The sequence below is a fragment of the Bos indicus x Bos taurus genome, chromosome 23 (genome assembly GCF_003369695.1).
Source record: "Bos indicus x Bos taurus breed Angus x Brahman F1 hybrid chromosome 23, Bos_hybrid_MaternalHap_v2.0, whole genome shotgun sequence".
Lineage (NCBI taxonomy): Eukaryota > Metazoa > Chordata > Mammalia > Artiodactyla > Bovidae > Bos > Bos indicus x Bos taurus.
In genome coordinates this window covers 51,526,029-51,644,111 of record NC_040098.1, presented here as the reverse complement: position 1 = coordinate 51,644,111, position 118,083 = coordinate 51,526,029, and the positions used below count along the sequence as shown (strand labels likewise).

The window sequence follows — 118,083 nt, the reverse complement described above, 5'->3', positions numbered from 1 at the left end:
ACACCCAGAATTCATGAAATGCCCACGGTGACAACACCAGCCGGTGCGACAACTAATTATTTCATTCATCCCACAAACTTTTTGTTTTTAATGTGTAACTTACAGAACTTTTTATTCTTTTTCATCTTATTTATTTATTTATTCTGCCACATGGAGTCTTAGTTGCTGTGTGCAGAGTTGCCCCCGAGGTGGGTGGGATCTTAGTTCCCCAACCAGGGATTGAACCCGAGTTCTCTGCATTGAAAGGCAGATTCTTCACCACTGGACCCCCAGGGAAGGCCCCCTTCCACAGCCTGCTATTGAGTACCCGCTGTCGGCCAGGAGCTGCCCTGGGGTCTGGGGACGTCATGGTAAGAGACATAGTCCCGGCCTCAGGATACCAGATAGATATTGTGAGATAGTAGAAAAATACGTGATTTGTCTCTGCCACCAGCCCCTGGCACAGAGTCCCTGAAACTCTGGTAATTTTCTAAGTGATAAGAACACTGGGAGTGTCTCTTGTTCTAGAATTTGGTCTCTGACCCCAGCTGCTGACATGGAGCTCCTGGAACCTGTGTAATTTCCTGGTTGATGGGAGTGTCTTCAGTTCTCATGAGATGACTCTGGGTGGAGCTCCTGCATGAGGGCTGCTCCCCAGAAAGACCAAGCCATGATGAGAAGCTTGGAAACTTCAGCCTCACCCCCACATTCTCTTGAGAAGGGAGAAGGTCTGAAAATGGAGTTAATAATTGATCAAGCCTCTGCACATAAAATCCGAATAGTGTGGGGCCTGGAGAGCTTCCAGATGGATGAACACATTCACACGGGGAGGGGACGCACCCTAAGTCCATGGGGACAGAGACTCTCGGGACCCACCCAGACCTCACCGTGGGTGGCTCTTTATTAGTGTCCTTTATCACATCCTTTAGTAAACAGGTAAAGATGAGTAAGCCTTTCACTGAGTTCTAGGAGCCATTCTAGCAAGTTAATCAAGCCTCAGGAGGGGGCCGTGGGAACCTCTGATTTGTCTTCGTATCAGACAGGAGCTCTGGGTCACCTGCGACAGACTGGTACTTGGGGGACAAGTGAGCGGCCTTGTGGGGCTGAGCCCTTAGCCTCTGGGATCTGACCCTGTCTCCAGGTACAAAGTGTCGGAATCGACTTAAACTGTAGGACGCCCAGCTGGTGTCGTGAGAACTGACTGGTATGGGAAAGCCTTCCACGCATTTGGTCACCAGAAGAGTCAGCAGGGAAGTGCTTTGTGTGAGGAATAAGGAAGAGAGACCCCGGGAGGGAGGAACTGGGTTCTTCCCCATTTAGGGAAAGACTGAACTGAGGTTTTTCCTCGCACAGACATGCAAATAAACGGCATTTGACATCGTGTGGCTTAGCAACTAAACCACAGTGCTGTGATGACGCTGCGTTTGAGAGGCAGCATGAGTAGACACAGCAAGAAGCCTGGCTGGAGACTCAGCGAGGGGTCCTGAACCCACTGCCCTCAGTGGAGATGTGAAGAGGAGGATGAGCCCAGAGGCCCGCAGGAGGAGGGGCTTCCAAACCAGCGGTGGGAAAACGGAAAAGTGCACGTGGCTGGGGAGACACACAAGTCACTACTGCTGGGCCACAAATATGAGGCAGTTCGGGCCGGACACCTACAAAGGGCCTCGTCTGTCAGCCTACACGTGTGTATTTTGTCTGACGGGCAGCGGGAGTCCCTGGAGGATTCCGAGCGCTGGGGTCACACAGCAGAGAGGTGCATCGGGAAGATGGCTCTGCAGCAGCGCGGGGTGGGGAAGCGGAGGTTTGCTCCCTGGGCGCGGGGTGTCCGTGCAGCGATGCTTCAGAGGAAAGGCGGCAGGCAGTGAGCAGGCCGTGCCTGGGGCCTGGGGCCTGGAAGGAACAGCTGATGAGGGCGACCTAGTCAGGCCCAGAGTTGCTGGAAGGAGGGAGGGGAAGGAGGCTCCAGTGGGACTTTCAGACTGCCGACACACCGGCAGATGAATGGCGGAGACATTACACTAAACTCGTTTCACTTCTCCCTGGGAACAAAAGGCGTTCGCAGAGCCTGATCATTAGCTTCTGTTCCTAAGGTCTAGGAAAAACACAGGCAATGTACATTTGCACTGAGGCAGAACATGTAACATCAGCATAAGAGTCTCCACTTAAAGCCTCTTTATTTAAAAAGCCCAACATGAATGAAAAATGCACACATATGTATCTTTGGAATGACTGCTCAAGATCATGGCTTATAATTGGTAGAGCTTTGCTCTTAAACACTTCCTTATTTCAGGTTTAACCAGAAAGAAGTAGTTATGGAAGTGAGAATGAATGAACCAGTCTCCCTGGAACACAGTTCCCATAAGGGCAGGAGAAGCAGCTTATTTAGAGGTTAGGTGAGAAAGAGTCAAAAGGAAGATTGAGTAGAATGCTAAAATTTTTTGAAATTATTAATAATTCTACAATTATTTACACTTTTAAAATTATTAATTTGAATTAATAAGTTATCTGTTTAAAATTCATGAAATTTTAAAAATTATGAATAATTCTACAAGCAACAGGAAGACATTCGTGCTTTTTGAGTATTGTGTGACAAGGAAAAGCAATGATTTAGGAAACATAATTACCATAATATTTGGAACAACCAGAATATGGGAAAGTCTATCACAGGAAATAAATTAAGAAACTGTTACATCATTATGAGGTCGTATGGGCCTGAATTAAATTACACATAATTCTTGACTCCTCAAGTTCCCTCACTGACTCCCCACAAACCAAATATCTCACTTCAATGTTAAGTTTTTTTAAAAAGGAAAAGGAAAACCTCCCAACAGATTCCAGGACCAGGTAGCCCACTGGCAAATTCTCACACTAACCCTTCCCAAATTCTTACAGGAAACCGGGTGGGGAGGACTTGTGAACTCACAGGCCAACACCAAAGTAAGACACAGACGCCAGGGGAAAATACAATTACCGGACAATATTCCGTATGAATATTGATGCAAAAGCCTCAGCAAGACACTAGCAAATCGCATCCAACAAGATATTAACAGGATTACACGTCATGACCACGAGGGACTTCGTCCAGGACACAATGGTGACTCAACGTAAGAGAGGCTATCACTGCCACACGTCACAGGAATAGCATGAAGAGGGGAAAAACACACACGATCATTTTGTGAAAACAAATACGAGAGACCTCGTTTAAAACATCTATGGTCAACTGATTCCATTCAGTGGGGGGCGGGTGTTCTCTTCCGTAGGTGATTCTGAACAACTGGATTTCCATACTCAAGGATGAAGTTCTCCCCTTACCAAAAAAACTCAAAATTGATCAAAAACCTAAATATAAGAACTAAACTATGAAACTGTTAGAAGAAAACCCAGGAGCGAATGTCCAGGAGCTTTGGACTTGGCAGTGGGCTCTTAGATATGACACCAAACATTCAAGATAAACACACAAAAACAGATATATTGGATTTCATCAAAATTGAAAAGCTGCATGTGTCTAAGGACATTATCAAGAAAGTAAGGGACGCCGGAAACCAAGCTTGAATTAAGGGCCACCCATGATGCACACAGGCACAGGACTGCTGCGCGCTCAGTGCTCTGAGTCACGTTCATGCACGTCGGAGGCTGCTCCCGCCCCTACGAGCCTCTACTGTTGCAGGGAATGTGGTTTGGGCTGATGTTCTTTTTTTTAACCTTATGAGAAATGAACAACCTCCTACGTCCCTGCACCCCCTTTCAGCCCTATCACTGGGGACACTTATCTTTAATTCAGTATCGTAGTTTAAGGTGGGCTCTCGAGCTAGGGTGCTTTGCACCATTACTAGACTCTTTGGACCTCAGTTTTCTCATCTGTGAAATGGAAATAACAATAGAAACTGCATTGGGTGCTGCTGTTGGGACTAAGTCAGCTAATCCACATAAAGAACGCAGCACACTGCGGGCATTCAGTAAGCGCTGTGTTGATGCTAATGGCACGAACCCACACTGTTCTTATTTCTAGTAATTACTCAGAAGTATCAAGTGCCGTTCTAGCTTGTCCTTGAATAGCAGAGGGACTTATTCAATTCACATCCTCTCATCCAACACTCATCACTGAGTCATGAAGTAGGAAGACAAGTCATAGAACAGAATTCTGCTCGAATATCTTTGCAATTCCAGTAGTACGCTTGAAAGTACCCTTTACTTTTAATTTTCAGTCAAACTCTCACTCACCATAGATCACTGTGTACCGTGAGAGCCTAATATCTCTATTCCTACAGTTGCCAAAACACGATTGGTTTGGGGTAAAAACAGGGAGTTATAGGTTTGCTTGGGTCCAAGCACATGCAAAAGTAATTTTAAAAAGCATGTTGAATTTGCCAGTATTTGATTGTCAACTAACTGCTGAATTGTTCAGTCGCTCAGTCATGCCCCACTCTTTGCGACCCCATGGACTGCAGCATGCCAGGCTTCCCTGTCCTTCACTATCTCCTGGAGTTTGCTCAAACTCATGTCCATTGAGCCAATGATTTAAAATAAGTTAAAATATGAGATGCCTGCGTTCTCGTTTTTAATGAGTCAATTATTCATGGCATGACTGGCCATTTAACATCAAAAACCTAGTTAGCCACAGAGTTTTTTACTTGAATCTGGTCTCCAGATTACCATTTTGTTAGGACATTATCCATGTACGACTTATTAATGAAAAAGCCAGTTCATGACATGTTGTCATTAGAATCCCAGCCATAGCATTTGAGGAATCAAGATGGATCACTCTTGACAAGCAGCAGGTCTTCCCAAAATACCACAGGAAGTGAAAGTTCTCAGAAACCAGGGGTTTTGTAAGGGAATCATCATAATAGCTAATTTCCTAACGAAACTGGCCAGGTCGATGTCTTCTAGTTACATTTGAGAAAAGCCACTATGTTGCTTCTTGAAATTTCCGGGTTTGGATGATCTTCAAAGGGAGACAAGGGACACCCTGAAAACACAAGACATCTGCTAATCCTGAAATGTCCAAAGAAACCTGAAGAGATTCAGACAACCAGCCTGTTCCCTGAGCAAAGACAATGCCTCCAACCATCTTCCAAGTCTTATCCTGGGGAACTCAGCAGCAAGCTGGAAGCAACTATCAGTTCAGTTCAGGTCAATCGCTCAGTCGTGTCCGACTCTTTGTGACCCCATGAATCGCAGCACGCCAGGCCTCCCTGTTCATCACCATCTCCCAGAGTTCACTCAAACTCACGTCCAACGAGTCGGTGATGCCATCCAGCCATCTTATCCTCTGTCGTCCCCTTCTCCTCCTGCCCCCAATCCCTCCCAGCATCAGTCTTTTCCAATGAGTCAACTCTTCGCATGAGGTGGCCAAAGTACTGGAGTTTCAGCTTTAGCATCAGTCCTTCCAATGAACACCCAGGGCTGATCTCCTTCAGAATGGACTGGTTGGATCTTCTTGCAGCCCAAGGGACTCTCAAGAGTCTTCTCCAACACCACAGGTCAAAAGCATCAATTCTTCGGCGCTCAGCTTTCTTCACAGTCCAACTCTCACATCCATACCTGACCACAGGAAAAACCATAGCCTTGACGAGACTGACCTTTGTTGGCAAAGTAATGTCTCTGCTTTTGAATATGCTATCTAGGTTGGTCATAACTTTCCTTCCAAGGAGTAAGCGTCTTTTAATTTCATGGCTGCATTCACCATCTGCAGTGATTTTGGAGCCCCCCAAAATAAAGTCTGTCACTGTTTCCACTGTTTCCCCATCTATTTCTCATGAAGTGATGGGACCAGATGCCATGATCTTCGTTTTCTGAATGTTGAGCTTTAAGCCAACTTTTTCACTCTCCTCTTTCATTTTCATCAAGAGAAGTAACCATAAGAGGGAACTAAGAAAAAGTCTGGTTAATTGCTTTTAGAGGAATAGGACCCTCCCCCCAAAAGTGAAAGACAACCTACAGAATGGGAGAAAATGCAGATTATAAATCTGATAACATCCAGAATATATACAGAGCTCCTATTATTCAACAACAAATAGACAAACAACCCAATTACATAATAGACAAAGGATTTGTATAGCTATTTCATCAAAGGTAAACAAATGGCCAGTGAGCACAAGAAAAGCTTCTGAACATCATTAGTCACCAGGGAAAAGCAGAACAAAACCACAGTGAGACAGTACGAAAACCACTAGGGCAGCTGCAACAATAAAAAAAGCAACATAACAAATGTTGATGAGAAATGTAGTGAAGTCAATCGGAATGTAAAGCAGTGGACGTGACGTGTTAGTCTCCCGGTCGTGTCTGACTCTTTGCAACTTCATGGACTGTAGCCAGTCCATGGAATTCTCCAGGCAAGAAACTGGAGTGGATTGCCAGATCCTACTCCAAAACAGTGGAACCACTGTGAAAGCCGGTTTGGCAGCTCCTTAAAAAGCAAAATCGTTACTACATGACGCTGCGATGTCGCTCCTTGGCATACACCCAAAAGATGTTTAAAAGGGCTCAGACACTTGTGCACCAATAATTATTTCAGCATTATTCACAACAGCCAAATGACCCAAGTGTCCACCAACCTGTGAAAGGTTAAAACAACATGAACGGATAAAATGTGGTATATGCATAAAATAAAATATTAGTCAGCAGTAAAAGGGAGTGAAGTTCTGATACGTGTTACGATATGGATGAACCTTGAAAACATTAGGCTAAGTGAAGGAACCCAGTCACAAAAGGCCGCCTGTTGTATGATTCCACTTGTATGAAATACCTAGAAAAGGCAAATTCACAGAAAGCAGAAAGATTATCGGTGCAGAACCTGGGTGGGGAGTGGGGAGTTTGGAGGTACTGCCTAAGGATTAGTGAGTTTCTGTTCGGGGTGAAGAAAAATTGTCAGAAATAAAAATAGTGACATTGCATAGCATTATGAGTGTAATTAATGCCACTGGATAGAATTAATGCCATTGTGTACTTACAATGGTTGAAATGACAGATCTTTGTTACAGAGATTTTACCACCATAAAAAAAAAAGATTAACTAGAGGGACTTCCCTGGTGATCGGGAGATAGGATTCCACATTCCCAATGCAGGGGCCCGGGGTTTGATCCCTGGTGGGAGAATTAGATCCCACACGCCCAGCCAAGACCCAGTGCGGCCAGGCAGAGAGATGGATAAATATATTTATAAACACAACCTGAGTTCTCAGGAAGTTTGTTTCCCAAAAGAAGGCAGATGCTGTTCGTAGAGGAAAGAAAAGCCATTAAATAAAACCAAAAGGAACTACTTCTCTAGGAAAACGTTCAAGCTACTTCGATTAGTCTTAAGGTAACCCTCGGTATTAATTTTCATCTGAAACACAAAATAAGGGGCAGCTGAGGGAAAGAAGTATGCAGCTGGCTTAACTGCCTCCCCCGCCCCCAACCTGCCGGAAAGCCTAAGCGTATTTCTCCACTGCAAGAAGTGAAACGAACAGTCCACTCGTGACCGTTAGAGGTCGTGCTTGCTACATCTACATTTTAATAGCACCGCCTCCTCCTTAGTCTCACGGTAGGAATGTCTTGTTTGCAGTAAATGCCAGATTAGCAGGGAATCATGTTTCTCTTCGTCAGACGGGCCCCTATCCAATCCACCGCTGGCGCTTTCACCATCCTGAAGACCCAGGCGAGGGCCTGCCGGCTGGCCAGCTGACCTTGTCCGGAGGGCGACGTCCCCTCCGCACCTGCGATTCCCGCGTGCGGCCGCCAGATGGTGCTGCCTCGTCGCGGACTAGGATCAAAGCGCGGCTGGACCCAGAAGCTCCCTGCACCTGCGAGTTTTCAGAGGCGGGGTCGCACGTTGGTCTCCTTTCCGGCCCAGCACTTCCACCCACACACCAGGGTCTAGACGGCTCCCGGGCTGGTTGCCTGCGGCTCCACAGTCACCGGGAGATCTGGCTGCTTTCCTTATTGGTCCTCACACCACCCTGGTGGCTCAGTGGTAAAGAATCTGCCTGTCAAGTGGGAGATGCAGGTTCCATCCCTGGGTTGGGAAGATGCCCTGGAGGAGGAAATGGCAAACCAATCCAGTATTCTTGTCTGGGAAATCCCAGAGGAGGCTGGCAGGCTACACAGCCCATGAGGTCGCAAGAGTTGAACACGACTTTGCATAAACAACCACAACCTCACAGCACCAAAGACGTGAACAACCCCCCTCCCAAGGGACAACAGCGTCAGTCACCCCCCTTGGAAGGTCGCCGCAGAGTCCCTGCATCCGCCTTTCTTAGTCGCAATCATTTCACGTGACTCAAAGATGATTTGCGGACATCATCTCAGTCTGACAAGAAAGAGGGAAGAAAACTAAGCCAGATCTCATCTTTGAGGACATTCTGGAACATTTGGAAATGCCTCCACAACTTTTCCCTCAGGTGAAGGTCATTCTAAAATGAAAGTGGCCTCCAGCACCTCCCAGGCTCACAAGACAAGGTGGCCTGTCCACTGCTGGCATGAGGGCATGTCACGCATAGAGAGGCCACGTCCTCACTCTGAACCCAAGAAAGACAGCAGCCTCGGACAGACCACCCAGACGCTGCGGACGCTGCAGCTGTTTGCATCAGGAAGGTTATGCTCCAAGGGGAACCAGCCTTCGCTCTCTAGGCCCATCCTGAAGGTGAAAGAGTTAGTCGCTCAGTGGTGTCCAACTCTTTGCAGCCCCATGGACCCTCTGTCCATGGAATTCTCCAGGTAAGCGTACTGGAGTGGGTTGCCATGAACATCTCCAGAGTATCTTCCTGACCCAGGGATCAAACCTGGGTCTCCTGAATTGCAAGCAGATTCTTTACCGTCTGAGCCACCAGGAGAGCCCCAAGGGCCATCCCGGGACACCAGAAATCAAGGCAGAGTTTGGGAGGGTCCTTGAGTGAGTCCCAATGGCAGGGCGATCTACAAATGAGGTGGTGCAGGCCAGAAAGTGCTGGAAAGAGAGAAAAGAGACAGTTGGCCCAAAGTGCCCACCAGCAGCCCTCCCACACATGTCTGCAGGCTCCAGTTCGGTGCCTCTCTGCCTTCCGGGCATCTCCTTGGCCTTGAACCAGCCTGTGTGCCCTTTACCCCCAGACTCCCCAATAAGAACGTCAGGCCAGACCACAGAACAACGCCACCGCCTGAACGATCACACACCGCACATTCCCATCAGCACACGACTAAGAGGGACACGACAAGGTCCCTCTTAGAATCACACCTGCCCACCAGAAACCCGGCAACCACTAACCTGTTCTCCGTTTCTAGAATCTCATCTCAAGCATGTTACATAAACGTGATCGTTCAGAGGGGACCCTCAGGGATTGGCGATTTTCATGCAGCGTATTTCTCTGCAGATTCGCCCCAGCTGCTGGGGCCCCGATCGTTCATCCTTTTCACGGCTGAGTGTTTTGACCCTGAGTGGGTCTAGGGGCGGAGGCGGCGGGAGGGGCAGACACGGCGCCCCCCCTTCCCAGAACTAAAACTGCCATCCCTTCAGCCGCCGCGGCGCGGAGCCACCCGGTCCGGCTCCCAGGGGCTACGACAGGGCAGGGGCGGAGCGAAGGGCGTGTGGGCGGGGCTTATGCCGGGGCGGGACGCCGAGCGCGAGGAGAGGTCCAGACAGGTCGGGGGCGGGGCTGCGCTCCGGAGAGAGGAGGGGAGGGGCGTGGCCTCGGCGCTCGTGGGCGGGGCATGGGCGGGGCCCCGCCGGCCTTGCCCCCGCGTCCTGCCCAGAGGAGAGCGTCTGCATTGTCCGCTCGCGACGCCTGCGAGTGCGTAGTCCGCGCGGCCGGATCGTGGCGTGGACGCCGGACGTTCTCCCAGAGGGAAGTCTCGTCCTGCCGGTCGTCTCGGGCGTTTTGGCCGAGGTGAGTGTCCGCGCTCTCCGGGGGCCGCTTCCCGGGACCGGGGTCTCCGCGGGCTTCCACCCCCGCGTGCCCAAGCTTCCCCCTGCACTTGCGAGGCCTGGGGCGCAGGTGTGCGCAGGCCCGTCACTGCCCCCAGCCGCTGCCCTCCGCCCTGGACTCGGCCCGCGCTGACCCCACGCGCGGACGGCAAGGGGCCGCCTGGGGTCGGCGAGCGGGCGGCGCGGAGACCAGGCCTGGGCCCTCGGGGTTCCGGCTCGGCCTTTGCCCCGGGTGCCAGGACCCGAAACTCAGCTTCTCCAACCTTAGTCCCTGAGAATCTCAGCCAGAAAATCCAAGAAGTGGGACATGTATGTGGTGTGTGCTTCCTGCGCCGATGTTTATGGTTCTAGGGGGATGGAGGGAACACGAGAGGAGCGATCGAGGAGGCTGGAACGAAATAGAGTGCATAAAAGGTGTCAGTGCGTTTGGTGTGGCCTGATGTACGTAGTTTAGCAGCCGCACGCTTCTGTTTTCCTGTCGGCCTGATAAGGGCACCCTCTCCACGGAAGAAGACGGCTCTCCCTGCTGTGGCGCAAGGTCAGTGGGGAAGTGCTGGGCAAGTGGCCTGCTTCTTGAGCCTCAGTTTCTCATTCTGTACAACTAGGAGAATTGGACCCCACGAGGAGTCAGAACTCCAAGGCCTCCAGCGGCCTGGCAGGTGACGTGACTAGGTACACTGGACCAGGCAGCGCGATAAGGGGATGCCTCCCCTGCTGTCAGCACTGAAATGAAAGCTTTTCTTCCTAAACCAGACTGTCTTTGGGCCCTGACCCCGGGGAATTCAGGACCAGGTGCTCCCTGAGTCTGCAGCCCATCACTCTCTGGACATGCTCCGGGGGCTTCTGCTAGGCTCAGGATAAAGTCCTCACCCCTGCACTACTGACCCACCCAGCCCTTGGACGGAATCTCCCACCACCCAGCTCTGTTGTAACCACATGTCCACCGTGTAGGCTCTCTGAGCACCCCAGGCCAGTCCCAACGCTGCCTCACGCTTGCTGTTCCCCTGCCTCAGCCTGCCCACGGCTGCATGCTCAGCTGCCCACCGTGTCTCCCCACCTCCCTTAGCATTTGTTTCCTCTTCTAGGTCGTTGGCATCACTGAGCGTGACCGTGCCTGAGAGCTCAGGGCCCCCTGCACACCCTCTTCTCGGCAGGATTCAGAGAGAAAATACCCATCTTCCTGGGACATGGCAGGTGACTATTAGCTATGGGGGAGTTAAACTTTGTTAAAAGAAAAATTTAGTAGAAATTGAATACTTTGTTATAAAAACTCCAGACAACACTGGTGTATAAAACTTGTTTATAATGTGGACTGCTACCTGGAATTATCTTGTTTTGTATTTTCTTACTTGTTTTATTGTTCATTTCAGCCCCACCAAAGTAGAATGCTTACCTTGTCTTTGCTTTGCCTCCAGCCTCTGGGATGACCCCTTGGGACATCATAGCCGCTCAGTCAATAGATATGGAGTGACTGAGCCCCAAGAGTGACCATGGTTAGAAATACCGCATGACTCATGCATCCCATTGTGACATCTTTTTGTTCAACACCATAGCATGAAAATCCTTGCATTTCATAACATAAAAATTCACGTTATTTTACGCATATGTTGTACATTAGGGTTTCTCACCTGCGGCGCTGCTGGCATCAGCGCTCTGTCGGGGGCCTGTCCCCAGCTGCGTTCCGCAGCAGCCTTGCTCTCTGTCTTCCACGACCCAGCAGCGCCTCCCTCCAGATGCCACAGCCAAGAAATGTCTCCAGATGTTGTGAAACACTCCCTGGGAGGTAGCACTCCCTGGCTGAGAACCATCAGTGTGGATATTTCATTTGTATCCTGTTTCCCGTTAAGCCCCCAAGTTCCTTTATAACAAATGAGTCTGAGAAGTTAAAACTGTTAATCGTTAATTTCACTCGTGCAGTTCAGCCTTTACACTCTGCTGAGTGCCCCAAAGCTCTTTGCTTCAAACTAACATTTATATTTTCTCCTTAAGGGCCTAAACAGAATAATATGGATCAAGAGTTTAAATATCTTAGTTTTAAGAGGTTCCCACAGAAAATTTAAACACATCCCCACAGCTGCCTTCTAGAAGGAACTGGTACGTGACCTTGGAGAATGTCCTGAAGGAGGACAGTGCAGCTGCAGCTGCTGCTGCTGCTAAGTCGCTTCAGTCGTGTCCGACTCTGTGCGACCCCACAGACGGCAGCCCACCAGGCTCCGCCGTCCCTGGGGTTCTCCAGGCAAGAACACTGGAGTGGGTTGCCATTTCCTTCTCCAATGCGTGAAAGTGAAGTCACTCAGTTGTGTCTGACTCTTTGTGACCCCGTGGACTGCAGCCTCCTAGGCTCTTCTGTCCATGGGATTTTCCAGGCAAGAGTACTGGAGGGGGGTGCCATTGCCTTCTCTGTGCAGCTTCAGAGATTGTTGGTATGAATGACACCGCCAGGTAGTGGATGGAGCCTCTGTTGTTAGGCTGTCCACTGAAGCCGGGCTTAATATAGGCCCTGCCTTCCCATGGGACTCAGGATCTGATTTTTTTTTTTTTAAAATACCTTATGTGTCAGTTTTCAGCGGAGACGAAGGAAGCAGAGCTGTGTGTCAGCGACTGGCCTGCCAACAAGGGGTTAGCACAAAAGATTAGTCACAGTGGTTTCTTATTCTGAGCTTAGGCAACGTGGCTAAAGCGTCTCCTGGTGGATAACCAGAGTAGATTGGGCTTTGAAAGAATGCAGTCATGTCATTCTTGGGGAGTCGTAACTGGACTCCTGTGTTAGTAAACTCAAGTAGTAAACTCAAGTAAACTCAAGTGAGCTGATACAACCAGGTTCCTAAAATGCTCCTTGTTTTACAGCCGTCTCCCGTAAAAAGCGTTGGTCTTCCATACTTAGCTTCAACCGTTGTGTGCGCCCTCTTGTCAGCTTGGTCCTTGTGGAGCTTTGACAGAGAGGAATTATTCTTCAAGACAAATGGTTTCTTGTCTGGGTTTAGGTAAGAAAGTGCTCATCGTCTACGCACACCAAGAGCCCAGGTCTTTGAACGGGTCCCTGAAGGACGTGGCGGTGGCTGAACTGAGCCAGCAGGGCTGCAGCGTCATCGTTTCGGACCTCTATGCCATGAACTTTGAGCCCAGGGCCACAGGGAAGGATATCACTGGTGAGTCATAAATGCTCTGGGTTTTTTTTTTTTTAACTTTCTTGGGGAATCTCCACACTGTTCCGCACGGTGGCTTCACTTTACGCCAGCCGCACGAGGGTCCGCCGTCCTCCACGTCCTCACCAGCGCTGGGTGTGTCTTGTCTTGCTGACGGCCATTCTGACCGGCAAGAGGTGGTATCTCGCCGTGGTTTTGCTTTGTGTCCCTGATAATCAGTGATGTTGAGCGTCTTTTCACATGCCTGTTGGCCATCTGTGTTTTCCTCAGAAAGATACCTGTTCAAATCCTCTGCCCGTTTTTAAATCAGATTGTTAGGAGATTTTTGCCTTCTTTGAATTATTTTTTTAATTAAAAAAGTTTGTAAACAAAACTCATCATTGGACGTGATGTACAAGTCTCATGTGGAAAAGGTCTGCAGTGCGTGGCTTTTCCTGCACGCCCAGCCAGCCAGCTTCTCTGCTCCCACAGGAACCAGGGTCTCCCACCGCCTCTGCATCTTTCTGGGGCGAGTTTGTGCTGTCTCTGGGTGTGCCTAAAGCAATTCACAGTATAACGGCTTTTCTCTCCGCTTTTTAAAAATGGGAACATGCGTTCCCACGAGTTGTTTTGCGTGTTGCTGTCTCTTTCTGCCTCAGAACCCCCGTTGTCTGGAGGCACCGCGGTTTCCGTAGTGCGCACTCAGGCCGTGTCGGCTGCTTCTCTCTTTGGCTGTGATAGCAGGACTGCGGCAAGAACGGTGGCCGGCGCTTTCCTGCGTGTGCGAGTAGACGGAGCTGCTGGGCAGGGGGAATGTGTGTCTCGAATGTTCATAGACAATATCAAACTGCTTTCCGTGAGTGCTGTACCAGCTCACTCTCCAGCCCACAGTGCTCGCAAGTGCTCGTTTCCTTGTTTTACCGAGTTTTTGATAACTGCCAATCAGACAGGTGGAAAATGGTCTCTGGTATAGGGTTTGAAATATGAATTGTAAATCCATTTATACCTAATTTTTGTTTTGGCTTTGCTGTGGTGGCTTCTCTTTTAATTTAGACCTGTGCATTTTGTGTTATATAAACTCGAAGCTTATTTTTTTTAAGGTGCTATAGTATTTGGCAGGTTCCACTTTTTAAAGTTAAATACTTTCTCTACTCAGAATTTCTCTCAATGTGTGATGTGAGGTGTGGATTCAGTTTTTCCCAAGTATGTACTCATCCCCATTTATTACATTATCTAGCTGTTTGCCTTGACTTAAAAGCCGCCCTTGTTGTGACGTGAATTCCCATGTTTTGGCGTCTTCTGCCTTTGTGCGCTGGTTTGTTTTCCTGTCCATGACTCAGCACCATATGACTTTCATTATTTTGGCAAATCATTTACTATCTCATAGAGTTAGGTCACCTTCATTTGTCTTACTTTTTTTTACAGCTACTTTGACTTTTCCATAAAGATTTTTTGAATTATCTTTCCAGATTGTTGACTGAAAAAATAAAAAGCACACCATGCCAGCTGTGCTGTGCTTAGTCACTCAGTCATGTCCGACTCTTTGTGACCCCGTGGACTGTACCTCACCAGGCTCCTCTGTCCATGGAGTTCGCCAAGCAAGAAGACTGGAGTGGGTTGCCATGCCCTCCTCCAGGGGGCGCCCCCAACCCAGGGATCAAACCCAGGCCTCCCGCATTGTGGGCAGATTCTTCATTGTCTGAACCACCAGGAAAGACAGCTGTGAGTTAAGTTTTGTGTGGGGTAAAGTGAGGACTATGGCCTGGGAGATGGCCTCTCGGCTATCTCTGAAACTGCTCCAGAGAGGTGGAGGGAAGGTCAGGATGTGTGGGATTTGGTGAAGAGGGGTCATGCAGTCATCAGGCGCTCATTTTGGCAGAAGATTGCTGCTAGCCATGAGGAGCAGATGCCACCGTTAATGATTTTAGTGCTTTAAAGACATGAAGACTTACAAGAATTGGGCTCAGAAAACCTTCTGAAAACACCTATCTGAAGGCATGTTTTTCTACTTTTTCCCGGAGCACAGAGCGCCTCATTCCTGATCTCCACCCTGAACTCCTTCCAGGGGGGTGTTGGAGATCAATGGCTACAGCAGCTTGTGACTTAATCCCTATAGAGCAGATGGCAAGCTCCAGCCTTTAGTTGGCAAGATTCTAAAGGTAACGGATTGTTTACAGCGGAACTTCAGTGCCACATCTTTCTGTTCCAGCAACAGGCGTGGTTCCTCATGTGATCACGTTCTTTTATAACCCTCCAGGTGTATTTATGAGTTCTCTTCACGCAGATCTTGCATAAATCTTACTTACTGGGTTTTGTTCCTCTACATGAAGAGGACTGATCTGTGCATGTCTGTGTGCGTGCATGCATGCGGCTGCTACAACTTTCTCACTGTTTGTAGTTTTAAGCCAATTCTCTGGGTCTTTCCTGATACACAGTCAAACCATCTGCAAGTAATAATTTCACCCGTGCCTTTCCAGTAATTCCCAGTAAATTAAATACCTTTAGGTCCCTCCTGTTTGCAATTGTGTTAACAAGACTCCAGATTTAGCATTTAGTACTGGTGGTAATGGTTGTATCCTTGCCTCTCCTTGTCTTCCTTCCCTTTTAATAAACCAAACAGCTCTTTTCACTGAAAAGCAACAGAGCAGGGGCTGGGGAGGCACAGAGTATTGTGTGCTGGGGCCACTGGCGTTTCAGGGAATCAGGTAAGACACGGGCTCTGCAGAAACAGCATTTTAAGTGTGGTAAACAGTGGGCAGAGGGTGAACACTAGCAGCCCCTTCACACACCCTCCTTGTCCCGCGGCCCCAAGGTCAAGCAGGCAGAACTCTTTGGTGTGGCTCATTGTAGATCTTACTCCAGATGTTAACAAAGCGCACATTCCTGTAGAGCTTAGGAGCTCTGTAGATACAGGTACAAACAGGGATTTACTCCTTCAGAGGAGCTTTCAGGAGTCTTATTAACGACCGTGTCACTTCAGGGTACATGTTATAACTTACCAGTTCCCATGTTGATTTAGCTTTGTCTCCATCTTTGGTTTCAATCTGTGAGTCAATATGTCTGCATGACTCTGGATTTCCTGCCTTACTAAAAAGTGCATCCACACCCACACATATAAAACATCCCCGTTTCCCCGACGCTTGCACACCTCTGCTCTGCTCTCACCTTTAAACTCTACCTGGAGTACATGTGGCCCACATACGTGTTATCTGTTTACCACTCTCAGCAGCACACAGAGGCCGCGGTGGGCTCCACACCTGGGGGTGGCAGCCTGCCTGAGACACAGGCTCTCCTCCTTGTGGGCTCTGGTCAGCACACAACCTCACGCACAGAAGGGTCCCAGCCAAGCTTTTGAGTGAAGGTGAGGCCCGGGGAGTCTGGGCCCTGGGATGCTCTCGGCCGTGGTGCCCAAAGGTGGGGCCGGCTCTACTCAGGCCACCCTGAAGGCCTGTGTGCTGGGGGGCCACCCTGAGCCCCCCACTCCTCTCTGGTCGCTTGGGAATTACCTGGCCCCTCGTGTTGTTATGAAAGGTAGAAACAGCCTGTTACGATGAGGTTAGAGCCCAGTGAGGTACGAGGAGACCCTCAACCACCAGTTAACAGGGGGCAGTGCTTAGGCGAGTCGTGCTGCTGGACAGGAACCCACCGAGGCCTCGTCTTTCCGTTTAACTGTGGGGGTCCTGCCTCAGGGCCCAGCCCTGCTGCTGCCTGAGCCCACCCCTGCAACCAGGCCTGCTCCAGAATTGCTGAGGCCACAGCTTTTTCAGAGCTGAATCGAGAAAATGGCTGTTTCCTGCATAAACCATGGGCCCCCTCTGCAACCCATGTGCACGCAGAGCTGAGCCCCCGTGGCCGAGCTGCAGCCCTGCAGCCAGGCCACCCGCGGCCCCCGGCCTCCCGCCCTGGCCCGGCAGCTCCCCGAGGCCTGCCTCTGGCCAGCGCTGCGGTCCCCTGTGTATCACGCACTGGAGCCCCCTCCCCTCCGGTCCTCCACACCGCCTGCAGAACTCCTGCTCCATCGTCAAATCCCCGTGACGCTTTGCTCACCTGCTGCCCACATGGGCGAGGCCCCCGCGTCTGGGCAGTGAGGTCCGTGTGCCATGGGGCTGCCCTGAGCTCACTGCCCTGTCGTGCTCCGTGTTAATCATGTGGTTATTTGTCCCTCCTGGACTCTGGCCCCTCGAAGGTGAGGACCCTAGCTGTTCCTCTGTGTCCACAGTCTGACCCCAGGGCCCACCCCCCGGTCAGGTCTCAGTGACCTTGCTGGGGGGCGTCCAGGCAGCAGTGTCACTGTGGGGCTGGCGGGCCGTGGATGTCCCGCTGAGTGGGAGCCTTTGTCCTGCTTCCCAGGCACCCTCTCCAACCCTGGTTTCTTCAACTATGGCGTGGAGGCCCACAAGGCCTACAAGAAGCAGTCTCTGAGCAGTGACATCATTGAGGAGCAGAAGAAGCTTCAGGAGGCCGACCTGGTGATATTCCAGGTTGGTTTTCCCTTTCGTTGCTGTACCGGCTCTGTGTGCAGACTCTGTCCAGAGACGCTGCTGGCCACGGTGTACGGCCCCCAGCGCGGGTTCCCTTCCCCCTCTGGGAACGGGTTGTTGCCTGTGTTCGTCTCTTTTCCCTGACACTGTCATTGGACGCGGTGTTGGGGCTTCTGTGGGGACCACAGTGGCTCCAGGGAGACCTCCCTGCTGCAGTGTGGAGTCAGGCTCAGCTCCTCAGAACCCCTGGGCCCAACTCCCAGATGCCACGTCTCACCCCAGGCGGAGAGGGGGCAGGCTCCTTCCCGCACCCTCCCCCTGGCCCCGTGGTTGGGGTCATGGTTCTGCTGCCCCAGAGTGGGCTCAGTCAGGGGCCCGCAGTCGCGACGTCAGGGGGACCCAGAGCCACCTGCGGCAGCCACCAAAACACTGTCAGCCCTGCCCGCCCAGCCCGCCGCCGCCGCCACCCTACACACCTCAGAGCAGGGGGAAGAGCTGCCCACGCGTGTGGCCCCAGGGGGCACCCGCCTGCCCAGGCTGGAGAGGGGGCGGCACCCCCGAAGCCCCAGGCAGACAGACACCCCAGCACCCCCTCCTGCTCCCCCACAGTTCCCGCTGTACTGGTTCAGCGTGCCCGCCGTGCTGAAGGGCTGGATGGACAGGGTGCTCTGTCAGGGCTTTGCCTTCGACTTCCCCGGCTCCTACGATGACGGCTTCCTCAAGGTATGACCCCTACCCACCGGGATGAGGGACCCTTGTCCATCAGAGAAGGACGGGGCATCTCAGCAAGTCACCTCTGGTTTGCCTTTGTTAACCAAACTCCCACGGAGCACCATCTGTGTGCAGGGCTTACACGGGTGAGAAAGCACGGCTCCTGGGGTCACAGCCCTTTCCTCCAGCAAAGGGTGCAGGGTGTCCACGTCCGGCGGCGTGCTCTGCCAGGGGTCTGGGGCACCTGCCCTGCAGCGTGGACTCGTGCCTGGCCATGCACCTGTTCGCCTCTCAGCACCTGGACCCACCTTGAAAGCAGGATAACCCTAGTGGATGGTGGACCCAGCCGCTGCACAGGATGTGGTAGCTGTGGATTTCCTGTGCAAGCAGATGATGTTCAAGTTCCAAAAGCCTCAGAAAACAAGTGTGCACAAACAGAGCGCTGAGACGTGAGAGGTGTCTCAGGCTGTGAAGAGACTCAGCCCTTTGCTGACCAGCCCCGGGAGCCTGGCCCTGCTGGCCGCAGGCGTCATGCACCCTCCCAGCCAACCCCTGCACCCACACCCCCGAAGCCCACTCCCCCAGCATCAGGCCTGTTAGCGCTGTCCATCCAGCCCACTCCCTCTGGCTGCCCCTCCCCTGCCCTGTCAGATGTCGCTGTCGCCTGCCACTGGGCCGGACAGAGATGGGAGTGTGTGTCCGTCCATTAGGGAAGGTGGGGCGGGGGAGCTGGCCTCGGTTTCCCTCCAGTCACTATAGATGACCCTCCCTGGGGTCCACACCCAATCCCGTGCTGTCCTCCACAGGGTAAGCTGGCCATCCTGTCCTTAACCACAGGCGGCACGGCCAGCATGTTCTCCAAGACTGGGGTGAACGGAGACTTCCGGTACTTCCTGTGGCCCCTCCAGGTATGCGCCCCCCACACACAGCTCTCCTAGCTCCTCCCGGGTGAGAGGGGGGCCTGAAGGCCAGGCCATGCTGACTCCCCTGGAAACAGGATATCATAACCTCTTAGCCTTTTGGATGTTTTACTTGGCAGCCCTGAAAAGGTTGCCTGATGGAGAAAACTCTGTGATCATGAGAACCTTTGATGCTATTTGGCCAGAGGCCAAGCCGAGCCCGGTTGGCCGGTATCCGCTCTGGGTAAACAGGAGCCCTGAGGTGGCTCCGTGTGTCATGAGCTTCAATTCTTCCTGCTTTAAAACTCTTCACATTTGTTTCAGTTTGCAAAAGTACATATGGGAACAAAGAGACTGTGAAAAAGAGAAATTCAGTTCTCTTAATGCCTTTGAAAACAATCACTTTCAATGATTTAATGTATTTCCTTACAGCCCATGTATATTCTTTTTAAAAAACATTTATCCACGTATTTATTTGGCTGAGCCAGGTCTCCACCAGGGCATGCAGACTCCTCAGCTGTGGCATGTTCACCCTCAGCTGCAGCACATGGGATCCAGGCGCCTGCACGGGGAGCATGGAGTGCCGGCCACTGGGCTGGCTGGACCAGGGAGGGCCCTGTGTTCTTACACATGTCCATTTGATGACTCAGCCTATCATATTTCTTTCTTTTCTTACATGAACAGTGCACCGCAAGTACTGCTTCACATTTCTTGTTGTTACACCTAACACATGTCTTGAGCAGCCTTCCGTGGTGGCACATTTAGCTGGAATAGCCTCATTCAGGGCTCCCTGGTGGCTCAGTTGGTAAACAATCCACCTGCAATGCCGGAGACCCTAGTTTGATTCCTGGGTCGGGAAGATCCCCTGGATAAGGAATAGGCTACCCTATTCTACCCTACAGTATTCTGGCCTGTATAGTCCATGGGGTTGCACAGTCCGGCATGACTGAGCAACTTTCCCTTTCATGAGTTGCCATAATTTACCTAAGCAATCAAAACAATAAAACTTAGTGTGCGACTCAGCAGCAGAGATTAGACAGCTGTGTCGGAGCCACCCAGCACTCGCTGCCCCCCAGGAGCGGCCAGGCCCTGAGGCTGCAGGGCAGCGCCCGCATTCTCGGCTCCCTGGTGGTGGGAGGTTCTCTGAGCTCCCTGGAGGCCAGCTGTGCACGTTCTCCCGGTGACTGAGCGGTGGGCGGCTTCTCACCGCGCTCCCCTGTTTGCGCTGTAGCACGGCACACTGCACTTCTGCGGATTTAAAGTCCTTGCCCCTCAGATCAGTTTTGGTCCTGAAATGGCGTCCGAAGAAGAAAGAAAGAGGATGGTGGCCTCCTGGGCGCAGAGGCTGAAGACCCTCTGGGAGGAGGAGCCCATCCAGTGCTCGCCCCCGTGGTACTTTGGGCAGTGACGGAGGCCACGCCACACTGCGGGGGCCACACGGGAGCTGTGACGCGTGTAATGCCACTCAGGCGCATGTAATAAAGGATGTCACGACAGCCAGGGTGTGACTGTGTCTCCAGGGTCCTGCGGGCTGGCTCCCACCCCCCGCTGGCTGTCCCAGATTCTCTGCTGAGGGGTGGCAGGTCCTTCTCCCAGGCTCGCTTTTTGTTTCTAATACCTTTCCTTCTCCTTTATTCAGCCTTCGCAGGTAGTGTTTGTCTGTAGTTTTGGCACGAAACTGGATTTGTTAGATATTTGTTTTATTCTGCAACTGACTTGAATTTCTGTTTTTCAGAGGAAAATGTAATCTGTTCACAGCTTGTGTCGTAGTGCTCTGTTTAAACTTCTTGTGCATTTTTCTTTTTATATCATGAGTGTTAAGTTTTAATTGAGCACTACTCAGCATCTCTTTACAATTCCTGAGGGCCGGTTACTAAGTGAGGGCACCGGCCTTAGTGAGAAGGCGTCTGTCAGTGTGCACGAGTCCCGGGAATGGGACTGGCCGTGGCCCCGAGGTGCGGGCACATGTAGCCAGAGTGTCTCCCCGCCCCCCGCCCCTCCTCTTCATGGTCGTCATCACTGCCCAGGACAGGGCCCTTCTCCTCAGCAGCCCCACCACCACCCCCATCACACTCCCAGCTGCACCTCCTGGTCACACGCCCTCACCTGCCTCCTCCCTGTCCACCCCCCTGGCCCCACAGGTGTCTTCAGACCCTCCTCCACCCTCATTTTCTTTCTTCTCTTCACCTGATCCACCACCAGACGGTGTTCCGTGTTCTTAGCTTCCCTTCACATCTTCATCCCTCTCTCAGAGCTGTTATCTTCGAATCAGATTGATTTTTCAGGGTCATTTCTTTCTGCCTTTCTCGACACCATTTTCTTCAGGCTTTTTCAGAGCGTCCCCGCGTTTTCTTTCAGCGCCACCATCCCAGACCCTCTCTGGGGCTGTCCCCCCAGGTGCCTGCTCAGGGTCCCCTCCAGACTGTCTTCATCATCTCTTTTGAGCCTCGGTTCTCTCGAGATCGTTCTTTTCAAACTGTTGGAACTGGCTTCTTCAGACACTCTTTGGGCCCTCTTTTTGAGCAACTTTTTCAGACGCATCTTCTTCAAAACCTCCCGTCTTCTGTGTTTTCTCTTTCATGTGTCAATTCTTTAAATGCCGTGCTTGCTGCAGCTTCTTCAGCCTTCATCCTGGTGTGCTGGGATGTTCAGGCAGGACCTTACATAGGAGACCCTGTGCTTTGAAGCAAAGATGGGGTTTGAACACTGACTGCCCTTGTGGCCTCAGGACACTGAAGCGACCCTCGTTCTCTTGGGGTCTCCTCAGCCTGGTCCCATCCTGGGACAAAGGTGTGAGAACCACCAAATGTCCTTCCCATGGAGGGTTTGAATCTAGCCACCAGTCTCCTCTGTGCCCTTGGGACACAGGTTGTATCTGGACATCTGTCCAAGAGGAGGAGCTTCCTAACTGGCCCAGACCTTGGACACACTCCTCGGAGGTTTCCTCTGCCCCCTTCAGCACGTGTGGACCATCCTCAGAATCCACACAACAAAGCATCTTTGATGATGTTGGCTCGGTCACAGCTCAGTCACAGCTTGCTCGGGACAGTCCTGCGGCTTTTATTGAGAGACCACTTCCTGGGGAGCTTGCACCTCTCCTGAGCCTCGTTCTGCCCTTCAGTATCCAGGCCCTCACTTGATTTCTTCTCCATGCGGAGATGTTCACATGTGATTCACTCTTCAGAAAACGGCAGCGCCATCTCCTGTTAAGATCATCTCCTTGGTGGTCATGCTGCGTTGGCTAGAAAGGGCGTGGAAGGCTTTGCTGCGATGTCTGGGGACAAGCCAGCCATCAGCCCAAGGCCTTTCTCCCCTGCTCCCCTGCTCCTGAGGTTGGGGGTTTGGGTTTTCTCTGCAGAGGTGTCTCGGCTTTGCTACACCATCGTGTGTGTCTGCAGAGGAACCTGACCGACGCGCCATCACGGAGAAGCCAGGTAGCCTGATGTATGGAGCTGATGTCTTCAGCAGTGTCGGGGAACCAGCCTTCTTTCCGGGGGTGTCATTGGCTGCTGCCCAGGAGATGGATTTCTCTGCTGGGATCTCCTGGGCTCACAGCAGGGCACCTGGGCTCACAGCCACTCAGGTTCAGAAACCTGGCAGAGGTTGGGGCAGCACTGAACAGAGGCCCTTTTTGAGAAATGGTGTACAGAGACCCCATGGCGAGTTCATCGTGGGGAAAGAGGAAATCTGAGCCAAGTGCCCAGCCCAGCAAGGGCCCCATGTTTGTGGGTCATACGGGTGCCTCCACAGAGTTTCTGGTTGAGACTGAAATCCTACTGAGACTGAAATCCTACTGAGACTTCCAGTTCCTTCTCCTGGCAGATGGCAGATGAGATTTCTCAAAAGGCCTCCTGCAGCACTGCCCCCACAGCCCATTTAAATGCAAGAAACACACTTCTAAAAACACATCTTAGGAAACAGGGAAATGTCCCAGCTCTGTCCACCCTCCCCCCGCAACACACACAGCAGCCTTGTCCCATAACAACACCTAACGAGCTGCTGGTGGCAGAATGGACAGAAATACGGACCTTCCGGGTCACATGCCGACACCAATACCCTGTGTTACGAGTACTCTCTACTAGCAGTGCTCTACGATACCAGTATTCCAGCACAGAAAGAAGCGAGAGACCAGGCCCTGGGTGTGTGCACTGGGGGCAGCTCAGTTGAGACCTCGCAGAGAGAGGGCTGCCCACCTGAGAAGGAGGCCCTTCTCACAGTAAGACAGGACGCTGAGCTGTCTCCGTCTCAGCTCTGGGTAGAAGAGTCTCTCTCCTGCACTGTGGGGTCCTGGAGTGGGACTAATTCTGCCCGCATCTACAGAGCAAGGGGAAATCTAAAGAAATTAAGTGGGCCCACTTAATTGGTAAAGAATCTGCCTGCAATGCAGGAGACCCCGATTCAATTCCTGGGTTGGGAAGATCCACTGGAAAAGGGAAAGGCTACCCACTTCAGTATTCTGGTCTGGAGAATTCCATGGACTGTATAATCAAATGGGCTCACAAAGAGACATGACTGAGTGACTTTCACTTCACAATGTCCTCAGCAGAGGAAGAAGTCAACAGATTTGCTCCAGAGAAAAACATCATCTTACGCCTGTGAGGATGCTCCCTGAGCAAGTCAGCCTCACAGAAACCCCCAAATGGCCAAATACATGCAGAGACCACACGAGATGAAAATCAGCAGAAACACCAGGTGGTAGATTTTACCACGCAGGAGCTTCAGATATCAGTGCTATGAGATAGATAACACAAAGTAACAGCGTATAAGGTATTTAAAGAAATGGAAATGGAATCAAACCTGAGCAGCAAACAAGAGACACTCAAAAGTGACCAAATGGGTTTGAAAAAATAGTGACTAGGTGAAGCAGTTGGTTAGACACGGATAGAGAGAGAGTGGATGTACGCACTTCAGGCATAATGTCGAGTGTCACAGAAGATCGCGTGACCAAGTGTACAAACACGCCAGACACAAACTCATCTGGAGATTCTACTGAGGTGGTAGAATGAAAATGAGATATTCAGAATAGGAGTGTGATGGGAGGGGCACAAAGGTCTTTACTGACCTTTGAGAAATCAGCTATGACAGCTATACATTCGAAATCATTTGCAAAAGTAACAAGAGTCAGTCTAGGTATTTACTGTTGTAAAGCCTTCTGAGGGAATGAGCTGAGAGAGTTGCTTTTTCAGAGCCTACCGTGGGAGCCCCAGGGGCTGGGTGGGCTCTGAACCATCTAAGACGTGACTGTCTCAGTGGGCTAAGTCCAGAGGCTGTGCTAAGTCCAAACCTGACCGTGACCCCCAGATGGCCGGGTCAGAGACACAGTGCTGGCGGGCAGTTCAGACTTCTAAGCCCTTCACCTCTTAGGGGTTATAAGTGAAAACCCCTAGAAAACAAACAAGAATTTTGTGCAGTTTGGGTAGAAGTGGGGAGCCCAGTGAATAAGGGCATTTAAGGACCCATGGGATTGACTGGAGGAACACGAAGGATTTGTGCCCGAAGCTGGTGCCGCAGGTGGCCTGAGCTGCTGCTGGAGCAGGGCCCTGCCAGCCCAGGCCTTTCTGTCCACCCCTCCTCTGAAGACCGTCCTCTCCCAGCCCACGGCCCTGGGTTTGGGGCTGGCAGACAAGCCAGAGCTCACAGAGGGCCCCTTTGGCAACATCCATTTGGGAACCCTGAATAAATTCTTCAGGAAGAAGAAAACCATCTTTCCAAGAGGTGGCAGGTTTAGAAGCATGGGCTATTGGAGATGAGGATGAAAAGCCTTGACAAGAATTTTACTTGAATTTCAAACTCCTTGGAAGAATGACCTAAAACATTTTTGGGTTATGTATGTATTATCTTTTTAAGGTCTGATGCAGAACAAGAATTGATGATGTAATTGCATCGCTCTGTCCCCCAGCCCAGCGTTTGGCCTTTGGTGCTGCCCCCTGGCATGGGGGTATTTCCCATTCCACCTCCTGGGAGGACGAACATCCTCACAGGGGCATCCGAGAGTCCAGAGCCCCTGGCCTGGGACAGCAAGGCACAGGACAAGCGAGCCTGCAGGCCTTCCCAGGTCCTGTACCTCTGTGGTCACCCTGCCATCTGAGTGTAATGGGTCTCAGTCTCGGGGAGCTTAGGCCAGTCCTTCCCACTGTGGGTTGAGTCCAGGACTGGAGGAGAAGACAATACAATCAGGTCGATACTTGTCGGGGTGTGGCTGTGGCTGAGGGCAGAATCAGTGCCCCATCAGCCTGGGTCTACAACGTGAACTTCTTTTATCTTCAGAAGAGCACAAAACTGATCACCTAAAATAACAAAGTTAGACAAGATTTCTAATGGTTTGCTTGTTTCATCATGAGAGGATGTGACTTAGGCTGTCCTATTTTCCAGGTGTATGTGTTGTGAAATCGAGTGACAGTGAACAGTGCAAGTTACCACTGAGTGTGAACGATCTCTGTGTTAAAGAGTGTGCACTGAGCAAGCCTTCCTGCTCAGCTGGGCCGCAGTAAGGCTGCTGATGCTTTTCTTCTTCCTTGAATTACCACCGAGAGGAATTTTTTCCCGGGAGGATTTCTTTCCAGATTTAGGTAAGAAGGTGGTCACTGTCCGTGTCTTTCAGTGGATCCCTGAAGTGCCCCGGAGGTGGCTGAGCTGAGCCGGCAGGGCCGCGGCTGTACCGTGCCATCTCTGTGTGGTGGACGCGGAGCTGAGGGCTGCAGAGAAGATGCCTCTGGTGAGTTTACAGTTGATATTTACACCCATTCTCTAAAGGTTTCCCTTCTTTTTCTTCATAAGAAATTATCCAGCTGTGACCACGTGTTGAATGGCAAAACAAGATCCAGGAGTGGGGTTTAGGGAGAGGAGCTGGTGGTACCCCCTTACATTTCAAAGCCATGAACATCCGTTTCCAGTCCAAGTGCAGACAAATGAGCCCTTTGAGCTACCGACTGACCAAGCTCATGGGCCTGAGATGGGCTTTCAGCGCTGCTGGACTAGACCAGTCTCATCTGACCCGACAGCTTGTACTGGTTCTGTTTGCTGTCCTCAAAAGATGGAGCACCTAGCACAGACGTTTGCATGAAGTATGTGTATGCACACGACATTGTTCATTAACACAGCACTACCTGATACCTCGAGCCTGTAGGTCACAAGTGACTGGAAGCTCTCATAAGGGCAGGTTTTCTCATAAATACAAGACCTCATGCTCCGTCATTCTCCCTCTCTCTTTCCTATCCAAATAACAGGTCCAAAAAAAAAAAAAGGACAGCAGAGTTTTAAACTTAGGATATCAGAACAGGTTCGGACTTTGCCCACTCAAGACAAAGCGTGCTCATCAACTCTTAGGCACGTGCTCCACCGCTAATGGTTCTGATCTCCGACTCTGCCATCCTGGTCCTGCCAGATGCTGAGTCTGGGATGTTGAGCAGGTCATCTTCTCAGCAGCTTGGTGTCAGCGTCTGTAGGATGGAGATAACAAGCTTCAGCCTTGTGTATTTTACAGAAAAGAATGTCTCTATGCAGCAGGCATTCCGTGTCGTACACCATCTAGTACTTCACACGCGTCCACACTTAGTTGTTATTGATGTCCGAGTCCACGGGAGGGTGGTCCTGGGGACACAGTCAGAACCGCAAGGACCACAAAGTTGATGTTCTGAGTCTCCAAGCCAAACACAGCTGAGGCTTCTCAGTCAGCCGCATTCCTTCCACCCAGCTGTGGCCAGCTTGGACCTGGCCTTGCCACCATTGTCCTGGTCCCTGGGATCCCAGGACTCCTGCCCGACAAGGCTGGAGGATTGGAGGAGAGTCCCCCTTGTCTCTGTGCACCCTGACGCTTGTCCCCTGCTTGTGATCTTCACACATGGACACTGGCCTGAGAGAGTCAACACCTGCCCACGTATCAATTCTCATCTGAGGTGCGGCCACCCTAAGCCATGGAGCCCCCTGTGGCAAGCCCCCTACTGTACGTCCTGGCCTTGGGCCTGTGGAAGAGCAGATGAGCCCCAGGGTGTCTGGGTCTCCAGTGACTCAGAGGGAAGGAAGCCCCGAGCCTGGGCCTCTGACCCACTCCCCAGCACCGAGGGGGACGGGCTGGGCTGGGCGTTTGCTTCCCTCTGGTGGCGGGTGCTGGAGGGAGCAGGGACCAAGTGGCCTCCCTGGAGGGGCTCCGTGACTCTCCCCCGTCCCCTGGGTTCCTCCCATCCCAGTCTATCATGAACACCCTGTGCTGGGTGTCACCACGGCTCTTCCCCCAACTGTTCCCTCCCCTCCTTCATTCCCAGGGGTGCAGCACGACAGACACCCCAGCCCAAGCAGGTCCCACTGAGCTCACCTCCTCCCGGCCCTGCTCCCTGCGGCAGGGGTGTGAGCCGGCCCTCCCCCATCAGCCCTGACAGTCAGCCTGGACAATCAGTCATCAGCTTGAAGAGCTGAATCTGAACATAAAGACGAAACTCCAGTTGGGACGTGATCACCTACTTTGCCCTCGTGGCCGCCTCTCTGGCGCTGTGTGAAGCTTTGTGCTAAAGCAAGGGTCCCCAGCCTCCGGGGGCCAATGCCTGATGATCGGAGGTGGGGCTGATGTAGGAATAACTGCACAATAAGTGTAATACACGTGAATCATCCAGAAGCCATCCCCCACCCACACCATCCAGGGAAAAGTTGTCTTCCACGAAAGCAGTCCCTGGTGCCAGCAAGGTTGGGGACCACTGTGCTAATAAAGGACAGCACCTTCCAGCGATGCCCGCTGAGCACTGACCCCCTGAGTCCTCGGGACGGAGCCCAGGGCAGCCCTTCTGGGTGCGTTCTCTGACGTGTGGTGCACCAGGCACCCCCAGGCTGAGGCTGCAGCAGGATGACACATGCCAGCATGGTGCCCCCAGGGCATCTGGAACCAAGTGCAGCCACCTCATGCTGCTCCCTGCAGGATGCAGGACGTCTACGTGGAGCAAAGGCCGAAGAGAAGACCGTCTCCAGGAGGAAGCGTGTCTGCTCAGAAAGGGGGTGGCTGGAGGCTCTGAGAGTGGAATTCTGAAGTGTGATGGCCACCACGGGAAACTGCCTTCTTGCTCCATGGGACCTGGACCGTAGCTGGTCTCAGCCGCAGGCAGAAGGCAGAAAAACCGCAGGCGTCACTCCAGGACATCCTGTGCACTGGGCCTGACCCCGCTCGGTCTGCTTGGCTAGGCCGCATTAGGGGGTCTGCTTTGAGCTTAGGGGCATTCAGCCTGTCTTGAAGGGGCTTTGGGATGCTCATTTCTCTGAGTGAACGTGGCGGGGGAGGCGGGGGGGGTGGTTCCAGCTGACAGTCCTGTGTGATGTCCGTGCTGTGGGCTGCACATTTGTACGTCTGAGGTCCTTGCCGTCACATGAGTTTTGCTCCCGAGGCCGCCTCAGAGAAAGGAAAGTGACGGGCACTGTGGCCCCGGGGCTGGCAGTCCTCTGAGGACAATAACCAATAACCTGGGCAGTAACCAGCCAGGCACTCAGCCCACAGAGGGGGCCACTGGCTCTGGGGCAGTCTCCAGGGAGGCCAGGGGTCCACGGCACAGTGTCAGGACACCCACTGGATCCTACCCAGCAGGGAGCTGAACATGCCACCAGCACGGCCCCCTCCGCAGGGGAACCAGACCCCCGGTCGCACCCAGCCACCTGTGGCTGGGAGGGAGGGTCTATGCAGCCCGTGCGTGGAGGCCTCGGCCCTGCTCACTTGGGGTTTCGGGGCTGCTCCCCAGGGTGGCCTCTTGCTCGCCCAGCAGCTCCAGAGCCACGCCAGCCTGAGGCGCACCTTCTCCACTGGGCCTGAACCCCCCGCCAGCTGTGCTCTGGCGGGCTGTGTCCCTCGGCCCGGGGGCGCCTGGAGAGTTGCTGAGGGCTTCCATGCGCTCTTTCATTGCTCCTCTGATACATTCCTCATGTTAAACTCCTATTTAACCTCCTATGTGCCTTCTACCTCCTCAGTTCAGTTCAGTTGCTCAGTCGCGTCCAACTCTTTGTGACTCTATGGACTGCAGGACGCCAGATCCCCTGTCCTTCACCAACTCCCGGAGTTTACTCAAACCCATGTCCATTGAGTCAGTGATGCCATCCAACCGTCTCATCCTCTGTCACCTCCTTTTCCTGCCTTCAATCTTTTCCAGAATCAGGGTCTTTTCTAATGAGTCAGCTCTTCACATCAGGTGGCCGAAGTATTGGAGTTTCAGCGTCAGCATCAGTCCTTCCAATGAATATTCAGGAGTGATTTCCTTTAGGATGGACTGGTTGGATCCAAGGGACTCTCAAGTCTTCTCCAACACCACAGTTCAAAAGCATCAGTTCTTCGGCGCTCAGCCTTCTTTACGGCCCAACTCTCCTGACAGCACTGGGACAGCTCCATTTCACGTTGCACATAAAGGCTTCATGATCAATAACCCACATGGTCAGAAACTTCCATGAATTAGGGTGACTGATACCTTCCAGTCAAGTCGAGCCTTTCCACATCTTCAAAGGCTGTTCCCGAGACCCCTGGGTTCACGTCCCATGATGCTGTCTGGTGCTTTCATGGACCTCATTCTCCACTACGGTGATTTCTCGTCACAGATACGTGTGCGGAGCCGTGTTTTCTTCTACCCTTGCTGTTTCTCCTTTCTGGAAGTAATGAGAATGTATGAAGAAAATATTCCGTTCAGTTCAGTTCAGTCGCTCAGTCGTGTCCGACTCTTTGTGACCCCATGAATCACAGCACGCCAGGCCTCCCTGTCCATCACCATCTCCCAGAGTTCACTCAAACTCATGTCCATTGAGTCGGTCATGCCATCCAGCCATCTCATCCTCTGTCATCCCCTTCTCCTCCTGCCCCCAATCCCTCCCAGCATCAGAGTCTTAAGTTCATTCTTGAGGACTTATCTAAAGAAAATTGTTTAAAAATCACCAAGTTACTTTTTTTTTAATGAAGAAAATTCTAAGTATTATTTGATGAAGCAAGTTTCACTGTATCACACTGACATAATGGCACAAACTGAGAGGAAAAATACATGGTGTTACTCATGGCCTAGAAACCTGCTCACTGTGAGTTGGAATCAGGTGAAGCAGGATTATGCAATCATTAAGAATGGGCTTCATGTTGATGTAGGAACCAACACAATATTGTAAAGCAATTATCCTTCAGTGAAAAAGAAATACATCAAAATAAAAAAAGATGAAGAAGAATGAGCTTCCCTGGTGGCTCAGACAGTAAAGAATCCGCCTACAATGCAGGAGACCCAGGTTCAATCCCTGGGTCAGGAAGATCCCCTGGCGTAAAGGAATGGCACCCCACTCAAGTATTCTTCCCTGGAAAATTCCACAGACAGAGAATCCTGAGGGGCTACAGTCCATGGGATTACAGAGAGTCAGATACAACTGAGTGACTAACACTTTTACTATTTTTTTTTTTTACCAAAGAAGGGGCACCTCCTAGGGCTGACAAGCCAGCCTGTCACATCCTATTTCGGCAGAAGTCGTGAGACTCTGGGCAAGACACAGGATGCTGTGACCCACAGCGAGAGCGGTGCTAGAGCTTATCCTTCTTTTGTGGTGGGTCCCCCTCCCCTCCCTTCCCCAGGACCCTCCCGAGGGTGCCTTCACCGGCAGAGGGCAGCTCTACAGAAGCAGAACCCTAGCTTATGCTTCCTAAACAGGGGGGGGGGAAAAAAGAGAAGTCACTGCATTTAGAGGAAGCCAAGGCGAGCCTGCTGTTTCCTGAACAGGGATGCTAGCACCTCCCTGGCAGCCGCCCACTGCAGACACGGCCCTGGGAAGCCCCTGGGTGAAGGGACAGGACTGGAGCGCGGGGAACACTCAGCAGGCTCAGTGCCCTCGGGGCCTCGCCCTTCCCAACAGCAGAATGTAAAGTAGGCATGAAGCGCGGAGACAGAAGGAAAAAGGCATGAAAAACTAGTTTTGTTGACGTGGTCCTGTTTGCTTTGGCATTGTTCTGTGTGCAATGTGTACATGTGTGTGTACATGTGTGTGTAAGCATATTTGTGTACGAGGACTGGGCAATAAGCACCGTCCGTCTGTTTTCAGAAAACCAAGCAAGAGAGCTCTTCCTGCCAGTGCCGCCTCTGCCTCTCCTCTGCCAGAGGTGCACGCAGCTTGTCACTGTCCTCGCTGCCGGCCACCGGGAGGACACGTCATCTCCCCACGTCCCCGTGGTGCACAGCTCTGCACCTCCCGGGGGTACCCTGTGAGCGCCAGCTCTGAGCTGCCCCCACCCCCACCAGAGGCATCATTCATCCATGGACAGGATTGCTTCGTTTCTTCTTTTCCAACTCTTGTCCACTTTCGCCTTCTTGTGTTTTTAGGGAAACTTCCTATACCATAGCTGGACATCCTTGTCTTATTACTAATCTTAATGTGAATGCTTTTAAGGATTCACCATTAGTATGAAGAATCATTGATGAATTTCTCCATTATTTGTATAAATGTATTAAGGTAAGCATGTTTTAAACTTCAGTCTCTTGACTCAGTAAATTTTAGTGATTGCTTTCCTGATTATAAACTAACCATGCTTTCTTGGGAAACCTACTTGGGCCATTGTGTATTATCTTTTTTATATCTCTATGAATTGTTTGCTAATAGAGGATTCTGCATTTATGTTGATGAGTTAAGATTAGCCTGTAATTTTCTTTCCTCTTTCCTTGTCAGATTTTAATATGAAACTTAACCGCAAAAAATGAGTTGGGAGTGCAGCCTCTTTCTCTGTATCCTGGATTAACTTGATTAAGAGTGAAATTGTTTGTTCCTTGAATGTTTGGTAGAACTGTCCTGTAGAACCATCTGGATGTGAAGTTCTGGCTTGATTTTATGGTTCTGAATTAGGTAAGAAAGGCACAGTCTTCTACCTAGTCTCTCCTGCTGACTGCGGCTGTAAAGCCTGGAGAGATGCTTGAAGTGAAGTGAAGTGAAGTCGCTCAGTCGTGTCCGACTCTTTGCAACCCCGTGGACTGTAGCTCACCAGGCTCTCCCGTCCATGGGATTCTCCAGGCAAGAATACTGGAGTGGGTTGCCATTTCCTTCTCCAGGGGATCTTCCTGACCCAGGAATCGAACCCAGGTCTCCCACATTGCAGGCAGATGCTTTAACCTCTGAGCCACCAGGGAGAGATGCTTTGAGAAGCTATTACAGGAGTGTAGCAAGTGAAATTGCAGACAGATTGGGGACGGCCAGTGCTTGAAGTCCTACCAGCCTGGCAATGGGAATCCCCCTGAACTCAGCACAGCCCCAGACCCTGAAGTAGGCACAGGTTGAAGGACAGAACATCTCCAGGAGAAGCCCTCTGGTTCTGGGTTGAATGGCAAGAATGAGAATTGCTCCTTTTCAGGGAAGTGTGAAATATTCCATTCTTTTTCTTTAGCAATCCAGCTTGCAAGTAATCCTGCCATGGCAATTAATGAAGCCTGGGATATCCCAAAGCCTTCCTCTCCAGTCAGTGACACCATGGCCCCAAGACCCTGGGATCAGACCCCGTGACTCTTTCCATTTGTCTCCTCCCATCTCTTGACTCCAGACGGGTGCACTTAGTGGGGCATGTGTCAGAGTCTGTGAAAATTAAAGTCCCAGCTTTCTCTCTGCACACTGGAAATAAGGTCCCATAGTACCACAGAGTACTGGGGAGACCATGGAGAGGCAGAGACAGGAGCACAGGAAATTCATAGCCTAAAGTTGCCTGTGAACTCCTGGGCTCACCTGCAAGCTACCACCATGTAGCTCTGACTCCCGTCCCCTGACCCAGGACTGAGAGCAGAGCACAGCTCAGGTTCCAGACTGGACACTAGGTGGCACACACGAGCTGGGTCGGAACAGCCCGGCCGAGGTTTTAAGACCTGCACGGCCTGGAACCACAGCCCACTGATGGCCTCTGGGACTACCGGGCTGAACCTAACCAGGTTTAAAGGGAAAGTAAAAGTCGCTCAGTCGTGTCTGACTCTTTGCAACCCCATGGACTACACAGTCCACGGACTTCTCCAGGTGAGAATACTGGAGTGGATAGCCTTTCCCTTCTCCAGGGGATCTTCCCAATCCAGGGGTCAAACCCAGGTCTCCCTCATTGCAGGTTGGTTACCTGCTTAAAAAAAAAAAAACTAACAATTCTCCATGGGATTTCAGTAAGACCCAGGGTTTCATGACATAATATGAAACTTAGCTAGAACACAGTTCAAAACTAACTGCTTGGAGTTCAAAGAACCAGGAAGATCTCAAATTGCATGGAAAAGAAAATCAAGAGATGCTAACACCAAGAGGACACAGATGTGAGGATGAGCTGACACAGAGACTTCACTTGGGGAAGAGCCCACACGCTGCAGGGCAACCAAACCCACGTGCCACAACTACTGAGCCTCTGCTCTGGAGCCCGGACGCCACAGCACTGGAGCCCCCAGCCCTGGAGCCTGCGCTCCGCAGTAAGAAGCCACCACGATGGGAAGCCTGCGGACTGCAGGGAAGAGTAGGCCCCGCTTGATACAACTAGAGAAAGCCCGTGCAAAGCAAGAGACCCAGAATAGCCCAAAATAATAAATACGGTAATAATTCATGGGTCAAAAAGGAAGTCTTGAGAGAAATTAGAAAATATTTTTTTTTAATATTTTGAACTAAGTGAAAATGAAAATACAACATGAAAATTTGTGAGATGCGGCTAGAGAAGTGCCTAGAGAGAAATTTCAGAGAAGGCAATGGCACCCCACTCCAGTACTCTTGCCTGGAAAATCCCATGGATGGAGGAGCCTGGTGGGCTGCAGTCCATGGGGTCGCTAAGAGTCGGGCACGACTGAGCGACTTCACTTTCACTTTTCACTTTCATGCATTGGAGAAGGAAATGGCAACCCACTCCAGTGTTCTTGCCTGGAGAATCCCAGGGACGGAGGGGCCTGGTGGGCTGCCATCTATGGGGTCGCACAGAGTTGGACACGACTGAAGCAACTTAGCAGCAGTAGCAGCAGCAGAGAGAAATTTATAGCATTCAGTGCTTATATTAGAAAAGAAGGTCTTGAATCAATCTAAGCATCCACCTTAAGAAGTAAAAATAAAAAGAGCTACATACACCCAACAGAAACAAAAGTAAGGAAATAATAAAGATAGGAGTAGAAGTGACATTAAAAAAAAAACAATGGAGAAAATCAATTAAATTCAAAGCTGGTTCTCTAAAACAATAGTGAGATTGATAAATCTCTAGAAAGACTGAGAAAGCAACAAAGGAAAAGACAGATTATTGATACAATTATTAAAGACAGGATGTCACTACAAACCTGCAGACAATAAAAAAACTAAGATGCCAATAATACTATAAACATTTTTACACACATAAACTTTAGATGAAATGGACCAATTCCTTGAAAACTACAAACCACTAAAATGTGCCCAAGTTGCAATAGACAGAATTAATAGTCCTAGGATTACTGAAGAAACTGAATTTATAACCTTTCAAAAACGAAGTCTCTAAGTCCATATAGTTTTGCTGGTGAGTTCTACCAACTATTTAAATGAGGAAAAAATCAATTCTACACAATCTGATCCAGAAAATAAAAGAGACAATATTTCCCAACTCCTTTTACAAAGCTAACATTACCATAACAGCAATTAAGTAAGTAAATAATTCTTTCTCACTATACCTGTGGCATATCACTATACCACTGTGTGTTTTTAACATAAAAGCAAAAATTCTCAGCAAAAAGTTTGCAAATCAGACCCAGTGACTTATCAGTTCAGTCTTTCAGTAATGTCCAACTCTTTGCGACCTCATGGACTGTAGCACACCAGGCTTCCCTGTCCATCACCAACTCCCGGAGCTTACTCAAACTCATGTCCATCGAGTCAGTGATGCCATCCAGCCATCTCATCCTCTGTCGTCCCCTTCTCCTCCTGCCTTCAATCTTTCCCAGCATCAGGATCTTTTCTTTTTTTTTTTTCTAATTTTATTTTATTTTTAAACTTTACATAATTGTATTAGTTTTGCCAAATATCAAAATGAATCCGCCACAGGTATACATGTGTTCCCCATCCTGAACCCTCCTCCCTCCTCCCTTCCCATACCATCCCTCTGGGTCGTCCCAGTGCACTAGCCCCAAGCATCCAGTATCGTGCATCGAACCTGGATTGGCAACTCGTTTCTTACATGATATTTTACATGTTTCAATGTCATTCTCCCAAATCTTCCCACCCTCTCCCTCTCCCACAGAGTCCATAAGACTGTTCTATACATCAGTGTCTCTTTTGCTGTCTTGTACACAGGGTTATTGTTACCATCTTTCTAAATTCCATATATATGCGTTAGTATACTGTATTTATGTTTTTCCTTCTGGCTTACTTCACTCTGTATAATAGGCTCCAGTTTCATCCACCTCATTAGAACTGATTCAAATGTATTCTTTTTAATGGCTGAGTAATACTCCATTGTGTATATGTACCACAGCTTTCTTATCCATTCATCTGCTGATGGACATCTAGGTTGCTTCCATGTCCTGGCTATTATAAACAGTGCTGCGATGAACATTGGGGTACACGTGTCTCTTTCCCTTCTGGTTTCCTCAGTGTGTATGCCCAGCAGTGGGATTGCTGGATCATAAGGCAATTCTATTTCCAGTTTTTTAAGGAATCTCCACACTGTTCTCCATAGTGGCTGTACTAGTTTGCATTCCCACCAACAGTGTAAGAGGGTTCCCTTTTCTCCACACCCTCTCCAGCATTTATTATTTGTAGTCTTTTGGATCGCAGCCATTCTGACTGGTGTGAAATGGTACCTCATAGTGGTTTTGATTTGCATTTCTCTGATAATGAGTGATGTTGAGCATCTTTTCATGTGTTTGTTAGCCATCTGTATGTCTTCTTTGGAGAAATGTCTATTTAGTTCTTTGGCCCATTTTTTGCATCAGGATCTTTTCAAATGAGTGAGCTCTTCGCATCAGGAAGCCAAAGTATTGGAGTTTCAGCTTCAGCATCGGTCCTTCCAATGAATATTCAAGACAGATTTCCTTTAAGATGGACTGGTTGGATCTCCTTGCAGTCCAAGGGACTCTTGAGAGTCTTCTCCAACACCACAGTTCAAAAGCATCAGTTCTTCAGTGCTCAGCTTTTTTATAGTCCAACTCTCACATCCATACATGACTACTGGGAAAATCATAGCTTTGATTAGACTGACCTTTGTTAGCAAAGTAATGTCTCTGCTTTTCAATATGCCGTCTAGGTTGGTCATAACTTTCCTTCCAAGGAGCAAGTGTCTTTTAATTTCATGGCTGCACTCACCATCTGCAGTGATTTTGGAGCCCAAAAAATAAAGTCTGTCACTGTTCACCATTGTTTCCGCATCTATTTGCCATGAAGTGATGGGACTGGATGTCATGATCTTAGTTTTCTGAATGTTGAGTTTTAAGCCAACTTTTTCATTCTCCTCTTTCACGTTCATTAAGAGACTTAGTTCTTCTTTGCTTTCTGCCATAAGGGTGCTGTCATCTGCATATCTGCGGGCGTGCTTAGTCGCTTCAGTAGTGTCTGACTCTCTGTGACCCTATGGACCATGGCCTACCAGGCTCCTCTGCCCATGGGATTCTCCAGGCAAGAATAATGGAGTGGCCATTTACTTCTCCTGGCATATCTGAGGTTATTGCTGTTTCTTCCAGCAATCCTGATTCCAGCTTGTTTCATCCAGCCCAGTGTTTCTCATGATGTACTCTGCATATAAGTTAAATAAACAGGGTGACAATATATAACCTTGACGTACTCCTTCTCCTATTTGGAACCAGTCTGTTGTTTCATATCCAATTCTAACTGTTGCTTCTTGACCTGCATACAGATTTCTTAAGAGGCAGGTCAGGTGGTCTGGTATTCCCATCTCTTGAAGAATTTTCCAGTTTGTTGTGATCCACACAGTCAAAGGCTTTGACGTAGTCAATAAAGCAGAAGTTGATGTTTTTCTGGAACTCTTGCTCTTTCGATGACCCAATGGATGTTAGCAATTTGATCTCTGGTTCCTCTGCCTTTTCTAAATCCAGCTTGAACATCTGGAAGATCACAGTTCACATACTGTTGAAGTCTGGCTTGGAGAATTTTGAGCATTACTTTGCTAGCATGTGAGATGAGTGCAGTTGTGTGATACTCTGAATATTCTTTAGCATTGCCTTTCTTTGGGATTTAAATGAAAACTGACCTTTTCCAGTCCTGTGGCCACTGCTGAGTTTTCTAGATTTGCTGGCATTGAGTGCAGCACTTTCACAGCATCATCTTTTAGGATTTGAAATAGCTCAACTGGAATTCCATCACCTCCACTAGCTTTGTTGGTAGTGATGCTTCCTAAGGCCCACTTGACTTCGCATTCCAGGATGTCTGGCTCTAGGTGAGTGATTACACGATCATGGTTATCTGGGTCATGAAGATCTTTTTTGTATATTTCTTCTGTGTATTCTTGCCACTTCTTAATATCTTCTGCTTCTATTAGGTCCATACCATTTCTGTCCTTTATTGTGCTCATCTTTGCATGAAATGTTCCCTTGGTATCTCTAATTTTCTTGAAGAGATTTCTAGTCTTTCCTATTCTATTGATTTCCTCTATTTCTTTGCATTGATGACTGAGGAAGGCTTTCTTATCTCTTCTTGGTATTCTTTGGAACCCTGCATTCAAATGGGTTTATCTTTCCTTTTCTCCTTTGCCTTTCACATCTCTTATTTTCTCAGCTATTTGTAAGGCCTCCTCGGACAACCATTTTGCCTTTTTGGATTTCTTTTCCTTGGGGATGGTCTTGATCCCGGCCTCCTGTACAGTGTCACGAACCTCCATCCATAGTTCTTCGGGCACTCTGTTTATCAGATCTAATCCCGTGAATCTATTTGTCACTTCCATTGTATAATCATAAGGGATTTAATTTAGGTCATACCTGAATGGTCTAGTGGTTTTCCCTACTTTCTTCAATGAAGTATGAATTTGGAAATAAGGAGTTCATGATCTGAGCCATAGTCAGCTCCCGGTTTTGTTTTTGTTAACTGTATAGAGCTTCTCCATCTCTGGCTGCAAAGAATATAATCAATCTGATTTTGGTGTTGACCATCTGGTGATGTCCATGTGTAGTCTTCTCTTGTGTTGGAAGAGGGTGTTTGCTATGAGCAGTGCATTCTCTTTGCAAAACTCTGTTAGCCTTTGAATGGCTTCATTTTGTACTCCAAGGTCAAATTTATAAATGGCATGACAATGTGGGTATATATCTCAGGCATGCAAGGCAGTCCAGTAATTAAAAATCAATGCAATCCATTATACATTAATGCAGAAAAAGTAAATGATTACGTTAATTAGCACAGTAGAATCCTTCATGACAAACAAAAACAAAACTTTCTCAGCAAATGTGGATAGAAAGAAATGTCCCTAAGCTGATACAGCAGAGAAGGCAATGGCACCCCACTCCAGTACTCTTGTCTGGAAAATCCCATGGACGGAGGAGCCTGGTGGGCTGCAGTCCATGGGGTCGAGAAGAGTCAGACATGACTGAGCGACTTCATTTTCACTCTTCACTTTCATGCATTGGAGAAGGAAATGGCAACCCACTCCAGTGTTCTTGCCTGGAGAATCCCAGGGATGGGGGAGCCTGGTGGGCTGCCGTCTATGGGGTTGCACAGAGTTGGACACGACTGAAGCGACTTAGCAGCAGCAACAGCAAGCTGATACGGAGCATTTGGGAGACCTGGGTTCAATCCCTGGTTTGGGAAGATCCCATGGAGAAGGGAAAGGCTACCCACTCCAGTATTCTGGCCTGGAGAATTCCATGGACTGTATATGTATAGTCCATGGGGTCACAAAGAGGTGGACACGACTGGGTGACTTTCACTTTCACAAAAACCTACAGCTAATGTTAAACTTTTTCTGATAAAGACTAGGGCAAAGATGTCCACCCACCACTCCTATTCCATATCACCCTAGAAGACCTAGTCAGGGCAACAAGGAAAAGACATGGAAGTTACACACACAGCAAAGGAAAAACTAAAACTGTCCCTGTTTGCAGATTATATGATTGCTTACATAAAAAAATTTGAAGAATATACAAAAAAAACTTCCAGAACAAATTAGAGAGTTTAGTGAGGTCACAAGATACAATAGCAAGCTGTATTTCTATATAATAGCAATGTACAGTTGGAAACTGAAACTAAAATATTTATGAGAGAAAAATGAAATAATGTAACAAAACATGAACACTGTCTCTATGCTGAAAACTATACACTGATAACAAAAAATTAGAGTAGATCCTTAAATATAGAAACACACCATAATTGTGGATTGGAAGAATCAATAGTAAGTCAGTTCTCCCCAGCCACCCCCTTACACATTCCCTTATACATCCATTTAATACAGTTCCAGTCAAAATCCTAGATTTTTGGTAAATACAGAGAAGTTGATGCTCAAGTGTATAGAAAAAGGCAAAGAAGCTGTAATAGTTAAAACAGTTTTGAGAAAGCATACATTTGGATCCACACTGCCCAGCTTGAAGACTTACCCTAAAGCTGCAGTAATGAACACAAGATCAACTAAAGAGAGAGGGATACACCCACACAAGTACAGCCGACTGATCTTTTTTAGCATTTTAAAAATTAATAGACCATTTAAAAGAACAGTTTAGATTTATAGACTAATTGAAAGATAGGGCAGAATTTCTGCACGCCCATGGATACAGTTTCCCCTTTATTCAGTTCAGTTCAGTTGCTCAGTCGTGTCTGAATCTTTGCAACCCCATGAATCGCAGCACGCCAGGCCTCCCTGTTCATCACAAACTCCCAGAGTTTACCCAAACTCATGTGCATTGAGTCGGTGATGCCATCCAGCCATCTCATCCTCTGTCATCCCCTTCTCATCCTGCCCCCAGTCCCTCCCAGCATCAGGGTCTTTTCAAATGAATCAACTCTTCGCATGAGGTGGCCAAAATTTTGGAGTTTCAGCTTTAGCATCAGTCCTTCCAATGAACACGAAGGACTGATCTCCTTTAGGATGGACTGATTGGATCTCCTTGCAGTCCAAGGGACTCTCAAGAGTCCTCTCCAACACCACAGTTCAAAAGCATCAATTCTTCAGCACTCAGGTTTCTTCACAGTCCAACTCTCACATCCATACATGACCACAGGAAAAACCATAGCCTTGACTAGACGAACCTTTGTTGGCAAAGTAATGTCTCTGCTTTTGAATATGCTATGTTGGTCATAACTTTCCTTCCAAGGAGTAAGCGTCTTTTAATTCCATGGCTGCAGTCACCATCTGCAGTGATTTTGGAGCCCAAAAAATAAAGTCTGACACTGTTTCCACTGTTTCCCCATCTATTTCCATGAAGTGATGGGACCAGATGCCATGATCTTCGTTTTCTGAATGTTGAGCTTTAAGCCAACTTTTTCACTCTCCTCTTTCACTTTCATCAAGAGGCTCTTTAGTTCTTCTTCACTTTCTGTCATAAGGGTGGTGTCATCTGCATATCTGAGGTTATTGATATTTCTCCCAGCAATTTTGATTCAGCTTGTGCTGCTTCCGGCCCAGCGTTTCTCATGATGTACTCTGCATATAAGTTAAATAAGCAGGGTGACAATATACAGCCTTGATGTACTCCTTTTCCTATTTGGAACCAGTCTGTTGTTCCACGTCCAGTTCTGTTGCTTCCTGACCTGCACATAGTTTTCTCAAGAGGCAGGTCAGGTGGTCTGGTATTCCCATCTCTTTCAGAATTTTCCAGAGTTTATTGTGATCCACACAGTCAAAGGCTTTAGCATAGTCAATAAAGCAGAAATAGATGTTTTTCTGGAACTCTCCTGCTTTTTCGATGATCCAGCGGATGTTGGCAGTTTGATCTCTGGTTCCTCTACCTTTTCTAAAACCAGCTTGAACATCTGGAAGTTCACAGTTCATGTATTGCTGAAGCCTGGCTTGGAGAATTTTGAGCATTACTTTACTAGCGTGTGAGATGAATGCAATTGTGCAGTAGTTTGAGCATTCATTGGCATTGCCTTTCTTTGGGATTGGAATAAAAACTGGCCTTTTCCAGTCCTGTGGCCACTGCTGAGTCTTCCAAATTTGCTGGCATATTGAGTGCAGCACTTTCACAGCATCATCTTTCAGGATTTGAAATAGCTCAATTGGAATTCCATCACCTCCACTAGCTTTGTTCGTAGTGATGCTTTCTAAGGCCCAGTTGACTTCACATTCCAGGATGTCTGGCTCTAGGTGAGTGATCACACCATCGTGATTATCTGGATCATGAAGCTCTTTTTTGTACAGTTCTTCTGTGTATTCTTGCCACCTCTTCTTAATATCTTCTGCTTCTGTTAGGTCCATACCATTTCTGTCCTTTATCGAGCCCATCCTAGCATGAAATGTTCCCTTGGTATCTGTAAATTTCTTGAAGAGATCTCTAGTCTTTCCCATTCTGTTGTTTTCCTCTATTTCTTTGCATTGATCACTGAGGAAGGCTTCTTATCTCTCCTTGGTATTCTTTGGAACTCTGCATTCAAATGGGAATAGCTCCTTTTCTCCTTTGCTTTTTGCTTCTCTTCTTTTCACGGCTATTTGTAAGGCCTCTCCAGCCAGCCATTTTGCTGTTTTGCATTTTTTTCCCATGGGGATGGTCTTGATCCCTGTCTCCTGTACAATGTCATGAACCTCCATCCATAGTTCATCAAACACTCTATCTAAGATCTAGGCCCTTAAATCTATTTCTCACTTCCACTGTATAATCATAAGGGGTTTGATTTAGGTCATACCTGAATGGTCTAGTGGTTTTCCCTACTTTCTTCAATTTCAGTCTGAATTTGGCAATAAGGAGTTCATGATCTGAGCCACAGTCAGCTCCTGGTCTTGTTTTTGCTGACTGCATAAACTTCTCCATCGTTGGCTGCAAAGAATATAATCAGTCTGATTTCGGTGTTGACCATCTGGTGATGTCCATGTGTAGAATCTTCTCTTGTGTTGTTGGAAGAGGGTGTTTGCTATGACCAGTGTGTTCTCTTCGCAAAACTCTATTAGCCTTTGCCCTGCTTCATTCCATACTACAAAGCCAAATTTGCCCATTACTCCAGGTGTTTTTTGACTTCCTACCTTTGCATTCCAGTCCCCTATAATGAAAAGGACATCTTTTTTGGGTGTTAGTTCTAAAAGGTCTTCTAGGTCTTCATAGAATCGTTCAACTTCAGCTTCTTCAGTGTTACTGGTTGGGGCATAGGCTTGGATTACCGTGAGACTGAATGGTTTGCCTTGGAAATGAACAGAGACCATTCTGTCATTTTTGAGATTGCAACCAAGTACTGCATTTCAGACTCTTTTGTTGACAGTGATGGCTACTCCATTTCTTCTAAGGGATTCCTGCCCACAGTAGTAGATATAATGGTCATGTGAATTAAATTCACCCATTCCAGTCCATTTTAGTTCACTGATTCCTAGTATGTCGACGTTCACTCTTGCCATCTCCTGTTTGACCACTTCCAATTTGCCTTGATTAATGGACCTAACATTCCAGGTTCCTATGCAATACTGCTCTTTACAGCATCAGACTTTGCTTCTATCACCAGTCACATACACAACTGGGTATTGTTTTTGCTTTGGCTCCATCCCTTCATTCTTTCTGGAGTTATTTCTCCACTGATCTCCAGTAGCATATTGGGCAGTTACCGACCTGGGGAGTTCCTCTTTCAGTATCCTATCATTTTGCCTTTTCATACTGTTCATGGGGTTCTCAAGGCAAGGGTACTGAAATAGTTTGCCATTCCCTTCTCCAGTGGACCACATTCTGTCAGACCTCTCCACCATGACCCATCCGTCTTGGGTGGCCTCACATGGCATGGCTTAGTTTCATTGAGTTAGACAAGGCTGTGTCCGTTTGATCAAACTGTCTAGTTTTCTGTGATTATGGTTTCAGTGTGTCTGCCCTCTGATGCCCTCAAAACACCTACCGTCTTACTTGGGTTTCTCTTACCTTGGACGTGGGGTAACTCTTCATGGCTGCTTCAGCTAAGCGCAGCCACTGCTCCCTACCTAGGACAAGTCTCCCCTCCTGACCTTGAATGTGGAGTAGGTCCTCTCGGCCCTCCTGCGCCCGCACTCCTTGGACATGGAGTTGCTCCTCTCAGCAGCTGTCCCTGACCTTGGACGTGGGGTTGCTCTTCTCAGCCATTGCCCCTGACCTTGGACGTGGGGTAGCTCCTCTTGGGCACCGCCCCTGACCTCAGACATGGGGTAGCTCCTCTTGGGCACTGCCCCTGACCTTGCACGTGGGATAGGTCCTCTCGGCAGCTCCTGCGCCATCGCAGCCTGGCACTCTCGCCTTTATTATCTTACTTTAATATGGCATGCTTGTTACAATTAATGAACTAACAGTGATACCTTATTATTTTTAAAAGTCCATAGTTTATCCAGATGATCTTGGTTTTTATCTAATGTCTCTTCTTCTGTTCGAGGGTTCCGTTCATGATACCATGTTGTATTTAGTTGTCATGTCTTCTTAGGCTTCTTTTATTTGTGAGAATGCTGAGATTCTCACTTTCAATGACCTTAAGGGTTTTGAAGAATGTTGGTCAGCTATATTGGATGTCCCTCTAATCAAATGTGCCTGATTTTTTTTTTTTTTTTCTTTTTCGTCACTAGGCTGGAGTTATGGTTTGAGGAAGATCAGAGGGAGAATGCCATTTTCATCTCATCATGTCGAGGGTACATACTCACAATAGGATTTATGATGACTGGTATTGAACCTGATCTGATCAGCTGGCTGAAGCCATTGTATTCTGTATGCCACCTTTCCATGGTGTGTGCTTTGGAAAGAAGTCACCTTGTGGATGACACACTTGAAGAGTGGGAGTCATGCTCCCCCTTGGCTAGCCTAGGGGGCTAATGTATGTAAATACAGTAAGTTTGTAAATAATTTATTTGGATTTATATAGTTATAAATACATTTATAATTTATTTGGAATTCTTCTGCATAGGAGATTTATTTCTTCCCTATTTATTTAGTAATTTATTTGTATCAGTATGCATTCATGGATGTTATTTTCTACTTTAGGTTATAATCCAATGCTACTTTAAAAAAATAATTTTATTTATTTACTTATTTTTGGCTGCTGGATTTTCATTGCCATGCGGGCTTTTCTCTGGCTGCAGAGAGCAGGGGTACTCTCTGTTGCAGTGCACGGGCTTCTCCTTGTGGTGGCTCCTCTTGTTGTGGAGCACAGACCGTAGGGAGTGTGGGCTTCAGTAGTTGCTGCTCCCAGGCTGCCAAGCCCAGACTCAGTAGTTGTGAAGCACAGGCTGGGTTGCTCCTTGGCATGTGGAATCTTCCCCAACCAGGGATGGAACCCATGTCCCTGCATTGGCAGTTGGGTTCTTTACAACTGAGCTACCAGGGAAGCTCTGACGCAACTTTTAAGTTATCTTGCTCAATGTCTTCCAGCTTTGGCCACTGAGAACCATTTTGGAAACAAGTTCTGGTCACTGGGCCTGCTGGTTGCTCTTTCAGGCTCCCTCAGCTGGCAGAGTAAAGAAATGTATGTGTGCAGCCAACGTATGTGTATGTCTGTATCTGTAAGTATTTCTCTGTGCAGCCATCTGTATCCACATTAAGTTCTTACCATCGTCTACTCTGTCCCTTCCATATGGATTATTCTAGCTTCCCCCCCTTTCTTATCTGTAAATTCTCTGACAAGAAAACTGGCTTCCACCATCCACCATCCATCTGCTCAATTGTTCAGACCCAGCAAACATGTATAATGGCGTCAGAACTGTGAAATTGGTACACCGCGGGAACTGACTTTATCAACTGAAGTGCTGACCTGTGTGAACTGGTGCACCATGGGAACTGACTTTATCCCCTGAAGTACTGTCCTGTGTGAACTGGTGGACCATGGGAACTGACTTTATCCACTGAAGGGCTGTCCTGTGTGAACCAGTGCACTATGGGAACTGACTTTGTCCCCTGAAGCGCTGTCTGGTGTATCGGTTCACAGTGGGAACTGACTTTATCCACTGAAGCACTGACCTGTGTGAACCGGTGCACCATGGGAACCGACTTTATCCACTGAAGAGCTGTCCTGTGTGAACTGATGCACCATGGGAACCAACTTTATCCACTGAAGGGCTGTCCTGTGTGAACCGGTGCATCATGGAAACCAACTTTATTCCCTGAAGCGCTGTCCTGTGTGAACTGGTACACAGTAGGAACCGACTTTGTCCCCTGAAGCGCTGTCCTGTGTGAACCGGTACACCGTGGGAACTGACTTTGTCCCTGAAGCGCTGTCCTGTGTGCACTGGTGCATCATGAGAACTGACTTTATCCACCGAAGGGCTGTCCTGTGTGAACCGGTGCACCGTGGTAACCAACTGTGTCCTCTGAAGTGCAGTCCTATATGAACTGGTGCACCATAGGAACCAACTTTGTCCCTTGAAGCGCTGTTCTGTGTGCACTGGTGCATCATGGGAACTGACTTTATCCACTGAAGCGCTGTCCTGTGTGAACCAGTGCACCGTGGTAACCAACTTTGTCCCCTGAAGGGCTGTTCTGTGTGAACTGGTGCACCGTTGGAACTGACTTTATCCCCTGAAGCGCTGTCCTGTGTGCAGTTCCTTCTGCTTTAGTCTTAGGGACTCCTCTCCTTTCCACAGAGACCGAGATCAGCACTTCCCCACCCCCAGCTCTCCTTGGTGTGGTCGTTTTGTACTTTTGTAATAGTTAGGCTCTCTTGTCACAGTCTACATTTTTTTTTTTAATCTCCAGACCTCTTAAATTATTAGGAGCATAAAGTTCATTCTTGGTGTAGTCAAGTTCTGTGGGTTTTGACATGTCTGATCTTATGTACTCATCGTGATAGTGTCATATAGAATAGTTTCACTCGACTGAAATTCCCTGTGCTTCACCTGTTCATTCCTCCCCTTCTATGCCCACACTTCTGGCAACCACTGATTTTTTTTTTTTTTAACCACTGATCTTCTTATTGCATGTGTAGTTTGCCTTTTCCAAAATGTCATAGAATGGAATCAAACAGTATGTGGCCTTTTCAGACTGGCCTTTTACTGAGAAATAGTCATTTAAGCTTCATCCATGTGTTTCTGTGGCTTGATAGCTCATTTCTTCCTATTGCTGAATAATCCATTGCATGGATGTACCATAGTTTATCCTTCACCTATTAAAGGACATCTTGGTTGCTTCCAGTTTTGGGAAATTATGAATAAAGCTGCTATAAACATGTGTTCAGGTTTTTGTGTAGACTTTTCAATTCATTTGGGTAAACAAGTAGGCATATAATTGATGCTAAGACCGTGTTTAGCTTTTTAAGAAACTGCCAAACTTTTTCCACAGGAGCTGTACCATTTTACATTTCCAGCAGCGATGAAAAAGTTACTTATTTTCCATATCCTCTTCAGTAACTGGTATTGTTACATTTTATGGTTTTAATTTTAGCCATTCTAAAAGGCATATAGTGATGGCTATAATAAACAGCTCATTGCTGCTTTAATTCCTTTATGACAAATGATACTAAGCACCTTTTCATATTTTTTTGCCAGGTCCATATTTTCTCAGCGGGCTTTCCAGATATTTTGTACATTTTTAATATGGTAGTTTGATTTTGTACTGTTGAGTTTTAAGAGTTTTTAAAGAATATTTGAATAGAAATCCTCTGTCAGATACATGCTTTGCAAATATTTTCTCACAATATGTAAAACCTCTTCATTTTCTTAATAGTCTGTTTCCAGAGCAGAAGTTTTTCATTTTAAGAAAGTCTAATTTATCAATTTCTCTATCATAGGTCATGTTTTTGGTATTATACCTAAAAATTCATTGCCAAACCCAGGGTCACCTAGATTTCCTGTTTTCTCTAGAAGTTTTGTAGTTTTGCATTTCAAACGTATGACTGGTTGTTTAGTTTTGTGAAAGGAATAAGGTCTGTGTCTACATTTTGGGGGGAATATCATTCTAATTATTCCAAGACCATTTGTTGAAAAGAGTACCATTTCTCTATGGAATTACCTTTGCTTCATTGTCAAAGATTAGTTGACTATAAATGGGTGGGTCTTTTCCTGGGTGTTCTATTCTGTTCCAGTGATGTATGTGTTTTCTTTCATCAGCACAATACTGTCCTGACCTTTGTACCTCTGTGGAGTTTTGAGGTCCGGTGATGTCTGTCTTCCAACTTTATTCTCCTTCTACAGTATTGTGTTGGCTACTCTGAGGTTTTCTGCATTTTCATAACATAGTTTTCATATAGAATTAGTCAATTTCAACAGAATAACTTCCTAGGCTTTTGTTGGTACTACATTAAATCTGTAGATCAGTTAGAAGAACTGACATTTTAAGAATATTTATTCTTCCAATCCATGAATTTGGAATATCTTTCCATTTATTTATATCTTTGATTTCATTCATCAGAATTTTGTCATTTTCCATGTTCAAACTTTATCCGTATTTTCTTAGATTTATACCTATTTCATTCTTTGATGCTAATATAAATGATATTAAGTTTCAGTTGTTCATTCTTTTTCTTGTCCTACTGCACTTGCTAAGACTTGCAGTACAATGTTGACTAGGAGTGGTGAGAGGAAATTTGCCCTGCTTTTGTTCTTAGGGGAAAAGCATCTAGTTTCTTACAATTAAATATGATGTTATCTAAAGATTTTGTGTGTGTTTAGTTGCTTCAGTTGTGTCCAACTCTTTGCAACCCTGTGGACTGCAGCCCACCAGGTTCCTCTGTCCATGTCAAGTTAAGGAAGTTCTTCTGTATTCATAGTTTGCTGAGACTTTATCATGATTGGGTGTTGGATTTTCTCAAATGCTATCCTGCATCAATTATATATCATTTTTCTTCTTTAGCTTATGGATGTGATAGATTACTTAATTGATTTTCTAATTTGAATAACCCATGCATGCCTGGAATAAATTCCAATTGATCATGATGTATAATTTTTTGTATACATTTTTGGATTGAGATTTGCAAATATTTTTTGAGTTACTTTGTATTTATGTTTAAAAGATATAGTTTTTTCTTGTAATGTCTTCAGCTGATTTTGGTGTTAGAGTAATGCTGACATCTTAAAATGATAAGAAGTAATCTCTTTGCTTCTGTTTTCTGGAGATTATGGAGAATTAATATATGCCTACTCAGATTATTTAAATTTTTGTGTTTCAATAGTTTTGTTTTTCAAGAAATTGGTCCATGTCATCTGAGTGATTAAGTTTGCAGGCATAGGGTTTTTTAGTCTTTGTTTACTGCACTTTTCGATGGACATGAGTTTGAGCAAGCTTAGGAGTTGGCAATGGACAGGGAAGCCTGGCGTGCTGCGGTCCATGGAGTCACAAAGAGTTGGACGCGACTGAGCGACTGAACTGATCTACTACACTTTTCACACACAAAAAATCAGTTGTGATAACCTCTTGTTGAATTCTGAAATTAATTTGTGATTTCTCTTTTTTCCCCCTTGGTTGGTGGTTTACTGATTAATGATCTTTTCAAAGGACAACTTTTTATTTCATTGATTTTCTCTGATTTTTTATTTCAATGTCATTAGGTTTACCTCTAATTTTTATTATTTCTCTTTTTCTTCTATCTTTAGGTTAACATTGCTTGATCCTTCCTCATGTGCATTTATAACTAAACAAAATGACCCAACCAAGGGCAATTTAGAATACCAATGGCCATTATGGGGAATTTTTGAAGTCCCCAAATTTAATTTACTTAATTCCACAACAGTAGTTCTATTTTGAGACTTCCAAACATTATCAGGAGCCTAAAATTGCCTTTCTGCAAAATAAGATTTTAACTGAGGCAGGCAATTAAAAGAAAGACAAAATAGTTCCCAACACCTCAAGTTCTTCCTTGGCTTCTTTGTATCAGACTCAACCCCTGGCACCATCTTGTCTTTCTCCTTCTGCTCCTCCTGCCCAGGGCCTACCACCAGTACCATCTTCCTCCTTCCCTTCTATGCCACCTTCATCTTCTCCATACTCTCAGCTTCCCCATACTAATTCTCTCACCAAACTTCCCCTTTTCTTCTGAACTTATCACAACCTGTCCCTTAAAAATTAAGCCTCTGTGGATCCAGAGACTAAACTCTTTAATTTCCTATAGTCCATGGACTAAAGCTGAACTGTAAGCCATAATCAAAGATTTTCCTAAAGTAACTTAAGACCCTCACATATTTGCTGAAGAATTTCATACAGACACTCAAACCTATTAACCTGGTTTCTCTGGCTTATACCAACTAGTTCATATGCTTGTCAGTGAAGCCAGGCCCAGCACTGGGTTTACCACTAACTGACAAAATCCTGAAGGGTACCTAGGATTGCTACTGCAACACTTGGCCAGTCCCTGGAGGAGGACATGGCAACCCACTCCGGTATTCTTGCCTGTAGAATCCCCATGGACAAAGGAGCCTGGTGGGATACTGTCCATAGAGTTGCAAAGAGTTGGACACAATTGAGGCAAGTTAGAACAGAACAGCACCTGACCACTAACTTATATGATCAGGCTTTGGCAGTCACTCAGTGACTTAACCAGCCAATTCCTGTGCTTTTCCAAAGCCTGTTGATTAGAACAAAATTCACACTTTCACACAAAAATCTGATGAACCAGTTCATGACTATTAGAATCCATTCTAGATTATTTTTAAAGAAAATTCTAATCTTTCTGCACACGTTGATTCCATTGAGGTAGCTTTTAACTCTGTTTATCAATGGGCAGAACTGGAATCTGTCCCTTCTATTAAAAAGGACCACAACAGACTAGAAAACTGTATCCACTCCAGATCTAGTTACTCTTCTGTCTCACACTCTAGATGAGGCACGACAAAGGCAGGCTACCAGATTTCTTACCTTCAACTGCAGTAATGGAAGGCTCCTGCTGCTGCTAAGTCGCTTCAGTCATGTCCGAATCTGTGCAACCCCATAAGACTGCAGCCCACCAGGCTCCCTCATCCCTGGGATTCTCCAGGCAAGAACACTGGAGCAGGTTGTCATTGCCTTCTCCGTGGAAGGCTCCTAAATAAAACCAAAATCCTCCTAGTTTCTGCCATTCTTGCAAACAGTCAAGTTGTTAGAAAACAGGTTATTACAACTTCAAATGCTTTAGGTACCTTCTGCGTGCTAACCTAAGATTGCCGGGAGAAATATCAATAACCTCAGATATGCAGATGACACCACCCTTATGGCAGAAAGCAAAGAACTAAAGAGCATCTTGAAGAAAGTGAAAGAGGAGAGTGAAAAAGCTGGTTTAAAACAACATTCAGAAAACTAAGATCATGGCATCTGGTCCCATCACTTCATGGCAAATAGATGGGAAAACAATGGAAACAGTGACAGACTTTATTTTGGGGGCTCCAAAATCACTGCAGATGTGACTGCAGCCATGAAGTTAAAAGACGCTTGCTCCTTGGAAGAAAAGCTATGGACCAATGTAGACAGCATATTAAAAAGCAGAGACATTATTTTGCCAACAAAGGTCCATCTAGTCAAAGCTATGGTTTTTCCAATGGTCATGCAGGGATCTGAGAGTTGGACTATAAAGAAAGCTGAGCGCCAAAGAATTGTTTTTGAACTATGGTGTTGGAGAAGACTCTTCAGAGTCCTTTGGACTGCAAGGAGATCCAGCTAGTCAATCCTAAAGGAAATCAGTCCTGAATATTCATTGGAAGGACTGATGCTGAAGCTGAAACTCCAATACTCTGACCACCTGATGTGAAGAACTGACTCACTGGAAAAGAACCCAATGCTTGGAAAGATTGAAGACAGCAGGAGAAAGGGACGAGAGAGGTTGAGATGGTTGGATAGCATCACTGAATCAACGGACATGAGTTAGAGCAAGCTCTGGGAGTTGGTGATGGACAGGGAAACCTGGCGTGCTGCAGTTCATGGGGTCACAAAGAGTTGGACACGAATGAACTGAGCCTTCTAACCTGCCTTTCTAGTGTCCACACCATCTTCAGTGATATTTTTAACTGCCTAATGAACTATTCCAGTTCTTGCAAAAAAAACTTCTTCCTTCTCAAGGATGTATTTTGTTTATGGTCTGCATGTTTTCTCACTGGACTGAAACTTTCCCTTGCAGAGAGGCTACTACCCCATTTTGTGGTAAAAGTTCTTTTGGAAAACATTATTCCTATCTGGGAAACAATTCTCAAATGTCAAAGTGATCAAGGAGCCCATTTTACTGGTGAGGTACTTCCAACAAGTGTGCACTGTATGGCCAGTTTTACACTTTCACTGCACTTACCACCCTCAATCCTTTGGTTAAGTTGAAAGCACTGATGGTGCTATTAAGGCTCAATTAGGAAAATTTGCAGAGGTCCTCCACGTACTTTGGTTAAGAGCACTGTCATTGGTCCTTCTGAATCTTAGATCCATCCCTTATTTTTTTTGACTACACCATGGCCTGCAGGATCTTAGTTCCCCTGACAAGGGATCAAACCTAGGCCCTCAGAAATGAAAGCATTAAGTCCTGACCACTGGACTGCCAGTGAATTACTGATCTATTCCTTTTAAAATTCATAAATTTTCCTTTGAGACAGTCACAAGACACTCAATGAACTTAGCTCCCATCTCTTTTGATCCAGAAGTGATAAAAGGAAATGTTCCAATATTGTAAAGGCCTAATCATAATTACTTAAAAATAAGTTATGACCAACCTAGATAGCCTATTACAAAGCAGAGTCATTACTTTGCCAACAAAGGTCCGTCTAGTCAAGGCTATGGTTTTTCCAGTGGTCGTGTGTGGATGTGAGAGTTGGACTGTGAAGAAAGCTGAGCGCCAAAGAATTGATGCTTTTGAACTGTGGTGTTGGAGAAGACTCCTGAGAGTCCCTTGGACTACAAGGAGATCCAACCAGTCCATCCTAAAGGAGATCAGTCCTTCGTGTTCATTGGAAGGACTGATGCTAAAGCTGAAACTCCAATACTCTGGCCACCTCATGCAAAGAGTTGACTCATTTGAAAAGACCCTGATGCTAGGAGGGATTGGGGGCAGGAGAAGGGGACGACAGAGGATGAAATGGCTGGATGGCATCACCAACTCGATGGATATGAGTTTGAGTGAACTCTGGGAGTTGGTGATGAACAGGGAGGCCTGGTGTGCTGCGATTCATGGGATCACAAAGATTCAGACACGACTGAGAGACTGAACTGAACTGTGTTTTGGTACAGCAGTCTTTTCAGTGTTTTTTCAGTGTCTCTCAGAAAATGAAGACCTAAAGCATCACACCTTGCCACCTGGAGATTTTATCTACTAGAATAGATACCTCCAGAAAAACTCTCTTCAGCCTTTCTGGAAAGGCCCCTATTAAGTATTCCTAACCAACTCTTGTGACACCAGATTCTAAGGAACTGACTCTTGGATTCACATGACACAGTTAAAGAGAGCACCACACGCTGACTAGACCTGCACATCATCTGGTGACCTGAAAGTAAAGACTTCTCAGAATTGAACCAGATGACTTCTAATGAGACAGTTTTCCCAAAATATTCAGAACAGGCCTGTTGGAGTTTGTCACCACACCTTTGATGAAGACACTTCAGATGATCGCCACTATTATCCTGGAAATGTATGCACTTTAGGCAAAAAGTGTTTCACAGTTCTGCTACTCCTTGTTATTCAAATGTAACCTCAGTAGGTTTGCAATCCACACTTTCCCTCAGATGTGAAATTGCACAAAGGAAAAGTCCTCCCTGGCATTGAGATACAAAGTCACTGACACACACACAAAAATCTCACACTTGGATCAGCACTGCTTTCTGAGAGATTCTGATCAAAAGGGGGAAATGTAAAAAACAAACACACAAAAAACAAATCTCGAAGAGTCAGGAGATCAGAAAGGCTGGAGAATCTTTTCTAGCAGAAATCTTTCTTTCCCCCCTGGCAAGATTCAGCCAATGAAAAGCAATGGACTTTTAAAACATCTCTCCAACTTCCTTTTCCCCCATAATGGTGTCCTCTCCATTTTTGTTGGGAACTTACAAGTTCCCAGGGTGGCAGACCTCAAATTGCAATTCTTTTCATAATAAACTTGTTTACGTTAGAGAAATAGTTGGCAGTCAATTTATTTTAGGCAGACAATATGTGGTGGCATCTCAGTGGTTTTTCAAAGTTAGAGTTTCCTAATATCCTATAATATTGAGCATCTTTTCATATACTTACTTGTCATTTGTATGGTGAGGTGTCTGTTGAGATCTTTTGCCCATTCTCAATTGCATTTTTCCTTCTCTTGCATTTTTAGTATATTTTGGATAACTTTTATCAGCTATGCTTTCTGCAAATATTTTCTTAGTTTGTGGCATCTCATTATCTCCAGATATCTTTTTATAGTGTGTAATCATGCTATATATATAATTAACTTTTCATCATAACACTATAGCAACCATTTCCCATTTTGCTTCAGACTTCCCAACCATCCTCGTACGCTGCTGCTTCCTCCGCAGCCCCACAGAAGAAATTATCCCCACTTTGCAGGTGAAGGAGATAAATGCCTGGGAGCTTGCTGCCTAGGGTTCCCGCGCTGCTGACCTGCAGAGCTCAGAATCCCCCGGGGAAGCAGCCCATCGCCTCCGACCCTGCCTGCCGCGCCCGGCAGGTTTTTGGGAGTGGTTTCTGTGACTCGGCATTTCTTCTGTCCTCTCGGCCTCCCAAACCGCTCTGAGAGCACGATCCTTAGTCTGAGCTTGTCCCGGGATTTCAGAACCGGCCTGCAGGCCTCTCCAGCCGCTGGGCGGGCGCTCTCCCCACCCTCCTCCGGGGCAGGAGCGGAGGCGGAGCGAGCAGTCCACGCCCTCCGCCGGCCGGGTTCCCTCAGTCGAAGCGCGGGCGGCGCGGACACCAGACCGGTGTCCCGGAGCGCCGACCCCGGAGCGCGGGGCCCCAGCGGGCCCACTCCGTGAGGAGCCCGAGCGCGCCGACCACTGGACAGCACGCGACGGACGGCTGGCCTGCGGAGCCGGGCGCGGTGTGGGCAGGGCGGGGCGGTCCCCGCCCGCCTCCCAGCCGACGGCTCCGCCCCGGAGACCCCTTATCGGGCCCGGCGTGCCACCCCGGCCTGCGCCGGCCAGGTACTGCTGGGCGTGGGAGCAACTCTAGGCTGCCCCGCCGCCTCCTTCCTCACCCAGCCTGGGGCCTCAGGAGGTCTCCCGCGAAAGCGAAAGCGAATCTCTCGGTGCGTCAGCTTGGGACCGCCGGGCCCAGAACAGTCTCTCGGGCTGGCTTCCGGAAGGGGGCGGGGCTTTTGCTTCCGGTGGGTGGGGGGCGGGCGACTCGGCTCCCGGAGTTCGGGCGGTGGGCGTGGCCCGCGGCGTTCCTGGAAGTCGGGCAGTGGGCCAGTAGGGTGGTAGGCGTGGCCCGCGAGTTTCCGGAAGTGGGGCGCCCAATTGCCAGCCGTCCACTGGACAGCACGGTTATCCCTGAGGCGTCTCGTCTCGCCGGGAGTTTGGGTCCGGCGGGACCGGGCGGCGATTTGGCTCCGGCGTGATAACTGCGTGACGTGGAGACGGCCCGTCACGTGGTCTGCGCTGTGGTGTCGGGGGAGGTGGCGGGTCGTCCCTGCGATGTCGTTACGAGCTTTCGCCGCCCCGGGTCACGCGGGCGCCCTGGGGCAGGGCCTCTGACGGGGGCGCCGGGGCCGCCGCAGCTCGCGACGCCGTCAGACGCCTTCCCGCGCCGTCTTCGACGAGAGCTGGGAAAGAAGGATCGACGGGCACGGCGGGGAGGGCGTCGTCAACCGGTGGCGCGTGCTTTCACGAAGTGACTGAGCGCACACACGCTCTCGTAGCCTCTTCAGAGTTTTGAAGAAGGTCAGCGCCACCCTTCTTTCCTTACACTGGACAGCCTCCCACAGAGGCGGGGTTGGCTGTTCATTACTTTGTCTCTCGCTGTTCCTTCGGCTCTTCTTTGCTCGGAGCTCTTGTGTGTCCTGGACAAAGCCCGAGGCCCTTTACACTCAAGCGACTTTGCAGTAGAACCGCTATTATTCTCCCTCCGTTCACACAGGAAGAAATCAAGGCAGAAGTGACTTCTTACTTGATCTACATTTTGTAACCATCAGGTACGTAGGTGCAAGAGTGGGAAGGAAATTGTAGTCAATTATAAATTTGGGCAACTGCACCCTTCCAAACACAAAAGGTAAAGAGGAAGCTTGTTTAAAACATTTGAGGTATCTCATCATTGTAATTATTATTACTGATAAAACAACTAAAATGATGAACTGTAATTTGCATGTTTCTCTCGCTGAGCTGTATTGAGCTCCACAGATACATTGCACTTTCAGGATTGTGAATATTCACGAGAATAAAGAAAAATCCCTAAATAACAGTTTCCAAAATTGAAAATTTCTCTTGGATGCTTATTAATCGGCAACATGGTAATACCACCAGTATGAGCTGGGAATTTGAAAAAGCACAGCTTCCCATGCTATGGTTGGATGTTATACTTCGGCAAAAATGATCGTGTTAACCTAGTAGAATATTGATTTTGAACCACATGTTTTCATATGTTTTTAAAATTTAGTCTGTACTTTCCCTATGTTTCTGAATGTGGCATACTTATTTAGTACAGGTGAGCAGAATTGTAAGATAGGTCTTTGCATCTGATTTTAACAAAGACAAATGATTGTTTGCTCTCTGGAGAAGTAACATGTGTTAGTGAACTGACAGTGGAAATTTGAGTGAAGACATTAAGGCTCAGTTCTGGGATCTGTTACTCTAGGTGAATCATTAAACTCTAAATTTTAGTTTCTTAATTTGTAACTTGAAGCCGATGTATTAATAAGTTGGTACTTCAGAGGGTCATCATGTGCAGGATAACGCTGGGTTGAACTCTTGCAGTCTTCTCTCTTGCCCAGAGCTCTTGTTTATCTGAGGCAAAGTATCAAGCAGTTAAAATCCAAGAACCTTGAGAAATTCCCATTGGATGCCTGAATAAAAACAGAGTTCCATCTGCAGAGCAAAAGGGGGGCATGATAGTTGGGTAGCCAGCATTTTCTGTCAGACTCATCATGTATGGTCCTCACTGAAACATTGAAAAAAATTGCCCTCAACCACTTAAAGGTAAATATGAATTTTTTTTAACTTAAAAAAAATTATTGCAATACACAGAAAAGAACACACATCATAACTGTTTGACTCTCTTAAGTGTCCTGAAGTGAACATTAAGAAGAAACAAGTATTGCCATCACTCCCCCACACTTCCTTTCCTTCCCTGCCTCCTGCTTCCACCTCGTAGTAACTACTACCCTGACTGTTAATTTTGTAGATTAATTCTGCCTGGCTCTTTGATGTTATATATTGTTAGTAATTTGTATTTTTCCCCAGTTTTACTGAAGTATAGTTGACAAAATTGAATGTAGATATGAATTTTTTTTATGTAGACTTACAGATAATTTGTGAAGTTTCTTGGAATTTTCAATTAATTTCAGTGGAGAATTCGCTTCCTTAAATCCCTGAATTAAGTACACTTATGCAAAAAACATTTTGAAAATCCATTAAAATAGACCGTTATATTCTCTGTTGAAAGTCCTTGATCATAAGATGATATGACAGGTTAGTGTGTGTTCATTAATTACTGTGTAACATGACTTTACAGTGTGACTTTCTACTTGGCTACTTTCAGAGTTTCTGTGACTCTTGGGTATCTAAACCACTCACCAGTCCCTCCTAAGATATTCAGTACTTACAGAGTTGAATCATTCATGGGGAATGGCCGGGGGAGGGGGGGAGCAATAAAAACAAGTCATTGGAAACCATGCAAAAGGTGCATAAGGTGAAGTAAGACCAGGCTAAACCAGCAAACCACAGATGAGGAGAGCCAGCTGGGGTCAGAAGCCAGCCTCACAGAGTGCTGCAGGCCCACCTGGAAGCCCCTCTCCCTGGAGCTGCATCGCTCCTGCAGGAGGCAAGGCAGGTCCTAGTTGGTCTTGGCAGCTCTGAAGAGAGAAGACCTAGCTGAAGGATAGAGAGCAGGTAGAAGTCCTCATCTAGCTGAATCTTAATACCCTATGGTCATAGTTCAGGGCATGGTTATAACTCCTTCCTGTTTCTGTACTGTCTGGGAGCCTTTTTTAATGTTACTAAACATTCATGCTGTGCTTAGTTGCCCAGGTGTGTCCGACTCTTTGTGACCCCATGGATTCTAGCCCACCAGGCTCCTCTGTCCATGGGATTCTCCAGGCAAGAATACTGGAGTGGGTTGCCATGCCCTCCTCCAGGGGATCTTCCTGACCCAGGGATTGAACCTAGGTTTCCCACATTGCAGGCAGATTTTTTACCAGCTAAGTCACCAGGAAAGCCTAAGAATACTGGAGTGGGTAGCCTATCCCTTCTCCAGGGGAACTTCCTGACCCAGGAATCGAACCAGGGTCTGCTGCATTGCAGGCAGATTCTTTACCAGCTGAGCTACTGGAGAAGCCCACTAAACATTCACATATCACATCATTTTTGAAAACTGCTAGATGACTTTCATAATGTGAATGAGCCATAACTTACTCTCCTGTGTTATGTATATGTCAGTTGTATTATGTGCTTTTGCTGTTCTCTCTAATGTTACTGGGAATATCCTTGTACATAATCTATATCAGTGTCTCTGATTTGATTCTTTAGGATAAAGAATTACTGAGTGAGGAACTTAACTCCCTTTAAAAAATTTTTTTATTATAAAGGTAATTTGTATAAAAATTAGAAAATGTAATAAATGTGTAAAGAAGAAATAAAAGTCACCTGACCATCCAGATATCCTTGCTAACATTTAGGTGTCTTTCGCTGTGTCTTTTTTTCCTGTACATATAGCTATATGTGTACCTAGCCATCCACCTGTTAATGTATTGACTATATAATACTATATTTTATGAATGTGCTATAATTCACTTAACTTTATTTTTGGATGATTAAATAGTTCTCTTTTTTAAAAAAAATTATGCATTTAATGACCAACTGCCTTATGCCAGGTTATGTGCTGGGCACTGTAGATTGTGCGTAAGATAGTTTCCTGCCTTCTGTGAGCTTAATTGAAATAATTCCCAAATTATAGCTATCTAACTGGTTCAAGGTACTGGGTGCTGTGAAAATGTCTAACAGGAAGACATAGGATGGCTTCCCTGAGGAAATGACATCTCTGAGACCTCAAGGGGGAGCAACTTTTAGCCAGGAGAAGAATGTGCACTCAGAAGCTTGTAGGGGAGAGTGGACACCCCCACCCTGCTTCACAAGGACTGGTCCATAGAGAGCTACTGTGAAGAGTGGATCCCAGCTGCACACCCCCATTCTCACAGCCTGGGAAACAGTGTGAACGTGACGAGTAGGGGTAGACGGGTGGGCCAGTCATAGCCAGAACCACAAAGCAGGCACCAATGTGTGTTCAGATGTTTCTTCTCATACACTGCTTACCAGTCTGTGAGGCAGTCATTATTATTTCCTTTTGCAAATGAGGAAATTGAGGCTTATGTAAGTTACCCAAGGACTGATAAATTAGAGCTAGATTTCATATGGGAGAAAAGCCTGTGCCCTCTTCACTGTCGTGACAGCTTCTAGTAGCTCACCTTCAGGCCCTGCCTCCCCTGCCCCCACCATGGTCATGCCCTTTACTGGGCAGCCTCCCCACACCCCGTGTCACTGCCCCAAAAATGTGCTTCTTTCCAGAGGGCACTTCCTCTTACTTGGAAATGTCTCATGTTACAGGAAAATGGCTCATAGTGTAATCTGCCATGCTGATATGTGAGCTTTGTTGGAGTAGCAGGGCCCACCAAAGACTTTGTGCAGGATGTAGAAGGTTGGTTACCTGAGCCAGACTACAGCAGGCCGCTGACAGGACTGCTCTCAGCTTAGGCATTTTCAGAAACCCCTTCAGCCACTTAAAAAAGCTTCCCATCCCAACATTTTATTAAAAATTTCAAAGTGCAAAGTTAGGTTTTACACCCGCAGCTAACATCATACTAACAATGAAAAACTGAAAGCTTCTTAAGATCAGGAATAAAGGGAATTCCTTGGTGGCCCAGTGGTTAGGACTCTGTGCTCCCACTGTTGAGGGCCTGAGTAGAATCCCTGGTCCAGGAACTAAGATCCCACAAACCACATGTGCGGTGCTACCAAACAAAACAACAAAGCAGGAGCAAGACCAGGGTGCCCACTCTTGCCTCTGTTATTCAACATAGTATTAGAAGTTCTAGCCAGATCCACTAGGCAAGAAAAGGCATGTGAATGGGAAAGGAAGAAATAAAGCTGTCACTGTTTGCAGATCATGTGAGATACATAGAAAACTCTAAAACACTCCATCAAAAAACTGTTAGAACTAAGGAACAATTTCAGCAATGTTGTAGGATACAAAGTCACTAAGTAAATAAATGTTAGTCGCTTAGTCCTATCTGTCTCTTTGCAACCCCATCGGCTGTAGCCTGCCAGGATCCTCTGTCCATGGGATTCTCCAGACAAGAATACTGGAGTGGGTAGCCATTCCCTTCTCCAGGGGATCTTCCCAACCCAGGGATTGAACCTGGATTTCCCACATTGCAGACAGGTTTTTTTTACCATATAAGCCACCAGGGAAATCAGTATACAAAAGTATTTTGCATTTCTATATACTAATAAAGATAGTGGAGGTGATGGAATTCTAGTTGAGCTATTCCAAATCCTGAAAGATGATGCTGTGAAAGTGCTGCACTCAATATGCCAGCAAATTTGGAAAACTCAGCACTGGCCACAGGACTGGAAAAGGTCAGTTTTCATTCCAATCCCAAAGAAAGGCAATGCCAGAGAATGCTCAAACTACCGCACAATTGCACTCATCTCACACACTAGTAAAGTAATGCTCAAAATTCTCCAAGCCAGGCTTCAGCAATACGTGAACCGTGAAATTCCAGATGTTCAAGCTGGTTTTAGAAAAGGCAGAGGAACCAGAGATCAAATTGCCATCATCCACTGGATCGTGAAAAAAGCAAGAGAGTTCCAGAAAAACATCTATTTCTGCTTTATTGACTATGTCAAAGCCTTTGACTGTGTGGATCACAATAAACTGTGGAAAATTCTGAAAGAGATGGGAATACCAGACCACCTGATCTGCCTCTTGAGAAATCTGTATGCAGGTCAGGAAGCAACAGTTAGAACTGGACATGGAACAACAGACTGGTTCCAAATAGGAAAAGGAATTCGTCAAGGCTGTATATTGTCACCCTGTTTATTTAACTTATATGCAGAGTACATCATGAGAAACACTGGACTGGAAGAAACACAAGCTGGAATCAAGATTGCCGGGAGAAATATCAATAACCTCAGATATGCAGATGACACCCTTATGGCAGAAAGTGAAGAACTAAAAAGCCTCTTGATGAAAGTGGAGAGTGAAAAAGTTGGCCTAAAGCTCAACATTCAGAAAACGAAGATCATGGCATCCGGTCCCACCACTTCATGGGAAACAGATGGGGAAACAGTGGAAACAGTGTCAGACTTTATTTTGGAGGGCTCCAAAATCACTGCAGATGGTGACTACAGCCATGAAATTAAAAGACGCTTACTCCTTGGAAGGAAAGTTATGACCAACATAGCATATTCAAAAGCAGAGACATTACTTTGCCAACAAAGTTCGTCTAGTCAAGGCTATGGTTTTTCCTGTGGTCATGTATGGATGTGAGAGTTGGACTGTGAAGAAGGCTGAGAGCCGAAGAATTGATGCTTTTGAACTGTGGTGTTGGAGAAGACTCTTGAGAGTCCCTTGGACTGCAAGAAGATCCAACCAGTCCATTCTGAAGGAGATCAGCCCTGGGATTTCTTTGGAAGGAATGATGCTAAAGCTGAAACTCCAGTACTTTGGCCACCTCATGCGAAGAGTTGACTCATTGGAAAAGACTCTGATGCTGGGAGGGATTGGGGGCAGGAGGAGAAGGGGACGACAGAGGATGAGATGGCTGGATGGCATCACTGACTCGATGGATGTGAGTCTGAGTGAACTCCGGGAGTTGGTGATGGACAGGGAGGCCTGGCGTGCTGCGATTCATGGGGTCGCAAAGAATCGGACACGACTGAGCGACTGAACTGAACTGAGCTGAATCTTCCATGTTTGTAGAAATGAAAGTCTAAGGAAGAAAGATTGTGGTCTTCTGTGATTCCTGGAAATAGGAAAAACATTCATCTTAGAGACTATAAATCTATCTTCAAAAAATAAAGGCACACCAAGCGTGTGGTGGAGCGTTTGTACACTGTTTGTGTGACGACTTGTCTGTACTGACGTGTCCTCTTTTCTTCACAGGGTTGTGTGTTTTCGGGGCATTCTGGCCGTTCAGAAGGAAAGCAGCCATGTCCTTGGACGACATTAAGATGAGTTCTACAGACTTCCTGGAGCAGGCAGACCTGGACAGTGGGGGCTTCGGGAAGGTGTGTCTGTGTTTACACAGATCCCACGGACTGGTGATCCTGAAGAAGGTGTACACGGGCCCCAAGCGCACCGAGTGAGTCAGGGGCAGATTTGGGCAGGCCACGTGCTGTGCCAGGGCGGTGGAATCGGGTGGCACAGCCTTTATGAGACAGACCTGGGTGCAAGGGTCAGCCCTGAGGCTTCATATCGGATGGCCCTGCAGGGCGGTCATTGACATCCCTGACTCACGAGGATTCAGACGCCGGCTAGGGGAGAGCTCCAAGCTGGTAAGTAACAGAAGAAAACTGAAGAGGAGGAAACAGAGAGGAGGCGGCCCAGGGCACGAAGCCCTGGTTCGTGAGTCACAGCGTCCAGGACCCTCTCTCTGAGGCAGTCGGGAAGCTGTATTATTTCCCTCTGCTCTCGCCCGAGTGGCTGTGAGACAGGCCATGGGTTTAGTCCACTGTCCAGTGCGGTCTTTGTTTCCCGGCCGCATTTCCTTGGTGCTCTTCACCAGCTTTGCGTTGATTGGTCATTGGGTTAATGCTTCCTGTGCACTGGCCGTGGTCCCGGGAAGGAGGCACCCAGGGTGGAGGGGCAGCCCCGGGGACGCTTGGGGGCGTTCCCAGGGCCGGGAGAGGAGCGGGCTGCCCCTGCCCATCTGACCCCTGCCCCCTGCCCCCAGGTACAACGAGGCCCTCCTGGAGGAGGGCAGGATGATGCACCGGCTGCGGCACCGTCGCGTGGTCAAGCTGCTGGGCGTCATCATGGAGGAGGGCAGCTACTCACTGGTGATGGAGTACATGGAGCAGGGCGACCTCATGCGCGTGCTCAAGGCCCAGGTACACCTCGCCCGGCCCGCCAGCCCCTGTGCCTCGGACTCCTGTGCGAATGGCTGGTGGTTTGGATTTTCTCAAGAATAACAACACTGGATGAGAAGGTTTCCAACAGCAAGATTCATCCTGTTTACCAAAGCCAAATAATTTTAATGCATTTTTAAAAGTGTAGATACCTGCACTTTCTCGGTGGTCCAGTGGTTGAGACTCCCTGCTTCCACTTCCAGGGGGCACGGGTTTGATCCCCGTTCGGGGAACTAAGATCCCTGCCTGCCCTGTGGGGTAGTCAAAACACAAGTGTATGTACCTGTTAAGAGCAAGGCCAGTGCTGTTTGCTCAGGAAGCAATAGCAAGTGTGACAGATAACGGGGCACAGGTCGGGATGTGAATGTCTGGTGCGGTGGTGTGTTGACAGACACGCGCACAGCGAGCTGTGGGAACACAGGGGAGGGGCCCCCACCCTGCAAGGTGGTCAGGACGCATCTTCGGGGCCTGTGGGAAGGGAAGCTGCTGGCTCTGTCCTCAGGTCCGGATCCACTGCTCTTGAAGGAAGCTGGTGCTTTGGCCCCTTTAAGTCCCTTTCCGTCTCCCGGACTGACTGCCACTCGTTTCAGGTCAGCATCCCCCTGTCCGTGAAAGGGAGGATCATTATGGAGACCATCGAAGGAATGCGCTACCTCCACGGAGAAGGGGTGATACACAAGGACCTCAAGCCAGAAAATATCCTCGTTGACAGCGACTTCCACATCAAGGTAACCACAGTCAGGGCTTCTGGGGGTCGGCGCGATTCTGATTCTCAGTGTAAGTCCTTTTTCCGGACATGATGTGTGCCAAGAGCAGAGCTCGCCCAACTCCTCCCTGGTGACGGCGGTGCCAGAAAGCTCTGCCAAGGAATGAAAAGAGGGAGGCTTGGTGGGGGTAGTGATCTTTATTTATTCCTTTACTTACATCGGGAGAAGGCAATGGCACCCCACTCCAGTACTCTTGCCTGGAAAATCCCATGGACGGAGGAGCCTGGTAGGCTGCAGTCCATGGGGACGCTAAGAGTCGGACACGACTGAGTGACTTCACTTTCACTTTACTTACATCTCCTTTTTAAAAATCCCTTTCCTTTTGAAAACTCTGTCCACTGTAGTCAAAGGAAAAAGAGGGAGGGTTTTCTTTTCTCCTCTAGGTGGACCATCATGTCAAGGTGGCTTTGGCAGCATGAATCCCAGCCGAGCACAAGGGTCTGAAAGGGGAAGTGGAATTGTGGGGAGGACGCAGGAACTGCTTACGCAGGCGTCCCTTTACCAGAAGATTCTGCTTCTAGCGCTCTGTTCCAGCCCTGGACAGGGTTTTTTGTGTTTGTTTTTTTTTTCTTGTGTCTTTAAAAGAAGGTTCTTTACGTTAATAACTTACCTCTTAAGATCTGGGTTAGAATTTGAGGATTCTAGACAATCACATGCCAGAAATCATCCCCAAAAGCTCGGATTCCCTGAAGCAAAAGTGGAACTGCCGCCTCTGGTGTCTTCACTGTATAGCTCTGTCATTCTGCCCTGCCGCCTCCCTCCGTGCTCTGTGTCTGACCTTGGTATTTTTTTCTTTGCCTTTTTGTCTGTCTTTCCCCTCTTCCGCATCCCATCTTCTCTCAGGTTCAGGCTCCCAACTCAGCACCAGCAGCTACACTCCTATCCTCCGTGTGTCTTTGGGATCCTTGGAAATTCACATCCATGGGCTTCTGGACACCCTTTGGGAAAACAGAAGGTGCAGTACCATGTGCTACACAAGCCAGCTGAAAAGAAAGTGCCTGTTTTCCCTAGCCTCAGAACCAACAGAAAACATGCAGAATAAGTGAGGAGTTAAGAGTAAACATGTCTAGTTGTTGTTCTTCTCAGGAATATCTTCTGCTTTTCTCCCCATCAACCACCACCCCCCACCCCCAGATATTGCGTAAGAATCGAGACACCAGAATTTCACACAGACTTTCTTATGGGAGATTTTCCAGACGTCTGAGGACATATGTTTTCTACTAGTTTGTTCAGAGGTAGCTGTTTTAAACCTGTCCGGGGCAGCCGTTTCTGCAAATGTTACAGTCCCTTCATCTACTGGATAAGCCCCCAATTTAAAGACAGCTTTGATTTGCTTGCTGCCGTCACAGGAGCATCCCGTTGGTTTGCTCTCCTGCAGATAGCTGACCTCGGCGTCGCTTCCTTCAAGACGTGGAGCAAGCTGACGAAGGAGGAGCACAATGAGCAGCGGAAGGCGGGCGGCAGTGCCGGGAAGAGCGGTGGCACGCTGCACTACATGGCCCCTGAGCACCTGAACGATGTCAACTCCAGGCCCTCCGAGAAGTCCGACGTGTTCAGCTTTGCCATCGTGCTCTGGGCGATCTTCGCCAACAAGGAGCCATACGAGAGTAAGGCATTGATAGAGGAGGGGGCCTGGGGGCTGATGGGAGTTGTCAGTGGGGTGACAGCGTGCAGTGAGGTCGTGGAGGTTTATCACTGTTTGTTCAACGTCTGTCTCACCCACCAGACTGTGAGCTCCACGAAGGCCGGGACCGCATCTCATCCATTCACTGCTCTTCCTCCGGTATCTACACACGGAACGTAGTGGGTACTCGGCAAGCATTTGTGGAATGGATAGTAATCTCGATTTAGGAACCGGGGGTCATAGGACAGATCGGAGCTTGGGTAGTGCATCTCAGCTTGCAGGGTGCTCAACAATCCAGGCTTCCTCCCGGACAGGAAGGCTTGCTCGGTCCTTGTGAGGACTTTCAGGGCACACACTCCATACTTTCATCCATCGACACACCCCTCCATTCAGGAATTGTTTATTTTCAGTACTTACTGTGGGCTCTTTACTGGGAACTCAGTCTATAAAGATGAGAAAGACAGGGTTTGTGCAGGAGAACAGGTGCATAAGTAGCTGTTCTTCACTGTGTTAAAGTGAAGTCGCTCAGTCGTGTCCAACCCTTTGCGACCCCATGGACTGTAGCCTGCCAGGCTCCTCTGTCCATGGGGTTTTCCAGGCAAGAATACTGGAGTGGGGTGCCATTTCATTCTCCAGGTCAGTGTGTTAAGAACCTGAACTAATGGCCCTTCTCCTGCCTGCTCTTCCTGGGTGACTGTCAGCTTCCAGGATTCAATCCCCTCTTTGCTGCTCAAACCCCTAGTGGTGGCCTGGACATCCTCCTATCTGTTAGATCCAGTCCACGTACCAGAGGACCCCCCAAAGCAGTATCCCCCAAAACTAACCCATGTTTTCCATGCTGCCCGAGTGGCTCACTCAGCTCTGCTCTTACATCCAGAAAATGGCGTTACCATCCACCAACCAAGCTGCCCAACCAAGAACCTCAGTCTCCAGACTCAGCCTTGCCCTCCTACATCAATCAGACATAGAAACCTGTGAATTTGGGAATCCCTGGTGGTCCAGTGGTTGGAACTCACACTTCCATTGCTGAGGGCTGGGATTCAGTCCCTGGTCAGGGAACTAAGATCCTACAAGCTGCACAGCATGGCCGGAAACTGTGACCTCCGGGCATATCAGATTCAAGATGCATCCGCATCTGTCTCCAGAGGACCCTGTCCAGTTCACACCCTCTGTGGCAGGCTCCTCGTGCCACCACCGCTCGCTCACACTGCCATCAAACAGGCCGATCAGGCCTCTCAATCATCTGTTTAAGATCCTTCCAAGATACCCTTGACATTCGGGATCAAGTTCAAACCTCTCAGTATGGAGCACAGGGCCCTCTCTGATTTGGCTAAGCTGTTCCTTCCCTCCCTTGCCTCAGCCAACATGCCCAGTTACACTGAGCTGGTCATAATTTCCAGATACATCTTGATTTCTGCAACTCCCAACCTATTCAGATCCTGCTTTGTTGGCCTGGAATCTTCCTCTCTGAATCTTCCTTCCCAGTTCTTTACCTGGATAACCCTGTTTATCCTTTTGGACCCAGCAAAGCCTTTTCTGACCTTCCAGTAGTGGTCCTGCCACCAAAGCCCTCTGTGCTTACTTCTTGAACAGCCAGTATCGCTCTGAATTTTAAGTCACTCTTACTAACGAGCTCCTTCAGCGCAACCGCTGTCTGCTGTTTGTCTCTGTATTAAAATCTGGAGTGTGTCACGGCTTTATTTACATATTCAGTCGTCTGCCAGGAGACAGCTTTGCCAATAATCTGCCTTTCCTCTCTTTGATCGTCTCTGGGGAGGAACAGGTCTGCTTATCGTCCCAGGGCATTCTGCCCCTCCCTGGTATAACCGTGAGAGATCAGTGGCCTGGTCCAGGTTCTGTCATCTCCCTGCCTGAGAGGAGTGGGACCTGAACGTCTCAGCTCTTCTTTCCATTTGCTCTGTAGACGCCATCTGTGAGCAGCAGCTGATACTGTGCATCAAGTCTGGGAACAGGCCAGACGTGGAGGACATCATTGAGTTCTGCCCGCGGGAGGTTATTGACATCATGAGGCAGTGCTGGGAGGTGAACCCGGACAACCGGCCCACGTTCGCGGGTGAGTCCCCTCCGTGCGGGCACCGCCTCCCTCCCATGTCTTCCTAGTGAGAGGCTGACGGGCGGTACTTGGAGTTTTTAGGAAACCGAGTTCCACTCCTGATTTCAAACTGATTTTCTAGATTCCAAAGGCTTTGTTCAAAGAAAAGTTGCCATCCCTCTCCCAAGCATGAAGGCATACAAGATCCTTTTGTTTCTTGGTGGTATTTTCCCCCATAGTTAAATTTGTTTAATTGTATTAAAATATACGTGACACACAATTTACCACTGTAATCAATTTTAGGTGTTCAGTTCAGTTCAGTTCTGTCCAACTCTTTGCAACCCCACAGACTGCAGCACGCCAGGCTTTACTGTCCATCACCAGCTCCCAGAGCTTGCTCAAACTCATGTCCATCGAGTCGGTGATGCCATCCAACCATCTCACCCTCTGTTGTCCTCTTCTCCTCCTGCCTTCAATCTTTCCCAGAATCAGGGCCTTTTCCAGTGAGTCAGTTTTTCGCATCAGGTGGCCAAAGTACTGGAGCTTCAGCTTCAGCATCAGTCCTTCCAATGAATATTCAGGACTGATTTCCTTTAGGATTGACTGGTTGGATCTCCTTGCAGCCCAAGGAACTCTCAAGAGTCTCCTCCAGCACTGCAGTTCAGTGGCATTTAGCACATTCACAGCGTCTTCACCTTCCTCACCTGAAACCATACCCGTTCACACTGACTCCCCACCTGCTCCCAGCCCCTGGAAGCCGCCACCCTCCTGTCTGAACACTGACTCCCCACCCGCTCCCAGCCCCTGGCAGCTGCCGCCCTCCTGTCTGTCTCTGTGAACTTGGCTTCGCGGGGTCCCCCATGTAGGCGGAATCCCACAGTGTTGTGCTGTCGTGACTGGCTGGTTCACTGAGCACAGTGTCCAGGGTTCCTCCAGGTCATATCCTGTCAGGATCTCCTCCCTATTTCCTGCTGAGCGGTGTTCCGCAGTGTGAGGACCGCACCGTGTCTGTCCAGTCACCTGCTGCCGGATGCTGTGGTGCTTCCCGGCCGTCTGACTTCTTAGCTTCTTTGATCTCAGTTCCTTCCTGTGTGGCTGGCATCTCTGGAAGTGTTATTTGCCATCTGCATCGGGCTGAGAGCAAGAGGAGAAGGAAAGGGACTGGAGTTTGTCACATCCATGTACCTCTTGTCATCCCCCTTTGTCACCTAGGGCCTTACTAAGGTCCTGGAGGCAGAGGGAAAGAGAAAATTGGGTCAGGAAGAAACAAAGAGCAGGAAGGAACTTAGGAGCCTGCAGGGGGTTCTGTGCTCGTATTTCTGCTTTGAGGAAACCGATTTGAAACCCCACCAGCCACTCCCATGAGAGGGTTATGGGGTGATTGATTCAGTTGCTTTCTTACTCAGTCAGCCTGAATCTTGTCCTGGCTTGGTTTCTTCTCATGCCTTTTTCACCTTTTTAAACTGAAATTCTGCTTCTGAGATAATTGTAGACCTATATGCAGTTGTAAGAAATAATGCAGACATCCCGTGTACCCTTTACCTGGCTTCCTCCAAGGATCACATCTGGCCAGACTCAGTACACACCACAGCTGGAATACTGACCCTGACACAGTCAGATTCAACACACCACCATCTCCACAAGGGTCCCTCCTGCTGCCATTCACAGGAGTAAAGCTGCTGGGGATACTCACGTCACAGGTGTTCGTGTGAATGTAAATATTTCTCTAGAGTAAGTACCCAGGAGTTAAGTAAGTAAGTCATAGGTGGTTTAATGTCTAGTTTGTTTTTTTTTTTTTTTAAAGAAACTGCCAATCTGGGCATTCCCTGGCTGTCCAGTGGTTAGGACTCTTTGCTGTCACTGCCAGAGACCCAGGTTCAATCCCTGGCTGGAGAACTAAGTAGGATCCCAAAAGCTGTGCAGCATGGCCAAAAAAAAACCAAAACCCTGCCAGCTGTTTTCCAGAGAGGCTGAGCCATTTTATATTCTCACCAGCTACGTGCAAGTGACCCAACTTCTCTACACCCTTACCAGCACTTGGTGGTGCTGCTGCTCGTTCAGGTAGCCTCTGATAGGTACGTAGTGATAGCTCAGTGTGGCTCTGGCTTCATCTCCCCAGTGCCCAGTGACGGTGGGCATCTTCTCGCGGGTGTCTCTGCCATCTGTGTCTCTTCCACGGCGCAGTGTCGCTCTGTGTCTTTTGCCCACTTTCTAATTGGATTTTGTCTTCTCACTGTTGAATGTAGAGTGTTCTCTGTATGTGCCATATAGTGTTCCTTTCTTGGACATGTGATTTTCAGTTAGCTTCTCCCAGTCTGGAGCTTGGTATTTTTTTTTCCATTCTCTTCTCAGGATCTTTCATAGACTGAAAGTTTTTATTTTGATGAAGTCTTCTTCATTAATCTCTCCTGTTGTGGATGATAATTTTGGTGTCAAGTCTGAGGACACTGTCAGGATTAGATCCAAAATACTTTCTTCCCTTTTTTTTTCTGAAAATCTTAAGAGTTTTACATTTAAGTCTGTGTTAAGTTCTTTTTTTTTTTAATGATTGTCAAGGAAAATTCATTATTGCCAGTGAAGGAATGACAGCACAGAACTAAATATTTGGTTTCTTTTCTTGCCATTTATTTAATGTCTTATTGGGAAAATACCGTGATCCATGTCGAGTTAATTTTTGTATGAGGTGTGAGGTTTAGGCTGAATTTTGGTTTTTCCTTTTTGCCCTGTTCCACCGCCATTTGCTGAACGGCTGTCTCTCCTCCATTACCTTGTTTCTCTGACTCTTTACACCAGATCCCTACCCTGCGTATTCCATCCTGGATCACCTCTGATGCCAGAGGGACAAACAAGGAGCCCACCCTTCCTTTATCATCTGGATATTAGCCCTCTTAGGCAGGGCCTTGTGCTGCAGCAGAGCAACTACCTAAAGCTGCATTGTGTTGGGCAGGAGCCCTTGGTTTCCTTCCAGTGGTATCCCAGCCTTCGTTCTGTCTGCATAGAAATTAGTCTTGTCTATTTATGAAAGTGATTTAAAGTTTTATTCTGTTGCTTTGCCCACAGATTAAGGCACGTAATTCAAAGATAATAGACTCTTAATATCTAAATTTTTAGAAAATACTTAAGAAATTTTAAAGTGCTTTTTTTTTTTTTTTTTTTACGTATAGGCATTGAAGAAAAATTTAGGCCTTTTTATTCAAATCAATTGGAAGACTATGTAGAAGAGGATGTGAAGAGTTTAAAGGTGGGTGACATACCAGCTGCATTAAAGCAAATACCGTATCAGTCATGAAAACCAAAGCATTACACTTTACTACTGAGATTCGAGCTAAGCAGCTGGGGAACTGGGAAGTTCCCCTGTAGGGGGGCATGGCAACCCACTTCAGTACTCTTACCTGGAGAATCCTCATGGACAGAGGCGCCTGGTGGGCTGCAGTCCATGAGGTTCCAGAGTCGGACACGACTGAGTGACTAAGAACAACAGAAAGCACAGCTTGGTAACCACAAAAAAACAAAATTAGCAGTTTTATGCAGGTATCATCAAGTTAGCATTACTGGACCCATTCCTCTGTCAAAACAAATGAAGTGAGAGGAAAATATATCTAGCAATATGGAAAAAGATAAGCACAGCATCACTGGAATAGGGTGGAAAGGAACCATAGGTGGGTCAGTCATTTTGAAGAATTCTTGAAAGATTAAAACGCCAACAGAAATATCTTTTGAGACATATAACAGGAAAAAAGTTTTAAAAGGCCAACTCAAACATAATACTCAAGAAGTCCTGGAGGAGGAAGTCTTGGGTCAGCGTATAGAGGAACAGATCTCACCTGGCACGTTGGCGGGCATTGTCACCTGGGAGCCATGCTTGTGTTTGTTTCAGAAGTTGACTCTTCCCCCCAGCCCCTCCGTGCTGAGCAGCAGATGGGAGCAGACCCTTCCCGGGATCACAGAGGTTTGTCAGAGACCGTAGCCAGCTAACCAGCCAAGAGGAGCAGAGACTTCCCCCACTCACATGCTCGGGAAACAAGCTATTGTCCTAAGTCTTACCATATTGCTCTTATCGTGGGAGAGAGACTGCGCTAAATAAAACAGGCAGGAAACAGAGGTTTTAAAATACATACAGATACACACACGCAATCAGACAGTCAAGAACTGCCAGACTTTTGAGGGACACCTACACTGTAACAGAGAGGTACCCGGTGCAAACCAAGGAAGCAATCACAAGGACATCGAGGAAGGCAGTTGCTAAAGCAGAAAAGCATGAGCGCAGCGCTCAGGGATATCTCACGATGATAAAAGCTTCATTTCACCAGAAAGATGATAGCCTGAAGTCTGTTGGCCTTTGAACAACACAGATTTGAACTGCATGGTCCACTTATACTCAGATTTTTCTCAATAAACACGTACTACATGATCGTCACTTGGTCGAATTTGTGACATGGAACGACAAATACCAAGGGCCGGCTGTAAAGATGTATTTGGATTTCCGGCTGTGAGAGAGGTGAGTGCCCCGATTCCTCTGTTCAAGGATCAGCTGTGTAATTTAGAGAAACCGGCTCAACTAGAGACAGAAAACCTGAATATTCCTATAACTATTAAAAGAGAGTTAAGCAGTCTTACAAGAAAATTCCACAACCACATAACTTAATCAGCAATTTCTGTCGAATATTCAGTGAAGAAGTTACCCCGATGTTATACAACTTGTCTGGATAACAGAAGAGGCAACTTTTATGAGATGAGCATAACCTTGATTCCCAAACCTGAAAGGCAGATACAAGAAAGGAAAACTACACAATGATTTCGCTTAACAATGTGGTTTTGAAAATCCTGAACAAAATGTAAACAAGTTGAATCCACCAATGGACGATAAAGATTGCAAAAGATATGTGGTTTCACTAACAGAAAAGCAAAGTGAATTCATTATAATTTTTCATCCATTAGATCAACAAGAGTTTTGAAAGACTGATACATCAAGTGTTGGTGAAAATGCAAAGTAACAGACACTTTCATGCAGTATTAGTAACAGTGTAAGTTGGTAAAGTTTATTGAAATGTGAAGCATCTATCAGACTTTTAAGCATGAACTTTTGCTGCAGCTCTGCTTAGTAATCTATCCTGTTCACGTGTATGCTCAAAGATTTAGCTTCAGATGTTTGCACCTTTGTGAGACTTAAAATTTGGAAATATATAAATTTGGAAATCACCCGAATATTTCTAAGTAGATGTACTAAGTTATGGTTCAGTTCACTTCAGTCACTCAGTCACGTCTGACTGTTTGCAATGCCATGAACCACAGCACGCCAGGCCTCTGTGTCCATCACCAACTCCTGGAGTCCACCCAAACCCATGTCGGTGATGCCATCCAACTCTCATCCTCTGTCGTCCCCTTCTCCTCCTGCCCTCAATCTTTCCCAGCATCACGGTCTTTTCAGATGAGTTAGCTCTCCACATTAGGTGGCCAAAGTATTGGAGTTTCAGCTTCAACATCAGCCCCTCCAGTGAACACCCCGGACTAATCTTCTTTAGGATGGACTGGTTGGATCTCTTTGCAGTCCAAGGGGCTCTCAAGAGTCTTCCCCAACACCACAGTTGAAAAGCATCAATTCTTCTGCGCTCAGCTTTCTTTATAGTCCAACTCTCACATCCATACATGACTACTGGAAAAACCATAGCCTTGACTAGATGGACCTTTGTTGGTAATGTCTCTGCTTTTTAATATGTTGTCTAGGTTGGTCATAACTTTCCTTCCAAGGAGCAAGTGTCTTTTAATTTCATGGCTACAGTCACCATCTGCAGTGATTTTGGAGCCCAGAAAAATAAAGTCAGCCACTGTCTCCCCATCTATCTGCCATGAAGTGATGGGACCGGATGCCATAATCTTAGTTTTCTGAATGTTGAGCTTTAAGCCAATTTTTTCACTCTCCTCTTTCACTTTCATCAAGAGGCTCTTTAGTTCTTCTTCACTTTCTGCCACAAGGGTGGTATCATCTGCATATCTGAGGTTATTGATATTTCTCCCGGCAATCTTGATTCCAGCTTGTGCTTCCTCCAGCCCAGCATTTCTCATGATGTACTCTGCATAGAAGTTAAGTAAGCAGGGTGACAATATACAGCTTTGACATACTCCTTTTCCTATTTGGAACCAGTCTATCGTTCCATGTCCAGTTCTAACTGTTGCTTCCTGACCTGCATACAAATTTCTCAATAGGCAGGTCAGATGGTCTGGTATTCCCATCTCTTTCAGAATTTTCCAGAGTTTATTGTGATCCACACAGTCAAAGGCTTTAGCATAGTCAATAAAGCAGAAATAGATGTTTTTCTGGAACTCTCTTACTTTTTCGAGGATCCAGCAGATGTTGGCAATTTGATCTCTGGTTCCTCTGCCTTTTCTAAAACCAGCTTGAACATCTGGAAGTTCACGGTTCACGTATTGCTGAAGCCTGGCTTGGAGAATTTTGAGCATTTACTAGCATGTGAGATGAGTGCAATTGTGCAGTAGTTTGAGCATTCTTTGGTATTGCCTTTCTTTGGGATTGGAATGAAAACTGACCTTTTCCAGTCCTGTGGCCACTGCTGAGTTTTCCAAATTTGCTGACGTATTGAGTGCAACACTTTCACAGCATCATCTTTTAGAATTTGAAATAGCTCAACTGGAATTCCATCACCTCCACTAGCTTTATTCATAGTGATGCTTCCTAAGGCCCACTTGACTTCACATTCCAGGATGTCCGGCTCTAGGTGAGTGTGAATGATCACATCTTCATGATTATCTGGGTTATGATCTTTTTTGTACAGTTCTTCTGTGTATTCCTGCCACCTCTTCTTAATATCTTCTGCTTCTGTTAGGTCCATGCCATTTCTGTCCTTTATTGAGCCCATATTTGCATGAAGTTATGGTTAGTAAACAGTGTCAGACTTTATTTTTCTGGGCTCCAAAATCACTGCAGATGGTGACTACAGCCATGAAATTAAAAGACGCCTATTCCTTGGAAGGAAAGTTGTGACCAACCTAGATAGCATATTCAAAAGCAGAGACATTACTTTGCCAACAAAGGTTCATCTAGTCAAGGCTATGGTTTTTCCTGTGGTCATGTATGGATGTGAGAGTTGGATTGTGAAGAAGGCTGAACGCCGAAGAATTGATGCTTTTGAACTGTGGTGTTGGAGAAGACTCTTGAGAGCCCCTTGGACAGCAAGGAGATCCAACCAGTCCATTCTGAAGGAGATCAGCCCTGGGATTTCTTTGGAAGGACTGATGCTAAAGCTGAAACTCCAGTACTTTGGCCACCTCATGCGAAGAGTTGACTCATTGGAAAAGACTGATGCTGGGAGGGATAGGGGGCAGGAGGAGAAGGGGACGACAGAGGATGAGATGGCTGGATGGCATCACTGACTCGATGGACATGAGTCTGAGTGAACTCCGGGAGTTGGTGATGGACAAGGAGGCCTGGCGTGCTGCGATTCATGGGGTCGCAAAGAGTCGGACATGACTGAGCGACTGATCTGATCTGATCTGGTCTGATAGTAACTATATAATCATTTAGGAGTGGTGGAAACTAACAAATGAAATGGAAAGATCTTCAAGACTTATTGTAAGTGAAAAAATAAATCGCAAAACCACAGAGCATGACTCTGTACATGTGAGTGCTCAGTTGCTCAGTCGTGATAAATAATAATAAAAAAATTTTTTTTCATCAATCAGCTTTATATGCAAGGGTTTATTTTGGTTTCATTATATTCGTTGGTCTATATGTCTTTCCTTAGTCCAATACCACACTGTTTGATTACTGTAGCCATGTAGTGAGTTTTGAAATCAGGAATCTTTTTAAGATTGTTGTGGCTATTTAGGAAAAAAAGTTCATTTATTTTTTTTAATATTCACTGCTTGTAAGAACTATGTGATATTTCTACCTTCTGAAAAATTAATTCTTGTAAAAATTTTTTGGAACTATTTTCTGCTGTTTACCTAAAGTGTGTTTTTATGCTCTTAATTTTAGAAAGAGTTTCCAGGCCAAAATGAAATTGTAAAGAGAATGAAGTCTCTCCAAATTGACTGTGTGGCAATAGCTCCAAGCAGGTCAAATTCAGGTAACTTATATTGTGATTGAAAATCTATTTATTTACTTGTTTGCTCGTTCACTCACACAACTGCGTAAAATGTTATTTGAAATTGTATGAGAAAAAGAAGCTGTAAAATTTAACGCCTATCTTAAAGGAATTAATAGTATATTTGGAGTTAAGATACATATGGGCTTCCCTGATAGCTCAGTTGGTAAAGAATCCGCCTGCAGTGCAGGAGACCCTGGTTCGATCCCTGGGTTGGGAAGATCCCCTGGAGAAGGGAAAGGCTACCCACTGCAGTATTCTGGCCTGGAGAATTCCACGGACTGTATTGTCTATGGGGTCGCAAAGAGTCAGACACGACTGAGCAACATTCACTTTCAAGATACATGTATTTGAAATACTGGGTAACAACAGGTTCACCAAAATCATCAAGTATCCTGAACACATACTCTGATAGGGACACATAATATATCTGATAGGGAGGAGGTGACAGTTCATGAAAAAGAAAGGAACACAGGCAGGAGCAAGGTCCTCGAGAAGGTCAGGGACGGGCACATCCAGAGGACGTGCAGGGAGGCTGGCCTCAGAGTCAAGCAGGCGTGCTTTTCTCATTGTCACAAAAGGGAAAGCAGAGTCTCAGAAATTAAAGCCACTCATCAGTTGTCTGTTCTGGGGCAAATTACTCAACTTCTTGTGAGCCTCATCCATCATTATGGTAATAATTGCTCCTGGTCTTTTGTGCTAAGTCACTTCAGTCGTGTCTGACTCTTTGCAACCCTGTGGACTGTAGTCTGCCAGGCTCCTCTGTCCATGGGATTCTCTAGGCAAGTATACTGGAGTGGGTTGCCATTTCCTCTTCCAGGGGATCTTCCTGACCCAGGGATCTAACCCACGTCTCTTGCATCTCCTGCACTGGCAGGCGGGTTCTTTACCACCAGCACCACCCGGGAAGCCCACTCCTAGTCTTACAGGGCTTTTAAAGAATAAAAGAACCCACGGAAATGCTTAGCCCAGAGCTGCTGCCGTTCTCATTTTCCAGCCCTCATCACACCAAGGAGACACTTTCTCTGCTCCAACACAAGTCCCTTTCTTCCTTAGTCATTCCTACAACACCTGCTTTTCTGCTGCTTGGTTATAACTTTTCTTGTGCTCTCTCACCACCAGCAGGACAACCACTCACTACCTATGCAACTAGGAGGAAGACCAACTAGTAAATGCTCTTTATTTGTTCTCAGAGTTTTCAGTCTCTTGTCCGAGGTGCAGATTCCCGATGGTGCTCGGGGTCTGTTTTACTTCTTAGTGTTCCATGATGCTCTTTCCGATGCTGGTCATTTCTTTCCAGCCACAGAACAGCCCAGTTCACTGCACAGCTCACAGGGCTTCGGCATGGGTCCCGTGGAGGAGTCCTGGTTTGCTCCCGCCCCAGATCACCAGCCGGAGGAGAATGACTTCCTGCTGCACAGTAAACTCCAGGAAGAGGCCAACTACCACCTTTATGGCAGCCGCATGGACAGGCGTACAAAAGAGCAGCCCAGACCAAACATGGCTTACAGCAGTGAGGAGGAGAGGAGGCGCAGGGTCTCCCATGATCCTTTTGCACAACAGAGACCTTATGAGAATGCTCAGAGCCCAGGGATAAAAGGCCTCGCTTACCCTGGTGTGATGAGTCACACCAGTGCAGCCCAGCAGCCAGCGGGGCTAAGCAGCCAACCCCAGTCACCATACTGGAGAGATGGATCATTTCATCCGCTTGGAGTGAGACCGCTGGACCTGGGGACCATGAGTCCACGAGTTTGGTATGGGCCAAACCCAGGCCACATGCCAAGCCTGTATAAAACTCCAGTGCCTGAGACCAACCTCCTGGGGAACACACCCACCATTCCATTCACCTCCTTGCCATCAAGAGGTAAATGGGCCTTGGAGTCACACTGTTCTTTTAAATTTTCCTGAAAATAAAGCCAGCCACTACTCTGTCAGAAACTAGAAGGTAACAAAGGTCAAGCTGTTTGGAGTCTTCAGCCGCCAGACGCACCTTGCCACCCCGGAATAGTCTCATCAGATCCCTCAGCCTAGGCTGTCTGTTCAGGTGGGCTTCAGGCAGCTACCCACACGTGCGGGGTGACAGAGCCTGGCCTCCAGGAGGCGTCCTCCGCTCTAAGCCGAATCTCAGTAGTCCACTGTGTCCTGGCTCTGATGTAAGGGGAAGTAACTGCCTGTATTCTTTCACTTGCTTGCTGTTTTCTGAAGGTAAGAAGTAAGTCTCAGACACGTTCATCCTTTATCTCGTCTAGACCAGAGACTACCATTTGTGATGAAAACCACATTGTTGGGCAACCATCCCCTCCAGAACTCTTCCTTCTTCCCAAACTGAACCTGTCCCCGTTAGACACTAACTCCCCTTTCTCCCTCCTTCCCAGCCCCAGGCAGTCAACCTTCCGCTTTCTGTCTCTACAAATTTGATGACTCTGGGACCTCATATAAGTAGAGTTGTATGGCATTTGTCCTTTTGTGACTGGCTTACTTCACTGAAGAGTGTCCTCAAGGTTCATCCATGCTACATCATGTGCCATTATTCCCTTATTTTAAGGCTAAATAGTAATGCATTATTATTATGTGGTCCATCCAGAATGGACCACATTTTGTTTATCTGTTCATCTGTTGACGGACACTTCGATAGCTTCCACTTTTTGGCTGTTAGGAATAATGCTACGAACATGTGTGTATAGATATCGGATTAAGACCCTGCTTTCAGTTCTTTGGGGCATATACAAGTAGAATTCCTGCATCGTATGGCAGTTTTTTTTAACTTTTTGAGGAACCACCACTGGTTACCACAGTGGCTGCATCTTTTTATATTCCCACTAGCAGCGCACAGAGGTTCGTTTCTCCACATCCTTGCTGACACTGGTTGTTTTCTGTATTTTTGATAGTTTCCAACCTAATGGATGTGAGATGATTCAGCCAACTTTTTTTTTTTTTTATAATTAATTTTATTTTATTTTTAAACTTTACATAATTGTATTAGTTTTGCTAAATATCAAAATGAATCCACCACAGGTATACATGTGTTCCCCATCCTGAACCCTCCTCCCTCCTCCCTCCCCATACCATCCCTCTGGGTCGTCCCAGTGCACCAGCCCCAAGCATCCAGTATCGTGCATTGAACCTGGATTGGCATCTCGTTTCATACATGATATTTTACATGTTTCAATGCCATTCTCCAAAATCTTCCCACCCTCTCCCTCTCCCACAGAGTCCATAAGACTGTTCTATACATCAGTGTCTCTTTTGCTGTCTCGTATACAGAGTTATCGTTACCATCTTTCTAAATTCCATATATATGCGTTAGTATACTGTATTGGTGTTTTTCCTTCTGGCTTACTTCACTCTGTATAATAGGCTCCAGTTTCATCCACCTCATTAGAACTGATTCGTATGTATTCTTTTTAATGGCTGAGTAATACTCCATTGTGTATATGTACCACAGCTTTCTTATCCATTCATCTGCTGATGGACATCTAGGTTGCTTCCATGTCCTGGCTATTATAAACAGTGCTGCGATGAACACTGGGGTACACGTGTCTCTTTCCCTTCTGGTTTCCTCAGTGTGTATGCCCAGCAGTGGGATTGCTGGATCATAAGGCAGTTCCATTTCCAGTTTTTTAAGGAATCTCCACACTGTTCTCCATAGTGGCTGTACTAGTTTGCATTCCCACCAACAGTGTAAGAGGGTTCCCTTTTCTCCACACCCTCTCCAGCATTTATTATTTGTAGACTTTTGGATTGCAGCCATTCTGACTGGTGTGAAATGGTACCTCATAGTGGTTTTGATTTGCATTTCTCTGATAATAAGTGATGTTGAGCATCTTTTCATGTGTTTGTTAGCCATCTGTATGTCTTCTTTAGAGAAATGTCTATTTAGATCTTTGGCCCATTTTTTGATTGGGTCATTTATTTTTCTGGAGTTGAGCTGTAGGAGTTGCTTGTATATTTTTGAGATTAGTTGTTTGTCGGTTGCTTCATTTGCTATTATTTTCTCCCATTCTGAAGGCTGTCTTTTCACCTTGCTAATAGTTTCCTTTGATGTGCAGAAGCTTTTAAGTTTAATTAGGTCCCATTTGTTTATTTTTACTTTTATTTCCAATATTCTGGGAGGTGGGTCATAGAGGATCCTGCTGTGATGTATGTCAGAGAGTGTTTTGCCTATGTTCTCCTCTAGGAGTTTTATAGTTTCTGGTCTTACGTTGAGATCTTTAATCCATTTTGAGTTTATTTTTGTATATGGTGTTAGAAAGTGTTCTAGTTTCATTCTTTTACAAGTGGTTGACCAGAGTTCCCAGCACCACTTGTTAAAGAGATTGTCTTTAATCCATTGTATATTCTTGCCTCCTTTGTCAAAGATAAGGTGTCCATATGTGCGTGGATTTACCTCTGGGCTTTCTATTTTGTTCCATTGATCTATATTTCTGTCTTTGTGCCAGTACCATACTGTCTTGATAACTGTGGCTTTGTAGTAGAGCCTGAAGTCAGGTAGGTTGATTCCTCCAGTTCCATTTTTCTTTCTCAAGATCGCTTTGGCTATTCGAGGTTTTTTGTATTTCCATACAAATTGTGAAATTATTTGTTCTAGCTCTGTGAAGAATACTGTTGGTAGCTTGATAGGGATTGCATTGAATCTATAAATTGCTTTGGGTAGTATACTCATTTTCACTATATTGATTCTTCCAATCCATGAACATGGTATATTTCTCCATCTATTAGTGTCCTCTTTGATTTCTTTCACCAGTGTTTTATAGTTTTCTATATATAGGTCTTTAGTTTCTTTAGGTAGATATATTCCTAAGTATTTTATTCTTTTCGTTGCAATGGTGAATGGAATTGTTTCCTTAATTTCTCTTTCTGTTTTCTCATTATTAGTGTATAGGAATGCAAGGGATTTCTGTGTGTTGATTTTATATCCTGCAACTTTACTATAGTCATTGATTATTTCTAGTAATTTTCTGGTGGAATCTTTAGGGTTTTCTATGTAGAGGATCATGTCATCTGCAAATAGTGAGAGTTTTACTTCTTCTTTTCCAATTTGGATTCCTTTTATTTCTTTTTCTGCTCTGATTGCTGTGGCCAAAACTTCCAAAACTATGTTGAATAGTAATGGTGAAAGTGGGCACCCTTGTCTTGTTCCTGACTTTAGAGGAAATGCTTTCAATTTTTCACCATTGAGGATAATGTTTGCTGTGGGTTTGTCATATATAGCTTTTATTATGTTGAGGTATGTTCCTTCTATTCCTGCTTTCTGGAGAGTTTTTATCATAAATGGGTGTTGAATTTTGTCAAAGGCTTTCTCTGCATCTATTGAGATAATCATATGGTTTTTATTTTTCAATTTGTTAATGTGGTGTATTACATTGATTGATTTGCGGATATTGAAGAATCCTTGCATCCCTGGGATAAAGCCCACTTGGTCATGGTGTATGATCTTTTTAATGTGTTGTTGGATTCTGATTGCTAGAATTTTGTTTAGGATTTTTGCATCTATGTTCATCAGTGATATTGGCCTGTAGTTTTCTTTTTTTGTGGGATCTTTGTCAGGTTTTGGTATTAGGGTGATGGTGGCCTCATAGAATGAGTTTGGAAGTTTACCTTCCTCTGCAATTTTCTCGAAGAGTTTGAGCAGGATAGGTGTTAGCTCTTTTCTAAATTTTTGGTAGAATTCAGCTGTGAAGCCGTCTGGACCTGGGCTTTTGTTTGCTGGAAGATTTTTGATTACAGTTTCAATTTCCATGCTTGTGATGGGTCTGTTAAGGTTTTCTATTTCTTCCTGGTTGAGTTTTGGAAAGTTGTACTTTTCTAAGAATTTGTCCATTTCTTCCTCGTTGTCCATTTTATTGGCATATAATTGTTGATAATAGTCTCTTATGATCCTTTGTATTTCTGTGTTGTCTGTTGTGATCTCTCCATTTTCGTTTCTAATTTTATTGATTTGATTTTTCTCCCTTTGTTTCTTGATGAGTCTGGCTAATGGTTTGTCAATTTTATTTATCCTTTCAAAGAACCAGCTTTTGGCTTTGTTGATTTTTGCTATGGTCTCTTTTGTTTCTTTTGCATTTATTTCTGCCCTAATTTTTAAGATTTCTTTCCTTCTACTAACCCTGGGGTTCTTCATTTCTTCCTTTTCTAGTTGCTTTAGGTGTAGAGTTAGGTTATTTATTTGACTTTTTTCTTGTTTCTTGAGGTGTGCCTGTATTGCTATGAACTTTCCCCTTAGGACTGCTTTTACTGTGTCCCACAGGTTTTGGGTTGTTGTGTTTTCATTTTCATTCGTTTCTATGCAAATTTTGATTTCTTTTTTGATTTCTTCTGTGATTTGTTGGTTATTCAGCAGCGTGTTGTTCAGCCTCCATATGTTGGAATTTTTAATAGTTTTTCTCCTGTAATTGAGATCTAATCTTACTGCATTATGGTCAGAAAAGATGCTTGGAATGATTTCTATTTTTTTGAATTTACCAAGGCTAGCTTTATGGCCCAGGATGTGATCTATCCTGGAGAAGGTTCCATGTGCGCTTGAGAAAAAGGTGAAATTCATTGTTTTGGGGTGAAATGTCCTATAGATATCAATTAGGTCTAACTGGTCTATTGTATCGTTTAAAGTTTGTGTTTCCTTGTTAATTTTCTGTTTAGTTGATCTATCCATAGGTGTGAGTGGGCTATTAAAGTCTCCCACTATTATTGTGTTATTGTTAATTTCTCCTTTCATACTTGTTAGCATTTGTCTTACATACTGCGGTGCTCCTGTGTTGGGTGCATATATATTTATAATTGTTATATCTTCTTCTTGGATTGATCCTTTGATCATTATGTAGTGACCTTCTTTGTCTCTTTTCACAGCCTTTGTTTTAAAGTCTATTTTATCTGATATGAGTATTGCTACTCCTGCTTTCTTTTGGTCCCTATTTGCATGGAAAATCTTTTTCCAGCCCTTCACTTTCAGTCTGTATGTGTCCCCTGTTTTGAGGTGGGTCTCCTGTAGACAACATATGTAGGGGTCTTGTTTTTGTATCCATTCAGCCAGTCTTTGTCTTTTGGTTGGGGCATTCAACCCATTTACGTTTGAGGTAATTACTGATAAGTATGATCCCGTTGCCATTTACTTTATTGTTTTGGGTTCGAACTTATACACCGTTTTTGTGTTTCCTGTCTAGAGAATATCCTTTAGTATTTGTTGGAGAGCTGGTTTGGTGGTGCAGAATTCTCTCAGCTTTTGCTTGTCTGAGAAGCTTTTGATTTCTCCTTCATACTTGAATGAAATCCTTGCTGGGTACAATAATCTGGGCTGTAGGTTATTTTCTTTCATCATTTTAAGTATGTCTTGCCATTCCCTCCTGGCTTGAAGAGTTTCTATTGAAAGATCAGCTGTTATCCTTATGGGAATTCCCTTGTGTGTTATTTGTTGTTTTTCCCTTGCTGCTTTTAATATTTGTTCTTTGTGTTTGATCTTTGTTAATTTGATTAATATGTGTCTTGGGGTGTTTCGCCTTGGGTTTATCCTGTTTGGGATTCTCTGGGTTTCTTGGACTTGGGTGATTATTTCCTTCCCCAGTTTAGGGAAGTTTTCAACTATTATCTCCTCAAGTATTTTCTCATGGTCTTTCTTTTTGTCTTCTTCTTCTGGAACCCCTATGATTCGAATGTTGTAGCGTTTAATATTGTCCTGGAGGTCTCTGAGATTGTCCTCATTTCTTTTAATTCGTTTTTCTTTTATTCTCTCTGATTCATTTATTTCTACCATTCTATCTTCTAATTCACTAATCCTATCTTCTGCCTCTGTTATTCTACTATTTGTTGCCTCCAGAGTGTTTTTAATTTCATTTATTGCATTATTCATTATATATTGACTCTTTTTTATTTCTTCTAGGTCCTTGTTAAACCTTTCTTGAATCTTCTCAATCCTTGTCTCCATGCTATTTATCTGTGATTCCATTTTAATTTCAAGATTTTGGATCAGTTTCACTATCATTATTTGGAATTCTTTATCAGGTAGATTCCCTATCTCTTCCTCTTTTGTTTGGTTTGGTGGGCATTTATCCTGTTCCTTTATCTGCTGGCTATTCCTCTGTCTCTTCATCTTGTTTAAATTGCTGAGTTTGGGGTGTCCTTTCTGTATTCTGGCAGTTTGTGGAGTTCTCTTTATTGTGGCTTTTCCTTGCTGTGTGTGGGTTTGTACAGGTGGCTTGTCAAGGTTTCCTGGTTAGGGAAGCTTGTGTCGGTGTTCTGATGGGTGGAGCTGTATTTCTTCTCTTTGTTCAGTCGCGCTGTGGGGAGGGAGGGAGGGATGCTGCAAACAAATAACACTGGCGTGCGCTCGCAGTGCCTCAGCCACACTGGGTCTGCCCCCGCTCATGGCGCGTGTAGCCTGCCTGCCCACACTGCTCGGGCTCTAGGTTGTTCTGCCGGGAACAATCCGAGGCTGGCCCTGGGCTGCATGTACCTCCCAGGTCCAAGCCGCTCAGGTTCAGGCACTCGGGTAGTCCTCAGAGGCGCAGACTCAGTTGGGCCTGAGTTTTGTGCTCTTCCCAGGTCCGAGCAGCTCAAGTGATGAGGTGTTTGGTGAGCGCCAATGCTGCGACTTATCGCCTCCCCACCACTCGGTTATCTGGGTGTAAAACCGGCGCACCTTCTCAGGCAGATGTTAACCGTCCAGACCCCCAAGAAGTTTTAGTTAGCAAAGAAGCCTGCTTACAGTTTTATAGATAATGTCTCTCTGGGGCTGCGATTGCCCCCTTCCGGCTCTGGCTGCCTGTCACCGGAGGGGGAAGGTCTGCAGCCAGCTATCTCTGTTCAATTCTTTGTTCCGTGCGCGGGCCTGGCGGTGTCTTAGGTTGGGGCTGGCTTTTCGCGTGGTAGATATCCCACAGTCTGGTTTGCTAGCCCAAATTATTTTGCTCAGATAGTGCTCAGGGTATTCAGGCCAGATTCTTACTCTCAGCGATGCAGCCCGCGCTGCGCCTCCCTGCCCAGCCCCCGCTTGCTAATGGCGCGTGCAGGCGTCTGCGCTGCTTCTCCGCTGGGGGAGTTACCGTAGGACTTGCAATCTTCGAGTTTTAATTGTTTATTTATTTTTTCTCCCTGTTATGTTGCCCTCTGTGCTTCCAAAGCTCGGCACAGATTTGGCAGTGAGAAGGTTTCCTGGTGTTTGGAAACTTCTCTCTTTTTAAGACTCCCTTCCCGGGACGGAACTCCGTCCCTCCCTCTTTTGTCTCTTTTTTTGTCTTTTATATTTTTTCCTACCTCCTTTCGAAGAGTTGGATTGCTTTTCTGGGTTCCTGATGTCCTCTGCCGGCATTCAGAAGTTGTTTTGTGGAATTTACTCGACGTTTAAATGCTCTTTTGATGAATTTGTGGGGGAGAAAGTGTTCTCCCCATCCTACTCCTCCGCCATCTTGGCTCCTCCCTCTCAGCCAACTTTTAAAGAAGAAAATTTCAAGTGGTGGCATAGGATAAATAATTTTACTTAAGCATTTGGAATAGAGTCCTGCCCCTTTACCAGGCTGTACTTTTTTCTCTTCCTTTCAGTCTAGATATACTACTAATCTCTGTGTGTTTCTTTCTAATTAGATGAGTCTTCAAAATATACCATACACAGCAGTTCTGGCATTCAGATTGGCGACAGTAATTACATGGAGATTGGTGGAATGAGTTCATCGGTGCTCGACAGCACATACATGAACTTGAAAGAAGAGCCGGCTTCTAAGTACCAAGCTATCTTTGGTAAGATGCCCTTGAAGGACTCATCCTACAGCAACCTTGAACCTTCTCACCTAATTATTTCTCTGATTACTCTCCCTGAAGATGCCGTATTGCTCCTCATGTAATTTCCATAGAAGTGCTTTGTAACTTATTTATGTGTACCGAGGACGTAATTAGAGTATCTAATTCACGGGTTTGCTATGAAAGTGAAATGAGTCAATGCAAATAAGGCGCTTACGCACTGCCTGGCCCATAGTAAGGTCTAGAGAAGTGTTAGACACATCAGCATCATCAACATGGCCGCCCAGACCCAGGAGCTCATCAGGCCCTCAGCAAAAGGGATTCCGTAAAAGACAGAAGACTATGCCCTCAGCTGCACTTGCATAATAAAAATTAGAGGGCTTTCTCACATGGGGTTCCACTATACAGCCTCATAACATTAATCCCAAAACACGACCTGGGAAAAACGGTGTGATTTAAGAACCCAGCTTCCTAATTAACCCCAGGATTGGCATTCTTTTTTAATCAAGGGCCAGAGAGTAAATGTTTCCGGCTTCGCTGGCCATCTCTGTTGTAGCTCCTCAATTGACACCACTTCCATTAGGGCCTCCCTGGTGGCTCAGGTGATAAAAAACTCGCCTGCAGTGTGGGAGACCTGGGCCAGATCCCTGGTTTGGGAAGATCCCCTGGAGGAGGGCATGGCAACCCACTCCAGTCTTTTTCCCCGGAGAATCCCCATGGACAGAGGAGCCTGGTGGGCTGCAATCCTGGGACCGCAGAGCCGGACAGGACTGAGCGACTGAGCAGAGCACACAGCACAGCTGACCCCGCAGCACACCAGTAGCCTCAGGCAGCAGGTGCACGGATGGGTGTGGCCACGTTCTAATAAAACTTTGTTTAAGACATGCAGTGGGCCACGTGTGGCTCACAGGCCATAGTTGGCCAAAGTGAAAGTGAAGTCGTGTCCGACTCTGCGACCCCTGAACTGTAGCCTGCCAGGCTCCTCTGTCCATGGGATTTTCCAGGCAAGAATACTGGAGTGGGTTGCCCCATCTAATCCTCTCAAAGCCAGTCTTTAATGCACTAGAGCAGAGGTTCCTAAGGTTTGGGGTGACAGGGTACCTTTGAGAACCTGCTGGAGCCCAGGGTCCCTCTCCTGGTGAAGCACTGAGACTCTGGCCGGGAGGCTGACACCTGGTGGTGACGGTCAGAGCTGCACTGCGGGAGCCGAGGAAAGAATGGGTGTTCTGCGGGGGCATGAGGTGTCTCTATTATTCCGCTTACTGAACATCACGGAATATGGCTTGTTTGTGGTGGTGTGGTGGTTATATACTTCTGTTTGCTTCATTTTATTATTTTTATGAAGGCCTGAGAGGAAGGAACCAGTAGGGAGAGAGGGGTTACGGCTCTAGGAGAAAGGAGGACTGAGTGGGGCAGGGGAAGGATGAGCCCAGAAATACTGCACCCGTGAAAAGACAGTGCAATCAAAGAGTTTCCACGCAGTGGTCTCAGTGTCCCGGACCAAGTAAGAGGAATGCACACCGCTGGGGGAAGGTATCCTGAGTTGAGTGACCTTAATTCTGGCCAGATGTAACCAGAAAAGGCCCAAAAGGAACGAAAATGGTGTTTTCCCCCTTGACGTCGGAAAGTGTAAACAGGAGCTGTGGCTCAGCTGGTACGGAACAGCCTAGCAGCCGAGGGGGCCGCTCCCAGGAGGAAGCAGGTCCTCACGTGGGCTGGTGGACAGGTGAGGGTCATCCAGGGAGCCGACAGCCAGAGCGTGGGGAAGTTAACCTTTCTTACTGACTCCTGGTACTCTCTACTTTATGCAGGTGTTTGAAGCCAGATGTTCACCTGGCCATAGCTCAATGCCTTCTCCTCTTTTCTGTTTGGCAGATAATACCACTAGTCTGACTGATAAACACCTGGACCCGGTCAGGGAGAATCTGGGGAGACACTGGAAAAACTGTGCCCGTAAGCTGGGTTTCTCTGAATCTCAGATCGATGAAATTGACCACGACTATGAGCGAGATGGACTGAAAGAAAAGGTTTACCAGATGCTCCAAAAGTGGCTGATGCGGGCCGGCAGCAAGGGGGCCACAGTGGGAAAGCTGGCCTGTGCGCTCTACCTGTGCTCGCGGATAGACCTGGTCAACTGCTTGATCCGCATCAGCCAGAGCTAAGCCCACAGGGGCTCCTGCGGCGGGGCCACCTCCTCCCCAGTGAAAGCCTGCTGCCTGCGGCGATTCGGACTTCTTTTCTCCCTGACACAGGGGGTGCTGTGTCTGCGTAAAAATCACTTCCTGCCTTTCACAGCTGGAGGATGGAAAAGGGAACCGACAGCAAACCACCCGCTATGCAGGACGACCTATTCGTGGCCAAGGCCCAACCCAACAAGAAGCCTAATTGGGCTCTGAAAAGGAGAGAGTTGAAAAGATCATTTTTTTCTTTCATATTATCCCATAATCTTCATGCTATTCATTCTGGTTTCTGGGAGTTTTGTTTGAGCAAGGAAAAAAAAAAATTCGGAGAACATAACTTAAATCAGCTTTCTAATTTTACACTGTCTTCTCCACATAGGCGCCTGTTATAACCAAAGTCAAAAAAAAAATTCTCATCCAGTCGGATAGCGGAAAACTGGAGGGGGAGACGGTCCTGAGCTGTGGGAGGGGGCAGGGTGATTCCTTTCCCAGATGGATCCCTTGTGACCACTGTTCTCTAAATTCCAAACAGGTTTTAATCAGTGTCAGAGGCAAAATGCAGACAATGTTTTAATAGACTAATTAAAATAAAATTTTGTACCTCAAATAGAAGCCACTGAAATGATGTGTTTGTATAAACGAAACGGTGTGAGATTCTCCATGGTGACTTTACCACGTGGGTCGGCGTTTCCTTTTCACCTGGCTACTGGCAGGAGAGGGGAAGCTGGGGAGAAAAGAGCTTTCCTGACCGTGCATTTTGACTTTCAAAATGCAACACCCACGGGCCCGAGAGTCTAAGCACTGCTGTCCCGCACACCTGGCTCAGGGGCCTTTCCTTCAGCCCCTACTGTCTAAACACTGGACCGAAGAGGGCTAAGTTTACACCTGAGGAGTTTGGATACTAGGCCCAAACGCCACAAGAACACTCGTCTTGGGCAGGAATCAACGAAGTGGGACGACACCGACTACAATACGAGAAAGAAGGCAACCTGTTCTTGGCTCCGAGAAAGGTATCCAGACCCTGAGGTTGATACTCGTGACACCCACTCCCAGGCCGCAGACCCTGGTCAGCCGAGTCCCCGCCTGTCGCTGTCGTGATAATCTTTGCTGTGGGTCAACACGGTGAAGTTAGATCTTCAGCAACACGAAAAGGAGTTATTTCTCACAAGACATTTTAAATAGTTTAAAAAGCTTTTCTAATTACAGTAATTAAGTAAATAGGATAGGTCTCTATACGGTCAAGGTGTGAGAAGCATCTGATTACAAAGAAATCACTGAAGGACTAGTTCTATGGTGTAATCCAGACACAGGCCTCTGAAATCAAGCAGGCATTAGTTCCACTCTGGCCGTGCACCTGGGGCCTGCTTCCTGACCTTTCCCAGCCTCAGTTTATCTGTAAATAGGGTGCTAGGACATAAGGTAGGTGTGAGGATTAAAATTAAGATGATGCATCTCATTTTAGGTGCCTGGCACAAAAAAGTTAAAGATGTTTTTTGATGTAGACCATGTTTAAAGTCTATTGAATTTGTTACAATATTGCTTCTGTTTTTATGTTTTGGTGTAGAGGCATGTGGGATCCTATCTCCCCCATCAGGGGTTGAACCCACACCCCTTTGCATTGGAAGGCAAAGTCTTAACCACCAGGGAAGTCCTTAAAAATAGTATTTTTAAAATTAGTTTTTATTGGAGTATGCCGGAGTCCAGCTCCAGCAGCCAGGGATTCAACCTGAAGAGATGGACGGTGTCGGCGATGATGATGTAGCCTCTGACTCATAGTATGGAGTGACATGTTTATTTCAAGCTTCAGGTTCTCTTTTATACTTTGACAAAAGCATTAGGTCAAAGGTTTGACATTTTTAGTTTCCCCCACCCAGATTTACTATACTCAATTTGGGATTACATTGTAACTCATGCTACATTCCTCAGTTTCTTATCTTTCTAAATCCTGTTTGCCCCTAGCATCTTAAGATCATTATCTCCTAAAAAGGCTTCTAGCTATTCCTAATTAATCCTAAACCCAGCAAACTTCTTTTGCCATAAACATTCCCCTCACAAACAGGTCTCAGATGATAATCCTTCCCATGGCCTCAAGCTGCCTACTTGCTCATCCTGGGATATTCTTTGTAAAGATCCTTGAACAAATGTCAATGGTTATTTTATAGATTATTTTCTGGGCACAACTGTAGAAGGCTTTGTGCTTTCTCATGCTTCTCTCAAGCACCTTAACATTCTTTCCAGCCAACTCAACCAAAGAAAGGAAAGAACAAGTCAGAATCTCAAGGCCTAACTCCTTCATCCTGGGGCCGTGCCTGCAAGATGAGGAGAGGGGGCTGGGGCCATGCCTCCATTTTGTCAGTAATGCCTAAAGAGGCTCCCAACAGGAGTATAGTTGATTTATAATGCTTTGTTAGTTTCAGATGTACAGCAAAGTGAATGTTAAACATATATCCACTCTTTTTTAGATTCTTTTATAGATTCTTTAGGTCCTTATAGACTGTTGAGTTCTCTGTTAAAACAGTAGGTTTTTATTAGTTGACATCAATAGCCTTAGCCTAAGACCTCAGCACTACCATTTTTGCTGACCAGTAGGATAACTAGTGTTAAAATTGTAGAATTATTTTTAACCCTCAACATCTCTGACAAGAAATCCCAATCAACATTTCATAAAAAAAATAAGGAAATGTTGACCCCACCCAAGATTCTGAAAGTCAAACAACAGTAGCTGGAACATTACATATTTCTCTTTCCTTCTGTGCAGGAAATTGATGCGACAGCTTTATGTTGAAAAAACATTTTATCATAGTATTTAAATCAAACCTCCCTTTACTGCCAAGAAACTCCCATGGGTCAAGGAGGACACTGCGGGTAAAACAATGTCCTATGGCTGTAACACCAGGAAGCACTGTGCAATCCACTCCACTGTTACAATGGAAGGGTGTCCAGAAGAAGTAATATAAAATGCAAGGAAGCTGCTGTAATCTCCAAATCAAGACAAGGCTAAACAGCAGCCACCGATATGCGGTTGTTTTCTGTTAAGGGAGAGAGTGAAGTGAAGTGAAGTCGCTCAGTCGTGTCCGACTCTTTCAACCCCATGGACTGTAGCCTATCAGGCTCTTCCGTCCATGGGATTTTCCAGGCAAGAGTGCTGGAGTGGATTGCCATTTCCTTCTCCAGGGGATCTTCCCAACCCAGGAATTGAACCCGGGTCTCCTGCATTGCAGGCAGACGCTGGAGAGAGTAGCCACAATCAAAAGGTATTGTTTTTTATTTTCCCTATGGAACCTTCAGCTGCAAATACTGTTTATAATCTTTAAAGACTGAACTGGTCGTAAGAAGCACACACACTCAACAGTGGTGAAATACACATAAAATCTGCCATCTCAACCGTCTTTAAGTGCACAGCCCTAGCACATTCACACTGTTTGCCGCCACGTTCCTGCAAAACTGAGGCTCTGCCCCCATTAGACACTAACCCTGCCCCCGGCCCAGCCCGACACCCACCTGCTTCCCACCTGGGCCGCAGGGGCCTCACTGATCTGGACTCACACGCGACTCCGTTTACAACCGAGCCTGCAGTCCTCGCCGATCCCCCGCCCCGGAGGCGGCCAGGGACCCCACGCGGACACAACCCCCATCCTCCGCACCTGGCGCCCCTCTCTGCTCCCGCCACAGCGCCGAGAAGCGGGAGCCCCGGCCTGTCTGCGGGATTCATCGGAGGCTCCGGCTTAGCTCTCGAGGCCCGGCCCCCCGCCCGCACCGCTTTCCAGCCGCCGCTGGCCCTCCCTAATCTCCAGGATCCCCGAGGGCAGGGGCCCTAGCGCGTGTGGGCCGGTGTAAAAACGCACAAAGCAAACCCCAGTCCCCTCCAGCTGTCAGGCTGGCGGCCCTGAGCCCACTCCTCCGCGAGGGCGAGACGCCGGTCACCGTTAGGCTACAGGTGACACCCAGGGGAGACGCTCTGTGCCGGTGTCCCCGGGAACCGCGAGCACAGGGGCGGCGAGGGATCGCCTGGACACCCTTGGTCTCCAGCTCAGCGCCCAGATTGCCCCGCGCATGCGTGCTCGGGGCGGAAGGGGTCGAGCTCGGGGCGGAAGGGGTCGAGCTCGGGGCGGAAGGGGTCGAGCTCGGGGCGGAAGGGGTCGAGCTCGGGGCGGAAGGGGTCGAGCTCGGGGCGACCGAGGGCCGGGCGCATGCGTGCTCGGGGCGGTGCGCGCTCCAGGCTGCTGGGAGACCCGGCGCATGCGCACTCCCCGGGCAGTCATATGCACTCACCATGGCGGCAGCGCTAGGCAGTCGGGCCGCGCGGCGGATGAGGCACCTCCTCTCAGCGCTGAAGCCCGGCATCCAAATCCCCCGGGCCGGACCCGCGGCCGCGTTCGGGTAATGGCGCCGCTCCCCTCCAGGGGCCCCCATACCCTCGTCCGCGCGCTCGGGGCGGCGGGAAGGGGGCAGGGGCCAGCGGCCGGGCCGGGGCCGTGAGTGGTTGCCGCCTGGCCGACCCCTTGCCCGTCAAGCCGTGACCTGGGCGCGGCCGAGGGGGCGCTGCGCTCGGCCTCGGTGGGGCGTCCGTGAGGACTGAGGCCAGGGAGGAGGCGCTCTTGAACCCCGGACCCTGGCTCCAGGGCCAGCCTGCGGTGTCCGCGCCGCGTCAGGTCATGGAGCCGCGGGCTGGACCTCGAGCTGGGACGTGCGGGAGACCCACCCGGGGGACCGGAAGATGCGGGTTCCTGGGCCCGGCTCCCCGAGGGGTGCAGGCCGTGGAGACGCCCGAGAGTCTGCCTTTCTCTCCTCTTACCACCCCCACATACCTTGAGAGTAAACAGCTCCTGGATTAACCTCTGACCCCCAGTCCCAAAGTGGGCGCCCCTGGTCCCAGGTGATGGTGGCCTGTCAAGGGGCGCGCGCGGGGTGGTCGCTGCTCACTGCCGGCGGGTCAGTTCCGCTCTTGACGAGGAAGGTGTCTGCGCACAAGCTCGGCGGGTACCTGGCCTTCAGAGCTTCACTGTACTTGATGGGGAAAAGTCCATTCCGAAGGCGTAAGGAGAGGTCTGACTAGCTTTATGCTTTCATATTCTGATTCACTGGGTCTTGAGTTTAGGATTTGATGTTGTTACCATTTTATATCTATTAGATTTTCAAAACTGTTTTCATACAGATGGTAAAATAATGTCAGTGTCTGCAGCCTCTGTAAGTCCACTGAAAAATGCCCATCTATCCCGTTTCCTGTTTACAGAAAGGGATTGAAATGAGATTACTGTGATTGCACCAGTATCTGTTACTGTTGGTTAGTGGTTGCAAGAAGGCCTCATCCACTTAGCAATGCAGATCATTCGCCCTAAAATATCCCTGGGAAACAGGTTTCTCTGGATTTTGAACCGCCATTTTGTAAATGCAGTTGAAATTGATCTGACCAAGGAAATGGCAACCCACTCCAGTATTCTTGCGTGGAGAATCCCATGGACGGAGGAGCCTGGTAGGCTGCAGTCCATGGGGTTGCAAAGAGTCAGGACTGAGCGGCTTCACTTTGACTTTCACTGTGATGGGCCAAACAAGCAGGGTGTTGATTAATCCTGAAACAAGAGTGCAGCTTGTGTAAGTAGATGAGAGCACTCCTGTAAGACATGGCTTCAGAACCACGGGTGCCCTGACCCACAATTGAGTTGTGTTCCAGAAGCTCCTCTGTACGTCTGCCGTCTTCCACCCCAAGCCTTTTCTACCTGCAGTTGTATGTTATGTGCAGTTACAGTATTAATAACTTAGGAAGCATAACAGCCCACCTGAAGACAGATGTTTTCCGGTTCAATCTGGGGATGCTCTGCCTGAGGGGAAGAGACGCACCTGCCCCTGCCTCTGTCCAGCAGTCAGGGTGAGTGCTGGCCTGGTGTCCAGCCCTGAAGGGGACTCTATTTGGCAGTGCGGTTACAGAAAAAGCATGTACACAATCAAGTTATATAACCTCTCTGGGCCTCACGCCTTGCAGAATTGTCCTAAGGATTTGAGACAGTGAATTTTAAAGGCCTGGGCAGTCAGTCATGCCCAGCTCTTTGCGACCCCGTGGACTGCAGCCCGCCAGGCTCCTCTGTCCTTAGGATTCCCCAGGCAAGAATACTGGAGTGGGTTGCCATTTCCTGCTCCAGGGAATCTTCCCAACCCGGGGAGCAAACCTGCGTCTCTTTCATCTCCTCCATTGGCAGGCCGATTCTTTACCTCTGTGCCACCTGGGAAGCCCCCATACTAGGTAATTAGCAGTTAAAATTAATAATACAAATATGAATATCTAGATAATAATACAATGTATGAAAGATGTAAAAATAAGTCATCAAAATTCGTGTTTATGCAAGCCAGTACTTTGATGTTGCTAATACTTCATTGGAAAAGGTCAGTTTTCATTCCAATCCCAAAGAAAGGCAATGCCAAAGAATGCTCAAACTACCGCACAATTGCACTCATCTCACACGCTAGTAAAGTAATGCTCAAAATTCTCCAAGCCAGGCTTCAGCAATACGTGAACCGTGAACTTCCAGATGTTCAAGCTGGTTTTAGAAAAGGCAGAGGAACCAGAGATCAAATTGCCAACATCCGCTGGATCATCGAAAAAGTAAGAGAGTTCCAGAAAAACATCTATTTCTGCTTTATTGACTATGCTAAAGCCTTTGACTGTGTGGATCACAATAAACTCTGGAAAATTCTGAAAGAGATGGGAATACCAGACCATCTGACCTGCCTATTGAGAAATTTGTATGCAGGTCAGGAAGCAACAGTTAGAACTGGACATGGAACAACAGACTGGTTCCAAATAGGAAAAGGAGTATGTCAAAGCTGTATATTGTCACCCTGCTTATTTAACTTCTATGCAGAGTACATCATGAGAAATGCTGGGCTGGAGGAAGCACAAGCTGGAATCAAGATTGCCAGGAGAAATATCAATAACCTCAGATATGCAGATGATACCACCCTTGTGGCAGAAAGTGAAGAGGAACTAAAAAGCCTCTTGATGAAAGTGAAAGAGGAGAGTGAAAAAGTTGGCTTAAAGCTCAACATTTAGAAAACGAAGATCATGGCATCTGGTCCCATCACTTCATGGGAAATAGATGGGGAAGCAGTGGAAACAGTGTCAGACTTTATTTTTTTGGGCTCCAAAATCACTGCAGATGGTGACTGCAGCCATGAAATTAAAAGATGCTTACTCCTTGGAAGAAAAGTTAGGACCAACCTAGATAGCATATTGAAAAGCAGAGACATTAGTCTGCCAACAAAGGTCCGTCTAGTCAAGGCTATGGTTTTTCCAGTGGTCATGTATGGATGTGAGAGTTGGACTGTGAAGAAGGCTGAGCACCGAAGAATTGATGCTTTTGAACTGTGGTGTTGGAGAAGACTCTTGAGAGTCCCTTGGACTGCAAGGAGATCCAACCAGTCCATTCTGAAGGAGATCAGCCCTGGGATTTCTTTGGAAGGAATGATGCTAAAGCTGAAACTCCAGTACTTTGGCCATCTCATGTGAAGAGTTGACTCATTGGAAAAGACTGATGCTGGGAGGGATTGGGGGCAGGAGGAGAAGGGGACGACAGAGGATGAGATATGAGATGGCTGGATGGCATCACTGACTCGATGGACATGAGTCTGAGTGAACTCCGGGAGTTGGTGATGGACAGGGAGGCCTGACGTGCTGCGATTCATGGGGTTGCAAAGAGTCGGACACGACTGAGCGACTGAACTGAACTGGACGGACTGATGCAGCCTTTACGGAGAAGGCAATGGCACCCCACTCCAGTGCTCTTGGCCTGGAAAATCCCATGGACGGAGGAGCCTGGTAAGCTGCAGTCCATGGGGTTGCTAAGAGTCGGACACGACTGAGCAACTGAACTGAACTGAACTGAATGCTTCATTGTAGCTAACAATCCTTTTAGAAAAAAATATACAACCCATGGCTGATTCATGTCAATGTATGGCAGAAAACACTACAATATTGTAATTAGCCTCCAATTAAAATAATTTTAAAAAATAAGTAGAAAAAAATATACAAAAGGAAAAGCTGAACATACAAGGTACAGAGAATATGTTGGACTTTCAAAATGAGGATGTATCTGATGAGGTGGCTCCCGTTTTTATTTCTGAGCCGAGTGTGACATTCAGGTGCTCGCTTCGACTTTGCAAATTGCAAGCAGGGTGACTGGGGCCCGTTACCTAAACTCTTAACACTCAGCTTCCTCGCTGGTAAAATGAGGCAAAGTCTAATGTGCATCATCAGAGGACATCATGTAGTTTAATAATTAAACTGACCGGTTAGTTCTCCTGTAGTTGTCTGCCCCAAACGGTTCTCTTCTTGCCGGCCCTGCGGTCATCTCTCCCTCACTGGGGGGGTCTGCTGCTCTGTTGGTCCTGCCGCCCAACCCTCGCCGCTCACACACAGACTTGTCCGTCCAGCCTCCCAGAAGGAGAGACAGGACAGACATAATACATGGCTTCCCAGACTGTGTTTAAAAAGGAGGCTGAATTTTTCTCTCCTCCAAAATGAATTCAGTATAACCTTTCTTATCCTTGGTTGTCTATTGGATTCTCTTGGGGAATTTAAAAAATGCAGATACCTTGATCCCATCCCAGAGATGTTCATTTAGTGCAGCCTGGGCATCTGGAGATTTAAAGGTTTGCCAGAAGATTAAAGTTAAGCTTGGGACCCCCGCTCCCCACCCCGGGTATCATGGGGGGAGGAAGTGTCTCATATACAAGGGGGCTGAGTGGGCAGGTGTGTTAGGGTGTGGAAAGTGTGAACCTGTGTCTGCTGTGTGCACCCCAGGGTCTCCTGTCTCTGCAGCTTCTGTCAGAATATCAGTAGTTGGCAGACTGGTCTTCTCTGCCAATCCCTAGGCAACATGGGGCGCCCAGCACAAAGTAGGGGTTCCGGATGTACATGAATGGGCGAATAATACAACAGTGTTTCAGAAAGCACGCGCCAGGGCTCTACCCCAGAGTGACCGGTGGGTCTCCCGGGGTTGTCCTGGGCCGCTGTATCTTTAACTCCTCAGGTGATTCTAATGAACACCCCTGCTTAAGAACACCTAGGTTAGAGAAACAATAGGAGGGAGAAAGTGGTGGAGGAGTAAAGCCCAAGGGAAGGAGGTTCATTTTTGTTCTTTTAAGTTTTCTAACTTTTTCTGGGGCCTGACTGCCATCCAAGAGCCCTTTGATATGCTGGAGGGAGAATGCAACACTCATTTCAAGTGTACTGATGTGGAAAGTTATTCAATAAATATTTTCTAAAAGGAAACTTTTCTTACATTTAAGTTGATTTGCTATTGTCCAGTTTTCTGTCCTGTTTCTCCAGCCTGGAGATGGAGGCAAGGTTCTGGGAGCCTCCGATGCCCCGGGGCCCGGCTGCTGTGACAAGGGCAGGGCCCAGCAGTGAGTGACAAAGCCCCAGGCGTGCTCCCTGCCCTGCCAGCCCAGCCGCACACCCACCGCCCTCTAGCCTGACCTTTGCTCCTCTGTGCCCACACTCTTGCCGGCCTGACCTCACCTGCCTTGCTCCACGTGTGTCCCTGACTCCTGGGCCCTGAGCGCACCAGTTCTAGAAGCACGCTCCCTACCCCATTTTCTCTCCAGCATTTTGCCCATCTTACAAGTTCATCTCAAAAGCCACTTCTCCACCCTTCCCCAGCTGCCTCTCTCCAGAACCCACAGGGCCTCTCATACTCTGAAGCCACCTTCAAAGTCCTCTGCCTTAGCAACCCTCCCCTGACACTGAGCGCCCATCCGCCCTTGTCTAGACCTGGTTTTATCTCTGTGTGCTTAGGCATTGGGGAATCTACGTGGATAGGGCAAAACACAGGGAAGTGAGAGGCTTTTGGCAGCGGAGACGTCGGACAGACCACGAAAGGGAAGTCATGTGAGCCGGGCCCCAGGAGGCTCCCAGGCCTGAGAGCCCGCAACCCCGGGTGGTGAAAGGCCCGGGGCTCAGAGATCGCGAGAGATGGCGGGGCCACGTCATATGTGACACCTTCCCTGTGCAGAATGCCGTTACAAGACATCCTTCACGCTGCAAGGCAGGGGCCCTGGAGAACCTTTCGGGCTCAACGAGTAGCAGGAGCAGTCCCTGAGCTGAGCAAGCACCGAGTGTCTGTCTGTCTGGGGAGCAGCCTCGTTCCTGTGCTGGATAGGAGTCTGACCGCTTCTCTCCCATCACGACCCTCCCCTCCCTGAGGGTGTGCAGTTGCTGCTCTGCAGATGGCCGGGGGCAAAGGAAATGTCAATAAACTGTTGTTTCCCAAGATGACTCGGAGTAGAGTGTTACGCGATTTTATCTGGTTCTGGAGCTGTCCAAGGAGCAGGATGTTAATAACGAGTAACAGCAGGGTCCGTGAGACTCAACCCAGCTCAAGGGTCCTGTGACATTTCTGTGGATCGTGAGCCTGTAGTTGGTCAGTCTCACTACCACCCAGGTCTGTGTGCTCTTTGACTCACTGCGCCTGGCAGCATCTGTCCTGGTGTGCCTTCATGGCCCTCCTGCGTGTCACCGGCCATCTGGGGAGCTGCTGGGAGGCTCTTAGAGCCTGAGGCGGGGCTGTGTGTGCGCTGTTCCTGGGTGCCCCGGTGCAGTGGTCCTGGAGCTTCTGGGACAGTCACCGAGGGGGTTGTCCTGCGCAGAGCCCCCAGGACGACACATGGTTAGATGGTGCAGCGTGGCGGTTTTGGGTCAAGGAAGGGGGCGGGGTGCGGGACTCTAGACACAGACCGGCTACTTAACAGTCAGTGCAGAGACATCTCAGCATCTTACAGACCGGTCTGGCCACATCCGAGCAGACAGGCATTCTTGACCAGGGCGGCTGCCTAGCGAACAGAGAGGCCAGAAGGTCAGCCCGTGGACCCCAAGACCAGCGTCACCCTTGGGATCACTGCCTGTGCAGCTGAGGGTCCGGGTGGCTCCCCTGGACCTGCCGGGGCCTCGAGGGGCTCGAGGCTCTGTGCCAGCGTCCCGCCCACCTCACCTCCCACGGCGGGGGCCCTGCCTCCAGCTGCGGGGCTGTGGGCCGGTTGATGTCAGCAGGCCTGTCAGCACTCCCATGGGTGGGCCTGGAGCTGGTGCTGCAGTGACCCGCCCTTTCTGGGTTTGGGAAACTGAAGCGCAGAGGGGGCGGGGCGGGTGCTGGGGCTGGCTGGCGTGCAGGCTCAGTCGCCCTCGGGGCTCGGGGCTTCTCTCTTGCAGCTCCTCCGTGACCTCCGCCAAGGCGGCGGTGAATGGCGTCCACCTGCACTACCTGCGGACCGGAGGCGGAGAGCACGCCGTCCTGCTGCTCCCGGGGATGCTAGGTGCGTGGGTTTCCGTGGCGTGCCCGGCACGCTGTCCTCTGAGCTCGGCCCCCAGTCCCAGATGCCCAGGCTTGGTACGCAGCCTTGGTGCTTTGCTGAGATGCTTTCTGTAATATTTGCCGCAATCAACTTTAGGTGGTCCAGAAAGCTACCTTTCTTGTGAAGTTTTACTTACTTCTGGCTGTGCTGGGTCTTCATTACTGGGCTTTTCTCTAATGCAGTGAGCAATGGCTACTCTCTAGTTGCGGTGCTTGGGCTTCTCGTTGTGGCTGCTTCTCTTGTTGCAGAGCACAGGCTGGGGTTGTGGTTCACAAGCTTAGCTGCTCCACAGCATGTGGGATCTTTCCAGCTCAGGGATCGAACCCGTGTCTTCTGCATTAGCAGGTAGACTTTACCACTGAGCCACCAGGGAAGCCCTGAAGATACCTTTCTACTTTATGCAATTTTCATTCCTTTAAATACCCACTTTTCTCCATGGAAGTCCAACACTGTGTAGTTTCCTGCAGCCTGAAAGTGAAAGTTGCTCAGTCATGTCTGACTCTGTGAGACTCCATAGACTCCAGGCCAGAGTACTGGAGTGAGAAGCCTTTCCCTTCTCCAGGGGAATCTTCCCAATCCAGGGATCAAACCCAGGTCTCCCGCATCGCAGGTGGATTTTTTACCAGCTGAGCCACCAGGGAAGCCCCTTCTGCAGCCTGGGGACAAGTCAAGGAAGGGGAGGGAAGGCAGGCAGGGGGAGGGAGGCAGTGAGTAGGCGACCAGCTGGCCCGGTTTGCCTGGGATTGAGGGGTTCCCGGATGTGAGGCTTCGGCTGCTACAAGTGGGACTGATCTCCCTGCTGTGCGTAACTGTGTTCAGTTACTGCTAAGTCGCTTCAGTCGTGTCCGACTCTGTGCAACCCCATAGACAGCAGCCCACCAGGCTCCCCCGCCCCTGGGATTCTCCAGGCAAGAACACTGGAGTGGGTTGCCATTTCCTTCTGCAATGCATGAAAGTGAAAAGTCAAAGTGAAGTCGCTCAGTCGTGTCCGACTCCTAGTGACCCCGTAGACTGCAGCCCACCAGGCTCCTCCATCCATGGGATTTTCCAGGCAAGAGCACTGGAGTGGGGTGCCATTGCCTTCTCTGGTGTGTTCAGTTAAGGTAAGAGCAAAGAACAAAGCTGGGCTTTCACAGCCTTTCTGAAGGTCAGAATTAGTTTGGTGTGAACAGAGCGTGGTAAAGCTAGATGGATCACCATCGCCTCCTGCAGGTAAGAAGTTTAGGTGTAGAAAGTTCAGGAGTAGAGTTTCCAGTGATCCCAGAGTATCTCAAATTTGATTTTAAGGTAAGGTTTCTGTTACTGTTTTCGGAGAAGGCAAGGGCACCCCACTCCAGCACTCTTGCCTGGAAAATCCTATGGACAGAGGAGCCTGATGGCCTGCAGTCCATGGGGTCGCAAAGAGTCAGACACGACTGGGCGACTTTACTTTCACTTTTCGTGCATTGGTGAAGGAGATGGCAACCCACGCCAGTGTTCTTGCTTGGAGAATCCCAGGGACAGGGGAGCCTGGTGGGCTGCCGTCGATGGGGTCGCACAGAGTCGGACACGACTGAAGCAACTTAGCAGCAGGGTTACTGTTTTATTTTTTATTTAGTTAAGTGATCCCATCATATACTTATTTCCTCATGATTTGCTTCTTAATCCTAAAAGTAAAGTGGCAACGTTCTTCAGTTACACGCTGGTTCCAGCTGACGCAGCCTCAGCTGGTTGTTGCAGCTATTGAGGCATCAGTGTCCAGTGTTTAGTATCTTCTGTCCAGCTAGTGTAATAGAGGAGGACCTTTCCTCCAGTGGGTGATCCCGAGCTAAAGCGATGCAGTTTGCCAGCGTAGATGGCCATTGGTTCAATATTGCTGTCATTATCCTGTATGAAAAGCTTTTAGCAATTTTAATTTTTGCTTGTGTAAAACATTAACCTGATTCAAAAATCAAGCAGCAAGTTTCTCCCCTGAACTGCTGTGTCCCCCAGCACCAGTTCCCCTCCCAACGGGCAGCCGGTGTTGATGTGTTTCCTTCTGAGGTATCATATACTGGTAACTACTCTTTAAAGTAATTTTTTAAGGTTTTAGTGTTCTTTGCCCTGGTCTTCAGATGTGTGCCAGAAAGTGTGTGTCTTGTTTCTGAAAGTGGTGTTGAGCTCCACTGCTGCCTTTTCCCACCTTCTGCCCCTCCTGCAGGGCGGTTCCCTGGAAGTCCCTCCAGTTCAGGGATCATGAGAGCAGCCTCAGATGTCAGAGCAGTAGGCTTGCACTGAAATCCATTTTGTTCTTGGCTTGGGTTTTCTGGACGGCTTACCTGGTGTTGAGAAGGTACATTCTGTCAGGGAGAGTGACAGTCCTTGATGATGTTCAGTGATCCTGCAGTGTCTTCAAAGACATTTTCTAATCATCACCAGTTTGTGAAGCAAGGTGTGGCCAGAGTTGTGAGTCCTTAGAAACCAAGTAGAGCTTAGAAATGAGATGCTGACCTGCCCCTGGACTGGGCTCCTTGGGAGTCTGGCCTTCACACCGTGTGGACCTCACCGGGCAATGCTGCCTGCCAGTCAGGTCCACCACCAGCTTGAGAACACAGTTCTACTTGCCAATACTCACATTCTGTTGTGAAACACACTGATTTATCCCCTCCGTGTCCTGCCCTCCATCATTTCCGAGTTTTAGTTTAATTTTCTGGTTTCTAGTTATGACCAGAAAATAAAATCTCCAGGGCTATTCTCGTTAGCTTTGTAAAAAACGTCTGGGATTTTAGAATTTGGCTTTGAATAATTTGGATCAAATCTCATTAATGTGTCTACAGATACTATTAAGATCTCTCTCATTTGTAATAGTCATTTTAAAAAAGAAAAAATAACCCAGAAGTACGTTGTTTCAGTAGGTTTATTTCTAGGCAGTTTCATGAGTCCTTTTTTTTTTTTTTTTTAAATAGGACAGTTAAACTGAAAAGATATCAAGCGTGCTGGATTATTAATGATACAGGACCAAGGGGAGAAGTGCGTCATCCTCCGAGTAGCCGCTCGGGGGAGGCGGGAGCAGGTCTGAGCTCCCGCGGGAGAGGAAGCCCCGGGTTCTCTCTCTGCCAGTCTGCTTTGCTGGTTATAGATTTGCTGCTAATTTGACTAGAAACCAGTTACATTGTCCCCCTGTTTCTTTTTGCTGTAGTGTGTTTGAAGCAGTGACAGCATTTCTTGGAGTGTAACCGGATGACCACTTTTATTGATAGGCAGTGGAGAGACAGATTTTGGACCTCAGATTGAGAACCTGAATAAGAAGCTCTTCACGGTGGTTGCCTGGGACCCCCGAGGATACGGACACTCCCGCCCACCCGATCGGGATTTCCCAGTGGACTTCTTTGAGCGAGACGCAAAAGATGCCATTGATTTGATGAAGGTGGGTCTCGGGGAAGAATCAGGAGGAAGGAGGCTGGGCGTCTTCGTTTATTTTGTTTCTGTGTGTGGTTTCTTCAAGGCTGACTCCTGTAGACATTCAAAGGGTTCAAAGAGATACAAAGAGGAAAGTTTTTAGAGCTACTGCTCCCATGGCTTTGAGGCTCTTCTTTTCTGGGCAGTCTTATTAAATATGTAAATAGACAGTTTGTATTGATGGCATCCTTTTATACCTAATGGTTTTCCAGCTTACTGTTTCATTGGAGTTTATCAGATAGATACTTCTATGTTAATAAATACAGATACCCTTCAGTTTATAATAGGCACTTGGTATCCATTCCATTGTGTGGACACACTGTGTCCTAATTCCCGTCTTCTGATGGGAGATACATTATTTCTAAGCTGCTGCTCTGTGTGTGTGTGTGTGTGTGTATGTGTGTGTGATTATACAGGAAGTGCAGGGAGCACTCGTGCGTGGACACTGTGGCCCTTATTCACTGCTGTAAATAGTCCTGGTGTGGCCTTTGTGGGCCTGCCCTGGTGCGTGTGTGTGAATTCCGTGCACATTTAGGAGATGACTTGCTGCGTGATGGAAGATACAGGGTGGAGCCAGAGTATTCCCCACAGGAGTCACACCAGTTTACAGTTCGGTCGACAGATGTCTCGGACTGATACTTGTTAATTTACTTTCCCAGTCATTCAGTTTTTAACTGCTCAGGAGCATCTCTCAGGTGTAACCTCTGTCCATGTACCCCATCAAGCGCATTCTTGGAGCCTGGCCGACTCACCCAAAGGTTCAGCAGCACCCCCCACCCTCACCGCTGTGTCTCCTCTGTCCCAGGCTTCCTCCTGGGGCCGGTTCTTCCCAAAGCTGCAGTAGTGACTTCACCAGATGCAGTGGCTCCAGCCCTCCAGCAGCTCTCAGGAGGCCCTCTCTGATCTGCAGACTTGCCCGCAGCGTCTTCACTCAGGCCTGTGTGGACGCACACGTTGTCACGACCAAGTGGAGCTGACTTCCGCTGTGTCCTTTTCCGGGAGATGCGCACCCTGAAGACGTAGCGCCCTCCCGACTCAGAACAGCACTGGATGCTGTATGCGCGCTTAGGCGTCTGTGACAGCGGTCTTCTCACCACAGCAGGCCGAGAGGAGACGTTCATGTCACAGATCGTGGGCTCCGGGGTGTCTCTCTGACGACCAGCGGACACGCCACAGCTGTCTCGACCCCAGGCGTTATCCATCTCGGGTTCTCCCCACAGCTAGGAAGCTGTGTCGACCCCGGGCATTATCGATCTCGGGTTCTCTAGGAGCCCTCACCGTGCTGTTTTGCTGTGTTTGCCACAGACACTGAAGTTTAAGAAGGTCTCTTTGCTGGGGTGGAGCGACGGGGGGATAACAGCCCTCATCGCAGCCGCACGGTACCCCTCGTATGTCAGCAAGATGGTGATCTGGGGGGCCAACGCCTACGTGACTGAGCAGGACACAGAGATTTACCAGGGTAGGTCCCTCCTCCCCGCCCTGCTTAGACGTGTGTTGACAGGTCATGGAGAGATGAAGGGTTCTCAGCAAAGTCCTGCACTTTAACTAGTCTGCGTTTTAAAGTTTCCTATTTCCAGAAGTGACACTCAGGAAAATACATCAGTATTTACATTTCCTGCTGTGCTAGTGACCTTCTGGGAAGGAGGGGGGTTGACATGAAGTGTAAGTTGCAGCCTCAGGTACCCTGAGTGTGGAAGGGAACAGTGTACTCCAGTGGGAAACCTTAGTTTTGATGAAGAACTCTTGTGCTGTTCACACTTTCTAAGGTTGTCCTTCAGGCTTATCTGTGAGGACTTTTAGAGACACAGAGCAGGGGCTGCAGATGCAGCCCACCAGCCCGGCCACCGCCTGTCTGTGTCCGGCTGAGGCTCCAATGCAGGCAGCCGGCACTGTGGGTGCCAGGGACCGGCTGGGGTCCCTGCCCAGGCCCTGTGCAGGCGGCTGGTTCGCCCCACCAGGCCCCCGGTCAGGACATCTAGCTGCCAGCTTGGGAGCTGCTAGGCCCCCAGCAGCCGAACCTGCCCGGGGACTCCAGCCCCGCCCATGGCTGCCCCTCCTCTTCCGAACCATTTCCCCAGTTTGTCAGAGTTTAACAAAACACAAAAAACCCTCCTTGGGGGGGATCTCCTCACTGAGTGGGTGTCCACCACTTACTTTTGCTCCTCCTCCTCCTCCTCCCCCAGCCTCCTCCCTCTCCCCTCTCCTTCCCCCTCCTCCCCCTCCCCTCCCCTCCCCTCCCCTCCCCTTCTCTCCCCTCCCCTCCTCTCCCCTCCCCCTCCTCTTCCCTCCTCCCCAACCCTTTCAGGGACTGATTGAACTTTGTAGACTGAGTCTCCACTTCCCTGTTTTTGTTCATCTCCATCTCAGCGTTGCTGTGTGTAGGGCTCTGCATAATTTCTTAAGCTTTTTCTTCCAATTTTCTAGTTGTTTCATTAGCTTTATAAAGATTCTGATTGTTTTGTGGTTTTTTGATTCAGTTCAGTTCAGTTCAGTAGCTCAGTCATGTCTGACTCTTTGCAACCCCATGAACTGCAGCATGCCAGGCCTCCCTGTCTGTTACCAACTCCCGGAGCCCACCCAAACCCATGTCCATTGAGTCAGTGATGCCATCCAACCATCTCATCCTCTGTCATCCCCTTCTCCTCCTGCCCTCAATCTTTCCCAGCATCAGGGTCTTTTCCAATGAGTCAGCTCTTCACATCAGATAGCCAAAATATTGGAGCTTCAGCTCAGCATCAGTCCTACCAATGAACACCCAGGACCGATCTCCTTTAGGATGGACTGGTTGGATCTCCTTGCAGTCCAAGAGACTCTCAAGGCTCTTCTCCAACACCACAGTTCAAAAGCATCAATTCTTCAGTGCTCAGCTTTCTTCACAGTCCAACTCTCATCCATACATGACCACTGGAAAAACCAGAGCCTTGACTAGATGGTTTTTTGATTAGCAAGTAATTGCTTACCCTTAATCTGAAAACAAACAAAATAAATGGTGAGCATAAATTGAGAATGCTTTCCTTCAGAGCTGTCCACTTGCTGCCCCTGGGAACCACTGGATAGTGCCAGGTGAGGCCCAGTTTCATCCCCGGTTCAGCCGTGTCCACCCTCCCTCAGTGAATAGTCACCCTCCCTCGAGGCAGCCCTGCATTCGAGTGGTCACACCAGTCTGCTGTGTTTTCAGGGTTCCTGCCTTTTATGCGCACACACATACTCACTCATACTCGTTTCCATCAATTACTGCAGACTTCAGCGATGCAGCAGAAATTATATGTTATGAAAGAGCTCCTTGTTCATGGCAAGAGGGCCTGCAGCGGGTGTGGTCCGCTCCGTGGCCAAGGGCAGAGCCACTGGTCCCGCGCCGGCCGCCCGCTCTCCCCTCCCCATCCCACACCACCCGAGCTCCTCTCCTCGTCCTCCACCGCCCGCTCTCCCCTCCCCGTCCCCCACCACCACCCGCTCTCCTCTCCCCTCCCTGTCCCCCACCACCGCCCGCTCTCCTCTCCCCTCCCGGTCCTCCACCACCCTATCTCCCCTCCTCGTCCTCCGCTGCCGCACGCGCTCCCCTCCCCGCTCCTCATCCTCCTCCTCCGCTCTCCTCTCTCCGTCCTCCTCCGCAGCCCTCTCTCCCGTCCTCATCCTCCTCCTCTCTCCGTCCTCCTCCGCAGCCCTCTCTCCCCTCCTCATCCTCCTCCTCTCTCCGTCCTCCTCTGCAGCCCTCTCTCCCCTTCCCATCCTCCTCCTCCTCCACTCTTCCCTCGCCGCCCACTCTCCCCTCCCTGTCCCCCACCCGCGCTGCCCTCTCCGTCATCCTGCACCACACACGCTCCTCCCTCCGGACCTCCTTCCGCCTCTACTTTTCAGGCTGCTTCTCTACATCTCCCCCTCCCATCCAAAGTCTCCTCACTTCCGCCCAGAGCAGTTCAGTGTCCTCAGCCTCTGGAGTCGTCCTCAGCCTCTGAAATCCACCCCAACGCACATCTGCAGGGTAGGGGAGCAGGAGGAGAACGGCAGGCGCTCTCTGCCGGGTCACCTGCCCCAGGCAGCAGTTCGAGCAGCCCACTCACCCCAAGCATGCTGGGCCCCCAGGTGCCCGGCCCAGTCCCGGTCACCACATGGGCCACATGCGCCTGCCGTCCTGTCTTCAGGACGCGTCATGCAGATGGAGCTCTGTACCTGAGGGGCTCGGCGAGCACTGTGCACTGTCCTCAGGAGCAACAGACTCCACAGAGTCACTGTGTTGTAAAGAAAAATGGAAAAAGCGGGCTAAGGGATTGAATTTGCTTATCCATTCTGAAGCCATCATTTCCTTTCTGATCAGAGTCATCTGTGAGACAGCTTGTAGTTAGTAGTTACAATTTCTCCAGTGGCAGAACTTGGAGCAAATGATGTTTATGCATTTCTCAGTGTATGTAAATACAATTCAGAAAAACTCTGTTATAAGTAATCTCATTTTTACTCTGCTGACCCCAGTTAGAGAAGGAAATGGCAACCCACTCCAGTCCTCTTGCCTTGAGAATCCCAGGGACAGGGGAGCCTGGAGGGCTGCCGTCTATGAGGTCGCACAGAATTGGACACGACTGAAGTGACTTAGCAGCAGCAGACCCCAGTTAGGGGAATACCGCTTCTGTCTTACACCTTTAATGGAAGCCATTACTTTAGATCTGGTTTCGTTCCCTTGGTCAGAATCTGCTGGTGCCCAAGGGCCGCTGTGGAGGACAGAACACGGCGGGACCCTGACACAGCACTCAGCGTTCACCGTGGGTGCAGCAGCCGGTGGGGGTGGCGGTGCTGGGCAGTGACACGGGGGCTGGGTGGATGCAGCAGCTGGTGGGGGTGGCGGTGCTGGGCAGTGACTCGGGGTCTGGGTGGATGCAGAAGCCAGTGGGAGCGACGGTGCTGGGCAGTGACGCGGGGGCTGGGGAAGGCCTGGCCGGCCGGGCGAAGCCTGGCGAGCCACATAGCGCTGGCCACTCTGCTCTGTGGGCGACGATGGGTTTAGTCTCAGACCCATCCTTGCCCACACGTCTGTCTGTCTTCCAGGCATCCGGGATGTTTCTAAGTGGAGTGAGAAGACGAGAAAGCCTCTGGAAGCCCTCTATGGGTTCGACTACTTCGCCAGAACCTGTGAAAAGTGGGTGGATGGCATAGAGCAATTTAAGCATCTTCCAGACGGTAGGTCACACGAGCCACTTAACAGTCCCTTTGCTGGTTAGAGAGGCCGAGTGAGTTCCCCTGATGCTTGAGAATTCCTTGGGGATTGACACACTCGCCCACCATCCTTCCACACTGACGCGTGAGCAGAGGGTGATCGTGTACAAAGGCAGGTTCTTGTGCCGCACACCCTTCTGGCATCAGAGACAGACGTGTGTACAGAGTTCACGTTGCTGAGTCTCTCGTAGCACGCTGGTCTTTTCCCCTTTGTCTCCAGAAGTCTCACATGCTCTTCTAACTCCAGGATGGTCACTCAGAAACAAACAGTGGCCACACAGACGTCCCCCTTTTCACGTCTAGAGGCATCAGCCCACTGCCGCCTCTCTTACCCGGCAGGAGAGGAGGGGTCTCTGTCACGACCCTCGGCCCTCGTGGAGTCAGGAAAGGAAAAGGGTATTCAGCCCTTTCCCGTCTTCAGAGCGACGTTGTGTCACTTCGGCCGTGACAGGTGTGTTCCAATAACAAGAACTGGCACCCTTGAGAGAAGCTCTGAATTAAAGTCTGTTCTTAGAGCTGTTTTCATTTGTAATCTCTCATTTTTCTAATTGCCAAAAGAATAGAGAGTAGGTGGGATCTGACCTTGAAACACATCAGTTACCAAACAGTTATGATTCAGGGCCCAGTTTTGTCTCCTCAGTAGTCATTTCCAGAATGAGTCATCTGTCAGAACTTTCATAATGAGAAGGACGTTTGGAAATGTTACTTTTTTGCTGTAAGTTCAAAACAAGTATATCCTGTTCAGACACGGTATCCACCCATAGGAACAGGGCCTTGAAATATGTTTCAGGAGGCTGGAAAGGCAAGCCACAGACAGGAGTGACTGTTTCCCGAAGGACGGGGGTCCAGGGCTTGTGAGGTCTTCGTTCCCCGACCTGGGATGGGCTCCCCTGCAGTGGAGGCACGGGGCCCTAACCTCTGGGCCATCAGGGAAGTCCCTGAAAAAACTCTAAAAACTGAACAGGTAGAAAACAGCCTCATTAAAATACAGACAGACAGTGAGATCCCACTACCTCTTAGAACAGCCACACGGGAATTTTAGGGCAGTGAGAGCACTCTGTGTAGTATCATAGTGCCGTGTCTGTGTCATCCTGCGTTTGTCCAAACCCACAGCGTGAGAACCGCAGATGCAGGGTGGTGATGATGCGTCTGCTGTAACAGATGTCTGACGGGGGTGTTGGTGATGGGGAGGCGAGGAGACGGGGTGTGTGCCCGTGCCTGCCTTGCAATTCTGCTGTAAACCTGAAACTCTGAAAAATGAGGTCTACTGCAAAAGAGAAAGGGAGGGAGAAAGTGTCACGGAGAATCTGGCACCGCCTGAATCATCTTACGGCAAGGCTGTCAGTAAACGACCTCTCTCCCTGCAGGGCTGGTTCCATGCATTGAGGCCCTTGTCCAGTCCTCGGGGTTGTGGCCGCTCAGCGTAGTGTACGGACGCGTCGCGGGTTTGGCGTCAGACAGGCCCGGGTGTGTGCTCTGGCTTTGCCATGTGGCTGCTGTCCGAGTGGATTCAGGGAAACAGCAGGTCGGGACGCGGAGCCCGGCCTGTGCCTTGCTGCCCAGGAATGCGGTCGTCCCTCGGGGCAGGGCCTGTGGTCTCCCCAGGGCGGGCAGGGGGCAGGCAGGGTGGAAGGCAGCTTCCGTCCTGCTGAAACTGTGGCTTCGCTGTGAGGAGCACAGACTTGGAGGGCCGGCGGGGGCCCCTGTACTTCAAGGGAGAAGCTTTTCAGATGGCCCATGTAATATGAAGACTTGCAGGTTTTTTTGTTCAGCTGCTGTTTTATATGAATTATGAATCTTAATCAGCCAGGACTCCTTGTTCACTAGTAGAGCTTAAAGGAAAAAGGCCAGGAGAGACACAGAAAAGGAAACCTGCAGACTGTCGGAGCTGGAAGCACTCAGGCCATCTGATCCAGGCCAGACGCTGGCGGGGGTGGGGGCCTGCCCCCCACCCCAGGAGGGCCTCAGGAGAACAGTCTCGTGTCTTGCAGGGAGCATCTGTCGGGACCTGCTCCCCCTGGTCCAGTGCCCTACCTTAATCGTGCACGGCGAGAAGGACCCCCTGGTCCCACGTTTCCATGCAGACTTCTTACACAGACATGTGAGAGGGTCACGGTGAGTCCAGCTGCAGCCAGCGCTCTGCCCCAGGGCCCTGGGAGGCAAGCGGGAGGTGCTGCAGGAGGCAAAGGCTGAGGGCTGGGCTTTCAGGGTGTACCCCACCCCATTTGGGAAAGAGGGGCCCAGGTGCCCTGGGTTTTGGCAGCGGGATCAGGGGCTCCCGCCCTGGTGGCACCAACCCAAACAGCCATCTCTCCCTTGGGAGCTCTCACTGTAAAAGCACCGCCTGCCCAGCAAGTCTATAGAATCAAAACAAGGAAGCAGATCGCTGTCACTTGCCATCCACGTAAATACTTCCGTGATTAGCACTTTTGTGTGTTCCTCCTTTCCTAGTATTTTTTAACATAAATACAATCGTATTCTGTCTTCAACTTTGATTCCTGCCTTTTTCCTGCTTAAAATTATGTTGTACACTTTTCACGTTAAGCCTTAAACATATACACCTCAGAGAAGAACCTGTTGCTCAGAACCACAGGAGAGCAGGGTCTGCCCACCGGCCCCGGGCACACTGGAGGGCCTGACGAGATGTGTCAGCAGAGCCTGGTCTTCAGCCTCATTCATGTCTGTGTGGAACAGAAGTTTATCGTTTAAATACTCAGGCTGACGTGAGAGGCAGCTTCTGCTGGTACTTATTCAGGATGAAAATTCCACGTTGAATAAACCTGATGTTTCCCTGATAACACAGTGAGGCACATTGTGAAGGAGAAAGTAAGGTCTGGCCAGGAGGTCGTGGCTCGCAATAAACTCCCAGGGAACCCTGACCTGTTGAGAGCCTGAGTATTCACCCCAGAGATGCTGTCATTACCCGGGACATCTTTGGAATTGTATAGAATTCTTTTGAAATTGGCCTCATTCTAAGTGACCTAAGAACATCCTTCTCCTCCCCGACGTGAGCCACTTCCAGTGCCAACTGCAGGCCAGCCCGCCTGGACCGCCCCTGAGCTCGGAGTAGACTCAGACACGGTCCCTCCACTTCCTAATTGTGCTCTTTATTCCACAAGAGATTTTAACAAACAGATTTCTTGGACAGTTTATAAATGTGGGAAACATGCTTCTTATTCTGCAATAAAATATCACTAGTATAAACTTGTATAATTTCTGTTTCCAAACAGCATTTCATATTTCAGAAGGCACCTTATTTTACTACAATATCTAATTGTACTTTACAGCAAAATCATGGAAAAAAATTCTGTCCCTATTTTACAGATGGGGTAAAATCAAGGCTGAGACACGTTAAGTCATCTTCCAAGGTTGCATAGCTAGTAAATGACAAGTCCTGGATCTTTTTTTTTCCTCGTAATACAGTGCGTCCCTCCCCCAACACAGCTGCCTCTCATACTCTTATTTTAATATGGTGATGAGAGGCCTGAATCACCTACTTTCTGACCTGGTTAAGTGTCTTCTCTCTTCAGAAATGACAAGTTTTTGCACATTGATGCTCATGATAAATGACATGTGTTCTCTTAGAGAGCCAGGTTCAATAAAAGTCTGCAAGAAAGTTTAATTTAGGAATTCTGTTCCAGACCCATCTCCTAGCAACTGAATACATCAATATGGGAGAAAAATATTCCCTTACCGTTCAGATGTTAATGGTTTCAGTACATTCGTTTATGGAAGGTCGTTTTCTCAGAGTAGGATTCTTTGGAACAGTTGAGTCAAGAGGAAAGTGTGCTGCGATGATTGTCTGAAACTGGCCGGCATATTACGCTCGTGCCCTTCCTCTGCCGGGAGAGCCCTGTAGGTTGGCCAAGAAGCTAAAAACAGTGGTTAATTTTGGACCCACAGAAGGAACGTTGATTCCTTGAGCATCAAGGTCCTCCTCCGACTGTGCTCACAGGCCTTCTGACCCCTAGGGAGCCACTTAAGTGCAGGGTGCTTCCCATGAACTTGGGGCTTCATTTCCTTGCCAGAAACAATTAAAGACACAGGCTGGCCCCTCAAAGATTTTACCTGCAAATAGATATCAGGTATGAAACAAATGCCTTTGTTTCCTAGAGCTGCTCCCAGAAACAGTCGTGTGTATTTCTGTATCCGTTTCCCAGGTGGGCCCAGTGGAGTCTGCCATCCCTCCCTGCTATCTTCTTGCGGGATGAAGAGGGGCATATGCACACACCTGAGACGGACAGGGACTCAGGACAGAGTAGCCGCCTCTGCGGACGGGACGCTGGTGTGGGCGTCAGTGGTCAGAGCCCGAGACAGCCGCGGGGAGCGCGGCGGTCAGTCAGCGGCGCCCTCGGGCCTGCTGGTGGTCTTTGCTGAGACCGAGCTCTCTACCTGGGGAGCACAGACCGCACCGTGCCTGAGTGGACAGGATTCGTAGCTGGTGTCGGTGCTTCCTGCTTGGGAATCTCCACAAAGCACGGAAGAGGGCTGGCCCCCTCAAAGCAGGGCTCCGCGTCAAGGTCTAGCTCGGTCCACGCTGGGAGGCCCGGGGCGGCTCAGTGCCCCCTTGCCTGCCGGCATCCTCGGTAGCTGGCTCTTTCTGTCCCTTGAGGACAGAAGCCGTGAGCGTCCTGCGAGCCCCGTCCCTCTAGAGGGCCGCTCGCCCTTCTCTTCTGAGCAGCACTGGCCTTGACTGGGGAAGGCCTAGGCTACTGCTGACAGCATTACTAACCTTCCCCAGGGGCTCAGAAAGATACCAACCACAGATCCTCCTCTGTCAAGCCGGTGATCTTGACAGCCTGGATACCCCCTCACCCCCCTGCCCCACATGGTCAGTTGCCAGAGACCGGGCATCACCCAGGGACAGGTCTGTTCCAAGCTTCCCCCCTGCCCGTTCACCAAGGTCCTGGAGCTCCCAGCCCCCTGCTGTGGAAAGCAGAGAAGCAGGCGATGTGGTGACTGGCATTCTGCCTGAATACAGTCCTTTTAACATCAGTGACAGTGGACAGAGCAAGTCAGGCCTGCACGTGTGTCCTGGAACCTTTGTTTAAAACTCCATGTCTGCACTGTTATAGGCAGTAATGCAGTTTAGAACTCAGAGAAGCCTGCCTTTATTAAAGAAATTGCAGACCATCCACATCTGATGAGCCCCGTTGAAAGGAAGCGCCTCCCGAGGGGGGCGGGGTGTCCTGAGGGCCGCAGATCCGGGCGGGGCCGGCACCCCCAGCCTCAGGGAGGCACTGCCCGGCCGTGTGCAGACTTACCCAGTCCTCCAGCACCCAGGGCAGCCTGGGGGCTTCAGCCGCAGGCGGCAGCGCCTTCTGACGGGTTTTCCCACTACGCAGATACTCCAGGAAGCTCCAGTCCAGTGGATTCTGGACACTTCGTATTTTTACCATCTTTCCAATCCTCTCTTAAAACCAGTCTTACTAAAATGCTTTTTCCCTTAGGTACCCACCAGGTTGCACGTCCTCCTCTCAGTCAGGTTTCCAGTCAAACCACTCCTTACCTGGTTCAGCTCCCAGTGCAGCGGAGCACTCCTTGGCTGTTGCGGCAGCCTCGGGCTCTCGCTCCCGAGTCTCTGTTCTGGGGCCACCCCTTAAGATGGACTCACCCTTTCTCCTGATGGAGGTCGCAGGGGACAGAAAACAGGGCGGTTGCCCAGTGAGGTTTCCGTGAGACGTCAGGGAGGGGGCGGGTTTTCTGACGATGCGCCACTAACCGTCCGTCCGCCTTTCCCTCAGGTTACATCTGATGCCGGAAGGCAAGCACAACCTGCACTTACGCTTCGCAGACGAATTCAACAGGTTAGCGGAAGGCTTCCTCCAGTGATGTGTCCCAGGACGCGTGGACTGGTGAGGCCTGGGCCCGCGGGCCAGCCCTCTGCTCACCTGCCTGCCAGGCTCCCTGTGCCTCCCCACAGACTGCTCCTAATCCAGTACCGCTGAGGACATAGCATCCTCTTTCATAGCTGCAGAGCTTGAATCTGACCTTTTCATACTGGGATTTTCTTCCATTGCTTTAAATAAATTCCTGTCGTGATTTACTTTACTTTCAGGTAAGGTTAAGCACATGTAGTGCTCACGACTGCTGCTCTTAAGGTGAGCTGAATGTACGTGCTGCCTTCTATTGGAGGGGTGCAGGCGTGCACTGGCCTCTGGAGTCATCACATTGTCCACAGAGAGGTGGGGAAGCTGAAAGCAGCCCCCACCCAGGGCCCTGGATTCCATGTGCTCATGGGGCTGCTGGGATCACGCAAACCGGGGAAGAAGGCCAGCGTGGTGCCCTGCTGTCTCCCTACACACTCCTGGCTGCTAGTCCCTGAATGCTTTGGGCCAGTGGAGATAAATTTGCTTGCTTGCCTCTCTCCCTGGTGTCTCAGATGGTTAAGAATTCACCTGCAATGCAGGAGAGACCCAAGTTAAATCTCTGGTTTGGGAAGATCCCCTGGAGAAGGGAATGGCAACCTACTCCAGTATTCTTGCCTGGGAAATCCTGAGAACAGAGGAGCCTGGTGGGCTACAGTCTGTGGAGTCACAGACAGTCAGACATGACTGAGTGACTTACAACACTTTCAGTACTTGCCTCTCTCTACTAAAAGAGCAGAAAGGCTATTAATTAAAAATATGAAAATAAAAATCCTATTAACAGTTACTAAACCCAGAAACATACTTGGAAAGGAACCATTCAGTGAAAGAATAAAAATTATTTGCAATAAAGAGAGACCACAGGTTTTGGACACATGCTTTTTTATTAGTATAGATATCTTAGACAATATTGCAATTTCCAGAGGAGTTCCACATTATTACATCAACAGTGAATTTCTGACAGAGGCAAAACTGAGCACCATAGTATACGAATAGAAAGACCATGCTTGATTGAGGACAACAGAAGTCACTAAGGATGCACGATTTATCTGACAAAGTTCTCAGGCCTCGTCCTCGCCCTCCTCCTCCTCGAACTCGCCCTGCTCGTCGGCCGTGGCGTCCTGGTACTGCTGGTACTCGGACACCAGGTCGTTCATGTTGCTCTCGGCCTCGGTGAACTCCATCTCGTCCATGCCCTCGCCCGTGTACCAGTGCAGGAAGGCCTTGCGCCGGAACATGGCCGTGAACTGCTCCGAGATGCGCTTGAACAGCTCCTGGATGGCCGTGCTGTTGCCGATGAACGTGGCCGACATCTTCAGGCCGCGGGGCGGGATGTCGCACACGGCCGTCTTCACGTTGTTGGGGATCCACTCCACGAAGTAGCTGCTGTTCTTGTTCTGCACGTTGAGCATCTGCTCGTCCACCTCCTTCATGGACATGCGGCCCCGGAAGATGGCGGCCACGGTCAGGTAGCGGCCGTGGCGCGGGTCGCAGGCGGCCATCATGTTCTTGGAGTCGAACATCTGCTGGGTCAGCTCGGGCACCGTCAGCGCCCGGTACTGCTGGCTGCCCCGGCTGGTGAGCGGCGCGAAGCCGGGCATGAAGAAGTGCAGGCGCGGGAAGGGCACCATGTTCACGGCCAGCTTGCGCAGGTCGGCGTTGAGCTGGCCCGGGAAGCGCAGGCAGGTGGTGACCCCGCTCATGGTGGCCGACACCAGGTGGTTGAGGTCCCCGTAGGTGGGGGTGGTCAGTTTCAGGGTGCGGAAGCAGATGTCATACAGCGCCTCGTTGTCAATCGAGTAGGTCTCATCCGTGTTCTCCACCAGCTGGTGCACGGACAGGGTGGCGTTGTAGGGCTCCACCACCGTGTCGGACACCTTGGGCGAGGGCATGACGCTGAAGGTGTTCATGATGCGGTCAGGGTACTCCTCGCGGATCTTACTAATGAGAAGGGTCCCCATCCCAGACCCCGTGCCGCCCCCCAGCGAGTGGGTCAGCTGGAAGCCCTGCAGACAGTCACAGCTCTCGGACTCCTTCCTGACCACGTCCAGGACCGAGTCCACCAGCTCAGCGCCCTCTGTGTAGTGGCCCTTGGCCCAGTTGTTCCCGGCACCACTCTGGCCTGCCAGAGGGAAAGGACAGTATCAGACGCTAACCCTTCAGTAAGGAATTCCAAATTCTGTCTTCCTGACTCTGGACTAATTTTAGAGATGAAAGAGCCTTCTTTTTCAGAAAGACTGTCTATCTACAGAAAAGTTTTCTATATATCAGTGATCCTCAGAAACACTGAAGATCTAATACAACAAAAGATTTAGTTCATATGACGTTATTAATTAAGAAGATAGTTTAACAAAACCCAACTGGTTTAAAACTAAGAACCTTCTATAAATTCTTATTGATAAATCAACAGCTGTTGGCTGGCAGGGCGGAGGCGCACGTCATCAGAGGGCCAGCTCAGCTTCTGCTCACAACCTGCGCCTTTGGCCTCGGCTTCTTAAGGGGCTTGCCTGTTGTCACGGGTCCTCTGAAATGACCAGTGGCCTGTGAACTGCTGCTGGAAGCTTTCCTTCACTCTTTGTTCTCTGCCCCCCTGCTCTGGGCTGCTCTGCAGTGGGAGGGCTGCGGCAGCCTCTGCAGGCTGACCCTGGCCTTTGAGTTGTGTGGACAGGGGCCAGAGGGCTGACAGCCCATGGACCAGGTACAGTGAGGCCGGGACTCGAGGCCTCTGTGAACACACAGCCTCCGCCAGGTACTCAGCAGTGACCCCCTGGGGTCAGGAGGAAGGGGACCCACTGAGCCAGGGCCCACGCATCACCCCTACGTACCAAACACGAAGTTGTCGGGCCTGAAGATCTGGCCGAAGGGTCCAGACCTGACGGAGTCCATGGTGCCCGGCTCCAGGTCCACCAGGATGGCCCGAGGCACATACTTGTTACCTGCGGGGACACAGCAGGAGTCAGACCTGGCGCTTGCAGAGCAATCAGACAACACTCTGCTCTCCGTGCCCCTCCAGGCAGAGCTCATCCCAGAAAATTCCAGCAAGACGCAAAGAGATTAGAGGAGGTTTCTGCTCTACAAAGGGAGGTGAGGGCCTGCCCGGTCATGACCCGAATGCAGGGAACTTCAGGGACTCTGAGGGTATTTCTGAGCAGCTGACTTTAAACGCATGCAGGGAACATTTCTTTGTCGTGTGTGTGTGTGTTCCTGCTACACTGGGGCTGCCAGAGAACGGAACACAGGAGAGGGGGCCGAGCACGAGGCAGTCCTCACCAGCAGCTTCGTTGTAGTACACGTTGATTCTCTCCAGCTGCAAGTCACTGTCTCCATGGTAACTGCCAGTGGGGTCGATGCCATGCTCATCGCTGATGACTTCCCAAAACTGGAGACAGAGAAAGAAGCACGTGATGGTCTGACATCCTAGGTGTCAGCACGATGGCCCTTCCCTCCTCTCCTGTCCTTGGAACAGTGGCAGTGTGGGCAGACAGGCAGGGAGCCGCAGACAGGCCCGCAGCTGCCACCCTGCTCCTCCAGCAGCGTCTGCGGAGGGGCTCGGGGATGCGCAGAGCATCAGCTATATCAGGAGACAGATTGGGAAGTGGGGAGGGGCCCTGGAGGAGGAGGGAGGGCATGGCTGCAGATGCTCGGGAGGCTGGGCCCCCAGGCAGGGCTGGGCGTCAGCATCCCAGCGGATGGACAGGTCCTGCCCAGGACAGGTGGACCCCGCCCTGCGGCTGCCTGCAGAGATCGCCGAGTCCTGGCACAAACTCGACCTCCAAGCAGCGCCGCGTTAGGCGCGGGCATCCGCCGGGCTCCTGGGTCACTGACTGCAGAGGCGGAATGGGGGGGTGAGGGGCACGGTGCAGCGTGCGTCTGCGGCAGGAAAGGCGGGGGGCGGGGGGGCAATATGGCGGTTGTGAAAGAGACCACGTCCTTGTGCGGGCGCCCGCCCACACCCGGGCACCCGGCCCGCGGGGCCTCGCCCACTGCGGCGGCTCGGCCCGGGGCTGCCACCTGCCGCCGCGCCCACGGCAGTCAGACTGCGGTGTCACCCGCCACCCCGTCTGGATGGTGCACCCCGTCTGTCGGACCCACCAGAACCCTCCAGAGCATCTGTCACCCAATGACACTGCAGTTTTTTCATTCGCAATGCAGACAATATACGCAAAATAAATTCCGCAGGAGGCCACGGGATTTTCACGACCAAAGCCCCCACCCAAATCTCAGCGTCCAATCTACGGGGAGGTACCAACCGCGTCCCTCACAAGGGCCGGGGCCGGGCCCGTAATTAAAGACCCACAGCTGCGTAGCCCTGAGCATCAGTGCCGGCTGTGAGGCGCCCGGCCCCGCCCCGCCCCGCGGCCGCGCTCCTCCCGGGGGTCAGCTCCCTACCCGGTCCCGCTGCGGCCGCGGCGCGCACCCTGGGGACCCGCCACCCCTTCTCTGTCCCTCCGGGGTCCCCGCCCTCGGGCCCTGCCGACCCTCCCTGCCCCCTCCTGGTCCCACACCCTGGGGACCCGCCGCCCCCTCTCTGTCCCTCCGGGGTTCCCACCCGCGGCCCCTTCCCCGCCCCCTCCTTGGTCTTCTCCCTGGGGACCCGCCGCCCTCTCTCCGTCCCTCCGGGACCCCCGCCCTCTGGCCCCGCCGCCCCCTCCCCGGGGGTCAGCTCTCTCCCCGGTCCCTCTCCGGCCCCAGGCGCACCCTGGGGCCCCGCCGCCCCTTCTCTGTCCCTCCGGGGCCCCCGCCCTCGGGCCCCGCCGCCCCTCGGCCCCGCGCGCCGCGCCCACCTTGGCGCCGATCTGGTTGCCGCACTGGCCCGCCTGGATGTGCACGATCTCGCGCATGGTGCCGGCTGTGGAGCGGGTGGAGGCGCGGGCCTGGACAGAGCGCGGACCGGCGGACTCGGCGCAGACCCCGCCGCCGCCCGGGCCGCGTCTTTTAAGGCGGGGGCCCCGCCCCTGTGACGTCACGGCGGGGGCGGCGCGGGGACTGCGGCACCGCGAGGGGGAGCCGGGGCGCGGCGCGAGGTGCGGGCGGCCGGCCGCCGTGCGCGCGGGGTCCCGGTGCGGCGCGTTCCCGTCCCCGGGCCTGTCCCGGCCACTGGCCTCCGGCTCTTTCTTCCCGGGGTGGGGGTCACGGCGGCTGTAAGCGCTGGGAGGGGCTGCAGGGCGCGGGGAGTGGGGGTCCCTGGCCGGGGCTGAGGATGGCCGTCTCGGCGGGGGGCTGCTGGGGGGCCCTTTCGCCCCTGCCCACGTTAGGAAGGTGCTCAGTTGGGGGGGAACTAGGAAAAGTCGCTGGGCGCTGGCTGTCCCGTCAAGGCCGCTTAATGTGGAAAATTCCACGTGTGTGTCCCCATGGCCTCCTTATGGAGCTCGACAGGCGAGAATTTGTCTGTGTGTGTGTGTGCATGCGTGTGCGTGTGTCTGTGTGTGTGTGTCCCCATGGCCTCTCTGGAGCTCAACGTGTGTGTGTGTCTGTGTGTCCCCATGGCCTCCTTATGGAGCTTGACGTGTGTGTGTCTCTGTGTGTCTCTGTGTGTCTGAGTGTGTGTCTGTCTGTGTCTGTGTGTGTGTCTGTCTGTGTCTG

At 48.8% G+C, this 118,083-nt stretch overlaps 4 protein-coding genes and 3 long non-coding RNA genes across 16 annotated transcripts; 5 read left to right on the top strand and 2 right to left on the bottom strand.

Moving 5' to 3' along the window:
- Nucleotides 1-2,128: 2,128 nt before the first annotated feature.
- On the bottom strand, nucleotides 2,129-9,583 carry LOC113882185. The gene is made up of 2 exons (XR_003508312.1): nucleotides 9,202-9,583; nucleotides 2,129-8,904 (listed from the first exon to the last, which is right to left on the bottom strand). It is a non-coding gene; the product is annotated as an uncharacterized LOC113882185 (long non-coding RNA).
- Nucleotides 9,584-9,685: 102 nt separating this feature from the next.
- NQO2 (N-ribosyldihydronicotinamide:quinone reductase 2) lies at nucleotides 9,686-20,570 on the top strand. 6 transcript variants are annotated; one of them, XM_027525387.1, is made up of 8 exons: nucleotides 9,693-9,820; nucleotides 10,464-10,650; nucleotides 10,944-11,052; nucleotides 12,843-13,007; nucleotides 17,334-17,464; nucleotides 18,074-18,187; nucleotides 18,982-19,083; nucleotides 20,306-20,570. In XM_027525387.1, exons 3-8 carry the CDS (start codon nucleotides 11,046-11,048, stop codon nucleotides 20,480-20,482), a joined length of 696 nt encoding a protein of 231 aa, XP_027381188.1. In that variant the 5' UTR covers nucleotides 9,693-9,820; nucleotides 10,464-10,650; nucleotides 10,944-11,045; the 3' UTR covers nucleotides 20,483-20,570. The 6 variants fall into 6 exon arrangements, with proteins under 6 accessions (XP_027381189.1, XP_027381185.1, XP_027381188.1 ...); XM_027525389.1 differs by lacking the exon at nucleotides 10,464-10,650 and adding an exon at nucleotides 11,274-11,351 and having other exon boundaries at nucleotides 9,715-9,820; XM_027525385.1 differs by lacking the exon at nucleotides 10,464-10,650 and adding an exon at nucleotides 10,210-10,396 and having other exon boundaries at nucleotides 9,718-9,820.
- Nucleotides 14,559-15,612, top strand: LOC113882187. The gene is made up of 2 exons (XR_003508314.1): nucleotides 14,559-14,705; nucleotides 15,010-15,612. It is a non-coding gene; the product is annotated as an uncharacterized LOC113882187 (long non-coding RNA).
- Nucleotides 20,571-23,535: 2,965 nt separating the features above from the next.
- Nucleotides 23,536-44,117, top strand: LOC113882184. The gene is made up of 4 exons (XR_003508311.1): nucleotides 23,536-25,561; nucleotides 25,676-25,789; nucleotides 30,475-31,893; nucleotides 43,658-44,117. It is a non-coding gene; the product is annotated as an uncharacterized LOC113882184 (long non-coding RNA).
- A 9,575-nt stretch (nucleotides 44,118-53,692) lies between these two features.
- Nucleotides 53,693-87,280, top strand: RIPK1 (receptor interacting serine/threonine kinase 1). Of its 4 annotated transcripts, none has more exons than XM_027524374.1 (11): nucleotides 53,693-54,083; nucleotides 61,255-61,453; nucleotides 62,045-62,201; nucleotides 62,810-62,947; nucleotides 64,365-64,593; nucleotides 66,535-66,684; nucleotides 69,828-69,904; nucleotides 74,657-74,747; nucleotides 76,066-76,629; nucleotides 84,336-84,488; nucleotides 86,364-87,067. In XM_027524374.1, the coding sequence occupies exons 2-11, from the start codon at nucleotides 61,302-61,304 to the stop codon at nucleotides 86,648-86,650; spliced, it is 1,998 nt and encodes a 665-aa protein (XP_027380175.1). In that variant the 5' UTR covers nucleotides 53,693-54,083; nucleotides 61,255-61,301; the 3' UTR covers nucleotides 86,651-87,067. The 4 variants fall into 4 exon arrangements, with proteins under 4 accessions (XP_027380175.1, XP_027380174.1, XP_027380173.1 ...); XM_027524373.1 differs by having other exon boundaries at nucleotides 53,817-54,187; XM_027524372.1 differs by lacking the exon at nucleotides 53,693-54,083 and adding an exon at nucleotides 54,396-55,072 and having other exon boundaries at nucleotides 86,364-87,280.
- Nucleotides 87,281-90,892: 3,612 nt separating this feature from the next.
- BPHL (biphenyl hydrolase like) lies at nucleotides 90,893-113,358 on the top strand. Of its 2 annotated transcripts, none has more exons than XM_027525421.1 (7): nucleotides 90,893-91,048; nucleotides 97,869-98,046; nucleotides 101,230-101,396; nucleotides 102,734-102,887; nucleotides 106,466-106,597; nucleotides 108,625-108,748; nucleotides 112,378-112,684. In XM_027525421.1, the coding sequence occupies exons 1-7, from the start codon at nucleotides 90,908-90,910 to the stop codon at nucleotides 112,463-112,465; spliced, it is 984 nt and encodes a 327-aa protein (XP_027381222.1). In that variant the 5' UTR covers nucleotides 90,893-90,907; the 3' UTR covers nucleotides 112,466-112,684. The 2 variants fall into 2 exon arrangements, with proteins under 2 accessions (XP_027381222.1, XP_027381223.1); XM_027525422.1 differs by having other exon boundaries at nucleotides 90,914-91,048; nucleotides 97,869-97,972; nucleotides 112,378-113,358.
- Nucleotides 113,359-113,365: 7 nt separating this feature from the next.
- On the bottom strand, nucleotides 113,366-117,451 carry TUBB2A (tubulin beta 2A class IIa). The gene is made up of 4 exons (XM_027525423.1): nucleotides 117,285-117,451; nucleotides 115,771-115,879; nucleotides 115,326-115,436; nucleotides 113,366-114,622 (listed from the first exon to the last, which is right to left on the bottom strand). The coding sequence occupies exons 1-4, from the start codon at nucleotides 117,339-117,341 to the stop codon at nucleotides 113,562-113,564; spliced, it is 1,338 nt and encodes a 445-aa protein (XP_027381224.1). The 5' UTR covers nucleotides 117,342-117,451; the 3' UTR covers nucleotides 113,366-113,561.
- Nucleotides 117,452-118,083: the final 632 nt, after the last annotated feature.

Bases quoted from the DNA above. Each gene is read 5' to 3' on its own strand.
- NQO2 (XM_027525384.1), top strand. The intron at 13,008-17,333 runs GTGAGTCATAAA...CCTGCTTCCCAG, and splicing joins CACAGGGAAGGATATCACTG to GCACCCTCTCCAACCCTGGT. The intron at 17,465-18,073 runs GTTGGTTTTCCC...GCTCCCCCACAG, and splicing joins CCGACCTGGTGATATTCCAG to TTCCCGCTGTACTGGTTCAG.
- RIPK1 (XM_027524372.1), top strand. From the start codon at position 61,302: ATGTCCTTGGACGACATTAAGATGAGTTCTACAGACTTCCTGGAGCAG. The intron at 62,948-64,364 runs GTAACCACAGTC...GCTCTCCTGCAG, and splicing joins ACAGCGACTTCCACATCAAG to ATAGCTGACCTCGGCGTCGC. The intron at 84,489-86,363 runs GTAAGATGCCCT...TCTGTTTGGCAG, and splicing joins TAAGTACCAAGCTATCTTTG to ATAATACCACTAGTCTGACT.
- BPHL (XM_027525421.1), top strand. From the start codon at position 90,908: ATGCGCACTCCCCGGGCAGTCATATGCACTCACCATGGCGGCAGCGCT. The intron at 98,047-101,229 runs GTACGCAGCCTT...TTTTATTGATAG, and splicing joins GTCCCAGATGCCCAGGCTTG to GCAGTGGAGAGACAGATTTT. The intron at 101,397-102,733 runs GTGGGTCTCGGG...TGTTTGCCACAG, and splicing joins ATGCCATTGATTTGATGAAG to ACACTGAAGTTTAAGAAGGT.
- TUBB2A (XM_027525423.1), bottom strand. From the start codon at position 117,341: ATGCGCGAGATCGTGCACATCCAGGCGGGCCAGTGCGGCAACCAGATC. The intron at 115,437-115,770 runs GTGAGGACTGCC...GTGTCCCCGCAG, and splicing joins GTACTACAACGAAGCTGCTG to GTAACAAGTATGTGCCTCGG. The intron at 114,623-115,325 runs GTACGTAGGGGT...TCCCTCTGGCAG, and splicing joins GCCCGACAACTTCGTGTTTG to GCCAGAGTGGTGCCGGGAAC.